At 38.7% G+C, this 144,179-nt stretch overlaps 1 protein-coding gene across 6 annotated transcripts; it reads left to right on the forward strand.

The window, feature by feature from the left end:
• The first annotated feature begins 4,095 nt into the window (after positions 1–4,095).
• On the forward strand, positions 4,096–99,795 carry SCAF8 (SR-related CTD associated factor 8). Of its 6 annotated transcripts, none has more exons than XM_064292571.1 (21): positions 4,096–4,240; positions 4,478–4,611; positions 34,353–34,436; positions 37,740–37,784; positions 46,000–46,161; positions 51,456–51,609; positions 52,486–52,616; positions 63,473–63,649; positions 64,722–64,801; positions 66,866–66,983; positions 72,294–72,425; positions 72,719–72,831; positions 73,809–74,002; positions 82,234–82,334; positions 86,092–86,205; positions 87,122–87,278; positions 87,979–88,115; positions 89,899–90,043; positions 92,424–92,492; positions 96,459–96,677; positions 97,683–99,795. In XM_064292571.1, exons 1-21 carry the CDS (start codon positions 4,111–4,113, stop codon positions 99,140–99,142), a joined length of 4,056 nt encoding a protein of 1,351 aa, XP_064148641.1. In that variant the 5' UTR covers positions 4,096–4,110; the 3' UTR covers positions 99,143–99,795. The 6 variants fall into 6 exon arrangements, with proteins under 6 accessions (XP_064148641.1, XP_064148625.1, XP_003404002.4 ...); XM_003403954.4 differs by lacking the exon at positions 4,096–4,240 and adding an exon at positions 10,739–10,802 and having other exon boundaries at positions 4,547–4,611; XM_064292555.1 differs by lacking the exon at positions 4,096–4,240 and having other exon boundaries at positions 4,466–4,611.
• The last annotated feature ends 44,384 nt before the right edge of the window (positions 99,796–144,179 follow it).

Below are 144,179 nucleotides of genomic sequence, written 5' to 3' on the forward strand. Positions count from 1 at the left end.
CAAGGTACTCTTAGAATCACAGGAATTTTTTCATGGGTTGGTACCCTAGGCCAAAATAAATACCTAATAAAAACCAAACCAGTTGCCATCGAGTTGATTCTGACTCATAGCAACCCTATAGTACAGAGTAGGACAGAGTAGAACTGCCCCATAGAGTTTCCAAGGAGCTCCTGGTGGATTCAAACTGCTGACCCTTTGGTTGGCAGCCGTAGCACTTAACCACTAGGCCACCAGGGTTTCCAAATACCTCCTAGTTCCATTATTAAGTGGTTAGGTCCAAACTATGAGTATTTATGTCCTAATAAATTATTAAACATTTGAAAAAATAATACACATATATCAAAGAAAATAAATTTTTTTCCATTCCTAAATAACCACAATTACTTACCAGTAGGATGCGTGCATCTGTTGGGCACTGCACAACTTCTCAGACCTTGGAATCTAATCAGACAGCTCCGTCTTTATTTTCTGTTCCTCGTTGATTTTCACACAGTAATTCCGTTTTATTCCGACAACTGGCAGAAACACAGCTTCACAAAGATAGGACCTCGCTGAAGAGAATGCAGTGTGATCTGATGTTGAAACTGTGATTTCTCGAGCTAGTCGTTCTTGCAGTGGTCAGCATATCGGTATAGCTCTGTGGCACCCTCTGAGTTTACTGCTATGCCCCAGGATAGTTTGGTGCATAGTTTAGGAAACACAGCCATAACCTCTCATACCCTTTAACTACTATTTTATTCCTCTCTTTACAATAAACCTTTTGAAAAAGGTTGTTTTAACTCACTCCTCATACCACTGCAATGTGATTTGTGTCCCCACCACTCCGCTAAGGCTGTTCTCACCAGTCCCCAATGAAACCTATTTACTAAATCTAATGGAAACCCCTAGACCTTAAATCAGCCTATACATTTCAGTGACTGGCACCATCTTCCCCATCTCAGTCTTTCTTCAGAATCTGAGTTAGTGCTGGTAAGTTTCTTGGTGATGGCCACCAAATCCAAACGGGCTCAATCAATTTCCTTCCCATTGAACTGGGAAGGAGAGATTTCTAGTCAGGTCCTCTGGTGTCTAGAACTATAAAAGCAGGAGCGGTAGTCACATTCCACCACATAAAACAGAAAGGTGGATAAAGCAACATACAGAAAACTCAAGCAGGTGCAATGAGGTTGCCTTTTAGGATTTCTACATTCTGGTTCAGGTCCCTTTCTTAGGCCCAGCAGCATTCCCAACCTTGGGTTACATGAGAAAGATCATATCTTGCTAGTGAATTCTTTTATGCTTAAATTAGCCCCAGTAGGTTTACTACACTGGGAATCAGAATCCTAACATACATAATAAACGTAAGGATCTGATGTTTTAATGTTGTGGAGGTATGTGTAGTCATACATTAACTTCGTACTTACACTGGCTTCCAGATTCCCCTTTTAGCATCCTTTTTTTTTTTTTTTTTTTTTTTACCCCTTCTTTGGAATTCCTGGGTGGCACAGATATGAATGTGGCTACTAACTGAAAGGTTGGCAGTTTGAATCCACTTAGAGGCACCTTGGAAGAAAAGCCTTGTGATCTATTTCCAAAAGATGACAGCTATTGACAACCCTGTGGAATACAGTCCTATTCTGCCACACATGGCATCACTATGTGTTGGAATTGATGATAACTGGCTTTCCCCCTCCTTCTCCCCAAATACCCTTTCTTTGCTTTTCCTGCTTCTCAGCTTGAGTATGCTTAGGCTGTCTTCTTTTTCTTCCATGATCAAAATATGTCCTTTGCTATCTTTCTGGCTGTGGAATCTTTATTAAATCAAGTTATGTAACATGTTAACTGGTTTTACTCTTCAACTTGTATTGCATTTTAATCTCTCAGGCCTAAGTAATTCGGTCAACTTTCATCTAATGAGTGACTGAATAAATAATCTCTCACAGGCCTAAGCAGTGAATCTTGAATGTTGGAATCTGGCTTGAGTTGAACTGAATGGGGGATTTACTCAAGTCACAGCATGCCACTTTAGGGGTGAGCAATTTGGAGAGGACTGAAGGATGATAACTCAGCTATGCAAAGGATGGGAGCAAGAGCACCCCAACTGAGGGAAGAGGCACATACAAAGATCCTCATGCTGGGAAACAGTGTTGTCAAAGAACAGAAAGGAGGCCAATGTGGTCAGACTAAAGTGAGGAAGGAGAAAAGTAGTGTTACCTAAGGTAGGCACAACCTTATAGACCTTGGTTGTTGTTGTTAAGTTACCCTTGAGTTGATTCTGACTCACGGTGCCCCATATGTAAGAGGTAATAACATCTGATAATTATAACATCTGAAGTGGAATAGCAAAGTATCAAAAAGGATTTACGCGAGAGGAAACCCTAGTGACTAGTGGTTAAGTGCTACAGCTGCTAACCAAAAGGCAGACAGTTTGAATCCACCAGGCGCTCTTTAGAAACTCTATGGGGCAGTTCTACCCTGTTCTATAGGGTCCCTTTTTGAATCCACCAGGCGCTCTTTAGAAACTCTACGGGGCAGTTCTACCCTGTTCTATAGGGTCCCTGTGAGTCGGAATTGACTCTACCACAACTCATTTGTTTGTCCATATTCAAGAGAGTGATGTTATCTGATTCATGTCTAAAAAATAATCCCTCTGGCTACCTTTAGAAAGACAAGCTATGGCACCAGTTAGGTGGCTACTATTGCAATAGTGTTGGCAAGAGATCATAACGGCATCATAATGACGGGTGGCAATGGAGATGGAAAACTCCGTGATAGCAGCTGAGAGACTTTCAAGGTAGAAATTTAAGCTCTTACTAATGAAACAGTTATCCTTTTTACCTTCTAAGTCACCAGCTCTCACATTAAAAACTGTCCATGAAGTAAATTCCAAGACTCTAAACTGTTTACTTGGGTGGTACAAACAGTGAAGTGCTCGGCTACTACCCAAAAGGTCGGTAGTTTGAACCCACCTCAAGGTGCCTTGGAAGACAGGCTTGGTGATGCTTCTGAAAGGTCAGTCTTGAAAACCCCATGGAGCAGTTCTACCCTGCACACACGAGGTAGTGAGGATTCGGAATCCACTTGAAACCAACTAAGAAGTATGGTTCTGGCCTGGCTCTTACGGAAGCACCTTGACTCCATCAATCCCCCAGAGGAAAATTCTGACATAATTTTCCTCCCTCCCATCTGAGTGAACTTGGGATGCGTTATTGCTGAAAAACGAGTTTCAGCAAGTGGACAGCAGTGTCTGGGAGTCGATCTACCCCTACATTTTAATTTCAATAAACGTAGGCTCTTAAAATTGGTATTGTGAGTTTGCATTACAGAAGTGAGAGAAGGCGTTTTGCCAGTAGCCTCTCTTCTCACGTCTAGAAATGCTGTATTTGCCCTCTTACTCCATACAATCGAAATTCCTTTGTAATAAATCGTTTTCCCTAAAAGAAGGCGTCCCTTTCCCTCACACAGCTCTCCTGCATCAGGGGACCCGTTCCCGCCCGCAGACACACGCCCTCATTGTCTGTGATCTCCCGGGGCGCTGCGCAGCGTTTCCTGCGCTCGAGCCGCTGCAGGCGCGCGGCCCTCGGCCCTGCCCCCACCGGATCCCGCGCTGTTGTTCCAACGTTTCCACCTTACGCCACCTATTAAAACGTTTGGGCACACTGGTACGAAATTAAGTGGGTGACTAGAAACTTCTTTGGGCTAAGGTTTAGGCCACTGCCCTGTCACGTTCTGAAAAACACCGAAACCAAGCTCAAGCGAAGGAGCCAATCCACACGGAAACAACGGAGAGCAGGACCGGGTCGTTTCCTAAACTTCCCACGCTGTGGGACACTCAGTGTTTCCTCTGAGGCATTCCGGGGACGCCTCCTAGGACCAGACGAGGCGTTTCCGGCGCGTTCGCAGTTCGTCGGCCCGCAGCGCCGCGCACGGGCTCGCTTCCGCTGGCGCCGGAGGGCGCGCGACACCCACAGCCGGGGGAAGCGGGTTGTCGGGGCGCGACGCTCTGGCCCGCGTTCGCGTCGATGGTTTCCGCGCGGCCGCCGGGCCCGCGCGGTCCGGTCGCCAGGGGGCGCGCTGGCGGGCGCTGCCGAGCTCCGAGCTGCGCGGCCCGACTCGTGGCCGCCATATTGGATGCCGCAGCCGCTGCTGCCAGCTCTTCCTCCTGTGTCTTCGCCCTGCGCTGCTGGTTCCTGCGGCCCGAGTGGCGGGGAGGTGAAACAGGAGCCTGTTGGAGGAAGAGGAAGCAGGGGGTGGAGAGCGTAGGGACCGGGGTTAGAGGGTGGAGAACCGAGCCCGAGCAGGGAGGAGAAGAGAGGCGCCGCGGCCGAGCCCCTCCCCCGCCCGCCTGTCGCCGACCCGCCCCGGCAGCGCCTGTCCCCAGACCGGAGCTCTCCCCGCCCCAGCGGCCATGCCGGGCCCTCGCTGCCCCTGAGGGAGCCCTTCCCCGCCCGTCCCTCACTGCGTCCCCGGCCCGGGGTCGCAGCGCCCGCCCGTCGGCGCCCCTTCCCACGGCCACGCCGCCGCCCCCGCTGCGCTCTCCCCACCCAGTGTAGTGGCCGCCGCCTCTTCCGCCGCCGGGCTCGGGGCCTCCGCACCGACAACATGGAGGCCGTGAAGACCTTCAACAGCGAGGTTGGTATCGCAGGCGCCCGCTGCTGCCCACGCAGCCCCAGCTGGGAGCAGGCCAGCGCGAGGAGGGTGGGCGCGGGCGGCGGGCCTTCCCCAGGGTGGGGTGCTTGGCGGCCCCGGCGGCCGTGGGGGAGGGGTGCTGCTCTCCGGGGCCCTCCCCCGGGCCCGGGAGGAGGGGTGGGGAGGGCCGCCCGGCGCCCTATGGAGAGGCTGCGGCGGAGGGAGTGGAGGGAAGGCCCGGCCGGTCCTCCCCCGGAGACTCCCGCGGAGCTCCCCGGGCACGTCGCCCAGGCCCGGCCCGCCCACCTTTCCCTGGGCCCCCGAGATTTCAAGGGGACGCCCGGCTCGCTCGGCAGACCTTCCGGGGTCCTGAATGAGGCGGGCACGTACTGGGGACGGGGGTGGAGAAGAGGAGCTGCAGGGGTGGCGATCTGTGGCCACGTTACACGCAGTGTTTATGACTGAGATGGTGTTGGCCGGGGAACTTGCCAAGCAGGGACTAAGCGAGCTACGAGGATGCTGGTGGTAGGGAGGCGAGGTGGCTTCTTCTGAGATTTGTTCTCTGCCTGCTCCCCCCTCGTTCCATGCATCCCGGCGTAAAGACACATAGTAGGGAGAAGTCTGTGCCTCTCAGAAATCTAGAGAAAGGCGATGCTGGCGGGAATCATCTCCCACGGGCGCATTCGTACACGGATCAAATCCAAGCCTAGGTGTGGGGGAAACAAATCAGATGCCCAGTTTTCCGTAGTTGGATATACTAGTCTGAAGGAAGATGAGTTTCAAGAAACTCAATTTTTTTTTTTAAAACTCCGACTTAAAGTGATCTTAATGCAAATATTAAGATGTAGTAAATAAGTACATGTTGCACAGCCAAAATGATTTACCCTTACCTGTAAGCCTGAGGTAAAAATTACTTAAATGCGGTATTAACTAAATTAGTAACAGTTTTATGAACTTTTGATGTGGACATGATACTTCATGCAAAGTAGGATGGTTAAGTCACATTGCAAATATTTACTTCCTGAAGTATCACACGGATTCCTATGATAATCATAATAGAGGAATATTTTTTAAAGCCGTGTAAACAACTTTCTCTTATTTGTTTCTAATTTTTTTTTTTTTAAACAATTAGCACTTGGGAAGTTTAGCAAAGAGGCTAAAAGATAACATGTGCATTGGGTGCTCCATAATAGAGCAATGAGGACACAAGGTATAAAAACATGGCTTTGTAAAGGGTTATCTTTTTGAGCACTAAATTTTATTTGATTTTTTACAACTTCTTGATAAAGGATTAGAGCAGTAGACCTGGGAATCTTTCCATTTTACTCAGAAATTTATAGCTGATAATGTGGGGCAGTTATCTCTATTTATAAAATGTTTCCACTACACGGTACTGCAGTGCTTAAATTCGGGATACAAATGCTTTTAAGTGCACTGTATTTTCCAATTGTTAATAGTTTCACAACTGTGCAGGAAGAAACAGCTTTGTGTTGCCTTTTTGTTTGTTATATACCAAGCACTAATATAAAATTATTGTTACAAGTTTTTAAGTTATTAAAAATATCCTTTTTCTGACTTCCATTGCGTTTATTAGATTTAAGCCACACACCTCCCCACTTTTTTTAATCAATGTGTCTGTCTTTGTCTAGGGGGTTCCCAGTATGTGTTCTCCCCCTCCCCCCACACCTTGGGCTGGTTTACAAACTGGAGCCCTCAGGCATTAGATGTAAACAGGTGGTTAGCACGCTATGGTTGGTGACCAGGCATAGTGGTAAAGAATGTCACTCAGTTTTTCATTTTAGTACTGATAGTAACGATAAGGGCCTAATCTAATATTTACATGCCTAGCTAGGTGTTTCACCTCTGTTCTCATTTCATCTTCACAGAAACTTTACATTTGTGGTAATACTCCTTTTTTTAGTCTGTGTAGCACTCTCTCATTTGTCCCTAGGGATTTCAAAGAACTTTAAAATCTTTTAACTCTCTTGTTTATTAATGTGCTTTAACATCACCCATTTTAAAGTGGAGTTAGATTAAAATAGGAGTAGTAATGGTCACAGAATTGAGGAAGGGATATACATTTGATGAACATTCAAAAGAATATAAATTGTTTTTTGGTTTAAACACAAAACATAATCTTGTTAGGCTTTTTTGATTTTTGAATGTAGTTTCTGTGACTTTGTATAATACTTGATATTGTAAAAATTTTGTTGCAAGTAAGCATATAGTGGGAACTAGTTCACTGTGAATATTTTCATGTTAAGTTGTGTACTGCAAAGTGAAAAAGGAATCTGAGTTACAGGAGTAGGAGAAGACAATGTTTTAGAATGTTTACTTACAGTGAGTGACTTTTAAAGACATTTATCCTTGGGCTGAGCCCATCAGAACTCCTTTTAAAAAATTCAGAGTTATCTTTGAAGCATTGAAATGTCAAGAAGTTCTGTTGATTTGATTTATAAGGCATAAAAATTTCACTTTAAGCATTATCACTGTATGATGTTTGTCAACAAGGTATTTTGATATTTCACATTGAAACATTTAAAATATAAATTGTTCAGCTTTTGTGGCTTGCTAATTCTTAGGTTTTTAAAAAGATTAGCCCCCCACTCCCATTTTTTAAAATTTAATAACGAACACTGGCTTGAAAAAGGAACATGCCAGAGATTTTTACGTTGAGAATATAGGTTCTTAAACTGGAAACCATGGGTGAGTTTTGGTCTGTGAAAATCTCCAACCCTGTGCAGGACATGAATGAGAGGTCATCCCCTTCCCCCAGTCCTGATTTCTCAAAGAAGTTCTGTGACCTTCCACTCCTAAGTTAAAAATTACTGTGTCAGAAGATCTTTTAGACGTTCAGGTATTGTGGTAAATTTCTCTTAAATCATCATGAATTAAATGAGATTGAGACTCAACTGATATTTAAATATGCCCACTATGCCAGTTTTCTGTGAAACTGTCAGTCTGATGAGTTAATCCCATGACCAGTATCTTCAGTCCTGAAATCATGAAGTTTTGTCCAGGTTGGAATATAAGACTCCCTAAGAATTCGCTTGAGCTGAGCAGTTAACTGTATAGAACTGTCTTTACAAAGTATTATCGTTGCTGGCGTTCAGCAGTTGAAGTGAGCTGCATCTCTATGCTCTGTACCTAAGAATGACCACTATATGGAGCTCATTCTGATAGATTTTTTTTTTTTTTTTCCCCTGTAAGAGTGAAAAAGGAGGATAGCAATGCATGACCCTTCCCTTAAGAAAAGTAAAGTTTGTAGAGAGGGCCTTGGTAATTCAGGAACTCCTAAAGTACTGTATGAAAAATATAAGAACCTGTTACGCATTATTTATGCTTAGACTATAAAGCAATTAGAGGATGTGAGCTTTACATGCATGTTAAATTCTTCTTCCTTGAATTTTTAAGGACTTTTTAGAAAACATAATCACTCTTTTCATACTTTAAAAAGTTAACAGTAAATCTTTAACATACTCAGATACCACTCAGTGATCAAAATTTTTAGATTCTTTGTGTAACTAGTTGCGTTACTGTAGGCCTCCCATTCCCAGCCTGGTCATTTCTCTGGTTGTTTTGAACAGGCCTAGTGGGAAGATGTAGGGCCAGTTATGTAGATATGAGATGTGTCAGAAAAATACTTTCAATTTAATTTTTTTGTTTACCTTGGTTTATAAATTCTGAGAGGATGGTAGTACCTTTAATCATCCTTAGGACACCTAAATCCTCACTGTTGTCTTTAGAACCCTTTGGTTAGTTAGATAGCTTACTCTTACCTGTACGAGGCTGCCGGCTTTCCTGAGTTAGGTTGATATCCAGTACATTTTCCTTGTCTTTCTTACCACAAGTGAAATCCCATTGCCCCCAATTCCAATTTTATATTCAGAGCGTGCATTTTGTCTAACTACAGGACGTATTATAATAAGCTTCCAAGCAATATCTTATGAGTAAGCAATATCTAGTAGTAAAGAGAAGAGAGGAAAGATAGAGTAGTAAAGGCATGTGACATTTGTTCTTAGTTTGATTGTTTTCTCTGTGTCTGTGGGTCAGGAAGGGAGTTTATGTAAAGCAGCTTTAAAGTGTCACATTTTTCTTTCATTTTCATCCACCAGGGAATCTGCCTCTCTCTTTCTCTTCCTGTCTTCATTCTTCATTGGAGGTTCTGCCTAATTGTGTCAAACAGACAATCTTTTTTGTTTCTACCTTGTAAAAATCATTTAAAGATACAGTATGTTTAGAGTTACAAAGGAAGAAAGCCTTTGCCAGCCCCATGGTTTCAGTCAGAGGTTCTCAACCTCAGTTGCTACTATCGATATTTCGGGCTGTGTAATCATTTGCTGCAGGAGTCTGTCCCGTGCATTGTAGAATGTTCAGCAGCATCCCTGGCCTCAACCCACTGGATGCCAGTAGCACCTTCCCCGATTGTGACAACCAAAAATGCCTCTGGATATTGCCACATGCCCCTGGGGGGGCATAGTTGACCCTGGTTGAGAACCACTGATTAGGTCCACTGTTAAACTGTCTTAAAACTCACTTTATTGTCTCTCCTAGTGATTACTACAATTTTAAGTAGTTAGCAGTAGTATCTTCCACCAGACTATAAGCTCCATAAGGTTAAAAAAACCAAACCAAACACAGTGCCGTTGAGTAGATTCTGACTCGTAGCGACCCTATAAGGTTAAAAAAAAAAAAAAGTTAGTGACCTTTAATTTTCATTGCTTCTTATCCTGGGTACATAGAAGAGTACCCTAACACATTAAAAAAAAGCAAAAACCCCAGACTAAACCCATTGTCTTTGAGTCGATTCTGACTCCTAGCAGCCCTATAGGACAGAGTAGAATTGCCCTGTAGGGTTTCCAAGGAGCGGCTGGTAGATGCAAATTGCAGACCTTTTGGTTAGCAAAATGAGCTCTTAACCACTTCACCACCAGGACTCCACCTTAACACATGGTATATGCTAAATAAAGATTTCTTGAAGGAATGAATGGATATACTAGGTAGCTGGATGACTTTGGCCTAGGTCATTAACATTTCTGTACATTTGGTTTTTCTTCTCTGTAAATGACTTAATCAGAATTATATTTTGGTTCCCTGGTAGTTGGAAGATTCTAGGACAAATTTTAATACAAAGTTAAATTTTAGAGGATTAAGTATGTATAAGTATTATCTTGAAGGCCAGTTTATGGCTCTCTAATAAAAAAAAAATTTTTTTTTAAGGGTATAGGAAATTAGATGGAAAGTTTTTAATCAAAACTGGTGTGTTTTTTATTTTTACTTCTGAGTGCGTGGGAGGCAGGTGGTGGGTTATTCCATTGAAGGCTCCAGTTAGGTTGAGTCCATTCTGAGTTTTATGTTGTATAGTTAACGCTCTCTGCTATTTTCAAATCCTTTTTTTTTTGCTTTATTGTTTTCCAGTTTATAACTTATACAAGGATAACTGAGATTGATGATAATGATTTTTGGGACTCTGCAAGATTTGACAGTGTTTTAGTCTTAATCATTCAAGGTTAAATATATATATATAATTGGCAAGATTGAAATCCATGTGATATAACTTAACCATTTTATTCTAAACTGACATTACATTTGTTATAGTAATTTTGATTTAAAATTTGGAGGACTTCTGTATTTACCCTCAGCCTCCCAAATAGTTATTTTTTTATGATCACTTGCTCCTTTTTTTAGAAAGGATAGAGTTGGCCCTGGTGGCACAATGGAAAAGCGCTCGGCTGCTAACCAAAAGAGCAGCAATTCTAACCCACCAGTGGCTTCTTGGGAGAAAAAGCCTGGCAGTCTGCTCCTGTGAAGATTACAGCCTAGGAAGCTCTATGGGACAGTTCTACTCTGTTCTATGTAGGGTCTCTGTCAGTTGGAATTGACTCGATGGCACACAACAACATAATTGGCTTAGCATTAGTAGCATTACTACTGTTTGTATGTGCAACTTCGGAAAATAATCTTTTTCTAGGGCCAGTTTTGCTGTTATTGGACAACTTCTAATTCCTAATGGTATGAGAGAATGTTATCAACCATGACCTTGAACACATGCTGAGCTCCTGAACTCATAAGTGAGCTCTCTTTATCTGGTTTTGTTTTCTCAACATCTTTCTCTACTCCTCTCTCTCAGGATTGTGCCTTCTACTCCTGCTTGTACAGACTGCTTTTCCAGCAGCATGGACACAAGAAGCATAGTAAGATGATTATAACCCACATAAGGCAGGCCTTTTGGAAAATGTTAGGTTAGAATTGGTACAGAAATGATGCATTGATGATATGTGCAGTGCGCGGGAAGCAGAATAGAGCTTGTCACTTGGAATGTATGAGTAATCTTAATGAGAACACGTAGGGAATAAGTTGAATTTCTTCACAAAAAATGGGTTAAGTGAAAAGGAAAGTTATTACACTTAACAGTAATGATAAACTATGTATATACTCTTGTTATATTTACTTGCTTTCTACGTTATATAATTGTATTTTTTATCAAAGAAATATAACTACCTATTTAATATGAGTTAATTGCAAACCTCTTAATGATGGTTGGAAATAAAATAATCTCATGTTTTGAGAAAGGTCTTCAAACTATTAAGATGACGAATTGTTGACAAATGTGTAGGAATGGAGAAACAAAAGAAGACTAAATCAAAATGTTGATTTTCTAATTATAGAGGAGCTGATTGTGGTAGAGATACTGTTAGTTATGAGAACTAAATGGCGATGAAAAATGTTTCTATAGCCTGTAATTTCTTATCTGAATAAATTCTATCTCAAGTTTGATGGTAAAGTTAACTAATTTGCTCTTTCTGATTTTGGTTTTATTTATTTATTTTGTCCAATTCTGTTTTATGTAAGAGTTTCTGACCCAACCGTGTTTTAAACTTAGAGAAGAGTATGTAAATATATTACCGTACCTACTCTGGGTCAGGAAGTATTTTAAGGACTTGGACATTACCACATCTATCAGAATGAGAATAGATTTGTTCATGTTGTTTTAAAGAAGTTATGACTTTTAAGTTAACGTATGCCAGATTCATTTATAAAATGATGATGCAGCTTAATAGAATTTGTATAGGTTGATTTGATGGCATGGGATTTTATTCTTTTCATTCATTTAACCAGTACTTAATGAATGCTTATCATGTGCCAAGCAGTTTTCTGTCTGCTGGGATGTAGTGGTAAACCAGACAAGCAAAGAACGTATCTTCTCGGCGCTTATGTTCTTGTGATGCTTTTTCTTTTGCTTCATCGGTTTTGTGTGTTGTGAACTTGCCACAGAGCCAGCAAGGCTAGGCAGGCATACCTGACTCTGGGTTGCTGCTTTGCAGGGACTGGGGTCATTGCACCACTTCTTCATAGGCTCAGCCCTGTCTGGCCAATTCTGAGCATTTTGCCTCAATGTCCAGATTGCTTGTCTGTTACTCAAAATAGAGACTGAGCAGATAGATTTATTAAACAAGAATATGATTGTATTTTTCCAACAACGGGAAAATAAGACTAGCTACATTAAGTTTTATATTGTACTAAATTGTCTATCACATTAAAAAAATCTGTTTGGTATTTGAAATCATAACAATATTATAAAATACAGTTTTAAGGAAGTTTTCTTTAGCTTATGAGGTATAATTAGTTTCTGCATGCAAATGATAAAAGACTTTTGTTGAGAGATGATGAAAGCTTTATGATTTTCGAAGAATTCATGTGTAATTTGAAATAAGTACTTCTGTTTTCAAAACATTTTCTTGATGTACATGAAAAAAATTGGTGTATCTCTTTCTTCTAACACTGATTTTCTGAGCTTATCGCTCATTTGAGTAGCTTTAGCATGAAGGATGGAACAGTTAGGTTCATATACTTTAGTGTGTGGAACTTGGGAAATGATGATATAAAGTAACTCCATATAGCAGTACTGGGTCATAGTTTCTCAGCAGTTGACCAAGTATTAGATAATGGTTTTCTTTAATATAGTAATGTTTTTGATACCATCCATAAAGTTTTATGGTTTAAAAAAACAAAACAAAACACATAGGTGTTTGAATTTATTGAGATATTTGAAGCATATGGATAAAATCCTGTGGAGTAAAGGAATTTTTTTTCTGAATATTTTCCCCTTCAGATGAACTGTTGAATAAATCAAAATTTTCACAAACCAGAATATCCAGGATAGCAAATATCTACTCTAGTTTCTATGGCAGCTGCTTCCTATGATGGAAAAATGCCTGGTTTATCTATGTTGGAAATAATTGTATTTACCAAACATCTGTTAAAAGTGAGCCACTTTGTAGTAGTGTTTTATACGCTGTCCGTTTTTTCCCCAGCCAACATACTGTTTCAGTTGATAGGTGCTTTCCCCATTTCACAAGTGAGGGCGTTGAGGCCGTTGAGTTGAGGGCGTTGAGGTGCACTGTTGTGATTTTCCCGAGGAAATGGAGCTTTTTAAGTATTCGAGCAGGGAGGGGCTATAAGGGCCCAGGCCTCTCGATCCCTGGTGCAGATGTTTTATTACCCTTCTTTGTGAAGAAAAACCATCACTCAAGTTTTCGTTATTCTTTTTTACTGTTATAATGCCCAAAGATAAATTTTTTTTAAATTCATTTCAACTTTTTAATTTTACAACTTCAGATTTACAGAAAAGTGTAAGAATAACAAAGAATTCTTGTGTATACTTCATCTGGACGCTACAGCCTCATGATAACCACATGTGCTTTCTTATTCTCACTCCACTACCCATACACACACAAACTTTTTGAGGGTGAGTTGTGATCATCCTGTCTGTTACCCCTGGCAAATTATGTGCGTTTTCTAAAACAAGGATATTTTCTAGCACATTTATAGTACAATTATCAAAATCAGAAAATTAACATTGATATCATATTGTTGCCTACAGACCTATTCAAATTTCACCCATCATACCAGTAATGTCCTTCATAGAAAGAGTAAATTCCACGTCACACCTTGTATTTCACTTTTCTGTTTAGTCTCCTTTAATCTAGAACAATTTGTTAGTCTTTCCATGTCCTTCGTGACCTTCGATGATGCTTGATTATAACAAACCAGTTTTTAGAATTCCCTCAATATAGACGTGTCTGCCATCCTTCATGGTTAGGTTCAGGTTATGCATTTTTGACAGGAATATCCCAGAAGTGATGCACCTGACGTCCATTTAGCCCATTAATGGGGATATTAATTTTATTAACCCTTTATCTGCAGGGTTTCTCCACTGTAAAGTTACTCCACTGTAAATTTTTCCCTTTAATTAGCAGGTATCTTTGGGGGACATATTTTGAAACTGTAAATACTTTGTTCTCATCAAACTTTTACTTACTCATGTGTTTTAGCATCCATTGATGTTCTTGCCTGAATCAAATGATGATTTTCTAATTCTGTCATTTTTATCAGTTGGCATTCTGCCGTAAGAAAAAAACTTTTTTTCATATATATGTATATGTGTATGTATATGGAGGAAACCCAGGTGGCGTAGTGGTTAAGTGCTGCAGCTGCTAACCAAAGGGTCGGCAGTTTGAATCTGCCAGGCGCTCCTTGGAAACTCTATGGGGCAGTTCTATTCTGTCCTGCAGGGTCGCTGTGAGCTGGAATTGACTCGACAGCACTGGGTTTGGGTTTTTTTGGTTTTATGTATATGGATTCTTTTTTAATCATTGAGTTATTTTTATGCTCAGATTGTCTCAGCCTGGCTCCTGTGTTCTTTTGTTACATGTCCATCCTTTTTTGAGTGTTCCTTACTTTTTGGCATAATAAGGCATTCCCTTCCTAGCCCCGAATCGGCCATTTCTCCAAGGAGCCCTAGTTGCGTTTAGTGGACAGTGGTATTTAGAAACCAGCGTCTGGATGCTAGTTGTGTGTCTTGCTGCTTGGGGTATCATTGCTTCTAAGCTGTCAGCAGAGCTAGAAAATACATGTATGTGTGATCATGCATGTGTATATGTCTGTCTACCCACCTAAAAAGCCAGGAACTCATTGTGATAGCTCCAATTCCAATCCAACACTGTAGGGTCATATTGGCCGTTCCATTTTCCAAATCTGTAGTTCTTTTCTCTGACAGCAAGAAAGTTGGCTTCTCTTATCAACAATATATTTCTTATTTGCTCAATCCTAAAATACACGGAAAGTAGTTTCAGAATTGCTAACCGTGTTTGAAAAACAAACGTGCTCACTAGAGTTTAGTATTTGTTTTTAGCTTTGTTTAGTCTGAATACATAAAAAATACCGTGTTCATATATATTACTTGGTTAGTTTTTTCCCCCTTTGGTTAGTTTTTCTCACCCTTAATGTGGTTATAAGGAGCCCTGGTGGTGTAGTGGTTAAGCACTTGGCTGCCACCTGAAAGGTTGGTGGTTTGATCCCGCCAGTGGCTCTGCATGAGAAGAGACCTGGTAATCTGCTCCATAGAGAATACAGCTTAGAAAACCCTATGGAGCAGTTCTGCTCTTGTATAGGGTCGCTATGAGTTGGAATTGAGTCAGTGGTACACAACAATAACAATGTGGTTGTGCTATTTATTTGAAATAAAATTTGGATTCACTTTCTTTTATTTACATTCCATTTTTGGGTTCCCCCCCATTCTTGTTTTTTTTTTTTTTTTTCTTTCTTTCTTTTTAGTATGTAAACATTAAAGGATAATTCACCGTAATCCTCCTTTACTTAGGTTCAGGGTCATAACATTACACTTATGCTCTGATTAAAAAATATATATTTACTTATGTTCTTCAGCTCAAATAACATTCCAAAATTCAGAGGCTTAGATGTGGAGAAGGTCTTACAGTGAAAGATCTATTTCCAATAAACACCACAGGTTCAGTTCATAGTTGAGAGAAAGTATGTATTCAGGAAACGAACTTTCTCTTGTGAGTGGACTCTCCAGAGCAGGATCCTCAAACTTTTTCTGTAGAGAGCCCAACGGCAAATATTTTTGGCTTTGTGGGCCATTTAAGCTCTCTCACATATTCTTTGTCTTTTAAAATATAAAAACCATCCTTAGTTTGAGGATCCGTGTAAAGACAGGTGATGGGCCATAGTTCGCTGATTCTTGCTGCAAACTCTGAAACCTGTCAGTTTGAATGGGAGCATTCTACTTGTAAATCATAGTTATAACTGAGCAGAAGAATAGACTATATAGAAACACTATAAAGCTTGTTTTAACATAAGAAAAGAAAATGTAAAACAACCTGAAATGCTTCCCAGTGAAAACACTCAAAAAATTTTGAGCACCTACCTTGTACAGGCATTATTTTAGGCTCTAGAGAGTCAACAGCGTACAAAACAGACCTCTTTTCCACTCCCCACACCCCCCCCCCCAAAAGTCTCTTCTCTAATGGAATTTACATTAGTTTTGTGTGGTGGTGTGTTTTGGTTGCATATTTCTTATTTTTCTTGACTTAGTGACATTTTATCTAGTCAAAGCCGTTTTCGTATTAATTGCAGAGTGCATTCCTGCTGGAAAACTTGATTAAAAAAATGCAGTGAAAGGGACCACATTTTTAAAAGTTTGGCCAATTCCTTCCCATTTCTCTTTTTAATGACATGATTATTTTAATTTGAAAATCATTTGCGATCATGTTTTCAATTCTGGATTAAAATACTGATGTGTAACTACACCAGCTCACTAAATGAAAACAATAAAATAAAACCTTGCTAATTAGGACAAAGAACCAAGACTTACTATAGTGATAAGTACGTATGTCTTAGAGAATCTTTTTTAAAAAATTACTAAAGTTAGTAATTCAGTTAACCTTTTTTTTTTTTTTAAGGCTTTAATGAATAAGTGAGAGTGAGATGACCTTTTGTAAGCAGTATTTAAAGTTGAGGAACACTACAAAAGTAGTTGCTTAAATGGTTTTCTTGAAGCAGTGAGAAAGGCTCCTGAAAGTGCTGATATTCCTTTACTTAGTAAAAGCCCCAGCCCGTCACCATTGAGTTTACTCCGACTCAGAGCAACCCTGTAGGACGGACGAGAGCTGCCCTGTAGCGTCTCCGAGGCTGTAATATGCATGGGAGCAGACTGCCGTGTCTTTCCTTGCTCAGAGCGGCTGATGGGTTTGAACTGTCAGCCTTTCAGTCAGCAGTGGAGCACTTAGGCAGCGCACCACCAGGGCTCAGTTAAAAGCCCAGGAGCTGTTAGTTGGCAAGTTATCCATCTTGCCCCGGGGTTGATACCAACACCTTTGAATAGCAATAGACAAAATGACTTCTGCTATGATACGCGGCTGTTGCCTAAGTGACTTCTACCTTAGTAGTTTTTGTGTGTGTTTAATAAGTCAGTAACTGGTTTCGTAAGGATTATTAACAACTTTGGTTTTTTTTTTTTTTTAAGCACAAAAATAGTTTTTATAGCAATTCCTCTTAATGGTCAGAATTTTCCAAAATCAAGTTTCCATTCCAAAAGATAACACAGAACCTCTGTTGTAGGGCTATTTCTGTCTTGGTGGCAATTATAAAAGTGAGATGTGACCAACTGAGTTGGATGGTAGGTGATGTCCTTCCTAAAGGGTTGGCCAGAGGCTGCAATAGCATGACTTGTACAAAATTTCTCAGTTAGTACTTTGATTCATTTGCTTCTTAAGCTATAGCAATTAGTGATTCCAAATAATCCTGAGTACTCCCCTTTATTTTCTAATCCTTCAAAATTGTCAGTTTTTTCATGGTTTTAATTACCATGCAGTTTGAAAATTGCAAGAATATGATAATAGATTGTGAAAGTTTTAATGTAGTAATAGCACCTAGTAGTTGGAAAGAATGCAAAAAATTATTAGTTTGAACTTTGTTATTTATGCTTATTTGCGTTTTATCAGGCATCCTCTAGAGAGTAGCAGCCTTAATTAGATACCTGCATCTCTCTTCTCAGAGGATTTCTATTCTAATGCATGGAGGGGTGGGGGGTGAATTACTATAAACACTGAAAAGGTAATGTGATGAGTATTATGATACGAAGAGTGTTGATGTACACAGTGTGTACACTATACAGTGTACACTGTAAGGTATACTAGATGAGAGGAGGATACATTGTATGCAAAGGGTAAGGAGCATTTTCAAGGCGATAGCATCTTTGGGTAGTGGTTGGGGTTGGGAGGAGTGATTGGCAAATTAGCCAAGGGTCTTCTGATGAAGGGCCTTTGTATAACATCCACTGGCTCTCGTTTTTAATCAAAGGGAAATGGAGATTCCGAAGGGTTTTAAATAAAAGCCCAAGTTAGAAATTTGTGCTTTAAAAAGATGATTAGCATCTTCCTGAGGCATGGCAGGATGAAATGAAGGGAGGACATTGGGGGAAGGAGGGTTAAAGTAGTGTAGAGAAGATGAGGGGCTCAGTTAGAGTAATAATAATAGAAGAGGAAGAGATGAACACGAGAGCAGTTTATAGTAATAAGGAGCTAGATAAGAGGAAGAAGGTGGGGCTAGGGTTTTGGCTTGAGTGACTAGGTGGATAATGGTATGGTACCAGTCACTCAGATGGGCAAATCAGGAGGAGCAAGAAGCTTGAGAGGAAATATAATTTTAGGGGTTCAGTTGAGTGAGGGAATAATTTTTTCACCCAGAATAAAAGTAACATCCTCACTATGGAAGGAGAATCAAAATCCCACATAGTTCAATGACCCAAACACAATTTTTGCTACTGTTGTGTTTAATGCAGTAGTTTTTAGTTTTGAACATCTTGAATGTCAGTTATTTTTATTTGAATATTTGGTGGAATATCAAGGTAGAGATACCCAGCTGGATATATGGGTCAGGCACTTGGAGAGGCTAGGCTAGAAATAAGGATTTAGGTAGGAGTGGTTACAATTGTCTAGAGGTTCCTGGGTGGTACAGACTGTTAACACTCTTGGCTGCCAACCAAAAGGTCGAAGGTTCAAGTCCATCTGGAGGTGCCTTGGAAGAAAGACCTGGCAGTCTGCTTCTGAGAAATACAGCCACTGAAAACCCTATGGGGCACAGTTCTACCCTGACACACATGGGGTTGCCAGGAGTGAGAATCATTTGGATGGCAGGTGGTACTGGTGCAGTTGTCTAGGGAGGTGATGGTGAGAGAGCAGAGAAGCAGGCTTAGAGCAAAATTTTGCAGGATGTTTTATCTTCCTCTTTTTTTTTTTTTCCTTTTACAAATCAAGCTTTGTCTTCTTCCTGTTGCATTGTATTTGTGAGTATAAGGACACTTCGAAGCAACTTTGCAAGGAGTATGCTTGGTTTTAAATTCTGCTTATATACCTAGATGTTGTTTATTTGATTAAAACTTAAGTAGTAAATTGAATGATCTGTGAATGAAATTAAGGATTTGAATTTTAATATATTTGTGATGTGCATATATTTGTATATACACATATATAGAAACATTTTTTACATGTACAATTCAGTGACATTATGGTCGTCATGTGAACCATCACTAGTATCCATTTAACAACATTTTATGAGAATTTCTTAACATTAAGCCCACTCATATACACAACAGTTTATTTACTCTCTTAGCCACATAGTTCTTTACCATAGCCCTGTGTATAATAACCAATTTATTGTGAACATGGAATTGTGAATCTATGGACTGTATCATTAGAAATAGAACTCATTTATTTGAAAAACTCCGGGTAATACTGTTTGTACAGATTCGTTAGGAAGCAGCTTTATAAATGCATTTTCTTCTTCTCATTTTGGGTGTTCTGTTACTGGTACTTCTAAAATTAAGAGGAGGTGAAATTCATATCTTTTTGTTTTGTGTACAAAAGACATGAGAAAGAACTGAAGTTAAAGGAAGGTAGCTTGTTTGGGAAAATTGAAACTAAAGGAGTTACTTTTATATTTGCGTGTATATGTGTTTATATCTTTCTTCCATTGAGCATCATGTCTTTTCTTTGATTTTAGGAAAGGGTAGCTGAAGACCATTAAAATCAGGCTATGCATTTTTAACTATAGGCATAACTAAAGTTTATTAATTTATTATTGGGTTCCTTGTTTACTTCCATACTTAAGCTTGATTTTCAAAAATTAGAAATTTTAGTCCTGAAAGACTTGTGCTAGCTACGTTATTCAATAGGCTTATTTTATAAATGAGGACTTAAGACCCAAAGATGATGAAACCTGACCAGAATCACAGCTTTTTAGAGGTGCATAGTGGCACAGTTAGAACAAATGTGTATTCCTGTGACTCAGCTCATTGTTCTTACTTTCTTCATTATGGATTTTCGGAGTGAGATTTTGGTAGTGTTTATGTGTGTTGGAGGTGGGGAAGGAGTAGAAATCGGTGATTCTTAATAGATTATTACCATTTTCATACTTAGCCTGAGCCAGAATAAGGACCATAGTACTGTGCTGCTAATCACCTGCTTGTAGAAAAGGGCGCCACAGAAAAAGTGTTCCTTGGTGAGGGAGTATTGTCCAAAGCACCTACTTAGCTAGCAGGTAGTGTTCTGGCAACTTAGTCCTCTTTAGAAAGTGACCCGAGTCACTTTATAGCCTTTGTAGGAGAGTTCAGTTGTCGTGTCTTGCATGCTTCTCATTTCTACATGTGACTGATTTTAATAAGGATGGTAACTTTGTTAGTTATTTTAGCTTGCAAAAGTTCAGTTGTTACTAGGTGTCCTCAAGTAAGTTCTGACTCATAGCGACCCCACATGCCACTGAAACAAAATACTCCCTGATCCTGCACCATTCTCAACAGTCATTGTTGTGCTTGAGCCCATTGTTGCAGCCACTGTGTCAGTCGATCTTGTTGAGAATCTTCCTCTGATCCTGTCCTTTACCAAGCATGATGTCCTTCTCCAGGGTCTGATCCCTCCTGATAATGTGTCCAAAGTACATAGGATAAAGTCTCGGAATCCTCGCTTCTGAAGAGCGTTCTGGTTGTACTTCTTCCAAGACGTACTTGTTCGTTCGTCTCACAGTCCATGGTATATACGATATTCTTTGCCAACACCATAATTCAAAAAATTCTGGAAGTAGCTCAGCAGCCTTTAAGCAGTGGTTGTTTCTGAGGAGAGTCATAAATGGATAGGGCACAGTGAATGAGTGCTTTCAGTAGGTTGAACTTTTCACAGTGAGTACTTATTGCCATATTACTTTTGTAATGGCATCCTGGTGTTGCGGTTGTTAAGCACTCAGCTGCTAACCAAAAGGGTCAGTGGTTCAAACCCACCAGCTGCTCCATGGGAGAAGGATGTGGCAGCCTACTTCTGTGAAGATTTGCAGCCTTGGAAACCTTATGGGGCAGTTCTCCTCTGTTCGGTAGGGTCAGTATGAGTCAGAATTTACTTGATGGCAACGGGTTTGGTTTGGTTTTTGGTTTACTTTTGCAATATTTTCCCTAAACCAAAAATATTATGTGTCTTAGCTTTTTGGGGGAAAGGTTCAGTTGGTCTGTTTTAGTATTGTTTTTGTAAGGTGCTGTTGAGTCAGTTTGCTCCTGGTGACAGAATAGAACTGCTTCGTAGGGTGTTCTAGGTTGTAATCTTTATGGGAGCAGATCACTAGGTCTTTCTCAAACCGCTGACCTTTTGGTTAGCAGCTTAGTGCTTAACCGTTGCACTACCAGGGCTGCTTGTTTAAATATTATTCGAATTAAACTTTTTAGAGAAAGGAAGCTTATTATGAATTTGATGACCCTCAAGCCTTATTGAAGATTGCTTAAAATTCGTATTTAAATGCAGTTTCTTTAGATGTTATTTGATCAGTAGACTGAAAAGCTTTGTAATCTGTTGTGTTTTGCCTGAAATCTTGGTATTAGACTGTTGCTATTAAATGGTACCTCTTCATAATCACCCTCCATCTTATTCGCCGACTTGCGTGTGTGTGTTTAATTGGTTGCTGGTTGGTGGGATTTTTTAATTTTGTTTTTGGAAACCCAGTAGTATCTATGAGTATATGGGTTTGTGACGAGGTTCTGTAATTTACTACCGTTTTGAATTTAGATAAGTCACTTACCCTACATTTATAAAACGAGAATAATAATTGCCAATCTCATTGGACCATTATGAAGACAAAAGTGACACAACAGTTGTGACAGTGAATAATTGACTAAGTCCCATAGAGATGAGAAGTAATGCTTTCTCCTTTATCATGCAGCTGCCTGTCTCTTTTTTTAGCTCCTGTATTTGTTGCTCTCCTCTGTCAAATGATTTTTACCCTGTGCCAAGTAGGTTCTTGTTCTGCATATTCTTTCTGATGTTTAGTCTTTGAATATCTCTTCTATTATTTTTTTTCTTTTATCTCTTCAACTACTGTCTCTTCAGGAATGACCTGTATCTTTGCTTTTCTTTTCTGGACTCAGTCCTGTATGTTCTAGATGTTTTGTATACATGGATGCTTGGAATCATACAGCTATCACTCAAAATCTAAACTTAACTTTCCTTCATAAACCTCTTGCTTGTAGACTTCACTCTTTAAATCCACAGTATCATCATGTTCCCAAATAACTCAGACTTGAAAACTTGGAATTATCCTACATGCCTCTTTCTTCCACATCTTGTCAGTCATGAAATCCAGTGAATAATTTTTCAAAATATGTTTTATATCCCTCTTCTCCTTTGTTTTCTCAATACTTCTTTCCACGTCTACAACACTTTCTCCTTGGCCTGTTATAATCGGTTTTTAATTGGCTTCTCACTCTTCTCTTTGCCCCTGTAGTTCATGTTGTTTGTTAAGTGCCGTCAAGTCAGTTCCGACTCATAGCGACCCTGTATAGAACGGAACAAAACACTGCCCAGTCCTGTGCAGTCCTCACATCGTTATGCTTGAGCCCGTTGTTGGAGCCATTGTGTCAATCCATTTCCTTGAGGGTCTACCTCTTTTTCACAGATCTTCTACTTTACTAAGCGTGATATCCTTCTCCAGGGACTGGCACTTCCTGATAATATGTCCAAAGTATGTGAGATGAAGTCTCGCCATCCTCACTTCTGATGAGCATTCTGGCTCTACTTCTTCCAAAACAGATTTGTTCGTTCTTTTGGCAGTCCATGGTATATTCAGTATTCTTTGCCGACCCTATAGTTCAGATGCATCAATTCATCTTTGGTATTCCTTATTCATTATCCAGCCTTCACATGTTTGTGAGACTACTGAAAATAATGACCTCTTTTCTTTTTACCACGCCAAAGAGGCTTTTTGCAGCAGATTTGCTCAGTGTGATGTGTTGTTTGATTTCTTGGCTGCTGCTTCCATGGATGTTGATTGTGGATCCAAGTAAAATGAAATCCTTGACAACTTTCACATTCTTATCATGCTGTTGCTTATTGGTCCAGTTGAGGATTTTTTTTGAGTTCATACTCCTGCTTTTTACTATGTTAATCTCTTCAAACAACTGTTTTGCTTGAATCACTTTCTACTTTCAAAAACTTGTCAAATTCGCTTGCCTTCGATGGATTTAGGCACTGATTTTTTAGCTATGGATTTAATATTTTTTTGTAAGTCTGTATATATATATATTTTTTATAAATAAGCCTTTTGTACAATGCATCTACATGGCACTACAAAATGGGAAGATTTACTTACACAAAGCTGTACATTTCATATTCCCATCTTATGTGTTTAGTTTTAAAACTCAGTGATCCTTGAGTAGGAAAGCACAGGCTTCTGTTGAAATTCTAATGCATTCCTGTTAGGAAATACCCACTTCTCACATCTTTCTGCAAAGTCGCTATGTGTAAAGAGAGAGTTATTGACGAGTGTGTTATAAATGTAAATGGTGTGGGGGCAGAATGACAACTGTAACAGGAATGTGCTCTTCTCCCAGTCAGCCTGTCACCTGCGTTTTCTTATTAAGCCTTTTCTCTGCTGTTCCCAACTGGGTGGATATTTCATTTGTCTGAATGAATACCTTTTCCACTAGCGCTTTCTATTTTGGCACCAAATTATGCCATGTGCTCTTGTTTTCATGAGGCAAAGTCCGAGGTCCTCATGAATCCACGGATTTTTAAATACTACTTTAGTATATTGGAAACCCTGATGACGTAGTGTTGCAGAGCTACGGCTGATAACCAGAAGGTCAGCACTTCGAACTACCAGGTGCTACTTGGAAACTTTATGGAGCAGTTCTCCTCTGTCTCTTAGGGTCACTATGAGTCAGAACTGACTCAACAGCAATGGGTTTGGTTTGGTTTTAGTATATTATTCCATTAAAATACATGAGAGTGTGAGGAGAGAATAGCAATTTCCTAATAGTTAAATTGTTTTCCCAGACACCAGCCTTTTAGTGTACACACTGCAAATTAGTGTTTCTGCAAAATTGCCAGTGATTACATTTTAGAGACCTTTGGGATAATTAGTTGTCAAAGCTGACAAATCTCAGAATGCTGAGAATCTGCTGTATTATAATAATTGTATTTTTATGACCGGACCCTCTCTGCCTTAGTAGATAGTAGATATTCGAAGTGAGAGTCTTTGCATTGGTTTTTGTTTCCCGAAGGGCTTAGTGTTGTGCCTCTGTGTAGTACCTAGTCAATGAATATTGACCCAATTTGGCCTAAGTAACCTTTGTTTTCAACTGTTAATCCGTTGAATTTTGTATTTCCCAATTCTTTGTTTTTGGTTCATTTTACCTCCATGATAAAACTTTTATTTATTTGATAAGAATATTGTGAATGTTTGTGACTGACTCTCAAAGTAAATTTGAAAATAATATGTAAGGATGATGATTTTATTATACTTTATCCTTTGGGATATTGGGGAATACTTCAGAGTGAAACACTCTGCTGCATTGAAATATATTCTTTATTTCCATGCGTACTGGCATAGGATTATAGATACAAGTTTATAAAACTTATTTAAAATGAAGTTCTGGGGGAAAAAAATGAAGAGAAGTTTATGTGCTTAACTATGGCTTTGGCATTTCACTTTGCACAAAATACATCTGCATTCAAGTGAATTTAGGTATGAAGAAGCTGGATAAATTTGTTTGGCTAGCTTGCATTTGGTTTCTTACGTAACTTTTATTTTTTACTTAATTGCTTTTTGCACCCAGCAATGTACTTTATCAAAGTAAAATCATCATATATTTGAATACCTAATATGTGCAAGGAACTATTTTAGGGATCGGGGGTGTGGAAAAAAGTTACTGAAATTGGTTACTATTTATTGAGGGTTTACAGTATGGTATTCAGTGTTTTCTAAAATGGAAGGAGATATATATATACACACACCCACTCCTCACTTATGGACATGGTTGCATTCCAAAGACCAGGTTGTTATGCAAAGATTGGCATTACGCGAAAATGAAGGATGGCCACATGAGATCAGAAAATGGAGGACGACTACATCATTTTACATAACTGCCAGATTACATCATTACATAACTACTAAACCACCAAGAATCATGGCACAGCCAAGTTGGCACATAACCTTAAGCATCACAGCCAGCATTATAGTAATGGCATTCATTACTGCCATATGTACATCATTAATGTGCAAAATAGATAGATTTTCACTATTGTAAATGTGTAATGTCGGGTAACGAGGTGCTGAATAAGTGAGGAGTAGGTGTATATTATTACTGTTGTTGTTAGATGCTGTCCAGTCAATTTTGATTCATAATGACTTCATGTGACAGGGTAGAACTGCCACATAGGGTTTTCTAGGCAATAATCTTTATGGAAGCAGATTGCCGTGTCTTTTTTTCTGTGGAGCTGCTGGGTAGGTTCACACCACCCACTTTTTGCTTAGCAGCTGAACGCTTTAACCATTGCGCCACCAGGGCACCTATCCACATATCCACATATATACACATTTGCCACTGGTGGCAGGATATGATTTGAGGTGTGAAAATTAGTTCCTTTTTCTATTCTGATTACAACTAGGAGAACAATCTCAGTTTCATGATACTGTGTCTTTTGCATCTCTAAGTATTTGCTAACTTCTTTAAAAAAAAAAAAAAAGGAGCAAAACATTACACTTTAGACTCAGCCTTTGGCAAGCAGTGTTACCTAGAAGGAATTTAATGTTTTCTTCTCCCTTTAAGTAATTTTAACATAGCCTTCTGTTTATGAATGTAGGCTAGAGCAATGTTTTCCAAAAAATTTTTACTATAGCCCACAGTAAGAAATATAATTTGTATCACGATCCAGTGGTCACATACATAAATATAATAGGAACAAAAGTTTCACCCAAGATTGGTCAGCGAACTTCATTATTTTCCATTTTGTTCTGTTTTAACTGGGCTGGAACTACCTTGGGAAAGTTTTCATCTAGTGGGTTGGATAGATCACGGTTTGAAAAAAATAAAAGACCATTCTAGGTGGAATAGGAAAATAGATATATAGTAGGGCATATTTTCCATTTGATTTTAAGAAAATTATCTCTGGCTGATGTGTTATATAGTTGCCATAACAGATATTTTCCTGAACATTGTTTCTGATCTTGTTTTGCACTGAATTCTTATATTTATAAAATTGTGATTATTGCAAATATTTTATATTTGTTATTTAACATATTACACATTTTGATATTTTTACATTAATATCTGTATCATGTTAACTTATCTCTTACTATAGAGTAACTTATTAAATCTCTTGCTGGACATCTAGGTTTTTATATGTATGGTAAAATGTGCGTATTTTTCAACTCCTGTAGATAATGTTGAAGGAAAAATAATGAGTATGACCTTTTGCTTTTTTTTAAAATATATAAAGTCACAAGTGTACTAAAAATATTTGGCTCTTATATTTAGCCACCATACTATTTTTTTCTTTTCCGTGTTGTATTTTTCAGTTGTAAAGTTTTCATTTGCTTTTTTTTATAGCTTTTCTTTCTCTGCTGAAAACTTCTGTCTTTGCATTTATTGCAAAAGTGTTCTTCATCTCGTAGAGAATGCTTATAACTTTTTAAGTCGGATAATTTCAACATCTATAATCTTAGACCTGGTGGCATAGTGGTTAAGTGCTGCGGCTGCTAACCAAAAGGTCGGCAGTTGAAATCCACCAGGCACTACTTGGAAACCCTGTGGGGAGTTCTACTCTGTCCTATAGGGTCGCTATGAGACGGAACCGACTCAACGGCAGTGTGTTTGGGTCATCGTAGAGTTGGCTTGTGTTTTTTTTTTCCCTTCAGCTGTGGGCGGATTTTTCTGGTGTGTGTGTGTGTGAGAGAGAGAGAGAGTGTGTATTTTGGTGTATAGAGTAGGTTTCATTTGTATTCTGGACATTCTGAATATTATGTTGTAAGACTCCATTAAAATCCTCTGAGAAATGTTGAGGAGATTTTTGTATCAGCAGGCAGCAAACCTGGTTAGGTGCAGTATGCAAGTTTCTTTGCACCTTCTGTTTGTGGTGGTTCCAGTGTGCAGTTTTCAAAGAATTCGCTGTGTGCTGCTTGGGTGTGCCCATTGCATATGCCACTTAGGAGTGGGGTAGTGGTTGACATGGATTTTAGTTTTCAGAGCCTTTGCTGTGCTCTTTTGGATCTGTTTCACCCAGCACAGTTCCAGGGTGAGCCCAGGAGTTTAGTTTATGGTACAGGGTCAGGCGACCCTCTTCTGCAGCTGTAGCTGGGATTCCCACCCACTCTCCAGATCCCAGTGTCCCTCTTCTCTCTGCCAAAAAAGTCCGGCTTCTTTCCAAGTTGAGCCTTCTGAGTGAAGAGGGAAGAGTGAGAGAAAAAATGGGAACCCTCCACCCACCCCAACCCATCCCACACCACACATTATTTGGACAATAGAGACCCTTTCGCTGTTCCTCTGGCCAGCCATAGGTCTTCCCTTGAGGTTTTAGGTGCTGGTGTGACAGTGAGGATTACCCTTGAGCCTTTATCAGGGCTAGGAGAGGAAAGGGAGTAGGGAGGGCACGGGGACTTTCCCTCACACTGTACAGCATAGAGGGGTCCTTCCCCTGGTTCTCTGACTAGGCGTAGGGCATTTCTTCTTGTGGTTTTGCTTTTAGCACAGCTGCACAGATCTGTGATTGTGCCAGCTCTTGGATTAAACCAGGGGATGATGGAAGAAAGCACTGTGAAACTTCAGCTCTTGCAGGCAGCCTCTTCCCTGCTTTTACTGGTCATTATTCAAGTTTTGGTGTTCCTGAGTGGTGCAGACTTTTAAGTGCTCTGCTACTAGTCGAAAGGTTGACGGCTCAAGTGTACCCAGAGGCGCCTCAGAAGAAAGGCCTGGCATCTACTTCAAAAAAACTACAGCTGTTGAAAACCCTATGGAGCGCAGTTCTACTCTGAAACACATGGGATTGCCATGAGTCAGAGTCAACTCAGCAGCCCTTGGTTTGGCTTTTTTGTTCAGGTTTTGGCTCCAGTCTCCAGTCAGCCTGCTGTGTTGCTTTTCAGAGTCCTCAGGTAGTTGCTTTTTTGTATTTAGTCTGGAGCTTTAGTTGTTGTCAGTTGGTGAGATAGGCTGTAGTTGGCTTACTCCACCTTGGCTGGCACTATAACTCCAGTGCTACTTTAACTGTTTTATAGTATGTAGAGTCTTTTTTTTTTTTTTTTTTGGAGTCTTTGGTGCAGCAGAGGTTAAGGGCTGGGCTGCTAACCAAAAGGTTGGCAGTTCGAATCCACCAGCCGCTCCTTGGACACCCTATGGGGCAGTTCTGCTGTGTTCCGTGGGGTCGCTATGAGTTGGAATCGACTCAACAGCAACAGGTGGAGTCTTTTCAAACCCCCTTTATTTCAGGGATTTGGAAAAGAGATATAAATTTGTGTATTGAATTAAAGGCCCTCTGCAAATAAGTTTTTGTGGCCTAAGTTGAGTTCTTTAAAGGTAATAGTGTTTAGAGAGAGTTGATTACATTTGTTTTTAGTCACAAAGGCATTTTAAAACTATAAATTCTAAAATGCTTAGCTTTTTAACAATATTCAAACTGTAATGTTAACCTTAGAGAACTGCTATGCTTGAGAAGTGGGATCTTTATCTGCTTAATAATTGTTGTTAGGTTCCGTTGAATCAGTTCCAACTCATAGCCGCCCTGTGCACAAAGAATGAAACACTGCCCAGTTCTGTGCCGTCCTCACAGTTGCTATGCTTGAGCCCTTTTTTGTAGCCACTGTGTCAGCCATCTTGTTGAGGGCCTTACTCTTTTTCACTGACCCTCTACCAAGCATGATGGCCTTCTCCAGGGACTGGTCCCTCCTCATGTCCAAAGTACATGTAGCTTTAGGTATTTGCCTGATTAAGATAGGGTACTTGTAGGGATTATCCTGAGAGATGTACCGTGGAGGGTCAGTATTGGCAAAAGTGGGTATATAGAGAGAGTATGATTGTATTGAAAAATAATTACTATATTTTTCAAAGTAACATATGCGTGTACTTTTTATAAAGATACAGAAGAGCTTTTAATGAATTCTCTTCCTTCCCATCTTAATCCTATGCCTGCTGTTCAAAGAGAACAGCGGTTTGGCTGTTAACACTTTAGCTCTTCTGGTGATCACTTTCACATTACTAAATATTTTTAAACTACTGTTTCTAAAATGTTCAACTTTAGACTTTTTGAGCCTTTGCAACAATAGATGAGGCATTGGCTTACTGGTACAACTTCTGCCTGCTGTAATACCTTGAATTTGAGTGGTGAAACTCGAATTCTGCAGGATAAATTGGTTCCCTCCTTGACTGAATCCTCTTTTCTGCGTACCGTGGCTTGTGGTTTCTTGTCAGTCACAGTCCTCTGACTGCATTCTGGAAATTTGTGACATCCCTTTGTCTATTGATTCCTCCCACCTTCCCGTTCTATTTTTTTTGTGTGTGAGTTCTTATACCTTACTTAATTAATTGACTTGATGGCAATGGGTTATTCTCCTAACATGGGGAAGGAAAGGAAAATGTCAGTGGTCAGCATGCTGTCTTGAGGTGAAAGTATTTTATCAAGATTGTGTTAGTCTGGGAACTTGTAAGGTTTCTGATTTCTTTGGAGATTTGAGGAGTTCTAATCAGGATCTCAGGAAAACCTGGTGGTGCAGTGGTTAAGAGCTATGGTTGCTAACCAAAAGGTGGGCAGTTGGAATCTACCACGTACTCCTTGGAAACTCTATGGGGCAGTTCTACCCTGTCCTATAGGGTCACTGTCAGTCGGAATCAACAGCAATAGGTTTGGTTTTGATTAGGTTTAATCAGTATCTCAAGGACCATTTTTGAGAAAGATGAACTAGGTCAACCCCTGTTTTACTTATTCTAGATTCACACTTAAGATTAATTTGATCGATCATAGAACCAACCTTGAAGGCTTAAGATCCAAAAAAACCCAGTGCCCTGTAAATCAGCAGAGATGTTCCACAGATTTCATGGTTCTCTGGAGTATATCAGATAATAAGCTTCTTGGGGGCCCTTTCTGAGATCATAGTAGAATTCTGTTAACATTGCTAAAATTGAGAAAGATACTAAAGTTTTTGAGGTGAAGAATTTGCCTGAAATAGCAAGTGTGAAATATAACATTTTGTTAAATTTTGGGTAATGGACCTCACTCACTGTGTTGAGGAAGGAGGGAGGGCATGAATATATATTCCCCTGAGACATGAGATTGCAGTGTTTATCCAAAAGATACATTATAAAAAAATATATATATAGGATTGAGAAATAAGGTCCAAATTTAGGGGTGCGGGGGTTGACCTGTTTTATGGTAATATTATTGAAACATGACTGTGCCCATTTGTGTACATATTGTCTGTGTCTGCTTTTGTACTACAGAGGCAGAGTTCAGTAGTTGTGGCAGAGAGAGTACAAAAACCCAGTGTCGTTGAGTCAATTCCGACTCAGAGCGACCCTATGGGACAACCCGCAGAACCTAAAATAGTTACTGTCTGATCCTTGACAGAAAAAGCTTGCTGACTCCTGGTCTAATCAATAATGAGCAATATTAAAATATTTTATTAGAGATAATTTGTGGTAGAGTAGCCCACAGCAACTAAGATATCTCAGTTTAGGGAAAAGATTCTTCAAACCTTAATTAAGGTACCTTATTTGATTGAAGAAATTGTTTTCAGATCTAAAAATAGGCGTTTGATGTGGTGCCTACAAGTGATAATATAACCCAAACCCACTGCCATCAAGTTGATTCCGACTCATGGCAACCCTATAGGACAGACAAGAACTGATTGAAGAAATTGTTTTCAGATCTAAAAATAGGCGTTTGATGTGGTGCCTACAAGTGATAATATAACCCAAACCCACTGCCATCAAGTTGATTCCGACTCATGGCAGCCCTATAGGACAGACAAGAACTGCCCCATAGGGTTTCCAAGGCTATAATTTTTATGGATACTGCCACACCTTTCAGCTGCGGAGTGGCTGGTGATTTCGAACTGTTGCCTTTGGGTTAGCAGCCGAGCACTTAACCCAGGGCTCCTTACAAGTGTCAGTATAAAAACTCACTGCCCTTGAGTCAATTCTGACTCATAGCAACCCTGTAAGACCGAGTAGAACTGGAGCGGCTAGTGGATTCAAACTGCTCCCTTTTGGTTAGCAGCCAAGCTTTTAACCCCTGTGCCCTCAGGGCTCCAAGTGATAGTATAGAAATGTAAAATTTTAGAGGTTTAAAAAGCAGTCTTCATTGCTTATGAGGGTAGGTGAAACATAAAGAATGAATTAATTAGGCTAAAAAGCTGGACAGTGGTTTAATATCTTCCATTGAAATGAGGTCTTGAGTGGTCAAAGGAAGGGCAGGTCAGGATTGGGACCTCCTTTCAGTTACTGAGGTCAGGTAGGTATAGAAAGTTTGTATAAGGAAAGGCTGTCACCTGAGATCCTATAATGTTAAATCACGGCCTGTGAGAGGAAGAAGTTTAGGTTTGAGACAGAGTTCATTGTCTGAATGATTAGCAAGCGCAGCAGGGATCAGTTAGGTGCCATCAAGTCGATCTCTAACTCATAGTGACCCCATGCACCAAATAATGAAATGGTGCCCAGTCCTGTGCCATCCTCACAACCCCATTGTTGCAGCCACTGTTGTCAGTCCATCTCCCTGAGAAACTTCCTTTTTTTGCTGACCTTCTGCTTTACCAAGCATGATGTCTCTTCTCCAGGGACTGGTCCCTCCTGATAATGTTTCCAAAGTACATGAGACGAAGTCTCACCATCCTTGCTTCTAAGGAGCATTCTGGCTGTACTTCTTCCAAGGCAGATTTGTTTGTTCTTCTGGCAGTTCATGATATAGTCAATATTCTTCACCAATGTCATAATTCAAAGGTGTCAATTCTTCTTCTGTTTTCCTTGTTCATTGTCCAGCTTTCACATGCATATGAGGCTATTGAAAATACCATGGCTTGAGTCAGTCATAGCCTAGCCCTCGAGGTGACTGATACCTTTGCTTTTTAACACTTTAAAGAGTCTTTTACAGCAGATTTGCAGCAGATTCGTCCAGTACAATACCTCATTTTATTTCTTGACTGCTGCTTTCCTGGGCGTTGATTGTGGATCCAAGTAAAATGAAATACTTGACAACTTCAGCGTTCTCTCCATTTATCATGATGTTGCTGATTGATGCAGTTGTGAGAATTTTTGTTTTCTTAATGGTGAGGTGTAATCCTACTGAAGGTTGTAGTCTTTGATCTTTATCAATAAGTGCTTCAAGCTGTTTTTGCTTTCAGCAAGCAAGGTGGCATGTTGAAAGATGTTAATGAGTCTTCCTCCAATCCTGATACCTTGTTCTTCATATAGTCCAGCTTTTCAGATTGTTTGCTAAACATGTTGTTTTGTTCTTAGGTCCTTTCGAGTTAGTTCCGAGTCATAGTGACCCTATAGGACAGAATAGAACTGCCCCATAGGGTTTCCAAGGAGCAGCTGGTGTATTTGAACTACCGACCTTTTGATTAGCAGCCGAGCTCTTAATCACTGCACCACCAGGGCTCCTCCTGATCTTAAACCACACAGTAACCCCTTGTTCTGTTCCAACAACTGCCTCTTGGTCTATGTACAGGTTTTGCATGAGTAGAATTAAGTGTTCTGGAATTCCCCTCCAATAAACTTATACTGCATTAAAGGAACTTGTTTCTTTGTCTCTTGGTGTCAGCCACCATCACCCTATGATAGTCCTTTTTAAAATCAATTATTGGTTAAATAAAGAAATGCAAAATTGCTATGAGGAATGCTTCCAAGGTGAATGATAGTACAATGAGAGCATAAAAGGGGGTATCGATCTGGTGGGAAGGCAGGAAAGGCTTTCCTTATTAAGTGATGCATTAATTAGTGGGAAGACCCTAGTGGAGAATACTCCAAATAGAGGGAAGGAGCCTCATGTAAAGGCCCTGTTGCAGGGAACTGAAAAAAAGACCAGAGGGATGGGAGCATGTTGTGAGGTGAAGCCTGAAAGGTAGGCAGGAGTTAGATCAGGCAGGGTTTTCTGTATGCAAATTTTTGTGTTTTTCCAAAAGTGGGAAGTCATTGACTATTTAAAATGAGGAAAGAAGGGTATTAGCTTTTGATCAGATTATTTGCAGATTAGTCTTTGAAAAGGTGTCTGTGAACCTGGTATGGAGAACACACCAAATCCATGTAGTTGTTAAGTAATTTGGACTATAGTGTCTGGTGGTGGAGGAGGAAGAAGAGACAGAAATGGGGAAGATTAGGCAGATTCCAGAGATACTAAGAGGTAAAAATCAAGAGTTCACTCATGGGTAGGTTATAAGGAGTGTTGGAGTAGAAACTGTGGAGGGACTCCCAAAATTTTTAGTTGATTAACCACAAATGCCATTTGAGTTACTTTTAAAGTCCATTCAAGTTGTTTTTGCAGTGTTCCACTAGCCAAAGCTTTGTTTTCTGACTTGTAACTAATATAGCTTTATAGCTAAAATATTAGCATCCCTGAGTATAGTAGAAGTTTTAATCAGTATTTATTTAAACTTAGTTATTTGTCTGTTTCCTAGTTATTCTACCTTGTCTTTACCTTTTTTCTCTAAATGGTACCATTATCTTTTGTTTATATGAGAATTTCAAAATAAATTTCTTTTGGGGAAGGAAAATTACTGCTTAACATTAAATGCCGTGAATTTTAAAAACTTTTATTGAGATATAATTCAGATACTATACAAATAACCAATTGAAAATATACAGTTCAATGGATTTTACATGTCCAGCCATCACTACAATCAATTTTAGAGTCTTTTCTTCACACCCAAAAGAAATGCCATACCTAATAGCAGTCACTCTCCATTTTCCGCAAATCCCTGAACCCTTTTGGGACATTTCATGTATATGGAATCATATAATCTGTGTTTTTTTTTTTTTTTTCATCTTCTTGCACTTAGCATCTTGTTATCAAGGTTCATCCACGTTGTGGCATGTATCAGTATTTCAAACTGGTATTTCATTGAATGGCTAGAACACGTTTTGTTTATCCATTCATCTCTTGATAGACGTTTGGGTTGTTTCCACTTTTTGACTGTTGTGAGTAATGCTGCGGTGAACATTTGTGGACAAGTTTTTCTATGAACATAAGTTTTCAGATCTCTTGGATGTGTACCAAGGAGTGGAATGGCTAGGTCATATAGTAACTGTGATTAACTTTTTCAGGAACTGCCAAACTATTTTTCCAAAGCAGCTGCACCGTTTTACAGTCCCACCAACAATATATGAAGGTTCCCCTTTCTCCGCATCCTTGTTAGACTTGTTATTATCTGTTTTTGGTTTTAACCATATTAGTAAAGGTGAAGATGTTTCACTGTGGTTTTGATTTATGTTTCCCTGGTAGCCGATGATGTTGAGTTTGATGTTTAAAAGAAAAGAAGCACTTTGATTTCATGGAGAATATAAAAATGGAAAGATTTGGTAATTTTATGTAATTGCTTGGACAGAATTAGTTTTGATGTGTTTAAACTTCGTTCTTTTTCATCAGTTATATTCCCTGAATGACTACAAACCACCCATTTCTAAAGCGAAAATGACCCAGATTACTAAGGCAGCCATCAAAGCTATTAAGGTGAGTAATAGATTTTAATCCTGTGTTTTCAAAAGAAAATGCTACACTTATATTTTGGAGAGGGGATGATTGTTTTGGATTATATACTCTCTTCCTTTTTATAGAGTTAATACATGTTAATTTGGAAAAAAACAAAACAAACTGTCACCTGCAAACTTTTCCACCTAGAGATAAACACTTAACATTTTGATAAATATTCTTCCAAAAACTTTGAAGCAACCTTTTTTCTTACCTTTCTTAGACTGGTAAGGTTTTGGGTATATTCATATCATGGAGAATGTGTTTATCTCTATTGTTTGTCACACTGACTTTGCAAAATCTTGAAATACAAGTTGATGAATCATTTCTAAATAAACAACTTATTGATCTCATTTTTTCTTATTGATTATAGATTTGAAAGTGGGTCATTATGTAAATTAATTGGGTCTCATTGTACATAGAACATTTGAAGTGTGGGAAAAGGCCACGGATGTTGATACAGATCTGCTCTGGTGACAGAAGCTTTGAACTTGTTGACTCATGGATGCTTTTGAAAATGTCAGGGAAGGATGGGATCCTCTTTAGAGAAATACAGATATGCACAAAATTTTGCATACAATTCTGTGGCTTTAAGAACCCTCTGAAGTTCAGTTATAGATATCTCTGCAAGAGGTTCGTGTCCCCAAGGCTAGGAATTAATAGAGCTGTTAAAATTGCGAATCAGTGAGTGCTTATTACTAATGGAGGTGGGTATTAACCTGTGGACATTTGGTGGTGTGTTTTCCTACTGTGAATTAGAACATCATCCATAACCATAGAAGCGATAATTTAAATAATAGCCTTTGAATAACAACATTATATATTAGATTTAACAAATTTTTGTTTACTGGGAATCTCTCCTAGGAGAAAATTCAGATAATTAGTTGTGTTTGTGGTGTTCAAATGGACAAAGCTTAGTTTTCAGACTTGTAGTCAATATCTTAGAGAATTATTGCTAAAGTCCCTGTGCTTATGTGCAGAAAATGAAAGAGGGAGTAAGGGCAGTTGCAAATAAGCACATTTAAGCCAGAAAAATTTTCAAAGTGATCTTTGAGGGAATCTGTTAGGTTCAATATAGGATAAGTCTTACTCTTTATACTGCCCTACAGTACGATCTGCTTGTTGTGATCATGGTCTTGAACATGTGCAAACATGTATGTTGTTACTGTTTTTTGTGAAAATTACTGAACAGTGCATTTTACATAACTTTGTTGTTGAACAAATTACTTATTTAATTAAAAGACTCCATGACGTATATAGGTGCTTAAGATTTCCATTTTTCAGACGTGGAAGGTTAAGTCATTTGCAATAGAGTAGACAGGGCTAGAATTCGAACCCAGGTTTCTCTAGATCAGGGTTCTAAACCCTTTATTATGACGTTTGATATGATTTTGTTTTATTGTAACTGTTTATAATTACATTTTTTAATATTGAAAAAAAAAAAAGTCACAAGAATATTGAGCACCACATATTCTTCCCTCAGATTCACCTGTTGTTAACATTTTGCCACATTTGTTTTTATTCCTACAAATACACACACACACACACAGTCACACGCACGCATGCACTCTTCCTTTTTGGCCTGAATCATTTGAGAGTTAGTCGTACACTTCATTTTCGATACCACTTAATCCCTGAATGCTTGAATTTGAACGTCCTAAGAACATTTTCCTAACTATAATATAATATAGTGATCATATGTAAGAATTTTCACTTTGCTCCAATATTGTTATCTAATACATAGTCCATATCCATATTCATCAGTTGTTTTAGTATTGTCTTCAGCAGCAGTCCATGGTTTTTTAGGAACTTGTCAAGGATCATGCATTACATTTATTTGTCATGTCACCCACCTGTTTTGTTTTTTATAATGTTCACATTTGTGAAAAGTCTAGACCAGTTGTTTGGCAGCACTGTATTATTTTAAGCTGTACTTAGTACACATATGAACGGAGATTTTAACTGTATTTTAAATCAGATTTAAATGCTAACTGTTGCATAATAAAGTAAGGCATTGATTTTTATCAGTGTTTAGAGAAATGATTCTCTTAACGGGTGCTTTTTAACATTGTACCCTGACAGCAAAATTTCATGGATAACCTGCTGTGGAAGAAGCCCTCCATGAATTAGTAAACTTTGAATTAAAGTGTAGTAAGCGGTTTTACTCTGAATTATAGTAACTAGAAGTAAGCACTGCCAAATTATTTCCGAGAAGAGTTATTATTTAGTAAATCATTCATTGTATAATTATTTAATATTTTGTTCATTGATGGTAACCGTTGAAGTGTCTATAAAGTACCTAATAACTTTAAGTAGTTTTAGTTTTTTCAAGTGACTTAAACTGTTGAGTAAACCATGACTATTGCAAGATAAATACTCACCAAGATCAAGCTTATTGTAGATTTTGATATGGTGAGATACATACAGATAATGAGGCTTTCCTTATTTTTGATTTCATAAATGTTGGATTTCATGCTGCAGTTCAGTGAATGCTCTTGTGTCTTTTCAGCCTAAGGGGACCTTTCTTAAGTAAGCATAATTCATGAGGTTAGAAGCACAGAAACATGCTGTGATTAACCTATTGCCATTGAAGTATTTTTGTTAAATGTGTAATTTCCCTTTTGCTCACAGTGTTTTATGAAACTTAAATCCACGTTTTGTCATAATTGATTTAGGCAGAAAGAACAGGTCAAATATTTGGCATAGTAGGCCATTGCTAATTTTTTATCCATGTGTTTACTTCATTCTGTTGATGGATTTTGCCTGAACTATTAGGACATTGTTTATCTATACATCTTATTGTATATAAAATGGCCTGCAGCTCCATTCTCCAGCAGAAGCTGAGGGAGACACATGAAATTGATAACTCTCTTACATACAGTAACTAATGCTAACTGATTTTCTGTTACTATCCTTAGTTAGCTGATGTAGGAAATCTGTGCTTTTCCTTCCATGAAAGTAAGAATATACATCTGTCAGTGAGCTTACCACGATTACTTTGCTATCAGTACAAGTATTTGTCAAATTATGCTTTCATAAAGAGTTGGATAGAATTCTTTTGTGTCTGTGTCGAGGTAACACAACTGACCTTATAACCTACATCAGAGCATCTCTGACTAATCAGATCCCACAGCCAGTTCCTGAGGATGGTGAGCGATGTGAATGTCTCAGAATTCTCGATTAGAATTTATTGTTTTGATAGACCTGTGAAGCTATTTTAAAGCATATGGCTGGGAGGAGATCAGACAGATTTTAAAACCATACTTTATTTTTTTTCCTTTTTAGTTCTATAAACATGTGGTACAGAGTGTGGAAAAATTCATTCAGAAAGTAAGTATATAATTTTTCATAACTATGCTAAATATATTATAATTGTAAATTAATACCTTGTGCATGTCTCCTTTAAATCAAATGCTCGAGTTTAAATTATTTTGATAGACTGTTAAAAAGTAATTACAGTTATTTTCTAACTGAGAAATAAAATGAAAATGCTTTTTGGATAATTGTGAAAACAGTTGATTTCAGGTAGATATTTTTGCTAAATTTGTACTGTCATGATGAGCATCTTGTCATTTTTATAGGGTCAAATGAGTGATTTTTAATGAAATTGACTTTTTAATGAAATTATTAAAGTCATTGCTTATAGCCTTTAATGAAATTTTAACTTGCCATTTCAAGCTGTATGACTAGGTAGCACCTCTCTTTTTAAATAAGGTGTGGATAAAGTATTGCCTGTAAACCACTTCTGTTTCATCCATTGCATTATTCATCTCTACATGTTACATAGACCTGCAGTTCCATTTTCCAGGTGAAGAAGAGGAGAGGAAGTTGAAAACAACTGCCTTATGTATATTTGTTTAATGCTATTTGTAAACTGGATCCAAAGTGGCTAGATTGTAGTTCTTTGTTACCTTCTTCGTGATCAGAACCCTCTTGTGCCATAGTTTTTGGCAATACTACAGAAGACTTACCTTCTCTTACTGTAATGAATTTAGGTTTTATACTCTGTCCGTGTTCATGTACTTAGATGTGAGATAGCTGTTTTGCGAATTGTGAGTATATGACGTTAAGGATTCAGCAAGTTGCAGTGTCTTTGTTGAACAAATACAGTCAGTTGACTGGGAGAAGGATGTTAGAATGAGATTCCTGTGGCACTGAACCAGCTAGGTAATCTGCAATAAACCAGCTAACTTTTGTGTCCTCAGCTTTTTTTCTTCCTCTTGAGTGTGTTGTTTTCTCAGTACTTAAAGTTCTATAAAACTATTTTGGATTTAGCTAGTTCAGGTGATTTGAGGCTAAGGCAGAAGTAAAATAACAGGTATGCTGACTTTCAGATAAATCAGTTTGTGAAATGAAAATGTTGGTGATTGGAAAACTTCATTGTTCTAAAGCATTCAGACATCTTTTTTTTAAAGGTTCTCATGTCTCACTATGAGTCGGAGTTGACTCTAGGGCAGTGGGTTAATGTCTGAAGCAGAGCCCTGGTGGTGCTGTGGTTAAGAGCTTGGCTGCTAATCAAAAGATCAGCAGTTCGAATCCGCTAGCCGCTCCTTGGAAACCCTATGAGGCAGTTCGCCTCTATGGTATTGAGTTACTGTGAGTTGGAATCAACTCAGTGGCAGAGGATTTGGTTTAATGTCTGAAGCAAAGGAACCCTGGTGGCAAAATGGTTAAGTGCTTGGCTGCTAACTGAAAAGTTGGCGATTCGTACCCATTCCTCCGAGGGAGAAAAGACCTGGCGATAAGCTCCCATAAGATTACAGCCTTGGGAAACTCTATGGGGCAGTTCTGCTCTGTCTTGTAGGGTAGCTCCGAGTCAGAATTGACTCGATGACACATAACAACAACGATACAGTGCTTCTTAGATCTTATTGTGCGTAGGAATTACCCTAGCTGTCTTGTTAAAATGCAAACTCTGATTCACTGAGTCTGGGGTGGGGGAGATGCTGAGATTCTACATTTCTAGTAATTCCTAGATGATGCCTTTGCTTTAGCTAAGAGGCCACACTTTGAGTAGTAGGGGGTCTAAAGAATAAATATGAATTTATGGATAAGTGGGGTTTTTTTAGTATCATTTTGGGCAGGGGTGTTTTTAAGGAGATACTGCATAATGGCAGGAAGACCTGGGGTGAGCCAAGTTCCACTGTGAGATAATTATAAAGTTAGCCTGATGAAGCAAGTCAGTGTTTGGGGAAAAATTTAAATACTTTGTTGTTGTTGAGTGCCACCAAGTGGATTTTCTACTCATTCCACCCCATGTGAAGAGTAGAACTGCCGCATAGGGTTCTCTTGGCAGTAATCTCTACAGGAGTAGATAACCAGGTCTTCTCTCCTGAGGATCCCTGTTTAAATTAGAGGTTTGGCAGTGGGTTAGTGTAGTGGTTAAATTGTATGCATACATTTTTAGTTAAACTTTATTTTGAGATAGTTGTGGATTCACATGTAGTTGAATTTGTAATAATAGATTGTCATGATAGAGATCCTATATATTCTTTACCCTGTTTCCCCTGGCGTTACTCAGATTTCACAGGTTTTACATGCGTTTTTGTGTGTGTATTTAGTTCTGTGTAATTTTATCACATGTATGGATTAGTATAACCACCACCATACTTAACAGTTCCATCACCATAAGAATGTATCGTGTTACCCTTTTATATAGCCACACTAAACTCTTCCCACTCCATCAGTCCTAACACCTGGCAATCACTAGTTTTTTCATTTCCAGAACGTTATGTGAAAGGAGTCATACAGTCTGAACCTTTTGTGATTAGCCTGTTTTGCTCAGCATAATTCCCTTGAGATCCATCCAAATTGTTGTATGTATCAGTAGTTCCTTTATATTGCTGAGTAGTGTTCCATGGTGTGGGTGGACCCCACAGTGTGTTAAGCCATTCAGTCAGTGAAGGGCATCTAAGTCGTTCCCAGTTTTTGACTGTCATGAAGAAAGCTGCAGGGAACATACGTACAGGTTTGCGTGCGAATATAAGTTTTCATTTCCCTGGGATAAATGCCCAGGAGTGCAATTGCTAGCTTGCATGGTAAGTACACATTTTGCTTTATAAGAGCTGCTGTCTGTCCCACGTTATATTCCTACCAACAATGAATGATTGATCAGTTTCTTTGAATCCTTGTCAGCATTTGGTGTTATCGCTATTTTTTATTTTTGCCATTATGGTAGGTATGTAGCGATATCTCCTTGTGGTTTTAATCTGTTTCCTTTATATAATTTAGATAAAAGTCATTTTTTCCCCAGACTATAACTTTGTTTTTTCGTTCTCACATGCAATGTCTTTTTGCAGAATAAGGATTTTTTATTTTGATGAGGTTCAAGTTTGTGTATTTTTGTGATACCCACAGATACCTTTAATTTTTTTCCTTCCCATTCTGTCAGAACTTTAGTATGGGGGGAAGGTGATAAAAATAACTGAAAGTAAGGTGGTAGTGGTGGTGGGAGGAAGCTGAAGCCCCCCTCTCCCTGCTTGTTTTCTCCTCCATAGCCTTTGAGATACTTCCACAGACACAGTCTCAAAGAACCCAGTCTGTAAAACTACTGGATTAGAGTATTGTTTATAGTAAGGAATATAAACAAATTTATAGGAAATTTCATTCATTATGCACATTACAGTGGAACCTGTGAGAACCAAAACTTGAGGGAACTACCTTGTTTTTCTGGGTCTTTGTAAGTTTCTGGCATTGACAGGGTGCAGTCTTACCAGTTTTGTGTCACTCATTTCGGTGGAAAATATTTGAGATTTCCTTCTCTGGCAGGATCACTTTACACAGGTCCAGCTTTTGCAGGTTCATTATATAGATTTTCAATCTTATGCATTAAATATGCAAATTTTAATAGTACTTATGACTGGAATTCTGTTATCCTACAAGAAATCTAAGAATAATTTGAAGTATTATTTAATGGTAATAAACTTGTAGTTTTTGCTATTATCTACCTCTAGAACAGTAAAACAGTTTCTGTGTACTTTCCTTCACACATCATAAACTAATGTAAGTGCAGTGTGGCTGTTATTTGATAATGTGTTACCTGTGATTTCATGTTTCAGCCATGAAACATTTATCGATAGGGTACTCAGTGATGGCGAGAAATGAAAAGCTAAATTAACAGTAAAGATAACTTTCTGTAGACCTGAAAACTTTTGGAAAGAATACTCTGGCATTTGTTGTCCTAGTTAATTTTGTCACGCATAAATCATGCTGTTCATGCCTTACCTTTATGAGACAGAGGCAAAGACCAAAGATACAAACATTAGGGTATTTTATAATAATCAAATTTCAGAACTTATCTGTTTGGATCAGCTCTGACTCACACTCCTTATATTTGCATTATACCTAACTTATTGCAGGCATCCTTCATCATAAAGATGAGAAGTTTTACTCGAAGTCAGAGACCTCATGATTTGCATACTCTTCTACCATCTGTAGCTGACCTGTTGTTACTTGGTACTCGTCAGCTCCATTCTAAAAATATGTGGTTTACTGAACTTCTTTTGTTTGTATGAAATTGTTTACCTTTACATGAGTATTGCAAACAAATATGTTCAGTAGAACTAGAATAAGATCGAATATTATCATTTAGAACCATTTGTTTTGGCACAGTATGGTTGCTCCGTTTTAGTCAAATACATTGTTTACTCTCTTAGATAGCATAAGGTCGGCAAAATGTTTTATCTCTACAGGCTTTGATAATGGCCTGTAGATGAGCTATTGCATTAATTTATGAGCTTTTGGCTATGATTACCCCCTTCAAATTTCCTACTGCATTGTTATATCAGAGAGAGCAGAGAACATGTCTTATTTATCATTTCAAGTAACACACACTTACCCAGTGCATAATACATGAAAAATGGTGTTAACATTCTAAGGGTTGCCATGATGAAAGCTTTCGGTTTTCCAGAAACTAATCTGTAGTTTTATGCACAGCGTGAGAGCTCGATATTTCACAGAGGGTATATATTTTTTAATGAAGCCAAAACAAATGGTCATCCTCTTCTTTAAGGCCAGTACATTTATGTTTCTGGCCTTTGATATTTCCCCCAGAAGAAGCCTGGAATATATACTTTAAGATGTGTGTGCGTGTACACACACACACAAATGCCTTCATGTAGCCTCAGTATTCTGTAAGAGCAGACCTTTATCGTGGATGCACATAGCCTTTGTGGTGGAGTACGCAGAGATTTTCGAAAGGCCATTTGAGCGCAGATAGTTTTAAAAGAATAAATTTCTGAATTCACATTTGCCATACGTATTTTTTACTAAAATTCCTCTGCCTGGGATAGTTTAGGTTAATTCTCTGTCCTCACACTTCTTAAATTTGCCTCTCGCCTCTTGTGATTTATTAACAAGTTGTTGTTGTTAGGTTGTTAGGTGCTGTAAAGTTGGTTCTGACTAATAGCGACCTGTGCAGAACAGAACGAAACACTGCCTGGTCCTGTGCCATCCTCACAATTTTTGCTATGCTTGAGCCCATTATTGCAGCCACTGTGTCAATTCTATTAAGAAGTTACATATGTTTATATAAAGATTCCTTCTTGTTATGAAATTTATATATACACATATACAGAAAAGTATATTCAGCTTAATTATAAAGGGAAGACCTATGTAACTACCAGGCACCACTAAATGTTGGTGGCTCTTAGGCCAAGTTTATCAATCCACAAGGAAAAGAAAAATTACTCCTGTGGCGTCAGCCATGACAGTATCCTGGGACAGCCTTCTCTCTTACAGGCCTCCTCTTTATCACTCAAGGCTTTGCAGGTACAGCCACATACTCCTGTTTTCAACCCTTTTAGCTTTGTTTTCCTTAAATTTAAATGTAAATATCAGCATTCAGTAGTGGGAGGTGACAGCACAAATTCTAATAATAGATTCTAATAATAGAATCATTATATAAAGTGTGTTTGTATATTAAAGAGTATGTGGTTCGACTCACCTAGAGAATTCGTTGTCAGAAAGCCCTAGGATGACAACTTGGGTGACAGTAGGATCAAAACCATGCAGATATATTTAAAAGTGCATCCTCCCATCTGTTCTTACCTTCCTTGCAAAAAAGACTTTCTCTGCAGCATAAGAAATTAGAAATTACTAGAATATAGTTTCAAGATGGTGTAAGTATAAAAATTTAACAATATAGGTCTCTTTTATTACTCAAGAGTAAAAAATTCCCCTTGCCATTGGAGAATGTTAGAAATTCTTAATGTTTTTTCAGTACTGGTGGAACTTGGAGAGGAAATTGATAAAGCATTTCAGATTTGTCTTGATTCTTCTCTCAAGTTTCTTAGCCAAGTTTACCAAGTATGAAGTTATTTAAAAGTTGTAAAATATACTTTTCCTGTTTTACTTTATTTTACTATTTATTTAGGCCATTTTATGTGGCAAAAATGCCTCATCTACTAGTGAAGAAAATTCCGTTCCACAGCATGTTAGTATGTAATATATGTCTACAGATACTAGGGAAGAAATGTTTTCTCCTTAGGCCTTAGAAATGACTGCTAAAACTGCTAATACATTTTTAAAGTTGTGGAATCTTCACAGTAGGCCAGAAAAGGGAAAATTATTGTAGTGTACACTCAGGTTTCCTCTGCAGTGCTGTGTTTGTAATTAGAGCTTTTATTATAAAAGAATGTATTTGTTTTCAAAGAACACTGCATAAATTGTTTGCATTACTTACCTCTTAGTATTTTTAAAGCTCTTACTAGAAGTTTTATTCAGCCTTACTGTCAAGACGATAAATTATGTAATTTATATAAATTTATATAAAACAATGCATAATGTATCAGTTTTTTTCTGTCTGTGAAAATTAAGGTGTCAATAAGTTAGTAAATGATTATTGAGCATTTATCTGATTTTGAGGCACTGGGGAATATATGTTTTTAACAAAGTAGTTTTTTGAATGCAAGTTTGGTTGAGTGCCATGTATGATTTTCAGGAAATTACCTTGGGTGACTGTTTACCTAACTGGAGTCCTGGTGTTGCCGTGGTTAAGAGCTTCGGATGCTAACCAAAGGGTCGGCAGTTCAAATACACCAGCAGCTCCTTGGAAATGCATGGGGCAGTTCTACAGTGTCCTATAGGGTCACTGCGAATTAGAATTGACTCGATGGCAGTGGGTTTTATTTACATAATTATATCCAAAAAGTAGGACGTTCTTTGCAGCTGTAGTTCCACTTTCACTAACATATGTTTGGGAAGCAGATTTTGTTATGCTTCTGGGCATACAAGCAAAGTAGGAACAATAAGCTTGATAGTAAAAGGATTCGTCATTGTTCTCGTATAACTGCATAGGCTAGCAAAACCTATGGCAAGGAGGTAGTTGGCATAGTGGTTAAGCACTCGGCTGCTAACTGCAGGGTCAGTGGTTCGAACCCACCAGCCACTCTGTGGGAGAAAGATGCAGCATTCTGTTACCGTAAAGATGACAACCTTGGAAACCATACAGGGCAATTCTGCTTTGTCTTGTAGGGTCACTATGAGTCTAAATCAACTTAATGACAGTGGATTTGGTTTGGTTTTTGGGTTTATGTTCCTCAAATTGGAAAATGGATCAGAAACACTGATCCAGTGGAGTAGCTGAAAAATAATTTCATAGGATAGATACCCAGAATGGGGATTATGTGGGAAAATGAATATCAATGCCATCCCCCCCTTTTTTAAAGGGCTCTTGATATTTTCAGATGGTATTACCAAAAGAGTCTAGTTATTCTTAAAATTCGCTTTTGCCACCTTTAAATATTGTAATTTTTAAAAATCTTAGCTAATTTGGCAGGTATTTCGTTTTAATCTTTGCTTTATTGGAATTGGTCATTTTTCATATATATGAAAGCCTTTACAACTTTGAGAGCAATGTGGTTTAATAAATGAACTTAGAAGAGAGACCTCAGTTTTTATGTTGGCTCAAACACCTTTTGACCTTGGGCTAGGTACCTAATATCCTTTTGTTTTAGTTTTTTCACGTAACTAAAACCAATTTGAAAAGATTAAATTTAACAAAGTATATAAAGCTCTAAAATTGCTTGATGCGTGGGGCACAGGATTGTAATGGTAGTGTCTTATCTCTCTTATGATAGTTGAGAAAAGTTTTGAAAGTGTGTATAGAACATCATAATTTACTGTTCGGTATTCCTTCGTAAGTACAGAAGCCCTTTTGTTACGTGTTTCAGATGATGTCTAATGCACATTGGCAGTGCTTTTTCTAGAACCTTTTTTGAATTTGCTTCTTCCATGTATCTTAAAAATCGTTATACAGATTTTTAAAATTACAACAGCATTGTGTTTCTCTTTTGTCTGTTTGTCTGTTCTGGGGGTGGTACTGCTTTGGAACTCAGGTAACTGGCAGTCGAATAGTAGCATATGCAGAGGAGCCAAAGTAGATTCTTTAAATTGCTCTCGCCCTTCCGATGGTGTGGAATCATCAGTGTCTGAATATTCGTTATCCCAACACGAGGGGTTCTTTTGTATTCGTATAGGATTTATGTTGATTTTTGTCTACCCAGAATGTTACCTTTCCACTTCCCACTCTTCTTTTTTTCCTCAGTGTAAACCAGAATACAAGGTACCTGGGCTTTATGTTATTGACTCCATTGTACGACAGTCCCGACATCAGTTTGGTCAAGAAAAGGATGTGTTTGCACCCAGATTTAGTAATAACATCATTAGCACTTTCCAGAATTTGTATCGTTGTCCTGGGGATGACAAGGTATGCTGCTGTTTTCTTTTTAAGGCCACACATTACCCTCATGGTCTTAATCAGAGTCTGTAGATTATATTAATATATGACTTTAAATTATGTAATCATTTAGTTATTCTGAATTTGAACACTTGGTTATTACACTATCCATGTTTCTTTTTATTCTTAGAATCATCTTAAAGAGTGGAAAGATGTGGTTGATACTGCTATTTTTAATTTATTGAAGCAATTGGTATACATGCAGCTGTTTCAGAATTATTATTTTACTTGAGCTGATATTTACCTTTTCAGTGTCTGCAAAAGGATTTGTCAAATCATAGAAAATCACTAACTGCATATCAGAGTTCGTTTGCCATGATAGAATTTTGTTGATTAGTGCTCGAAATCATAGTACTAGGTCTGTGAGAACAGAATGCACACTCTGTAATCAACAAGTAAAAAGAAAGCTTTGGTCTCTGTAGGAGAATATCCATACCACCTTCCTCATACTTTCCCTAAGATGTTAGAAGGTTGCTTATTTTGGAGGCTGATTTGGAAATTACTGTGTGCTCTTTTGGGAGCCCTGGTGGTGAGTGGTTAAGAGCTTGGCTGTTAACCAAAAGGTGGGCAGTTTGAATCCACCAGCTGCTCCTTGGAAACCCTGTGGGGCAGTTCTCCTCTGTCCTATATGGTCACTGTGAGTTGGAATCGACTTGAAGGCCGTGGGTTTTGGTCTTTGGTTTCTAATGGGTGATGGCAATGTTGATCAAGTAGGAAGAGGGAAGAATAGATGAAAACTAAAAGTTACTTTAAGGAACCACAAAACCTAAAAGCTCACCACAAATCTTACCTCATCCTAAATATAACAAGATTAGGAAATTTTTGTTTTTAGTAAGTATTATGTAGTTATGAATCAGAAAAATATGTTATAGTAAATACAGATAGAGATAAAGTCATTAGAACATCATTCTTTGTGAATTATTCTTGAATATGCCTCTGAGGCAAAGTTTTTTTTTTTATTTTATTACTTTGGTAAATCTGTGCAGGCAAAAGAATGCTTTTAATTTTAAGCGACTTAATTGATTCTTAAAATATAGGTTCCTTAGAATCCCACCTAAAAGAAGTTACTAATTTGAAATTTTATGTAAACCTTTTAAAAAAATAACTTTGATTCAGAAATTTCAGTAGCTTGGACTTGTGTTCTGTCAGTTACAATTAACAAATTAGCCTTATAGTTAAAGATTTCAGTGCTGAGGCTGCCTTTGATTTAAGATGGAGGTTAGGGTGTAAGGATTCCTTTTATAGACTTAGTTGGCAAGATTCCATTTCTACTGTAATCACAATCATAAATGACATTATCAGTTTGTATGTAAATAGTTACAAAATATGATAGTTTTCAGGTACTGGCAAAGTTTGAAGTACATGAGTGTCTTGGGAACTGGAAAATTTTGTATAAGCAAAAGAATATAAGGCACTTTTTAAGTGCCCAAGTTTTAGAAACAAGCCAGATCAGAAGGTGTATAAAGCGTTCTTTTTGTAACTTTCATATGCTTGATATGAAATACAAAATGTGCATGCTGTGTAATTTGAACAGCGTTTAGAGATAAATCATTATAATATTATGAAGACTTTAAAGGTGAACTAGGGCTTTATTCTGAAAAAGTGCTACTTAACTTGCAAAATATACACATTTAACAGAATGCTCTTTTTTATAATTTCAGTCTCTCTAGAGAATTTTCTTAAATGAAATTATTTTTGTCACATATTAATGATTTTATATATTTTTCTAATTTACTATTTTTGCTTTCAGTGGTCCTTAAACCTGTCATTTCAGGGAGCCCTGGTGGCACAGTGGTTAAAGCTCTCGGCTGCTAACTGAAAGGTCAGCAGTTTGAAACTACCAGCGGCTTTGCAGGAGAAAATATGTGGCAGCCTGTTTCTGTAAAGATTTACAGCCTTGGAAACCCTGTGGGGTCACTATGAGTCAGAATTGACGGCAGTGGATTTTTATTTGGGGGGGGGCTGTTATTTAATTTTTTTTCTTAATGGAAGAAGCAGCGTTACAATAGTCAATTAGTACTTAGCACTTGTTTACAGAAGTATTATATGCTAAGTGGTTGTGAATCACATTTTTCAGTGCCCAAGTCAAGAAAATACTTACATAATCATCCTGTTTTTACTAGTCATAGTGTCAATCTAGGATACTGTTACTTAAGTGTATAGTCTTGGTGAAATGCTTTTATTTCAAGAAGCAAAGCTTAATAGAATGACCTATTGATGTTTCTCATGGAAGACTGTAGAGCATCTTGAGACATTCCTCTTTATTGAGCATATTGTCTGCCTATAAGCCTGGTGCTTCCAAAACTTTCACACAACCAAGGGAGCCATTTAAATAAAACTTTCACACAACCAAGGGAGCCATTTAAATGAAATTTTACCAGTTATCAAGCACTCTTAGATGTCGCTAATTATGTTGTTATATCTTAGAATTACAAGAAAGGGAAGTCAATAGTACCCAATCTTTTCAGGTTTATAATACAAATTATAACAGAAGGGACAGGCAACAATATAAATAAATACAATTTCAAAACTAAATAGAATTTCTTACGAAGTCTCTTTTGGAACAAGATTAATGTATATGTTAGAGTATGAATGGTTAAATTGCTTGTCTGTTAACTGAAAGATTCGAGGTTCAAGTGCACACAGAGGCACCTTAGAGGAAAGATCTGGCAGTCTACTTCCAACCAATCAGTCATTGAAAACTCGGTGGACCACAGTTATACTCTGACACAAGTGGGTTGTCACAAGTTAGAACTGATTTGATGGCAACTGGTTTTGGTTTTTAATTAAATATAAGTATTTTATAGTACCACTTTAAGGAGAGCTGTAACTGATATATAAGACATTGCCCCAACATGCTCAAAATTTGGGAGTGGTGAAAACATTCAAAATACTAGACAGTCAAAACGCAGTTTGATAAAGTTTAAAATTGAGAAAAGGGACCTGAGAAGCCTTCTGGTATACTTTCTCAGCTTATAAATGGAGAAACTGAGGTTTGTTTATTTATTGGCAAAGTTTGCCTAAGACCAAGATTAGTCAAGAAAGGTTTTTTAGGCAGTAGATGTTTCATGAAGTTTTGTAGCTGCTGCATAAATGCTGTATGGCTGAGTGGGCCCTTACCAGAAATGCTGCTGAGTACTTTGGACACTCAGTAATCTAAAAAGGGGTAGACATTAAAAACAAACAAAAACTTGATGTAAGTGGTGGTGAACTGATTGGAGTGGGGTTGAGGTGGAAAATGTTGAGACTCATTATGGAAGAGAGTGAGTTGAGCTTGACGCTGCACTCAGAGAGTCTATCAGAAGAGAAAAAGACTGAGGTGGTTCAGAGATGTCAGGTCTCAGCTTGCCAGTAGCAAATAGATTTTGTTTTGTTGTTTCTTTACAGAATAGAAAAGGACACAAGTTATGGTAAAACATTAGATAATATGGTTTAGAGCAGGGTTTATCAGTGTGACAGCCAGATTAAGTAATGCTAGTATGCCATTGACAGTTTACAACAGGGGAAGAGTGAGTAGGAAAAGATAATGAAATGAGAGAACTGATTTCAGATTCTGTCAGTACAGAATTTTGTCTGTCTCTGATTTAAAATGTCAACAGGTAATTAGCATTTATGACAAGATACAGAAAGGAAGTAATTTGGTTAAATTCTTACATGAGGAAACCTCTTCCCCAGTTCTTAGATCATTTTTAAAATGAATTTTTAAAAGTCACGTAAGACTATGGTGAGTGGCGTCTTTGGTCTTAAAAGCTAGCAAGCTGCCATCTAAGGTGTGTCAGTTGGTCCTAACCCACCTGGAGCAAAGGAGAATGAAGAATACCAAAGACAAAAGGAAAATATTAGCCTAGGAGACAAAAAGGGCCATATAAACTGGAGACTCCATCAGCCTGAGACCGGAAGAACTAGATGGTGCCTGGCTACCACCAATGACCACCCCAACAGGGAACACAACAGAGAGATCCTGAAGGAGCAGGAGAAAAGTGGGGTGCAGAACTCAAATTCCAGTAAAAAGGCCAGACTTCATGGTCTGACTGAGACTAGAGGAACCCTAGAAGACATGGCCTCCGGACTCTGTTAACCCAGAACTAGAACTATTGCTGAAGCCAACTCCTCAGACAAAGATTAGACTGGACTATAAGACATAAAATGATACTCGTGTGAAGAGTGTGCTTCTTATTCTTAGTTCAAGTAGATACACAAGAGTAAATGAACGGCTCCCAGTAAATGAGCGCTTCCATCTGGAGGCAAGAGAAGAAGGCAAAACAAGACAGGAGCTGGTTGAATGGACATGGGCAATCCCAGGTGGAAAGGAGGGGCAGTGTGCTATAGCAACTAGGGTCACGTAACAGTGTGTATAAATTTTTGTATGAGAGACTAGCTTGAGCTGTAAACTTTTACCTAAAGCACAATTAAAAGAAAAAAAAGTCATATAAGGACTTTTTCCTGTAGTTACTTATTTGTTCAAAATATATGTATGAGACAAAGTTACAATCAACTGTAAATATAACTTTAGTACTGAGATAAATTCTGACTCTGTCTCAGAATCCTCAACACAGTTCTCCAGACAGGTGTGACTATCTCTCTTATTAGTGTTGACATATAAGATAGGTGAAGCCTAGGTGTCATCCTTGGCTTCAGCTAAATACTGCCTTAATTTACCTTTTGTGTCTATCAAAATTAACATGGTTTTTCAAGTTAGCAGGTGCAAAATTATGTGAACATAAATTTCATGGGTGGAAAGTAGCATAGAAATATTTTAGTTCATCCTTCCATTCAGTGCCTGAATACTACTACTACCCATTGCCATCAAGCTGAATCCCGACTCATAGTGACTCTGTAGGACAGAGTAGAACTGCCCCATAGGGTTTCCAAGGCTTTAACCTTTACAAAAGCAGACTGTGTGTCTTTCTCCCGTGGAGCGGCTGGTGGTTTCCAACACTGATCTTTCAGTTAGCAGACAAGCACCTAACCACTTGTGCCACCAGGGCTCCAGTGCCTGAATAAACAAACAAACAAACAAAAAACCTGTTGCTGTTCAGTTGATTTCGACTCATAGCGATTGTATAGGCCAGTGTATAGAACTTCCCCATAGGGTTTCCAAGGAGCAGCTCGTGGATTTGAACTGTGCCAGCCTTTTGGTTAGCAGCCATAGCACTTAACCACTACGCCACCAGGGTTTCCAGTGCCTGAATAGCCTCTATGATATGAGTAAAGTCAGGTTTTGAAAGCAGAAATTCAAAATGTTATTTTTCTTTTATTTCTAGAGTAAGATAGTGAGAGTATTAAACTTGTGGCAGAAGAATAATGTATTTAAGAGTGAGATTATTCAACCTCTTTTGGATATGGCAGCAGGGATTCCTCCTCCAGTTGTCACCCCCGTTTTGGCCAGTACTACTGCTGCTATGAGCAATACCCCAGGTATGTGGTGTTCATACAGATTTGTTTTATAAATATTCCAGTTAACACTTACCCTTGTCACGTGATAGCAGGAGAAATTGCCTGGCATTAGGTAATCAAAAGGAACTATTTTGAAGAGAAAAATAAAAGCAGAAATTATCTTTGCTAGTGATACTTTCTAAAATTTAGAAAGCTGTTCCCCTCCTCCGCCCCTCCCCGCTGCCAAAATGCCCAGAAACAGAAGCACATAAATGTAATGAACTTTGGAAAATTGATATGTCAGTAAGGTTTTCCCCTGATGTAGACTGTCTGTAATCTCTTCAACTTGCTTACAAATCAACTGATAGTGGCCAGTATGCCAGGCAAACTTCATGTTTATAAGGAACCCTGAAAAAATTATTTAACGAAGCCAAAAAATGCCTTAATAATCTCAAAATAATGTTTTGTTGAAGTATTTAATTGGCATTTAAAATTTTTTATTATAGTCCAAGAATTACAGGTGGTAGCCTTTTGGCATATGTTAGTTTTTTCTGCCTATATATAAAAACAAATTTTGGAATAAAAATGATTTTATATTATACAAACTTTTATAATAATTTTTAAATTGAACATTGTATTTTGAATAGTCCCTCACATCATTGAATTTTCTTTGGTAGTGAGGTTTTTAATGACTTAGTATTGTAGGATTCGTTAGAGTAGTAGCTTAGTTAATTGAGAAAGAATATTAACTTACCAAAATCTGTAAAGGATTTACAAAATGAAGATAAAATAAAAAACTTACATGAATTTGTATATAACTTTATCAGAGTGATACAACAAATCTCTCTCCCTTTTCAAGCCTCGTTTACTTACTTACATACTGATTTTGTAATTTTGTGGGGGTGTTTTTGTTGAAAGGAACTCCTGTGACACCTGTTACTCCAGCCAATGTGGTCCAAGGTTTACCTGATCCCTGGGTGTCTCAGATAACAAATACAGACACACTTGCAGCAGTGGCTCAGATCTTACAAAGTCCTCAAGGTCAACAGGTGAGCAGCTTTTTTGTTACATCCAGAATGATTTAGAATTTATTACATGAAGAATTGTTTCGTAATACATTGTTTCATAACATACCACCTAGAAAGTGTGTATTTTTTCATTTTAGAAAAATGGAATTATACTATATGTTATTTTATACTTACTTTTTTTATCTAGTTAATCATCATGAACACATTTGTTATTAAATACTGTTTTATAAAAAACAATTTAGTCTACACCAAAATAATTGATTTTGCACATAGTTGGTGCCAAACACTGTTAGGTGCTATTGTTACCCCAGCAGCAAGATACGGATATCCCTTGTCTTGGAGAAGACCTTCTTCTATCTTAGAGGAGACAGACAGTAAACAATTGAACAGATAAACAATACAACATTTCAGGTGGTGGTATGTGGCTTCAGATAGAGTAAATCTATAAAGTGACTAGGTTTGTGGGAGGGAGTCTGGAGAGGGTAGCCAAGAGAAGGTGTCTTTGAGGACGTGGCATTTGAATTTGAATTGAGACCTGATGAAGTGTTAGTTACTGTTTTTATAGATCAGTCTGTTATTTGGCTGAAAGATGCCCCCTGGTGTAGCTTCAGTTCCAGGTTAAAAGGGCATCTTGTGGGCGATAGTCTTGGGGGCTCCTCCAGGCCTTTATCAGTCCAGTAAGCCTGGTCTTTTTTATGAATTTGAGTTTTGTTCTGCATTTTTCTCCCATTCTAACTGGGAAACACTTCTTTAGTGTCCCTGGTCAGAGCGTGGTTAGTGGTAGCTGGGCACCATCTAGTTCTTGTGATCTCTGGCTAAGGGACTTGAATTGATTTTTGTAGCCAATCTCAGACTAATTTCTCTTAGTTTTTAATTGATTTTTTTGTTGTTCTCCTGTTAAAGCATATCTGCAACTAATGGTCATTCTGTATCTGTAGTTTAAGTACTTAGAACCTATATGTTTTCCTTATTATATTGCATTGGCCATAAGTTCAGCAGAGGCTTTAACAAAAGCAGTGGTAGCAGTCTTTTCATTTCTCAGACTGAAGTAGAAGTGCTTCTTTTGTTGTTTCTCGGGATGATGTTGGCTTTGTTTCGGTAGATGTGTTCTTTATTACAGACATATTTTGCTCTCCGTAGATAATAGTATTTTTATCAGTTTTGAATTTGAAGTCATCAGCTGAGATATTAGTATGGTTTTTCTTTGTTAACTGATGAATATAATGAATCATATTAATAGAATTGTGCATAATGGTTCAGCATTGCAACCCCACGTATGTACTTCTTGGACACGATGCGTTTAATACGCTGTGATTTTTTTTTGTTGTTGTTTCACTTTTAAATGTGATTTTTGGCAACTGTTTTCTATTTGCAACTATTTTCACCTATTTGGAAGCCCAACTTAGTGATATGGATCGCTAGTTTTTGTTTGTCATTTAGTCTCAGTTTTTTAAATACCAGGGTTGTTAACTTGCTTCGTGAGATCAATTCAGAAGCTTTTACCTTTTTCTGTGTTCCACACAGTACAGCATGTGTGCTCCCTGCCTCCGAAAGATTTAGATGAACTTAATCAAGAAACTGCCAGGACTTGGTGTGTTCTGGGAAGGGTATTCTTTAATAACTTGTTCAGTTTCTTTCTTGGTTATTGTTACTCTCTGTCTTTCATAGTTGTACTTTTTTTTTTTTCCCCCTTAAATCTTACTGACTTTGGCATCCTCATGTGCTGTTATGTGTTGTGCTTTCTCTCTTTTTTAAAATTATACTTGCTGGAGTTCTTGCTTTTGTGTGTGTGTGTGTACATATATAAAAGACTATGTATTTATTGACTGATACAGCAGTTAATCTCGTTGTGAAATTAAGGCCAACATTGTTCCTTTTCTAGTTTCCTTTATGTTTCTTGTTTTCACCCTTAAACATTGATTATTCACCCGATTCTCACTGTTAGGAGTAACGCTGTTGCCTTCGAGTACATCAGGTGTTTCTGTAAAACTTTTCCCTTCATGTTCTCTGTAGAGGGGCAGGGGTAAGCACAGATAAACTTAGTCTCATGAGCAGTGACGTTTAATTACGGTTGAAGCACACTCTAGTAGCTGTTCTTAGAGCCGTGCGTGTGGTTTCCTTTTGAGACCTCATTTAGCCTGTAGTTCTTGGTTACCTTTCTTTGGCAGTGTGCAGTCTATTTTTCGTGTATATTTGATTTCATGCTCTTAACCACCGTAATCCTCCTTCAGTTTTGGACTGTTGATGTAGTTTTCTAAATAGCTTTTGGTCTCTGCCTCCTGTCTTACCTTTTTGATGCATTATTTTATTTCCATGCAAGATTAATCTTTAAAGATGGTCCTATACATCTTAAACATACACTCAAAAACATTCAGAATTTGCTTATTATACATAGACTAAAATCCAGCTTTATTATCTTAAAAATCCATATTATCTTCTTAGTATTTAAAATTATTCTCAATATGACCTGTTACTCCTTTCCAACATTTTTTATTACTATGTTTTTAAGTTTCTCTGAATTAATAGTAAGTATTCTCTTCACTCATGTTGCTCCCTCTTTTGTATTATCATCTGTTTCTTTGCTTGTCTGATACCTTACTTTCCCTTTACTATTAAAGACAGACTAAACTTTTTCAGAGGTTACTCAGTGTCTGAAGTCCGGTAGCATTGTATCATTTTATTGGTGCTTATTTTTTTCATTCGTTCAACCTTCAGGTACTTACTGGGACCTGCAGCGTTCAGGGGAAATCCTCATGGTGTAGTGGTTAAGAGCTACGGCTGCTAACCAAAAGGTCAGCAGTTTGAATCCACCAGGCTCTCCTTGGAAACCCTATGGGGCAGTTCTGCTCTGTCCTCTGGGGTTGTTATGCGTTGGAATCGACTCAACAGTAATGTGTTTTGTTTTGTTTTGTTTGCAGTGTTCAGGGCATATCCAGCCACTTTCTTTTCCTAAAAACAGATTTTTAATTGCAATTTGGTCCATAGTCAATATTCCACATTATCTCATGGTCCCAGGGCTCCTAGTGAGGGCTGGTCCCCAGGAGAGTCTTTGCGTGGAGGACCCTTTGTGCCTGGCCTCTGGAACCCGAAAGTCCAGTAGGCCAGGTACAGTTGGAGTGCATAAAAGTAATCTAAATTAGAAATTAATAAGAATCATGAGAGAAGTAAAATGAAAGGGCTTTGGAAATTGAGAATTAGGGAAAATACATTTGGCAGAAACAGTTTGTTCAGGGGAAGTTTTACCGTGCAGATCACAATTATTTTGATTTTAACAAGCTAGGTGAGAAAGCATGCTATTAAGAAATGGGTTGTGCAATCAGACTACTGAAAGTAACAGAGGCATTCCCCATCTTTCAGGCCAAAATGTGCCCCACTTGGGTCTGTCTTCATCTTGGTGGAAATACTGTCCTTCCAGTTGCTGAGACTCAAAACCTTAGAGCTATCTTTGGGACCTCTTTCTTTCACTCTTCACATCCGATCTGTTATAAATCCTGAATCCGATCACTTCTCACCACACCGCCACTAGTTCAAGGCAAGATCCTTTCTCACTTGTTATATTGCAAAACAAAAAAAAAAAAACCAAACCCACTGCCGTCGAGTCGATTCCGACTCATAGCGACCCTGTTGGACAGAGTAGAACTGCCCTATAGAGTTTACAAGGAGTGCCTGGCGGATTCGAACTGCCGACCTTTTAGTTGGCAGCCATAGCACTTAACCAACACGCCACCAGGGTTTCCGTTATATTGCAGGAGCCTCTTAATTGGGCTTCCACCCTTGTTCCACTACAGTCTGTTCTCAATACCTCTGGCAGTGACTCTTTTAAAACAGAAGAGATCATGTGACTCCTCTGCGTGGGCTCTTCCAATAGCTCCCCATTTTACTCAGAGGAAAAGGCGCCCACGTCCTTACAGTCGCTTCACAAGGCCCTGTGTCATCTCCGTTTGAACCATTGCTCTCTTACCATGTGTTTATTTTTTATTTTTGTTGCTCTTCCTTTTGTATTATCATCTGCTTTCCGTCATCACCTCTTCTCCCCTGTGGCTCATTTACCCCAGCTACACTGACCTTTTTCTGTTCCTTAGGTACACCCATTCCTCCCTTTCCGACATGATTAGATTCCAGAGACCAGGTTGTTAGGCGAAAGTCAGCCTTCTGTGAAAACTATTTTTTTCCCCCATGTTTTCAGACCATTTATTTGTCTGATTTTTTATTTAGAAGATACGATCATAGAAATGATAACAGCTAAGATTTACTGATGTGCTCATCACTGTGATGAGTCCAGCTATGGATTATTCCTCTGCAGAGAAGAAGGCTTGGAGAAGATAAAGCTGGGCTGTGTGACTGGAGGGCCCACAGCTTAACCATTTCACAGGCCTAACCACGTCACCATCCTCCTGTCCAGGGTCAGAGCTTCCCTCCATGTGCTGCCTTCAGGGCTCCACTCCCACCCTTGCATACTTTGCATTCAGGATCCCGGGAGCCTACTTTGCCCTGTAGTCCTGCCTTGGGAAGGTCACCAAGACTTGGCTTCCTTCGAGAGCACTGGGAGCCTGGCTGAGTACCTGCCCTGCTGAGGCAGAGGGTTCATGCCTGATTCGGCTCACTTTGGGATGTCATTAAACTCTCATGCATTTCTTCCAAACACCCTCTCCAGTGCTTCTTTCCTTCCTCCCTTCCCACTCCACAGCAATTTTAAGCTGCAGGGCCTCAGGCTGCGTAGGAGCAGGGGAACCCAGAATAGGCACCTGTTGGCTTGGTGCTGCGTGCATGTCCGGTGCCACCTGCATGTCCGTTGGGAGGTCTTGGCCACGAAGTAGCCAGCTCGGTGTGACAGTTGGATGCTGCAGGGCAGGAGGGACGGAGGGCGTGGGGCTGAGTGACCCAGCTTCCAGGAGGCCACCCTCAGACTCTCCTTGAGGGAGGGTGGAGGGTACACTCTGCAGCCATTACTGCTGTGTGCCCACTACCTCGTTAAGGTGCAGAATAGTCAGATAGTAGATTTTTATTATTGTCGTAAATGTGAAACGTTGGAAAATGAGGTAGTCGATAAAGTGAGAAGTAGATGTGTACTACTTAAAACCGTTGTACTTGCTGTTTCCTGTATATGCGAAATACTCTCTTTTCCCATATATTCATACAGTTTCAGCCTCCTGTAAATCTTTGTGTGTTACCTCTGTAAGGCTTTCAGTGACTGTGTTGTTTAAAATTGTAAACTCTGCTCCTCATACCTGCACTTTCTTCCCCTCTCACCTGCCTTACTTCCTTCGTTAGCACTTACTACCTTCCATTATGTTACATCATCTACTTGTTTATTATGTTTATTATCTGTCTCTTCCCACTGGAATGTTAGCTACATGGGCCAAGGAATTTTGTCTGCTTTGTTCACTGCTGTATCTCCAGTGTTGAGGTTATAGTAGGTGTTTGGTATAGTTTTGTGGAATGAATGAATGAAGTATTAAAAAAACCCAGTGCCATCGAGTCGATTCCGACTCATAGAGACCCAACAGGACAGAGTAGAACTGCCCCATAGAGTTTGCCAGGAGCGCCTGGTGGATTCGAACTGCTGACCCTTTGGTTAGCAGCCGTAGCACTTAACCACTACGCCATCAGGGTTTCTGAATAATGTATAGAGGGTATAATAAAAGGTATTTTATACTCAAGTTGCGTGAAGGATAAGGTGGTCTGTGCAAGTAAGTCATTAGGGACAAAGTTGAAATGGTAGACCTAAGTGTGGGACTTGGGCTTGGAAGCCTGTATATGCTGGACTGAGGAATAAAAGATTCATTTGCTGAGAAGTAAGGAATTGCCAGAGATTTTTCTCTTGGAGGCACATGACCTGAACTGTGCTTTTGGGAAGAGAAATTTGGTAGCAATATAAGATGGATTGGCGAGGAGAGAAGTCTAAAAATGGAATGTCTTTCTTTTGCTAGCAGCAGTGATGGAAAGGAGGTGATGAATATGTGAAAAATGATAGAATCATGGACTATCAAAAAAGTCTGTTGTTGGCAGGTGCCAATGATTTGGTTCTGACTCATAGCGACCCTATGCAGAACAGAACGAAACACTGCCTAGTCTTGCACCATCCTTACATTCGTTGTTACGTTTGAGCCCATTGTTGCAGCCACCATGTCAGTCCACCTCCTTGAGGGGCCTCCTCTTTTCCACTGACCCTGTACATTACGAAGCACGATTTCCTTCTCCAGGGACTGATCCTTCCTGACAACACGTCCAAAGTATGTAAGACGCAGCCTCCCCATCCTTGCTTCTAAGGAGCATTCTGGTTGTACTTCTGCCAAGACAGATTTGTTTGTTCTTTTGACAGTCCGTGGTATATTCTATATCCTTCACCAACACCACAATTCAAAGGCATCAATTCTTCTTCGGTCTTCTTTATTCACTGTCCAGCTTTCACGTGCATATGATGCAATTGAAAATACCATGGCTTGGGGCAGGCGCACCTTAGTCTTCAAGGTGACATCTTTGCTTTTCAACACTTCAAAGAGGTCCTTTACAGCAGATTCGCCCAGTGCAATATGTCTTTTGATTTCTTGATTGCTGCTTCCATGGGTGTTGATTGTGGATCCAAGTAAAATGAAGTCCTTGACAACTTCGGTCTTTTCTCCATTTATCATGATGTTGCTCATTGGTCCAGTTGTGAGGATTTTTGTTTTCTTTATGTTGAAGTGCAATCCATACTGAAGGCTGTGGTCTTTGATCTTCATTAGTAAGTGCTTCAAGTCCTCTTCACTTTCAGCAAGCAAGGTTGTGTCATCTGCATAATGCAGGTTGTTAATGAGTCTTCCTCCAATCCTGATGCCCTGTTCTTCTTCATATAGTCCAGTTTCTTGAATTATTTGCCCAGCATACAGATTGAATAGGTATGGTGAAAGTATACAACCCTGACATACACCTTTCCTGACTTTAAACCACTCAGTATCCCCTCGTTCTGTCTGAACAACTGCCTCTTGATCTATGTACAGGTTCCTCATGAGCACAATTAAGTGTACTGAAATTCCATTCTTCGCAGTGTTATCCATAATGTTATGATCCACACAGTCAGATGCCTTTGCATAGTCAGTAAAACACAGGTAAACATCCTTGTAGTATTCTTTGCTTTCAGCCAGGACCTGTGAGACATCAGCAATGATATTCCTGGTTCCTTGTCCTCTGCTGAAACTGGCCTGAATTTCTGGTAGTTCCTTGTCGATATACTGCTGCAGCCGTTTTTGAATGATCTTTAGCAAAATTTTGCTTGAGTGTAATATTAATGATATTGTTCTATCGTTTCCACAGTTGGTTAGATCAGCTTTCTTGAGAATAGGTATAAATATGGATCTTTTCCAGTCAATTGGCCAGGAAGCTGTCTTCCATATTTCTTGGCATAGACAGTTGAGCACTTCCAGCACTGCATCCATTTGTTGAAACATCTCAATTGATATTCCATCACTTCCTGGAATCTTATTTTTCGCCAGTACCTTCAGTGCAGCTTGGACTTCTGCCTTCAATACCATCCGTTTCTGATCATATGCCACTTCTTGAAATGGTTGAACGTCGACTAATTCTTTTTGGTATAATGATTCTGTGTATTCCTTCCATCTTCTTTTGATGCTTCCTGTGTCGTTTAATATTTTCCTCATAGAATCCTTCACTTTCGCAACTCGAGGCTTGAATTTTTTCTTCAGTTCTTTCAGCTTGAGAAATGCCAAGCGTGTTCTTGCCTTTTGGTTTTCCATCTCCAGCTCTTTGCACATGTCATTATAATACTTTACTTTGTTTTCTCAGGCCACCCTTTGAAATCCTGTTTGGTTCTTTTACTTCATCATTTCTTCCTTTTGGTTTAGTTGCTTGACGTTCGAGAGCAAGTTTGAGTCTTCGCTGACGTCCATCTTAGTCTTTTCTTTCTTTCCTGTCTTTTCAGTGAACCTTTTGCTTTCTGCACGTATGATGTCCTTGATGTCATTCCGTAGCTCGTCTGGTCTTCAGTCATTAGTGTTCAATGCGTCAAATCTATTCTTGAGATGGTCTTTAAATTCTGGTGGGATATGCTTAAAGTTCTATTTTGGCTCTCGTGGACTTGCTCTGATTTTCCACAGTTTCAGCTTGAACTTGCATAGAGCAATTGATGGTCTGTTCCACAGTCAGCCCCTGGCCTTAACCTGACTGATGATACTGAGTTTTTCCATCGTCTTTTTCCACAGACGTAGTTGATTTGATTCCTGTGTGTTCCATCTGGTGAGGTCCGTGTGTATAGTTGCCGTTGATGTTGGTGGAAAAGGTATTTGAAATGAAGAAGTCGTTGGTTTTGCAAAATTTTGTCATTCGATATTCTGCACTGTTCCTGTCACCAAGGCCATATTTTCCAACTACAGATCCTTCTTTGTTTCCGACTTTTGCATTCCAATCACCAGTAATTATCAATGCATCCTGATTGCATGTTCGATCAATTTCAGGCTGCAGAAGCTGAAAAAAATCTTCATTTTCTTCATCTTTGGCCTTAGTGGTTGGTGCGTAAGTTTGAATAATAGTTGTATTTATTAACTGGTCTTCCTTGTAGGTGTATGGATGTTATCCTGTCACTGACAGCGTTGTACTTCAGGATAGATCTTGAAATGTTCTTTTTGATGATGAATGCAACACCATTCATCTTCAAGTTGTCATTTCCAGCATAGTAGACTATCCACAACCCACTGCCGTTGAGTCGATTCTGACTCATAGCGACCCTGTAGGACAGAGTAGAACTGCCCCATAGAGTTTCCAAGGGGCGCCTGGCGGATTTGAACTACTGACCTCTTGGTTAGCAGCTGTAGCACTTAATCACTATGCCACCAGGGTTTCCAAAACAGAACACATAAACGTCAATATCCTAGGCATTACTGAGCTGAAATGGACAGGTATTGGCCATTCTGAATTGGATACTCATATGGTACACCGTATGAGTATACCTGTCCATTGCAGCTCAGTAATGCCTGGGATATTGACGTTTATGTGTTCTGTTTCCCTTTTTATGATCTCCATTCTCCCTAGATTCATACTTCGTGCATTCCAGATTCTGATTATTAATGGATGTTTGTAGCTGTTTCTTCTCATTTTGAGTCGTGCCGCATCAGCAAATGATGATCCCAAAAGCTTGACTCCATCCACGTCATTAAGGTCAACTCTACTTTGAGGAGACAACTCTTCCCCAGTTGTCATTTGAGTGCCTTCCAACCTGGGTGCTCATCTTCCAGAGCTTTGTCATTGTTCAGCTGCTATTCATAAAGTTTTCACTGGATAATTCTTTTCAGAAGTAGGCTGCCGGGTTCTTCTTCCTAGTCTGTCTTAGTCTGCAAGGTCAGCTGAAATCTGACCACAGCGAGTGACCCTGCTGGCATCTGAATACCAGTGGCGTAGCTTCAAGCATCACTGCAACACACAAACCCCCACAGTACGACAAACTGACAGACATGTGGCGGGCCACTGCAATTTGAGCTTCTTTATTTCCGAAAATATTCGCTACAAGTCATGACTTTCTAATAGTTGCTTAGTTCACATCATCAGAAATCACAGCAAGAATGCAACGAAATGTCTAGACTTTTAAAAATGTAAAAACCAGTTCAGTGTATATAGTCTTAGGTTGGATCCAGTTTGCTAATTTTCTGAACAGTTTGGAAACGGACTGTAAACCGGGTATTAGGTGACATTATGGAATTATCTTATGGTAATGATATCTAAAGTAATTCATAAAGAAAATGTTCTCATTTTAAAAGGTACCTATTGAAATATTTCTGTCAGGAGGAGAGATTTTCCAGAGGGAAAAAAAAAAGAAAAAGAGTAGAAAAAGGGTCAGTAAGAAATAGTAATTGCTTGAATATGAAATCAGACACTATGGAGGTTTTGAACTGGGTGGAGGAGTAATGGTGCTATTGGGAAAAATGGAGATAGCAAAAAGAACACTTAAAATATGAAATAAGACGTTTTGTTTTTTAGCCATGGTGATTTAGAAGATTCATATCTTATATTTGTTGACCTTACTAGTTTTGTAGCTTCTTGAGTACAATAACTTAACTCTCATATATTTTTGTGTTTTCTTTGCTGTCACGTTAATAGTTTTGTAGCAAGTATTTATTTGATAAATGACCCTAGTTTGTTTCCTTATCTTACTATCTTATGTAGGCATGAAATTATTTTACTGCTGTTACCCTGCTTACCAGTAGCTTTGCTATTTTTATTTCTCTGTCTAAACCGATATTTTTCAGATTCAGCTCAGGTTTATGTCTGGATTAGGAAATTATCAGTTATTTTTCTGGGGCGGTTGTAGGGCTTATGTACCTACGACTTATCAAGATCTTACTGTTGTGTCTGTTTTTTTAAGAAGGATGGGTGAATAGTAGGAACTGGGTTTGTTTTCCGCTCATGTTGACATCATTCACCTTTAATAATGAATTTTCTTAACCTCAGTCTTTGTTTCAAGAACATCTTTTAAAACAAATTTCTTTATTCCTGCTTTCAGGAAATGTATTATATGGTATATTTGAAAGATGGCAAAAGCTGTTTGTTGTTATTTACAGAGGTTAAGGATTAATTGAAGGAGTGAAGAGTGTAGCAAAAATAAGGGGCCACCTGTGATGAGTTCTTTTTCTGGTTGTCATGAGAGGACCACTTTATTTTGTTTGAAGTCCCGTGACTTTCCAGAAGCAAGATACTCCCATTAAGGAGTGTGTTGTATGGCAAAAAAAAAAAATCTTTTGTAAAAAAACTTTTCAGTTGACAGATATTTTTCCTTGCTGTCCAAAGAATGTAGGATGATTGATTTTATTGACTAGTAAGGTTTAAATGGGCAAGCCTATAGACAAGACCCAAAGCCTGTTTTGTAATAATTTTCCTTTTTTCCCCTCCAGCTTCAGCAGTTAATACAGACTTTACAGCTACAACAGCAGAAGCCCCAGCCTTCCATTCTGCAAGCCCTGGACGCTGGTCTTGTAGTTCAGCTGCAGGCGCTCACAGCACAACTTACGGCTGCAGCTGCAGCGGCCAACACCCTGAATCCCCTAGAACAGGGAGTGTCTTTTAACAAGGTAGAACTTTTCAGATATCAGACCTGTTCTATGTGACGTAAAGAAGTTAAATATTTTATACACTGTCACATGTGCATTCTAATTCCATATATTACATTTTACCATAGAACTGTTTTAATATCCACTGTGCTGCCTAAGACATTCAAAATTTTTAAAAAGGCTTCTGAAAGAGATTAAGTAGTTCCACTTGAAACTTTTTAAATGTTTTGTTTTGACTGAAAGGTAACTTGTCAGCAAAATTACGTATTCACCACTGGGGCAAATGATTATATTCTAAACTTTCTGATGGTGTTTTAATAGATGCTACAAATATGTTAATTATGGTAATTATGCTCAAATGAAAATGGTTTAATATGTAACATCTTAAAGAGAAATTAAAATACCATGATAAATTGAGATTAACTTTAAAAGTTAGTGTTTTTTAAAACGAAAATCTTTTCGTGTGTAATTTACTGTGTGATATCCTAAGTAATCTTGGTTAATTATGGTAATACTACAGTGTTTCCCAGAAGTGTCATCCATATTTTCTCATTTCCACTGCTGTTATTTTCATAGGGAAATAAATATTGATTTATTGGATTATTATTTAGACTTTTTTGCTTTCAGCGTGAAAGTCTAAATTAGCATGACTCTAAATAGCTTGACCACATAAAAAGTCTTTGAGCATTCAGAAGATAACGTAGCATTCTTAGCAGAGAGCTATACTAGGATGACGTCTGTTGCTCATGTATGTAGGTGTTTCTAACAAGCTGTGTGACCTGGAAAAGCTATCTGTAATTATGTTCCTCTTTGGTCTTCTATAAAATTGGAGTGTTAGAGTTTATCCTGCTAATTCCATGATTTGTTTTATTAGATAAAGCAGTGTATGTCAAAGTGCATTAAAGAAAAGTAAAGATTCACTCAGATAAAATGTTTTATTCTATCCTAGTATAATATTAAATGATATAAAATATTTATATAAAAAGTGATAGAGATAAATTAATGGGATATCAGTGACATTCATATTAACATTTGTAACTTTCATTTGTGTAACATGCTTTTTAATTTGTCTCTTTTTTTTTTTCCCTCTTAGAAGCTGATGGATAGGTTTGATTTTGGAGAAGATTCTGAGCATAGTGAAGAACCCAAAAAGGAAATTCCAGCTTCTCAGCTGTAAGAATTGTATTTTTCTTTATAATCTTATTTTTTCTTTTTTTTAACACTGCATAGGACTTTGCCATCTGAATTGCTAATCTTACTTTGAATAAGTTCGGGGTTGTTATTTTCAGGCTGTTGAGTTCTAACGTTCCAGAAAGGTGAGAGTTGCTATTTTGTTGCCTTAATGTATTTTTTTTTTTTTTTTTTTGTGACTCTTCTCAGATCTTTGCCATCAGTTAGGATATATCAAAGTTCTCTCTAGGAAAATTGATTAATATTGATAAGTTTAGTTATCTTCTCTGTCTTTATCAGGCATTAAGATACATAACTGAATTGTAAGAACATTGGAAATACTAAGAAAGAACGTTGCTTCAGTTACCAAAGGCCACTTCCAGGATGTAGGAGAAATTCTAGGACACACCAGACTCATCAGAACTAAGGATTGAGATTGTAGTTTTTTTTCTTTTGATAAAATGGATTGTATGTTTTTCTTTAGATGAGTGATTTTTTCCTCTGACAATTCTACAGAACCTTAGATTCTTTGAGGAGGGTCTGTAAAAGGACCAGGGGGGAGTAGGGTTTTGGAGAATAGGTGGATGGAAGGTGGAAGAATGAAAGAGGGGTGATGAAGGGAGAGGAGCCTCTGGGATACTTGTTTCTAGCAGATATTATTGGTTTTATTTATTGGGATAATGTGAGATGGTTTTTGATAATGGCATTCCGTTTAATAGAATGAAAAACTAGTATTTTAGGTTATAAATTTTAAAGTTAGTAAGAACTATTTGAGATCATTTAGATAAATTTCCTGAACAGTGTAACAGTCTGTTAACAGTCCTGATGTGGTTATTTATCCTGTGTTTTAATGCCTTCTATGACAAGAAGTTAAATAATTGTCATTTTGTATGTTCTTTTTGTTGAACTGAATCCGGTTTCCTTAACTTACTGGTCTAAGTTTTGCTTTCTAAAGCAAGGCAACAGATTAGCTCCTTTTTTTTTTTTTTTTTTAAGAGGTATGGCCTTTCAGAATTTGAAGCTAGGTATTGTTCTTCCTCTTAGGTTTATTTGGTCCAGATGAAGCATACTCCCCCCTCCCCGCCCCAACTGTTTCAAGACTTCTCACCATCCTGATGGCCGCTTTTGGGATGCCCTCCTTTTTGTTCATGTCTTACCTAAAGTAGACAGCCATAGACATTATCAGGTATGCTAACAAAAATAGTGTTTAGATAGGAAGCCATAATCTAACTATACTGTGGGAAATTGACACCTGGAACTCTCGGTGTCAAGATAAGATATGAACAAAAAAGAGGGCATCTCAAAAGGGGCCGTCAGTATGGTGAGAGGTCCTGAAAAACAGTTGGATAAAAGAAGTGTTCTCTACGAACACATAAACCTAAGAGGAAGAGAGCATATTACTTCATATAATTTTTCTGGCCAGTTACAATTGTAGACTTCATCTGTACTGATTGATAGACCATTTCTCCTACTCTCTAATGGTTAGAGAGGTCCCTGGGTGCTGCAAATGGTTTGTGCTGGACTACTAACCTAAAGGTTGGTGGTTTGAACCCACCCAGCTGCATCACACAAGAAAAGCCTGACATCTGCTTCTGTGAAGAAGATAACAGCCCTGAAAACCCTGGGGAGCAGTTCTACTCTGCAATAAATGTAAAATGTAACAAATATAAAATGTAAGAAATACTCTGTAACAAATGAGGTCTTCAGGCAACGGGTTTAATGATTAGAGAAGGAGTTAAAGTGACAGTATTTAAATACTTCTGTTTTTTGTGTTTGAGATTTTCTTAAAACACTCTAATGTAATAAGCACTAACTTATCTGCTTTTAGTAGCATGAAACAATAATATCAGATCTTCAGCAGAGCACCTCTTAACATGTTTTCTGTATTGGAACACTGTTGAAGAATGTATTTCTATTTTAATTTATTAATCAATGTCCTGAAGTATTCCATTTTTGATGCTAATATATTGAAAAACATTGTAACAGAATATATGTTTTATTGAATTGAAAATTTTTTTCATTGATTAGTGGATTTTAAGATACGTTTTCACCTTTTTTTCTTTTTAGTCCTCATGTTTCAGAGTCTGTGAACAATTCCATTTTTCATCAGTTAGCAGAACAACTTCAGCAGCAAAACCTCGAACATCTTCGACAGCAGCTCCTGGAGCAGCAACAGCCTCAAAAGGTTTCTCACCCCATCTTGTGGTCTTTAGAGTTACTGCTTCTTACAGTCTGTAAATGGGTGTTTTGGTTTTTGTCTTAATAGTGTATTTTCTAATCTGCTTAGTTTTTATCAGCCACTTTATTTAGTGATAGGTCTTCACCTATGTATTATTAGGTAGATCAGTCTTTCCAGAACTTTATAATTTTTTTCTGTCACCAAAACTTGTTCTGGCAACTTTTACAAATTGATTGAGAGCATGGTAGGAATTAATTGCAGCATACTGGGAGTGTGGAACAGAAATCAGAGATGGTATTTCAGAATTTCTACTGAAAACTTCATGTGCTTTGCTCCTTACTCAGTTCCCTATCAAGCAGGGCAATGGTGATTTTGCTGTCGATGATAAACAGACGGCTGCCTTTAATTAAACCACTGCCTTGTGGCAGAAACTTTATTAGGCACATACGGTCTTTATCAGGTAAGTGTATGATTCCCATTTTACAGCAGAGAAAATTGAAGCTTTTAGTGAGATTAAATACCTAATAGCTAAAGTATATAGCTAATACCATAATATCATCAGTCTTAAGACACAACATTATTTTATGTATAGCCAAGAATTTAAAAACACTTCCAAGTGAGGTATAACATGCGACTGATGTGTAAGAATCTTACAGATTTCAGGAATGATAAAATGTGAAAAAGTATTGCCCCTTTGAATCAATAAAATATAGTAAATTACAGAGCTAGAATTAAATCTATTATAAAACCTATTTTTTCTCCATATGTGAAGTGCAGGTATAGACTGCTCAGAATAAGAGGGTTAGGAAACCACCTCCCTACATACCCTCCCACTTCTTTCTAATATTCAAAAATTTTGACATTAAAAATTTTTTTAACCCAGTACCACAGACTTTTTTTTTTACGTATGAGCACTGTGTTGTTAGCAAATGCTACGTACAAAGATGACTGGAAAAGGATCTGGCCTCCAGTAGCCTCTTCTCTAATGGAGCACATATATTTGTATGAGCTCACTTCAGAATACAGTGATTTCTGTAGTCGAGGTGTGTGTGAAAGACTGAGGGAATACGGAGGACGCGACAGTTCCTTTATATTGAAGGGACAGCAAACTTTAGACACTGATGCGATCACAACTTGTCCTTCTAATGCAGATAGTAAATGTGAAGTGGCTACTAATGATATTTGCTGGCCTGGAACTCATGCCTGGGATTTTGGAAAAGGAATTCCATCGTTTGTTCTGAAGAAATAATTCTGATTGGAGTCAGGATGGGGCCATGTTTTATGTCCAGCAAATATATCTGCCTGAGAATTCAGGAACTTGAAGATAATTTTAATAAGTGGCATTAAAAGTTGTAATTCAAAAGAAACATGTTGTCAGTGATAGAGTAATACAAATCACAGAGCCGTTACAGAGGCAAGAGGTAGTAGTGATGTGAGACTTTATCCAAACAACAGATTTGTTCAGCTGTAAGCGACATTTGAATTGTCTTAGTCACAGATTCATTGCAGAAGGTGTAGCAGAAGCAGTAAAATCAAGGTAGTACTTTTGGCGAGGTTCTAATGAACACCGAAGTTATCAAAGTGAAAGTTACTGTAAACTTGAGAGGGAGTGATACTGTCTCCAGAATCTCACCTATCAAAAAAAGAGCAGCTTGGGCTTAATTAGTCTATATATTAGTTGCAGAATTTCAGAGCATATAGTAATATCCTTTTGAAAGGTGTAGAAATTTTTAAAAGCGTTGCTTATTAAAAAATAAGTCTGAGGAAGAAAAGGGAGTAGTGAAGAAAACAACAGTAGTTCACATAGTGAATAAAACCTGTGATAAAGCGGAATGAGAAAGTATATCATCAGAGTGACAGTTCAATTTAATAATCATGTAATTAGCTCTGCCAAACCACCTATCTTAGTGTATTTAAGATAGGGTGGAGTGTGCAGAAAAATCAGGCATTTCAGCGTGGCTGCTTAGAAGTTGTTGCAGTGTCTTAGATTACAGAGTAGGATTGATAGTGCCACTCTACTCATTGCAGCTCTGACCACACCTGGAGTACCTGTTGAGGTCTAGTCTCCATAATGCTAGAGAACCATTGAAAAACTGGAGCCTTTTGAGAGAAGAATGGCCAGAATTGTGAAGGGACTAGAAATCATGTCATAAGGGGAATGATTTCTATTGTCTTGAGTAAGCTGGAGTTGATGATTTTGATAATTGTTATATCAGAATATTCAGAAGGTGTCAGGAGAGCTATATAGCTCAGAATGACATGCCAATGGTGAAAATGGTAAAACTGGTAAGAAAGGCTTTTAAAAGAACCTTAGGAATAGAGATGTAAAGAAGATTCAGCCACTTAATGGTAAGGAGCTATCAGTGGAATATAAAAAATATATACCTTATTTTACTTCTGAAAGTTTATATACAGGAAAATATAGAAAGAATAGAATTAAACATGATGAGGCTTAAGATGGAGGATTTATTAAGAGTCCTGCATTACTGTAAATGGGTTGATGTCTCAAGTAAATTGTAAGGGTCCTATGACTGTGGGCTTTTAAGACTTTTAAATCAGGGATATTCTGTAGGCATAGCATATGTGGATTTCAATAAGGCATTTGACAAAGCCTTTGCTGTCACTTATACAACCAGAAATAGAGTAGATTTATAGCTGATCAAAGTGTGACAGTTGAGTGATAACTCCAGTCTTGGAAGAAGTCTGCCAGTCGCTGTTGTCTTTGTCTTCTATTTTATTCAGTATTTTTATTCATGCTTTGTATAAAGACGTTGAAAAACTAGGGATGTATTCCAGGATGTAGTCTAGGGTGTATATTAGTGCACCAGGAAAAACAGTTATTTACCACCGGGGTCCCATGGGCCCTCTTAATTTTTTTCTATTTTTAAGTCAACTTACGAATAACTTACAGAGGTGAGACTAAAGGGATGGATAGGCTTTATTAGAAATTTAAATTGAATTTAAATGTAGCTAACCATTTTGTTATCAGTTAAACTTTGGTGCATAAATTCCAATAGGAGTGCCACTCGGATCATTATCCAGATGTCACCCATTCTTTTAGCAAAACAGAACAGCCCAGGTTCTTCTTGTGGTATACTTTTAGATGAAGTCCTCCTTGTTGAATGCCTATTTGGATGAAAATAACGTATTTCCTGTTTTGTCATACAGTTTTTCACTCATCAGTTCTTGAGCTTGAGAAGTATATCCAGGGCATGGCCATCTGAAACCTCAGCCTGCCGTTTCACTTGCATGATAAATTTTGTTCATTGGAGTCTGGAATACAGTTATCTATTTCTTTACATTCATCTTCTGATTTGTCTAATAATTCCTGTGTCAGTTTTCTTTGCTATTATGGGCAAAGATAAAAATCTGAATATTCAGTCTCATTCAAGGAGAACTAAAAACAGACTTAAGAGATGGTGTCTCCAATCTTTTTTGTACCTTCCTGAAATAGGATGCAGTATTTCTGGCAGTGTAATAAAACTGAATCACAATGATTTATTTCACTATTGAATCATCCTTCTCAACTATTTAATTGTTTTAGTCTTTTTTTTTTTTTTTTTACATAATTGAGAATAGTTGATAAATAATTGAGTAATAATGAAAGAATTTATAAATTGATGAAATACCGAATTTTCAAGATAGAGGAAAATAAACCTCTATGTCCTGTAACTTAGATTTATTAAAGGGTCCAGTGGATCTAATGCTAATTGCAAGAGAGAATAAGCTTTATCTTATTAAAGTAAATGGTTGGTCTGTTCTTCATAAGAACTCTAAGAAGGAATCCTTTCATGTAGGTAAAATTATTCAAAAAAGAAACTCAAAAATTAAAGTTGGTTGCAGTGGACCCTGATGGTTATACCAAGGGTTAACTCATTAAATGGATAGTTAAAGATGAGAAACAAACAGAATTGGGGTAGATATGAGGCTTAAAGTGAGTGATGAAGTAAGCAATAAATGTATAATGAATATGCGACTACTGAATTATGGCCAAACAATAAAGGCTGAGAGTGAGGTTGAAACTTAGCTTGTTGTATTGCTAAGAATTCTCTTGTACCATTTTAAAGGCTTAAGGCGGTTTAAAATATATTTGTTTGGTGTGCTCTGGAAGACTAAGGTTATTTACTAATTTTTTGACCAGTGTTGTATAAAACCAAACCAAACTCATTGCCACAGAGTTGATTCTGACTGATAGAATAGGCGTTTAACTAATAGCCTGCAGTCGGTCTGATGTTAACTTCAGCTTTAATTTGTTTCCTAAACTTTGCACGTTTTACTTGTCCTTGGGGGACGTTTCCTCATTAACAAGTTAAGGTACTTGGAACTGTTCTTTAATGCTCTTTTTGCTCCTAATTTTTACGCTGTTGTCATTTTTTTCCCCAGTTTTAATGTAGTTAGAGTAATAGTTTTAAATTCCCTTGTGAACATTTCACTGTCCCAATTAGTTAGATGCATTCAAACATGAAAGAAGTCCTGGTCTTGCATTGAAGTTGTTTTATTATGGAGATACATAAAATATTCAATTTTAATACATGTTTAATGATCTTGTTGCAGAAGAACACCCGGCACAAAGCAGCGACTGTATACTGCCGTGTTGGTTATTCTCATAGAATATAAAGGGAAAGAAGTGATAGATACCAGATCAAAGCAGCGACTATGTACTGCCCTGTTGGTTATTCTCATAGAACATAAAGTGAAAGAAATAATAGATATCACATTGTAGCTAGGCTAATTTTACCTTCATAAAGAGGACATCTCTTAGTTGAAACAAACTATTAAGAAAGTTGAGAACTGTTTTGCTAGAACAGTGAGCTTTGTTTTGCTTCTATATGTGTAATATGTGACTTTAATTTTTTAATATAAAATACTTAATTGAACTTTCATTTATAGCATTTATAACATTTTTATTAATGCTAATTGCCAGTGCAATTCTAGATTCCTTTAACCGAGTGCTATTTTATATCATTCATGATACAATCTTTTTATTAATTCTTGAGATGTATTTTCCACAGTTAAAATTTTTTTGAAGATCTGCTGATTCTTACACTTCTACTTCAGTATTCCAGCGCCCACTCCTTTTTATGCAGGCGTTCTGTGCTTTTAAGTAAACATGAATTTATACAAAAGTGTGATTTTAGATTGATTACCTCATCAAAGACTTAACATGGGATTTCTTTATGGATTGGGCTTTTTAAAAAATTTAATCGTGATGTTTGCTGGGTCACAATTGAACAAACAAGAGCTGTGTTTAAATTTTAATTTGTGATAAGATTAACCATTTCCTCATGTTTGTGTGTTTGCATCTTCTCTCAATAGGCAACCCCTCAGGATAGTCAGGAGGGAACATTTGGGTCAGAGCATTCAGCGTCTCCGTCACAAGGGAGCAGCCAACAGCATTTTCTTGAACCTGAGGCAAATTTGGATGATTCCATAGATATCCAGCAACAGGTAAAAGAAAATGCTTTTCTGGGTCATAAATTGCTAAAATTAAGTAGAGAAAACATTTTAAAATACTGTGTAATGATAATGATAACGTCCTAAATACTTTTTTCCACATTTAAGCGTCTTTTCTTTGACCATTATACCTATTAGTCATTAATGTTTGGTGGATATTTTTTAAGAGTTATTGTCAATAATACTGAATCTCAATTAGGAGTGGATATTTTTTAAGAGTTATTGTCAATAATACTGAATCTCAATTAGGCTTTTTGTTTGCTTTTTTTTTTTTTTTGCCTTTTAAGGATATGGATATAGATGAAGGGCAAGATGTGGTAGAAGAAGAGATCTTTGAGCAAGAAGCAAAGAAAGTGGCCGTTCGCTCGAGATCAAGAACACGTTCACGATCTCGTTCAAGGTTCTATAATAATGTTTAATAATAGCTGTGTGTGCGAATCTTTAAAATGTCAAGTTTGTTTCTTTGCATCAGGAGTAAGGGAAATACTATTTTTCTTAGGATAACTCCTTTTCTTTTTACATTCTTAGAAGGAAATAACTCACTGTTTAAAAACAAAACCACCTTAGTTTGAATACATCTATGGCTGTTTATTTCAAGAATATACAAAGAACAGCATTCATATCATGAGACTGGGATTTTATATTCTTCCTGATTTTAGTGAATGATAAAAAAAAAAAAAATTTTTTTTTTTTTTTTTTTAAATGATGATACGGAGCTTAGGATATTATTGCCGCCAGAACACTAGTTATCAATCAACCTGTAGAGGGACACTGTTAGAAATTCAGGTTGTCCTTCTCATATTTCATTTCATTTCATAGTAATAACAGAAATAGGCAAAGGAGAAACAGCATTTCTGTATCCTCTTACATTGTGAAGCCAAACACCTTAAAATTTTAGAAGTTAGAAACTACTGAGTGAATTTGTATAGCGAGTGCCCTAGTACTCTGTGGAAATATTCTGTTTTCTAATTTTAATAAGTGACATCTTTTTCACCTATAGAGTCTCTTCATTTTCTTCAGTCTTTCGTTCTTGTTCTTTTTGACTCTCTGAAAAAAGTTGGAAGACACTAAGAGAAAGTGGGGCCCTTTCAAGTATCTCATTCTCCCCTTCTTTCTTTTGGTTGTGAATAATCACCCAGATTCAGTAAGAGTTACTGCACGCAGTCGTTTATGACTCATGTCGACCTAGGCAGTACATAGATTTGAGAAAATGCATGTTTGATACTTGAGAATACTTCAGATTTTTTTTGTAGAGGTATCTGAATTTAAGACAACCATTTTTTTGTTTTTTTTTTTTTTCCTCTCAGCTAGGAGTGAGAAACTTGACAGAAGGATAACATTCTCAGTAGAAGTAAAATAATATATTTTTTTTGGTAGATCACCAAGAAAACGGAGGTCTAGGTCACGGTCTGGTTCTCGAAAACGCAAACACAGAAAGCGATCACGCTCCCGCTCAAGAGAGAGAAAGAGGAAATCATCACGTTCATATTCAAGTGAAAGGAGAGCTAGAGAAAGGGAGAAAGAACGACAGAAAAAGGGCTTACCTCCAATTAGATCTAAAACATTAAGTGGTAAGTAATATACTTTTACAGATCTCTATGATTTAAACAAATAGAAAATGTTTTTTCTGCTGCAGATGCCCTCAACCTCATTTTCAGATTAAGAAGCTGAATAGTGGTTTGATACATGAATAATTTTATCCTTGGTGTTTATACTGTGATGGAGGAAAGAAGAAAAAGGAAGAGTATTCTAATACATAGATTTTATTCAAATACTGAAGTTATTGAGAATTGATTTTTTTTTTTTTTTTTAAGGCAAGTTAGGAAGCATTAAGACTTAACTAAAGGTTTAAAGTGGACCAAGCTAAGGCCCACACAATGGCAGCAGTGACTCCTGTCCATCAGGTCCTAACCAATTATAACCACCAGGTCTATAAGTGTAATTATTATACAAAGCATATACTTTTTTTTTTATAACATCTGAAGCAAATTACAAACCTATTGGGTCAGTAGTACTGGAGGAGAAATTCCTATTGTACAAACTTTTTTCCCTTTATATGTGTTACAGATTGAGTTGTGTCACCCAAAAATGTCTGTCAGCTTGGCTAGACCATGATCCCCAGTATTATGTGATTGTCCACCATTTTGTCATCTGATGTGCTTTTTCTACATGTTGTAAATCCTGCCTGTGTGATGTTAACGGATACAGTGCTGGGTATGTTCACTTGTCTATGCCAAGAAATTTGGAAGACAGCTTCCCGGCCAACTGACTGGAAGAGGTCCATATTTATGCCTATTCCCAAGAATGGTGATCCAACTGAATGTGGAAATTATCAAAAAATATCATTAATACCACACACAAGCAAAATTTTGCTGAAGGTCATTCAAAAGTGGCTGCAGCAGTATATCAACAAGGAACTGCCAGAAATTCAGACCGGATTCAGAAGAGGATTTGGAACCAGTGATATCATTGCTGATGTCAGATGGATCTTGGCTGAAATCAGGGAATACCAGAAGGGTGTTCACATATGTTTTATTGACTGTGCAAAGGCATTCGACTGTGTGGATCATAACAAATTATGGATAACGTTGGAAGAATGGGAATTCCAGACCACTTAATTGTGCTCATGAGGGACCTGTACGTAGATCAAGAGGCAGTTGTTCAGACAGAACAAGGGAATACTGATTGGTTTAAAGTCAGGAAAGGTGTGTGTCAGGGTTGTATCCTTTCACCATACCTATTCATTCTGTATGCTGAGCAAATAATCCGAGAAGGTGGACTATATGAAGTAGAACGGCATCAGGATTGGAGGAAGACTCATTAACAGCCTCTGCTGTGCAGATGACACAGCCTTGCTTGCTGAAAGTGAAGAGGACTTGAAGCATTTACTGATGAAGATCAAAGACCACAACCTTCAGTGTGGATTACACCTCAACATAAACAAAAATTTTCACAGCTGGACCAATAAGCAACATCATGATAAACAGAGAAAAGATTGAAGTTGTCAAGGACTTCGTTTTACTTGGATCCACAATCAACAGCCATGGAAGCAGCAGTCAAGAAATCAAAAGATGCTTTGCATTGGGCAAATCTGCTGCAAAAAACCTCTTCAAAGTGTTGAAAAGCAAAGATGTCACCTTGAAGCCTAGGGTGAGCCTGACCCAAGCCATGGTATTTTCAGTCGCATCACATGCATGTGAAAGCTGGATGGTGAATAAGGAAGACTGAAGAAGAATTGACACCTTTGAATCGTGGCACTGGCGAAGAATATTGAATATATGATGGACTGCCTAAAGAATGCTCAAGTCTGTCTCAGAGGAAGTATAACGAGAATGCTGCTTGGAAGCAGGGGTGGCGAGACTGCATCTTACATCCTTTGGACATATTGTCAGGAGGGATCAGTCCCTGGAGAAGGACAGCACGCTTGGTAAAGTAGAGAGTCAGAGGAAAAGAGGAAGACCCTGAATGAAATGAATTGACACAGTGGCTGGAACAGCAGGCTCAAGCATAACAATGATTGTAAGGATGGTGCGGGACCGGGCAGTGTTCTGTTCTGTTGTGCGTAGGGTTGCTGTGAGTTGGATTCAACTCGATGGTGCCTAACAAAAAAAACATGATGTTAAAGAGGCAGGATTAGAGGCAGCCGTGTTAATGAGGCAGGCCTCAATTTACCAGATTAGGTTGTGTCTTAAATCAATCTCTTGAGATATAAAAGAGAGAAGTGAGCAGAGGAACATTGGGACCTCATACAACCAAGAAATAAGAGCCAGAAGAATAGCGTGTCCTTTGGACCTAGGGTTCCTGTGCTGAGAGAAGCTCCTGGACCAGGGAAGATCGATGACAAGGACCTTCCCCCAGAGCCAACGGAGAGAGAAAGCCTTCCCTTGCAGCTGGCACCCTGAATTTGGACTTCTAGCCTACTAGACTATGAGAGAATAGATTTTTCTTTGTTAAAGCCATCCGCTTGTCATATTTTTGTTATAGCAGCACTAGTTTACTAAGACAGAATTTAGTACCAAGAGAGCAGGGTGCTGCTCTAACAGATACTTAAAATGTGGAAGTGGTTTTGAAATTGTGAATGAATAGAGGCTGGAAGAGTTTGAAAGTGCCTAATAGTAGAAGCCTGGATTGCCTTGAAAAGACTGTTAGTGGAATTCTGGGCATCAAAGACAACTCTGATGAGGACCCAGAAGGAAGTGAGAAGAGCTGTCACACTGCAGATGGTGCAGACGGCAAGAGGCAGCAGCAGAGAAGCGGAAGCAACAGAATCAGGAAACTGGTGCGAGATAGCGCTGGAGCCAACCCACGGAGCAAGAGAGCTGAATGTTTCTGCACAGGAGCCTTCCTGGCGGAGTGGTGTGCCTCCAAGCACTCATCCGTGGAGCTAGGCTTGCCAACCCACAGAGCAAGAGAGCTTAGTGCCTTCTGGTGGAAGTTTACTGGTGGAGTGGGGTGCCTCCAGGCACTTAGAGCTTTGGAATAGTTGCCCCAGCAGGGTAGGCGCAGGTGGAGAGGCCTGAAGGGCCAATAGTCCTGAGGGGCCAAGAGGCCAAGGAAGCAGGAGGCAGAAGCTGAAGAGATAAGGAATACAGGACACAGAGTTGCCTCAATCTCAAAGGGTGAAGTCACCACTCAGATGGACTTGGAGAATAAGGCTGCCTTAAGTCCAAGGGAACAGAGTTGTGATTCCAGTGGGCCTGGAAGTTGAGCTGAAACCCAGGGTTGAGGGGCCTCCACTTGGAATCTGGAGAGTGTGACCATTACCTAGCATCTGGAGGGCAGAGTCATTATCTAAATGGTCTCAGAGAACAGATGATTATTTTCAAGCCTTGAAGGGCTAATGTAGTGTGTTCCGCTGACTTGCTTGGTGCCTGTTATCCCTTCTTTCCCTCCAATTTCTAACATTTATAATGGATATGTCTAGCTTGTGCCTGTCCCACCATTGTACTTTGATAGCAGATAATTTGTATTCTCAATTTCACAGATGAAGAGAAATTTTTGGATTTTGGACTTGATTTTAAGACTCTTGGCTATGATGTGACAAGGTGAATATATTTTATGTGTTGCAAGGACATGAATTTTGGGGGGACTAAAGGGTGGAATGTTATGGATTGAGTTGTGTCCCACCAAAATACCTGTCAAATTGCTAAGCCGTGATTCCTGGTATTGCTTGATTGTCCACCACTTTGTCACCTGATGTGATTTTCCTATGTGTTGTAAATTCTTACCTCTATGATGTTAATGAGGCAGGATTAGAGGCAGTTAATGTTAATGAGGCAGGATTAGGTTGTGTCTTTAGTCAGTCTCTTTTGAGATATAAAAAAAAGAAGCAGAGACATGAGGACCTCATACCACCAAGAAACAAGAGTCAGGAGAGTAGCATGTCCTTTGGCCCCTGGGGTCCATGCACTGAAAAGCTCCTTGACTGGGAAGGTTGATGACAAGGACCTTCCCCCACAGCCAACAGAGAGAGAAGGCCTTCCCCTGGAACTAGCACCCTGAATTCGGACTTCTAGTCTACTGGACTGTGAGAGAATAAATTTTTCATAGTTAAAGCGATCCACTTGTGGTATTTCTGCTGTAGCAGCCCTAGATTACTAAGGCAATATGTCAATTTCTAATGTATGATTAGAAACAAATTTGGTACTGGTAGGGATTTGTGTTGGTAGGAGGAATCTTTTGATAGGAATGGGAGGTACTGTGAAATGAGTTATAATTAGAGGATCCTTGGTGGGCTGTGACTTTAAAGGGAACTAACAGACTACAAATGGAAAAGAAACACATAAAATGGAGCAAGTTATGATTTTTTCTTAATAGCTCAGTATTGATCACGTTATCTGATATCTGAAGGTCTCCTAATCAATTCTTTCTGCCACGGAGGTGTATAAAAAAGGTATAACTTCTCCTCAAATTTTCTGAGAAGCCAGGCCTACAATCAACAGGGTCACCCATCTTTTTACTAGGTCCTGGCAATTTAAGGAGGCTGTGGTTATCTTGCCAGAACCTTCTCTGATTACGGGATTCAGCTTTAATAATACTGATATTCCTAGCTCTAGAAGTTTTGTTTGTCAATTAGGGTAGGGACCAGATACATACATTTTAGTGGCTAGTTGAGATAGAAATAACGTCAAAGGTCTTGAGGTGGATTAATTACTTTTGTGTGTGGCCTTTCTAGCCATGGTTTTTAACTCGCACCGGTGATTGTGTGATAGGGTAATTGTGGCCTACGAAGGGGATTGGCTAGTTTTGCCTTAAAAGAGAGCCAATTCTGGGAGGGAGGCCCCCCCACACCATCAATTAGGGAGAGACCTGGCAGCAAGAGATGGTAGGGAGGGCTTCCTGGCCCACGGAGAAAGAAAGCCGAGTGCCTTTGGACAGAGACTGAGGGCCAGGGAGAGCCATGCCTGTGAGCACAGCAGGGGAGAGGTTGTCCTGATTAAAGAACTGCATTCTGCGTGTTCTTGAGCCTGAATTGTAACTGTTCCTTTCCTAATAAACCCCACAATTGTGAGGATGATCTGTGAGTTTTCTGTGGCCATTGCGATGAGTTATTGAACCCAGCAGAGAAGTAGAGAGTGCTGTGGGAGAGATAGTTGGAGTCAGAGTTGGTAAAGATGGAGAGAGGAGAGGGATGTCTGACTCCTGCCTGGTAGGAATCAGCCTTGGGCTGTTGATCTTGGTTTTCCTTCCCCCTTGTGGGGTTGGAGGAGGTCAGACACTGACCCCCTAGCCATTTTTACAGATCTAACCATAAAATCACTAGTGTGCCCCCTCCCATGAGTACCATTAGGACTTGGAGAATCACGAATTCATTCACCAATTTTAGGATAGGGTTTTTACATGAAATTTCTCTCCTTGGATTCCTCACCTAACTTGTCATTGCTGCCACCATTTACATGGTTATTGACCATGGAGTTTACTTTCTATTACTGTTTTATTTGTATGGGTAATGCAGTAAAAAAGAAAATTTAGAGAGTACATAAGAAAGTACAGTGAAAAGTATGCCTCAGTTTCTAACTCAAAACTCTGTACGCTTACTTAGAAGCAATACCAATTTTATATGCTCAGTATTTCCTCCCAGCCCTCCACTCCTTTTAAACAAGTATAGTTGTGCTTCCTACCATTGGTCCTTAGCATGGGTTTTAGGACATGTAAGTATTCATGAATAGTCCAGTGGATATGAAACAGCAGTAGCATTCTAGGAATCAAGTATCCTCTCCCGATGGAATGGGCAAGAACCAGTCTTGCTTTTGGGGGTGGGGAGGAATTAAAGTGTTCCTGGGGAATATTTGTAAAGTGTCAGCATTGATGAGTACTTAGTTACGTTTAGAGCAGGGTGAAAGAAAGCTGCAGGGATAGGATACCTGGAGGTTAAAAAGGTTTACAAGTGTGTGGTCTCCTTAGTGCTGGCACTCCAATAGTCAGCTGGAAGTCTGCTGGTTTGAAAGCAGATTGTTAGACAAAATTAAGGAAGAATGGACAGAAAACTCAAACTCAGTTATCTTTTAAACAACCAGTTAAAAAAAGAGATACAAAAAATAATATAGAGTAGATTTCCAGCCATGATGGAGTAACTGGTATTGGATTTTCTCTCCCACTGTGAACAATTAGAAAATAATACAAAACATATGGGAAAAACTCTTTCCGGACACTGGACAGCTAGGCAGTGCAATTTGCTGTCCCCTAAGTGAAGGGATTAAAAAAAAAAAAAGCACTCTTATCCCTGGGTGGCGCACATAGTTAAGTGCTCAAATACTAGATAAAAGGCTGGCAGTCAAACCCATCCAGAGGTGCCTTGGAAGACAGGCCTCGGGACCTGTTTCCGAAAGGTCATAGCCTTGAAATCCTGTGGAGCAGTTTACTCTGCCCACATGGTGTCACCATGAGTCGGAATCAACTCCTCAGCAGCAAACAACGACAAATTATCACCCTTGGTGTTTTGTTTGGAGGTTCTTTCTGCACCACAGTTTGGAATGATAGCCCACATGGATCATGGGGACGGCACTCAGTGAGACTGAGGCAACTGCAGCATGTGGGGCAGAGTGATGAAAAAGGAGGAGCCTATTCAGTCAGAGAGCTCCAGAAATCTGCTTTGGTCCCATGAAAGTACCCATGTTCGAATTACTGGAACCTATAAATATGTTCCATTACATGGTAAAAGGGACTTTGCAGATGTGATTAAAGCTCTTGAGATGGGGAGATTGTTCAGGAGGGCCCAAGGACAAGGGTCCTTATTATAATAAGAGGAAGGCAAGAGAGTCAGAAAAGGTGATGTGACAGTGAAACCAGAGAGATTGGAGAATGTTACGCTAGGGCTTTGAAAATTGAGGATTGTGTCACAGCCAGTAAACGTAGGTGGCTTTTGGAAGCTTGAAAAGCTAGGGAAACGAATTCTTCCTGGAGCCTCCAGAAGGAAATGCAGCCGTGCTGACCTATTTTATTTTAGGCCTCTGGGACTGCAAAAGAATAAACTGGTATTGTTTTAAGCGACTAATTTTGTGGTAACTTATTACAGCAGGAATTGGAAACTAATGCAGGACTCCCTTGAGACTTTGGCTAAATATTAAGCTATGGATGCAGAGTGAGACTCCAGGAGGCAGGGAAGGAACAATTACTAGGGATCTATAAGCTAGATGAACAATTCCTAAAACTTGGCACAGCTCTGGGAGTTGGTCAAGTTGTGAGCAACTGGAGTGGAGGGAGTTGGTTGAAAACCCTGGGCATTTAGTAGAGACTTTGGAATGGTCACCATAAAAAAATAGTAGGGGATAAATTCCTCCTAGAGTAAAAGCTGCTTTAAAGAAAAAAAAAAAAAAAAAACCATTGCTGTCAGGTCAATTCGGACTCATAGCAACCCAGTAGGATGGAGTAGAACTGCCCCATAGGATTTCCAAGGCTGTGAATCTTGATGGAAGCAGACTGCCACATCTTTCTCCCGTGGAGAGACTGATAGATTCAGATTTGCTGACCTTTCGGTTAGTAGCCTAGCACTTTAACCACTGTGGCACAAGGGCTTTAGACCCGCCCTATTATAGATAAAAAGTAAAGAGCTGGAAGCTTATTTTTTTCCCTTAAATAACATTAGTGTAAATCCAAATATAACATTACATCTCTCCAAATATATTCAGCTGTAAATATTTTTAAAGTAAGTGTCCTCAGAAAAAGGAGACGTTCCTGGCGCCATGAGCAGTATAGTTAAAAGTAGGCAAGATGTCTCACGTGTAACATGTGCTTTATTATAGGGAAGTGCTTTTCTACAGTTAGGTGTCTCTAGAGGAGGTCTTTCCTGATAGCAGGTTAAGGGGTTCCCCCTTTGTATCTCCATGCACAGTCCTATTTCCTTAAGGATAATCCTGTTTTCACATGTTACTGTGGATTAGGGAGTCACCCACTTAATCATTCCAGGACAGAAAGACGCTTAAAAGGTACACAGATAGAATTGCAGTGAAACGTCGTTTTGAAACTTTGTTGTACGTTTGGAATTATCTAACGAATCTTTTAAAATCCCAATTCCTGGTCTGTCCTACCCCATACAACCTTCACCGCTTAGAAAGACCCAGGCATCTGCAGGTGATTCAGGTGTGCAGCCGAGTTTAACAGGTGACACGTATAAGGTTGACTTGACATAGATGTGACCGTGTACCTGAGATTTTAGCTGATTTTAAATGTAGCAGATATGAGTGTCTGTTGACAAGTGTTTTAAATTAGTTTCTTTTTGTTATTAGTGGTTTTTTCCTCAGCTAATTGAGAGAAGTAACTGTGTCCATATGATTTAGGTTATTTATTTTTTGTGTCTTGACAGTCTGTAGTACTACTCTCTGGGTTGGTCAGGTGGACAAGAAAGCGACACAGCAGGATTTAACCAACCTGTTTGAAGAGTTTGGACAAATAGAGTCCATCAATGTAAGTATCAGCTCTTCACAAGTTAAAAAGGAACTTTGGTTTCCGCCCTGATTAGCCCGGTGTCTGACTGAAATCATGCATGTCTTTATAAGGAGTGTTTTACTCGGAGCATTTCTCTGATTGTTTTGATGCTGCTCTTTACTTGCCTAAAGAATTTTTGTTTACAGATGGAATTCTAACAAAATATCCTTGGGTGTTTCATAGCAGTGTAGCACTTGATGCCTAAAAATGTAGACTGTCAAACTGTCGAAGTTAACGGGAACCCGAGGTGTGATCTAGTTCAATCCTCCCTCCTCTTTTTTTAAATACAAATGAGGAAACTGAGTCCCACAGAGTTGCAGTCACCTCTGTATGAGCAAGTAGGTAGTGGTAGAGACACAGCTGGACTTGAGACCTTAGTCTCTTTTGCTAGTATTTTTATTGTTGTTGTTATTGGTGGTGGTGTTCTGAATCAAACAAATCAAACTTTAGGCACAAAAGGTAAACCAGGGAATCTCTGGTAACTTGAGCATAACTCTTTCCCTCCTCAGCATAATTCTTTCAACGACTTTGTCCCACCCAGTTGCCTTCTTTGAGTATTTTCTTCTTTCTCAAGACCTTTTTCTTGGGAATCAGATCAAAATATCCTTAATTAGCCATTTTAATTGTTCTCATCCATACAAATCATCTGCTTTCCCTCTCTCTCCCTCATCCCCCCATTGTGGAAATTCTAAGTAGTAAAGTAAAAGTTCTGAGTCATTAAACATTTTAGTCCTTTGTTTGAGGAGACTTATAATTCATTACAGCTCTGATTTTATTTAGTGTTATACTTTTATGTTTTTTAGACTTTTTTTCATTATTTTACCAAAGAATTAATCTGGTTTCCTGTTTAGTGTTATGTCCCAGCATTCCTTTTAGGGCCAAATTTGACTTTTAATAATAACTCTTGATTTGAGTTGAATTTAACATTTTCGGTTTACTTTTGAGTGTGTATGATTTCAGTGGCGCCTCACAAGAAGCTGATTAATTGAAATGTCATTTCACCAATGACAGAGCTAAGTGATTTGTCTGATTTACCAAGATAATAGGTGATTGATTTACTGTTCTAACTTCAAACCAAAAACCCATTGCTGTTGAGTCGATTCCAACTCCTAGCGACCCTGTAGAATGGAGTAGAACTGCCCCATAATGTTTCCAAGGCTATAAATCTTCATGGAAGCAGACTGCAGATCTTTCTCCCTAGGAGCAGCTGTTGGGTTCGAACTGCTGACCCTATCGGTTAGCAGCCGAGCACTTAACCAGTCTGCCCCCAGGGCTCCTTAAGCCTTGATAGTGGTGTTTAGTTATCTCTTGTGCATCTAGGCAGACATGTCCCAGTGTGGGCATCACCAAACAAATATTAGCGTCTTTCTTAGTTTCCTAAAAAACAGACCGCACCCACTGCTGTCCAGTCAATTCTGATTTACAGCAACGCTATAGGATCCTGTAGGACAGAGTAGAACTACCCCGTGGGGTTCCCTAGGCTGTCATCTTTATGAGAGCAGATGGATTGCCAGTTTTTTTTTATCCCTCAGAGCAGTGGGTACAAATTGCCAACTTTTCAATTAGCAGCCAAGTGCTTAACCGTTTTTCTGCCAAGTCTATTCCGACCCATAGCGACCCTATAGAACAGAGTAGAACTCCCCTGTAGGGTTTCCAAGGAGCGGCTGGTGGATTTGAACTGTCGACTTTCTTTTTAGCAGCTGAACTCTTTACCACTGCTGGGCCACCAGGGCTCTGACAGGTATTTCAGATTCTTCTCTACATTGTGGGAGTGCTGCAGGATTCTCTTACTCTTCTCTTTTTAAATTTCTCCTTTCAAAGGCTTTGAAATTTTTTTCTGATCTTCTCCTATGCTTAAACTGGCGGTTCTCAGCCCTGCTGGAAATCAGAAATATGTTTTGACGTTTAAAACAAGTAGGGATAGCCTGGCTCAGTACCATTAAATTCTGATCAAAGTGCCTCAGCTACTCAGGTGATTTCTGAGGAACAGCCAAGAATCACCGCTCAGAGGAGACCCTGCATTCAAGCAGCATTTTGGATTTGCATGTTGCTTACAACCTTAATTTTTTTTACCTTTGTGGTCTTTCTTATATCATGGTAATTTGGGCATCTGTTTGCCTTCTCTCTCTCTCCTCTACTCCATTACCTCTTGAGAGCACAGTGCTTTCAGATAACAGGCACTAAGTTATTTTATGAATGGAATGGCTGGTGGTAAGTTCCAGCATTTGAAAAACTGGTGGGAGATTTGTAGACCTTTCACTTGGTTTGAGGACTGAGAAACGTCCATTAGATTTGGCGTTCAGTAGGTCGTTGGTGAGCTTGAGGAAAGTACTTTTCATTGTGCTGGTAAGGAGCTGGAGCTACATTGCAAGAGTAGTATATAAGGCATTAGACTTCTCCTTTGAGAAGATAGGTACTAAAGTGAAAACAGTAACTTGAAGTTTCAGCAAGGCTGAGAGGTTTTTATTTTGACAAATAGTGCTTATTAGCCATTGAGTAAATATATTTTGAGTTCTTCAGAGAGACAAACCGAAATGCTGTGCACTGAATACTGACTTAGTACATCAAAGATTATGTTGCAGTCTGATAATATACAGGATAGTTAAATGCCCTCTGTAAAGAAAATGTTCTGTCTGATCCTTACACTGAGGCTTTTTCCTGTTCACGTTAAAAGCTTTTTCCAAAAGCACAAATATGTTGGCTGTACAATATTACTTCACTTTCATTTGGTAGTATTGACTGTATGTGGTCATTTATACTTTAACTGTTTGTTTATTGTTATTGATGGGCGCCATCGAGTCAATTTTTGACTCAGAGCCACCCCAGGTGGCAGAGTAGAACTGCCCCATAGGGTTTTCTTGGCTTTAATCTTTACGGAAGCAGATCTCCAGGTCTTTCTCCTGTGGAGCAGCTGAGGGCTTAACTGTTGTGCCAACAGGGCTCCTTATTTTTATTAATTGACACACAATATTACAGGATTTCACAGGTATCATGGCTTAGCATGAGACCAACTTAGGTTTTAAGTTTTGGGATTTTTAAACTAAGTGATTGTACATGTGGTATAAACATACAGCAAATATGTAAATGAAGTTTTGGAAATACTTTAAGAAAATAAGTAGCACGGTAGTTCTTGATTTCTCAAACTAAAGCCTGAAAAGTGTAAAATGCTTCTTAGACCTACATATTTCTGCCTTGCTTTATGAACCCTAACTGCTGCTGTGTAACAGAGTCTGGGAAAAATCAATACTCTGTACTTGTCCGTGTTAGTAAAACCTGAGTCTACCAGTATTTTGCAGTTACTGCAGCCATTACAGAGTCTACGTGAAATACTAAAGAGAAAAAAAGTTAGATTTAAAAAAATCTATTCTAGTGCTTTTAAGTCACGAGTTGTACTAATAATAATAAACAGGAGGAGGAAGAAAGGGGATAACAACTGTGTAACTAATCTGTTCTATCAAAACTGAATTGGAGTATTAGGGAGAAAGACCTGGCTGGCGATCTCCGTCCATCTGTGAAGACTTAAAAAAAAAAAAAAGGAAATCCTATGGTGCAGTACACTCTGTCACCTGGGATCGCTGTGATTTGGGATCGACTCAATGGCAGACAGCAACTATGACACCATTAGTCATTAGTTAATGTTCCATTTTATTAAAACTGTAAAGTGCCAGGACTAATTATGCTTCTTATACCCTTTCTAAAAAAGCAGTTAAAAATTAAAAAAAAATTTTTTTCATAGATGATTCCTCCCAGGGGCTGTGCTTATGTCTGTATGGTTCACCGACAAGACGCATTTCGGGCTCTTCAGAAACTTAGTTCTGGATCGTATAAAATTGGGTCCAAAGTCATCAAGGTGAGACTGTGTGGAGGTGGGGTTGCAGGGCAACATTTTAATGTATGTTAAAGCTTTAAGTTCTTCATACAGAAGAATCATATTACTTGTTCATTTGGATTATTAGAATGTCCCTGTATTCAATTAATTTTTTTTAACATCACTGGCAAGACTAGTCAGAAACATTATTTTAGTATTGTGTTGAGGGTTTGGTTTTTGGTTTGAGGTATTAAATTAGATATAGCTAAAAATAACTGTCATAACTAAAATTTTAGTCAAACAGATCTTTGAAGTCACACATGCACAATTCTCTTAAGTCAGCCAGGCACCACTTTCTGAACAGAGCTTTTGCAGTTTGACAAGCTTACATGTTATATCAGGAGGGATCAGTCCCTGGAGAGGGACTTCGTGCTTGGTAAAGTAGATGGTCAGTGAAGGAGAGGAAGACCCTCAATGAGATGAAATGACACAGTGGCTGCAACACTGGGCTCAAGCACAGCAACGATTATAAGGATGGCGCAGGACTGGGCAGCGTTTCCTTCAGTTGTACACAAGGTCGCTGTGAGTTGGAACCAACTTGACTGCATAACAACAAGAACATTATAGTTGCTAACATAGATTCACATTAAATAGCAAGAAGTAGACTTGTATTGTCTCTGGAAGTATGTCATTTTAAGTTACAGTAAGAAGTGGAAATACATCCCGTATTATGAACCCCATCTCCATCTGATGTTTTATTTTAAAAACACAAATATAGAAGATACATGAAAAAAGGATTTTTTGTCCTCTAGTCTTCCAACAGTGGTGTTTTTACCATCTCAACTGGTTTTTAAAAATAATTTTATTTGCATCTTCATTGTTCAAGTATGATTTTGAACATTTTCCTTTGTTTTTAATATATGTGTATTTCTTTCTTCCTTCTTCTCAATCCCAATAGATCGCCTGGGCTTTAAACAAAGGTGTAAAAACAGAATACAAACAATTCTGGGACGTGGATCTTGGCGTTACGTATATTCCATGGGAAAAAGTTAAAGTGGATGACTTGGAAGGTTTTGCAGAAGGAGGCATGATTGACCAGGAAACTGTAAATACTGGTAAGAACCCCAAGGGCTCAGATGGAAATAGCCTTATCAAGAGGTTAATATTTGAGCAAAAGCCTGAAGGAAATGACGGGGTAAGATACGCAGCTATCTGGGAAAAAGAACATTCCATACAGGGGGGAGAGTAGGTACAAAGCCTGTATTCAAAAATAATGAGACCAGTAGAGCATGAGCAAATGAGTGGGGAAGGAGTAGCAGAATATGAAGTCAGAGAGGTACAAAGGGGTAGAATCATGTAGAGTCTCCTAAGTCATTATAATGACTTTGATCATTACTCTGAGTAAAATGGAGAGCCACTGGAAGACATCTTTGTTACATTTTTGCATGGTCATATTTTCAGAACGATTATACTGTATTGGGTTCATACTTGTTGGTAGTCCCCAGTTGTATGTTATGACAAAATGTAGAATGAGGTTAATCCTTCTTATAACAGACAACTTTTTGGATACATATCATATCACTTCTGAGTGTTTACTTGAGACCAAATCTTTTAGTGTCCTTCATTTATGTCTCACATGTCAAGCTTTAGGACTCCTCATTTATCTGGGCAATTGTGGACACATCCTAAAGATGTGACTTTACTGATTACCAAAGTAGATGAAGAGTGAGTTAGATGTGAAATAACTGTACACGTGGAAAGAAAGTGAAGAGTCGCACCTATCCAAAGGAAATCAATTTCAAATATTTTGTTTAGAGTGGGAAACAGTGAAAAGTGCTGAACCTGTTAAAGAGACGGTCCAGACAACTCAGAGTCCACCACCTCCAGTTGAAAAGGAGACAGTTGTCACAACCCAGGCAGAGGTTTTTCCTCCACCTGTTGCTATGTTGCAGGTTAGTGCTGGGTTGTTTTGTGTCTGTGTTGTGTTTACATTTGTGTTTTATGCATGTGTTTATAAACAAAGCTTGGAGAAAATTGTCCATATTAGAACAGATATTATTCAGGAATGTTAGGAAAAAGAATTTTTCTTTAAAATTTCTTTTTAAAGTTTTGCTGATGCTGTGCTTATCATTGTGGTTATCGTTGTGCTACTCACATTAAATTTAAAACAAAGTAGGTAAATATGAAAGTATTGCTCCCGAGAACTTGTGTGATTGTTTTTCTTTCTTCAGATTCGTGTTTTTCTGATGAGTCTCAGATTGATAGAACAATAAGTTATTTTGATGAATTTAGTTAAACAGTTTTAGAATAAAAATTATCTTCAGAAATGGTATCATTCATATTTAAATGCTTACTTTTTTAACAAATACTTATTGAGGGACTGCCCTGCTCTGTGACATTCACTGTTCTAGGCACCCAAGCTAGGGGGTACACAGTAAAAAAAAGAAACAGAAATCCCTCCCTTTGTGAAACTTACATTCTCAATGGGGTGGACAGAAAATATGTAATAAATAAGGTGATGAGATCCCATGGAAGGAAAAAGGTGGGGTAGTGACGATCAGAGATGCCTGGATAGGTGCTTACAATTTTCAACAGAGTGGTCAAGGTAGGTGTAATTAAGAATGTGACATTTGAACAATGACTTCAAGAAGCCAAAAGAAGGAACCACACGGGTATCTGGGGGACGAGCATCCCAGGCAGAAGACAGTTGGTGCTTTAAAGGCTCTGTGCCAGGAACATGCCTGGGGTGTTCCAGGAATAGCAAGTAGGCCAGAGTGAAGTGAGTGGCGGGGGGAGCCGTTGGAGGATTTTGAGCGAAGGAGTGACTTGGTCGGATTTAGAGTTTAAAGAGTGGCTACTATTTTGAGAATAGGTTGCAGTGGGCATTGATAAAAGCAGGGAGACCAGTTATAAGATGATTGTGATCAGGTGAGAGGTGATGTGGCTCAGGCTGAACTGGTAGTCATGGTGACGAGATGTGGTCAGATATTAGACATATTTAAAGGTAGCCCCATGGGACTTGCTGTCGTGATTGGAGGTGGACTTGGGAGAAAGAGCAGAGGCAAAGCTTTTGATCTGAGAACTTGGGAAGATAGAGTTATCACTATCTGAGAATGGGAAAGACTGTGGGAGGAGTCATTTTGGGATGGACAATTAGGAGTTCAGTTTTGCACATTAAATTTGACATGTTTTTGAGATAATCAAGTTGAGATGTTGAAAAGACCATTGGTATTGTGTAAATTCAGGAGAGGTCCAGGATGCAGATAAGTATTTGGGACTTACTATATTTTTTTTATATATAGGATGAGTAAAAGATTGTTATGTTGGGATTAGAAAATAAATGTATGGGAAACTCACGCCATTCTAAAGCTGTTACTGACATTCTTTGTAATGGTGGTTAGATTGCATAGCATAGCTAGGTGTTACTAAACTTGGTGGGAGGTGGCAATTTAAAATTGAGTGTGATATTCAGTATTCAAGTAGATGACCATTAAATCATTTGAATGTAACATAGATTTCACAGTCTCCAAGTAAACTGTCAAATAAAATTGTGTTGCCTTTGTCCTGAGGAGGTTTACTCACAACACAGGTACACAATAGGAAAAAAATGACTGTAATGGTATTTGTTACCTTCCTAAATAAGATATTGAAATAATTTACCTTTATTTGCTCCAAAATGTAATCATACAGGTAGATAAAATGATGCATGGACTTTCTGTTTTTTACCCACAAAAGATTCCAGTAGCGCCAGCCGTGCCTACGGTTAGTTTAGTCCCACCAGCCTTTCCTGTGTCGATGCCGGTTCCTCCTCCTGGGTTCAGTCCACTGCCTCCACCTCCTTTTCTACGAGCAAGTTTTAATCCTTCACAGCCACCTCCTGGTAAGGAATTCTGGTGACACCTTGCCCTTCAGAGATCCTGTTCAGAGTATTATTGGAGCTGTTCTTCTTCCAGACTTGAGTGCCGTAGAGCAGTGGGTCTCAACACTAGCATGCATCAGAATCATGTGGAGGACGTCTTCAGAAGCACAGATGGGGAGGTTGGGCGGCATCCCCAGGGTTGCTGCTTAATTAGGTCTGTGGTGGGTCCTGAGCATTTGCAGTTTTAACGGGTTCTCAGGTGATGCAGATTTCTGGGAGACCACACTTACAGAAGCAGTGACAGAGTAAGGCAGGCCTTCAGAAGTGTTCAGGTTTGAACCTCTGCTGAGAACTTCCAACAAGTTCCCGGGCAATGCTAATGCTACTGGTTAGGGACCAATTCTGAGGACCAGTAGTCGAGCAGAGCAGTGGTGCTCATAATTTATTATACATAAGAATCACCTGGGGATCTAGTTAGACTGTAGATTCTAATTCAGTATATCTGCCGTGCAAAGGCAGATTCTCAGCAGGGCTTCATACTGGAACGAACTGGTTCGAAGTCCTGGAGAAAGGAAGTTGAAATCTTTTCAAATCATTGAACTACTCTTTTAAAAGTTTAAAATTCTTACTGAAGTTTTTATGTGAAAGTTCTCTATAATTATCACCCATTCATCAGAAAGTTTCCATTAACTTCTATAGATTATCCCACCTAAAAATCATTAAATTCCATTTTTGACACTAGAAATGATACCCTAAAGTGCTTTGAAATGTTTATGGAATTTAGAGTACTTTTTAACTTAGTAAGTTTTTGATAAACAAAAGTTCCGCGAATCAGTGTTTTTAGGTAAAAACAATGAATCATGTAACATGTATTTTAGAATTAATTACGTACATAGCTTAGAGGTGAGCTGTTAGTATTATGCCATAGGAGGTTAGAAGAATAAGGGAGAGATACAGAAAGGCTCAAGCTATTTTTATTTTTCTTTGAACATGAAGAATTTTTTACGTGTGATAAGAGATATTTTGATTTCTGCAATTTAAGTTCTTTAGTCATTGGATGGACTTCCTAGAAACTGCCAGTAAAACTAAAAAGTGATTCATTGAGAACCGTTGTAATTTCTCATATAACATAAAATTAAAAAATTGTGGTATGATAGATAATTTGAAATTGGCTTTAATAAGAATTTTGGAAACCCCAGTGGCTTAGTGGTTAAGTGCTATGGCTGCTAACCAAAAGGTCAGCAGTTCAAATCCACCAGGTGCTTCTTGGAAACTCTGTGGGGCAGTCTATTCTGTCCTACAGAATTTTATCTTTTTTATATTTTAAATATTGAAAAATTAACTCTTGTCAAATACTTTTTGTGTTTGTGAGTTACAAACTCAGTTTTGTTCAGGATGTTTTATAAATGATTATTTGAAAAACCATACCACATAAATCTTACAAAGTCGTTGCCTATCATCGTTTGCTGAAAAATCACATATCTTTATTCTTCCCTTATTTTTAGCTATTTTCTCATGGAGTTTATTAGTGGTTCTGTATTTTAAAAAATGTTAGGAAGCAGATTTCTAGTTTGGTCATTTGGTATTTAAAGTCATAAAAAAGCCAATAATAAATTAAAAATTTATTCCAGTGCACAAAACATAATATCATAGTATCATTCAAAGTCAATGAAAATATTCTGAGTTAGTGGCTAAATAGTATATATATTAAAGAAACAACAGCACCGTATTTGACACATGACAGTATTGCATATAAAGTGACCAGCAACTTGAAAAACAGTGATTACCTACCCATGGGGTCACTATGTTAGCACATAAACAAATTACCTGGCTTGTATTCATCTTTGATTTTACAGCCTTAGAGAGTGCTACAGGACTTAGATGAATAAATAAATGGAATGCTCAGGATAAGAATCTCTTTTCTTTACCTAGCTTGGGCATTGGTGACTCAGTGGTAGAATCCTGACCTTCCGTGTGGGAGACCTAAGTTCGATTCTCAGCCAGTGCACTTAATGGGCAGCCACTGCCTGTGTCACTGGAGACGTGTGCATTGCCATGATGTGGAACAGGTTTCAGCAGAGCTTCCAGATTAAGACAGGCTAGAAAGAAAGGCCGGGTGATCGACTTTGCAAAGAATCAGCTAGTAGAGACCCCGTGGATCACAGTGGTCTCATGTATAACCAGCAGCTTGTCATTCTCTGTTGTGCGTGGAGTTGCCTTGAGCCAGGGGCCAACTCAGCGGCTGCTTACAACAACAATCTATAAAAGTGATTTTTAAATAGAAAATTAGTACACAAACAAAGTTGTAGTAGTGAAAGACCACTTTGTCGTAGGTATTAAAATCTTTGGTTTAAGAAAATAATTTTTCCTGTACTATTTTTTGGTCTTTTTTTCCGTGTAGGTTTCATGCCACCTCCAGTTCCACCACCTGTTGTACCACCACCTGCTATCCCACCGGTAGTACCAACATGTGAGTTTTAGAACTTTAGGATTTTCTTTATTTGTGGTAGTAGTAATGTGTTTGCATTCTTGTGAATTAGTTTTGATTTTTTTATTATGTAACATTTTTGTTACATGATTTCTAAAAAATTAAATGTCACGATAACTAGTCCATATTTAAATTTGTCCAATTATCTCAAAAATGGCTGTTTATGATTAATTTCAGTCAAAATTCAAAGGTTCCCATGTTATGACTTGTTTTGTTTTCATTTATTAAATTTCTTAATCCAGAGCAATCCTGCCTAGGCCCCTCCTTCTTTTTTAATCTTTCATGTCTACATACTATATCCCATGTAAGAGATTTGTTTTTTGTTTCTTTGTATTGTGGTGTTGAATTTGTTCCTTCATCCTATATTTCCTATAAAATGGAAGTTAGCATCAAAGGCTTGATTAGATTCTGGTTCAACTTTTTTGGCAAGAATACTTCACGGGTGGGTGCTGTATAGATTTGCCACTGTATGACATTAGAAGCCACGCAGTACCTTCTTGTCCAGCCTTAATGGTGTTAACATGGATGGCAGCGTTCAGGTAGTGGAACCTGGTCTTTAGAGGTTTCCCTTCAAGTTTTCATCTGATGGTTTTACTGATTGATCATTGTTGTTTGGATCTACGATTCATTAGTTTGCAAAGTGGTGATTTTTCTATTTCTTTAATTCCTTTCATGTTTATTAGCTAGACTATTTCTATAAAGAAAATTTTTTTCTTACCAACTAGTGGTATTTAGTTACCTTGACAAGAAAGGTGGGATAAATGCTAAGTTTTTCCTTTAATTGCCATTTCAGAGTAATGAGTTGTTTTTTTTTTGCTCTTTTTTCTCCCTAACGTCTCTTAGTTCTTCTACTCACGTTGTTGTTGTTAGTTGCTGTCAAGTTGATTCTGACTCATGGCGACCCCATGTGTGTAGAGTAGAACTGCTCCATAGGGTTTTCAAGGCTGTGATCTTTTGGAAGCAGATTGCTAAGGCCTGACTTCCAAGGTGCCACAGGGTGGATTTGAACAGCCAACCTTTCTGCCAGTACTCTAGTGCTTAGCCATTTGCTCCACCCAGGGACTCCTCAGAGTAATATGTTGTGATTGTTTCCAAAGATATCCAGTGACCAGAGGGAGGAAAGGATTTCTCTTTTGTTTCTCCTTCTCCACCTTTTCCTCTCCCTCCCCTCTCCACTTCTCTTCTTCTTCTTTTTTTTTTTATACTTGTGAATTACTGGATTTTTACTTTCATTTTTCTTCTTAGGTTCAGAATGTTCCATCTTTGGACAACAACAGGAGACCTTTGATGTTACTTTTCTGTTGTTTTGACATTACCACATTAGTTTTTGAGACCTTCTTCACTTTTTGTCCAAATTTATTCTCAGACTAATCTTGTGTATTTTCTGCTTCATTGTAAGACTCAGCCGTTTTTCTAAGTGGGGCATAGTATGTTAGATGACCACCTGAATACTAGAGTCTCATTTTGGTCTTCTTGAGTTTTCACTGAGTCTAGGAATTTTTCTTATTTGGAAAATTAAAAAAAAAAAAAAAATGAATAGACAACATATCCAAAACAAATTTAACATAGGATTTTTTAGTTAGCTACTTTTGATTTTTTATGCTTGTCTCTGTTCTCATCACTGAAGACATTAATATGATTACTTATTTGCATTATCCTACAATATATACACAGTATTTTGAGAGTAGAAGAACCAATACTACTACCAGCAGTTAAGACTACTTGCTGGAACTAAGATTTCTCTGCTACTTTCTTTGTCCTCAGAATATACATTCACTAAGGATGTATACCCAAATTGCTGTTTTCCAAGGTCACCTGAAATAATAATTTTCTCTGTGTGGTTGTGGCACCAACTTCGTATATGTGAATTATTTTTGTTTTACATTTTCGTGGAATACGCACACCAGCTTGTCTGGTTCTGACGTCTGTACTTTGTTTACTAGAATAGATACTTCAGAAGGACTGTAAATCCATCCTCAAAGTAAATATTTGCAGACATTTATTCACTTTTTTAAATTAATATTTCCTTTTACTATTGGGACATTTCAGAAATATTAAACACTCTCTTTTATTAGTTTTTCCCCTTCTATTTAATCTTTTTTTCTACAGTGAACACATCTTCAGTAATTTAGGCGGGCCTGCCTCCAAAGTTAGAGCTCTAGAGCTACAAGGACCTAATTGTAAGGAAAGTGTTTATGATAATTACAGAGCTTAACTTCTGAGCTCATCCGTCTTCTTTATAAAACTCCTTCCTCTCCATATTTAGATGACATTGGGATTTCTTCTTTGTTTTTGTTAGTTAATGGGGAAGAATTGTTTGTTTTTTCTGAAAATTAAAGTGTTCGGACCCCATTTCTGAATTCATTTTTCAAAGAAGCTCATCAATTACCTTCCAGTTATTTATTCCCAGTTTATTGATTTCAGAAAATGAAAGATTAATTAATGGAGAAAGAGAAATTCACTGTGTGCCAAGGGCTGTCATGGTTACTTACACCGTCACACTTCATTCTCATAACTCCCATGCGTGGTCACAGGTGGTTTTATCACTATTTTACAGCTCAGTTATATGTTTAACGGTTTATGCAGGTTGTAATCTAGAGTTAAATATGAGGCTATAAACATTCCTAAAATGCCTGAGTAAGTGACTTGAGTGTTCTAAGTGACATAAATTGAACTAAGAATTATAACCGTATAATTGTGATTTTTATACTTCTCATTAGTTCTGCTTATTAACATATAAATGACGTAATACCTTTAGGGAGTTTTCTACCCATCTTGAAAATGGAATGTTTATAGCATTATATTTGTAGTACACTTTACCTGCTGAGTTTCTAACCTCCTCACAAAAGGTAGTGAACATAAGGATGCTATCAGTACCAGCTGCCATTGAGTCAGCCCTGACTTGTGGTGCCCCCCTGTGTGTCAGTAGAACTGTGCTCTGTAGGGTTTCCAATGGCTGATTTTTCCAAAGCAGATCACCTCGACTTTCTTCCAAGGTGCCTCTGGGTGGACTCAAACCTCCAGCCTTTCGGTTAGTAGCCAAGCCTGTTAACTGTTTGCACCACCCAGGGGTTCATAAGGACCCTAGCTTACTGTACTTTCAGAGTAATTTAAGCAGATTTTCATACTTGTCAGTCTGCACAAATCATTTTGGTATGTTTAGACATTCGCTCATCTGGCATCCTTGGAAAACAATGATTTTTCTGATTACTGGAATTTACTTCTTAAGTGCTGATGCTTGCGTTATTAAATGTTTTTTGATGACAAAATTTTTAATTGTGGTTTTAGAGAAAATTTACTAGCAAATTAAGTTCTTATTTAAAAATTTCTGTGCATATTATTCAGTGACATTGGTTACACTTTTCATAATGTGTCAGCATTCACATTATTTCTATTCTGGTTGTTCTGTTTCCATTAATCTAGCTTCCTTGTTCTGACTTACCTTCTGATAATTGATCTAGGGTAAATGTTACCGTTAGGTCTTGTTTAGATTGTTGAGAGGAGTATAGTACTCACGGATGATATTATTTATTTTATGAGCTACTCTGTCTTTTGGCTGATAGGTGACCTTTGATGAAAATATTTTTAAAGTGTCTTCTCCCTATTTTTAAACAGTAGCGCTTTCTAATGTAATTTAGGCTCCCCATGGTTATTTTGTCATTTTGAGTATTCGTTATTTTATAACGTGCCCTTAGTACAGAGATGCCACTAAATGGAGCACTAAGCCTGCCAGAAGTTAGTTTTCATTATGAGGAACAGAGAAGGTCCGGAAGAGAATTCTAACATCTCATGTTAGCTGAGCAGTTTTATTAAACAGTTGAGGAAAGGACAGGAAGAACACTTACAAGTTTGACTATGCCAGTGTGTTGATCATAGTTACTATTTTAACTTAGCACATGGATTGATTAATTAATGAAATCTGAAATATATTTTCCCCTCTTTAAACAGCTTTAGTGCAGCCGCCATTATCCATGACGCCAGAAACTGTGAAAGATGTTGGTTTTGGTAGCCTTGTTTTGCCAGGTGGTTCTGTTGCCAGCAGCCTTGCTACTTCTACACTGCCAGCTGGAAATGTTTTTAATCCTCCAACTAAGCAAGCAGAGCCTGAAGAAAAAGGACCTCATTTTACAGACCACCAGATTTCTTCTGGTGAAAACCCCAGAGCAGGTAAAAAAGAAAATAAAAACACCCAGAACTACATAAAAAAACAACAACCAAACACATAGTTAAGTCATGAGCACTACTTCTCTAATTCTGAAGTGATACATGTTTGTAACTAATTGGGTGCATAAATGTTAGAAGTTTTTTTTTTTAAGAGATCACAATCTTCTAAAATATATATTTTTTTCTTTTTTGGCATTCTGTTCAGCATAGTTTGGATTTGACACCTTTGCATTAAGACCCCTTGTTTTGCCAGGTGGTACTATTGTTCGTTTATTTTGCCTATTAGGACTCCTTCAATGTATTGTCCGGTAACGTTGCACAAAATTTGTATACCTATTAAAAAAAAAAAGAAACCATTGCCGTTGAGTCAATTCTGACCCCTAACATCCCTATAGGACAGAGTAGAGCTGTCCCATATGGTTTCCGAGGAGTACCTGGTGGATTCGAGTTGTTGCGTTCTGGTTAGCAGCTGTAGCTCTTAACTACTATGCCACCAGAGTTTCCTGTATACTTATAGGAAGATAAAAACCAACAAGTTTTAGGTGTCAATAACTTCTACCAGGAACTTAATTCTACCAGGTTTTATCCAGCTAGGTCAGGAAGATAGATGAGGTGTTTGAAAGCATTAAGTCCCTTTTTTAAGGCGTCCTGTTTTTTTTTTTTGGTTAGTGTATCACAAATTGTATGTGCTTTAGGAAGGCTTTGTTAAAGTTGGAGAATTAGTATACAACCTGACGTTTTGGTTAAAGATTTCGTGGAAAGATCACAGCCCAACTTAAATTTTAATATTTAAATAGCACTCTAGATAGTATTAATAATTTTAGCTTAAATTTTTATTTAGTGTCTAGCATACCATGATTTTTGGGTCATAAAAGTTGCTGATTGAGCTAACTACTAGAAATTATAGCATTAATAATTACAAATACTGTTTTCCTTTTCATGCCAAAATGACCATAATTTTGTGAATATTTACAAGTTTTTTTCCGTTTTTTTTTTTTTTTTTTTCAGTGATTCCAAATGATATTTCAAGTAGCCCTGTGATTTTAGGGGGACCGCCATCAAATGTGACCAACAACTCTGGAATTCTTGGAGTCCAAAGATCAAATGTATCAAGTAATTCTGAAATTCTTGGAGTACGGCCATCTAATGTTTCCAGTGGTTCTGTGATTATTGGAGCCCAGCCACCAAATATTCTAAGTAACTCTGGAATTTTGGGAATACAGCCTCCAAGTATGTCAAATAGTTCTGGAATTTTGGGAGTGCTACCCCCAAATATGCCTAATAGTGCTGGACTCGTAGGAATACAGCCACCAAATGTTCCCAATACATCTGGACTTTTGGGAACACAGCCACCAGTTGGGCCTCAAAACTTACCCCCTTTAAGTATCACTAGTCAAAGGATGCCTGCAATGCCCATGTTAGACATTCGTCCAGGACTGATACCACAGGCTCCTGGACCAAGATTCCCTTTAATGCAGCCTGGAATTCCACCCCATCGGGGACTTCCTCCCCCATCAGTACTTGATTCAGCTCTTCACCCACCACCCCGTGGTCCTTTTCCTCCAGGAGATATTTTTAGTCATCCTGAAAGACCTTTTCTAGCTCCTGGAAGGCAAGGAATAGACAATGTTCCTAATCCTGAAAAAAGGCTTCCACTTGGAAATGATAACATTCAGCAAGAAGGCGATAGAGATTACCGGTTTCCTCCCATAGAAACCAGGGAAAGCATTAGTATGCCTCCCCCGGTGGACGTTAGGGATGTGGTTGGGCGACCTGTAGATCCAAGAGAAGGTCCTGGAAGGCCTCCTCCATTAGATGGTAGGGATCATTTTGGAAGACCTCCTGTAGATATGAGAGAGAACCTTGTGAGGCCAGGTTTAGATCATCTTGGTCGAAGAGACCATTTTGGCTTTAATCCAGATAAGCACTGGGGGCATAGAGGAGATTTTGATGAGAGAGAGCATCGGGTTCTGCCTGTCTTCAGTGGTCCAAAAGGCTTACATGAAGAAAGAGGTAGATTTCGGCCTGGAAACTATAGATTTGATCCTAGGAGTGGTCCTTGGAACAGAGGATTTGGACAAGAAGTTCACAGGGATTTTGATGACCGAAGAAGACCCTGGGAGAGGCAAAGGGATAGGGATGACAGAGATTTTGATTTCTGCAGAGAAATTAATGGAAATCGCCTTGGACGAGATAGAATTCCGAACACTTGGGTCCCACCTCCTCACGCTCGGGTTTTTGATTATTTTGAAGGGCCCACTTCCCAACGAAAAGGTGATAATGTGCCTCAGGTTAATGGTGAAAATACAGAGAGACATGCTCAACCACCACCTTTGCAAGTACAGAGCGATCCTGAACTTTATGAAAAACTGGCATCCTCAAGTGAGATAAACAAGGAGAAGAGTGACACAGTTGCTGATATAGAAAGTGAACCAGTGGTAGAAAGCACAGAAACTGAGGGGACATAATCATCACTCAGTAGGTAAAAGATACCTTTTGTAAAGTTGTCATCTCTCTGTAATAGATTAATGGCTGACTGGACCATAGTTGTTCACTTTTGTCTGCCAGAATTAAGTTAATCTGATGTTCATGTTCACCTTTCTCTTAAAATAATTGTACAACTGACTTGTATAGACATTGCTCTTAATATGAACATGGTAGGTAAACATTTTTTTATTTTTCTGGTAAAATATAAATGTTGCCCCCAGATTCTTTTAACTTCAAGGAAATGAATAACAGCTTGTCGGAGACTTCCTATGGAAGAAAGAATTTTTTAGATACTACCATTAGGTTGGATATGGTGATAGATATATTTCAAAATAGCAAGCAGTGGTATATCTTACCCATATCTTTAGGCTGCTGCAAAATTTTAAGGTAATAGACAAAGCTGTGATATTTTATGCGAAGACTGGCTCTAGATATTTGAGGAGCACAATACAGAGATTTAAAAACGTGGTTTTGTAAAATCAGCACTATGGTCTCTGTTTCTCCAAAGTAAGTGTTTGTGATTTGTTCCTCATACTGCAGTGAGTGAAAAAGAAAACAACATAAATATTAAAGTACGTTTCAATGTTGGGTGAATTTTGTTTTTAGATGCCAATAAAACTTACTTGTTTGATAACAGTGTTCTAGGAATTGTATTTTTTTAACCTACAAATTCTTAAAACTTCGCATCGTAAGCAGCATGTGCTTAGTTGTTGCAGAAGTTTTATAATATTGCTCTTAACAACAATGAAGAACTGTGGGGTGGAAAAAGCATGGACTTTGATATAAAAATCATGTAGTCTTGTTAGTATGTATGTAATACCTGTGCATATTTATTGTGTAAGTCATATGTCGATTTTTCTCTTTGTGTGTTTATCTTCATGCACATACAGAGAAAAATAGAAAGTTGAAGAAGTTTAGATAATAAAATAGTCTTTAAAACCTAATAGGAAATTACAGGAATCTAGGTGATTAATACTGCTCATAGTTATAGCTCCTACTCTTTATGAGGGTAGAGTAGGAAGTATTGTAAAGAAATACATTGGAAGTTTGGCAATTCTTTTATAATATGGTTAAGCATGAAGCCAGATTTAGCATGAAGCCAAATTTCACACCAGTGCCTGCATTGTTTTGTTTTATACTGTATTTGCTATCCTCTATAGGTAGTGCTAGCACTAATGTACTTACTGGTTAGTTGTCTGAAGTGAATTTCTGAAGTGTGGAATTAATTGCACAACATGTACAGTGGCATTGGTGGATTTAAAAATACTTGTATCCCAGGAAGAAAGTGTCCATCATGTGCTTTGTAGGCTCTGTGTGACACTGTTTGGATTAGCCTCTGAGGTAAACTGAGTAGCAGAAAAATTGGGGGTTGATTTCCTGTTTGTATCTGCTTTACAATTTTCATTTATTTGCCGTTTGTTTCTTCTTTTGGTTTTACATATACACACATATATATATGTAAAACCATTGGTTTTTAGTTTCTAATGGAAGGTTTTCATTTGGTTTTATGAATAGACATTTTGTTTTCTATGCATTTCCAACAATTCGTCATTTGCTCTGTTTATCTCAAATTCCTAAGCTATGTTTGTCAAGCCTCCAAAAAATGATAGAGCATGCCAGCCATTTAAAATGAAAGTGTTTTAATGACTAGAGAACTGTAAGAGCTGGAAGGTTCCTGGTCGAAAATAAAGTATTTTCTTTTTTACAAGTTCTGACTAGAGATAGTATATCATTTATTGTTTGGAGTAGTAGGTGAGAGTAGAAGTTTGATGTTTATCTCTAATGTAACTCAGTACAGTTAATAATTTGAATTGGTTTTGATTTTTTCCTAGTTTAACGAGAAAAACACATTGGCATAAAATTTTAATATTCAGAAAAGATTAGCTTCTCCTTAAGGAAATTACATTGACTGGAATTTCAGACTTTAGTTGCATTTATCATTAAATCACATTCACTTGGGTTAAGTAGCAATAAAAAATCTGAGACTTTTCAGTAATTCTTGATCCGAAGCTTTTATATCACTGTTGGGCCTTCATGTGCAAACTTGAAATCAGAATATGTTCAAGTGTTGAACTGATTTGAAGATTCTAGTGGGGAAAGTTACCTGCAGTTGTGATGATACTCTTTTTCAAACAAGCTGAAAAAATCACTGAGCCCTTGTGTTCATTTTGTCCTTGTTTTGTTGAATAATATTTAAACGAAAGGACATTATTCTTCCTCATACTGAATTTCAACCACGGAAGCTAGCATTCACCTTTTTTTTTTTTTAAGCACTGGAGAGAAAAGTTAATTGTCTTACTTTGTAAGTTTAACATAGGACTTGTTCCATTTTTGGTGCTTTTGATCACAGTTCTGTCACTACAACAGTATCAATTGAAAATATGCAAGGAGTGACCTAGCTACTTTAATAAAATGTTTTGAAGTGCTGCAGGCAGTAACTAGTTAGACACCAAATCACATAGCATTTTATTTTGTCATATGTTAGGAAGAGGTAGTTTTCACTTTCTGCAGCGTGTAGTAGTGGACTTAACCATTAATTTTTAAGTGCTTTTTGTATGTCTGCAAACATTTCATGAAATATTAGCTTCTGTTTTAGCATAGATGTATGCAAGCTTATGTTACCGCAAAGCATAGATTTTAGCAAGTTCTACTCTGTCCTATAGGGTCGCGATGAGTTGGAATCGACTCGACGGCAATGGGTAGTGGGTATGTTAAAAAATGTTTAGCTTCATTCAGTAGATAGAATACTTTTGTATTCCTATTTTATTTCCATGTATAGGACTCGCAGTGGTTTTTGGGGCGAACAAATACTTTCAAAGATTCATAATGAAGGATGAAAATAGTATAAAATTATTTCATCAAAACTCTGGAAATGACTTCGTATAATACATAATTGATAGAATGTGTTCATTATTTAAGCTATTACATTCTTACCAGAGCAGTTTCTTTTGTCCTCAAGATTTTTAGTTGCTTCATTAAATTTGTTTACCATATTTCACTTATACAAAAGATGATAGTTTATGGAACCACACATTTAGGGTTTTGGGAAGGTGGAAGTAACCTCTTAATTTGAAAAAGCTATTTTTTTTTTTTTTTAAATAAACACATTTCATCAGATTTAAGGGGGCAGTTTTACTCTGTCACATGAGTTGGAATAGGCTGACGACATGCAACACCAAGGTGCCACTGAGTTTAAGAAGCATCACTCAGAGAAAATGATTCGAAAATGACATGCCAGTGAGTTTAAGATGCATCCCTAATTCAGAGCTGTTACAGGGCGAGAAGTGTCTTAGAATCAAAGAAATGCAATATTGAAATTGACGTTCAGTTCAACGAGAATGTTTGCATTTTACTGTTGTAAATTTCGTATCCATCTCAACTTACTTATTGAGTGGTTAGAGAACCTCCCGATCTTTTTCTCACTGTGTATTTTTTTTAATGGGCACAAACTTTAATAGACAAGAAAATTTTAATTTAGTCAATTAAAAAAATTTTGTTATACCTCATGTGCCTTCATCACTGTTACTTATTGGGTGCTAGATTTTTATAAAAACATTTAAACGACTTTTAACGCTTTCAAAGAAACAACACGTTAACATTTTTCTCTTTAAAAATGAATATTTTACTTGCATAATATAAGAGGAAAGATCAAGTATCTATATTCATTTTTAAGATAGGCAAAATAAAAACTAAATTATTGCGTGTAAACAGATGCTCAAGAGCTACAGTACTGCATGCGGTTTGGCGGAGAATTACAAGTGCTTCCTTAACTGTGCATGTTGTGATTTTATAGTGCAGCTCAAGTGAATTGTAGACACTAAAAATTTCTTTTTCCACTTCTAAAGGAAAATTAAAAAAAAAAAAGGTTACTACTTTTTTGACAGGACGTTTAAAAATAAGATCCCCTCGATCCAGCAGAATTTTCTGCACTAGAATTTAAAAATAACGGCCCCAGGTTAATTTCTTTTGGGATAAAGGCCATACCTTAAAGTGGAACACACGTATTTGGAAATAGATTGAAATACACTAACTTCTGTGGTTCTCAACCAGAAAACGTATGACAGAATCACCAGTGGAGCTCTTTGAAGTATTTGGAGTATGATCACCACAGACGTGCTAATACAGAATCTTATAGCTTAATAAAAAAATAGCGTAATACGTACATATAAATTACACACACACATCTCCCTGGATGTGTGTTTTATAAAATCTCTGCATGGTACCACTTTAGATGTACTAAGGTATGTAAATATTTAATACACCGTACACTTGAGATTATTTTAGTGATATAAACTTATTTTTAGTGTCTCAACAAAGTACGCACTTAACCGTGGAATTAGGTGTTGGAAGATAAGTAGAAAGTAGTGAAGTCCATCATCACAAATGGTTTACATTCAAGTATTAATTTAAAAATGAAAGGAATTAAAAAAAAAGAAAGGAATGGAAGGAAGCATGTGTTGAGGGGGGTTTGTGGGAAGTATTTTTCACTCAAGTCAGACTTTCATAGAATGTCTCAAAGAAAAATACTTGATACCATATAATTATAGAAAGTCTTTTTGGGACAAAATACATCAGGGACAAGCAGTGATGTAACTATAGATATTTTTCTTCCCCTCTACTTAATTCACTGCTTTTTCAACAGACTATTCATCCAGTATGTACACTTAGAATTATTCTGCCTTGTTGTCTAAAGATTACTTAAGATACAGAATAAATAAGTAATTTGTAAAATATATAAAATACATTAAGGAATAGAATTGTGCTAATGGGTCAACTTCATATTGTATGAGAGGTTAGATGACCTACAGTGAAGGAAACTGAAAGCATGCTTATGCACAGAGATCAGTAGATGCTAGAGAGAAATTTGAACTTGGGAGCTTGAACCAGGAGCTCTTTGCTTAACTTAATGTGCGTATAACAGTTGACTGGCGGGGCGGATGTGTAGGACTTAGTTTTTCTGTGCTTTGTCTCCTCCTCTCTCCCTCCCCCATGGGCAACTATCACAGTTTTATTTTTCTGCCTTTCTCATAATGAACCTCAGAATCTTCTTCATTGCACTCCAGGCTCCTTTTTTACATATCATTCCAAGCAAGGACTGTCAATTGCATTTATTGTTTGGATCTTAAACAGTTTGCTGCCCTTGGCTAAGTGATTTCTAAGGTCATTTTCAGCATTTAAATACCTTGAGCTGATGAATTAAGATTTCTGCTCTGTGAATGACCAGTTGAGGAAGAGAAACTGAGCATAGTGGAACTCTTTCTAAAAGAGCACAGATTTTTATTGCTTTGGTGTTCAAAACTGGCTTCAACAATTGCTAGATGTATGGTTTTAGACAAGTTACTGAGCCCCTAAGTATCATTTCTTAATAGCTAACCTGCAGGGATACATAATTATTACTAAAATTGATGGTAATATTAGCTAACATCACCAACGGGCACGTACCACGTGATAGTAAATGGCATAATTGTATTACCTGCATAGTATAATTCTCATGGCAGTCTTGTGAGGTAGTTAGTGTTTTAATATCGATTTTCTTAAGTTAGAAATTCGAGTTAACTTCCCAAGGTCTTATCCATTGTAAATATTTGAGTGCAGGTTCAAACCCTGGCCTATCAGATTAAACATTCACTGTGTACTGCCTGATAACATGCCTGCACACAAATAACATGCCTGACAGTTAGCAGGGGCTCACCAACTATGAATTGTTTCTCTTTTTAGAAAATAAAAGGCAAATGTGTGCAGAAAAGCATAAATTTGAACAACAATCCACCCAGGCTTTTTATCCGTGTTGGGTATGACTACAGTTCAGTCCTAAACTTAGATTGTGTTTTCATTGTTACAAGTATACATGACGCTCTCTCCTTTAGCTATAGCTAAATAATCACTTCAACTTCATTTTTTTAGATTCTGTCTTGAGGATTTAGTTTATCTCTAAATGAGGCGCCTTGGAGAGCAGGCCTGGCAATCTGTTTCTCAAAGGCCACACGCGGCCTTGTAAACCCCATGGTGCAGTTTTATTCTACATACGTGGGGTTACCATGAGTCGGAATTGACTTGACGACAGCTGGTCAACGGGTTAGGTACTATTCTAGGTACTTTATATACTGGCACCCTGGTGGTGTAGTGACTAAGAGCTGCGGCTGCTGACCAGAAGCTACAGCAGTTTGAATCCACCAGGTGCTCCTTGGAAACCCTATGGGGCAATTCTCCTCTGTCCTGTAGGGTTGCTATGAGTAGGAATCGACTCGACAGCAATGGGTTTGGCATACATTAATTCAGTTATTCCCTACCATGACTGTATGAGGCAAATATTTTTTTATCAAACCCATTTTACAGATGAGAAAACTGAAGTGCAGAGAGCGTAACTTGTAAGATAATCTCAGAACTAGTGAGGGGTAGAGCCAGGATTCAGATCGAGACAATCTCCCTCCAGTTCCCCTGTTGTTAACCTCTGCAAATACTCACCAACTACTGAGGATTAGAACTGAGAGTTGAACGGGCCTGTGAAAGCGTCCAGCATAACAACAGCAACACAATGGAATAATAATTTTAATTTTCTCAGTAACTAGCTATTTTGAGGCAGGCTTGTGTAGCATTGATGATTGAAATAAGGTTTCTTTTTGAAAACGTTTAGCCACGAATGAAATGAAATCCCACAACCCTTTTATCCTTTTGGATGCTTTGGTGCATGCCAAGCAGACAGAGCCAGTGACTTCTTGCAAATTTATTTGTTAGAATGTGGTTTTGGCAGCTCCTTTCTAATAGTTGGCATTTATGCACTGAATGTATTACCAAAACCTTGTACTCAGCTTTCTTGTCTATAAAATCAGTGTATCTCCTTATTTTAGGCATATCCCGTGCCTTGAATTAAGTGAAATGTGTGGTTACCTTTACACATAGTAAACATGAACTGTTGAGTGGTTATTCACCCCTTGAGTTCATCTCAGAAGCTAGACATTGTTCTTGGTGGCAGTGGACAAGTTGTAGTTACCTTACTTTCTTAGACTGTGCGAGGTGATTCTAGGTTTTCTTTCTCTTCAAATCTCCTATTCGAATCACTAAAGTTAAATTCATATAAGGCTTAATCCTCAACACTTCATGGTGCTGGCTGGCCTTTGGTAGGCTTTCCAGAGTCCTTGGAAAGATGACTCTAAACGTGTGGCCGTCACGGGACATCTTTACCAAGTTTGTGAATTATTCTATTTCTACAGTCTTGGCAAAGGTAATTAGTGTCTTGCTTATGTTTCTATGATTTCACGAAATAAAATGTTCTTGGATTTGAACAAGCATTTTTTTAATAACGGGGTCTTGTGTTTATTTCTGAACTAGAGTCAGTTTATACTTAAGTTTTAAGGGCATTAATAAAATCAGACGTGTTAAATCTTTGGAAATATGAAGGATAACAGCTCTTTAAGAATTGATCTTTCCTTGTGTGGTGATAGTCATTACTTTGAGCTTTTCAGAGAGCAGAGGGTAACATTTAGCTTCTAAGAAAGTTCTGAAAAAACATGACATATCACTTGAGGTCATACCCAAAGTAAAGATGTAAGACTTCCTTGCTGACCCTAAGTGGCAAAACTGTCAAGGGCTCCATAAGGACAGTGTTTCTTATAAAATTATTTAATGGTATTTTAACTACAGCCCTCTGTTTTCAGCCTGTATTACTTTCTGAATTGCTGCCAGATAGTCTTTGACCGCAGACTGACATGCATTCTCATTACAGGGAGAGAAGAAGGGCTTATGGGTGGAGAGACTAAAATTTTTTTAACCTCTTGGCTGGCATTCTACATAATTTATTATCAAAAATACTCTGCTAGGAAGGTTTTGTTATCTCTTCTTTACAAGTGAAACACAATATCAAGTAGAAACTCAAGTTGTCTGTGGTCACACAGATTTCTCACTTGCATAATTGTGTGAACCTGGATTTTGCTGACTTCAAAGCTGTGTTTCACTTTAAAAGATGCTCTTTTAGAAAGGTGGATTTTAATATCTGGTCTCTAAATTCTCTAAGGTCATAGTAAATTGACCTTGATTGTTTTAAAGTATCTCGTGTGTACTCCTGTGTGCGTGCTCACACACACATAGCACCATGAAGAAAGTAGACACATTTTAGAGTGACAAAACATACATTTTTATAGAATTGCATTTTAAAATAATGTTCAGTGTTTTAACAGTTAAATTTAAATCTCTAATACATGTACTGGAAACCATTAAGGGGAATAGTTAGCACAGTCTGTCTTTTTAGATGAGTTTGTAACACCCATACTTGAATTAAAGGAATTTGCAAAGAAAATCCAGTAATACTAGTTATTATGTAGTGAAGAATCTAGTTACTATGAATTATTCTTGCATTAAAAAATTAACACTGACTTTTAAAGGCGGAAGTTTTTTAAAACTTCATTAAACATAGCTACCTTGAAAATGCAGTGTTGTGTCTTTCCATTGCACTTCTATAGTTAGTATTTTTTTTTTTTTACTGACAATGTTAACATTTCCTATTTTGTCTACTCGTTAAAATTTCCTCTCTAGTAAGTTATCTATCATCTTGCCATTTCAGTGGCTTATTAGAAATAGGTTTTTAAATTTCCAATTTATCCAGTGTCTTAAACCTTAATATATTTTTTTCATAGAATTAGCTAGCAAAGTCTTTATTAGATCACATGAAGAATAGCTTTGTGTGTAACGATCTGCTACATGGGTGCTTACTAGGTAGAGATCTTTAACAAGGGCCCCTGGAAGTCTTATTTGAAGAGCTCCAGAGCATTTAGAACACTGCCTGGCACTAACGTGTCTTTACTGTTACTGTAATTGTCGGTGATGACTAATAGAAACCTTTGGGACTTAACAAGTCGATGTTCTTTACTGATTGCAAATAATAAAGGTATTATTTATTCAGATGTAAATATTACAACTTCAAGTCAGGGGAAGAGGGAGCTTTATGGTTCTTGGACCTTTATAGGTCTTTTAAAGCACTTTCTACCTCCAGAGCCTCAAATCTTAGAGCTGTATGTGTGTTTTTGTTTCTCAGTACCACCCTTTAAGCACAGCTGTCTAAAGGAAACCCTGGTGGCGTAGTGGTGAAGCGCTACAGCTGCTGACCAAAAAGGCTGGCAGTTCAAATCTGCCAGGCATTCCTTAGAAACTCTACGGGGCAGTTATACTCTGTCCTATAGGGCCGCAATGAGTCGGAATCGACTCGACGGCAGTGGGTTTGGTTTTTTGGTTTGGGTCTAATGGATGAGACTAGTGGCAAGCTTCCTGCTGGCCCAAGTGGCTCGCGGGTTTTGGAGAGATGGCTGTGATCTAATTTCAGGAAGAATTAGAAAGTTTCCTTCCTTTTGTTAATTGTCTTAAATGTGTTCGGATGGTAACAATTTTGTGGTTAAAAATAGTATTGCTGGTTTTCTTATTCAGTGAAGTAGGAAATCAAGTTTTAAGAGATTTTTTTTTTCCATGAGACTTGAAAAAGGTTTATTTCATTTGAAATGAAACAAGATTTATACTTTTCCCTTGAATATATTCGTGCTGAGATTGTTGCTAACCACTGGACTGAACTAACCACTTCTTTAAATTGTGTCTGAATCAAAATTCATTGTATGGGAAACCACATTTAGAGAAATAATTTAAAAACAATTATTAGCTCTCTTTATATGATACTGATACTTTAAAAAGCATGTTTAGAGCCATTTTATCCCAAAGTATGTGAAGTAATATCAGGACCTCAAAAGAGAGATCTATTTGGTGAGACAAGTTACTTAAGTAGTGCCGATAGCAAACTGTGCAGTACAGAATGTAGGAATTGTAGGTACTCATTGGTTCTGAAACCTCTAGTCACCGTAGCCATTTTAGGAAGACATAGTAGAGATCTCGGTTCCACCGAAAGTCACAAATTGCCACAAGAACAACAGTTACCTATATTTTTAAATTTAAAGCAGTCATTTAATTTCTTATCAGAGCTTTAAAAAAGTAACAGATTCTTTAGGGGGGAGAATGCTAAATTTAATTGTTGCTGGCATATAGAAGGTTGAATTTGAAGTGGAGAGATCCCGTAAGTTGGTTAAAGCTGTAATCTTTGTGTCAGTTTTCAAAGGTCAGAAGCAAAAAATCTTCCCTTTCTCTGCAAAGCAATTCTGTTTAACTGACAGTAAAAATAGGGAATGTGGGAATGTTCATGGATAAAGGAAAAATTTTGGTGGAGAGGATTTACCTGGCAGTCAATGGAAATAAAAGCCTCTGGCTCTGTGGATATTTAAGATATTCAAGGGTTGTGCACAAGGTTATGGCCTTTTTTTTTTTTCTTAGCCACTAAATAACCAGATGGAAATAATTTTAAGAGGATATAGGAATAAGTATATCCAGATCTTGAAAATAGTCACCTAGTTTCAGAGAACTGAATGAGGTTGATGCTTTGTGATTAGTCATTATGTCCTTTCTTTGTGTTTTTCTTGAGTTTTCCAAAGGATCACTTTTCTGCTTTCCTCATTGTTCTTAGCAGTTTAAACAGCCCTCTATTCCTTTTTGTAACTAGCTCAAAGTGGGTGGTGGTCTGGTGGAGAAACTGATTGTAGAGCACCACATTTTGTTAGGTTGGTTGTCAAACACGCACTCAGGAACCTTACAAGGCACCTGTTCTGGCTGGGAGTGGTTGAACCAGGTTGATTTTTTTTATGGTAAATGTTTTTTTCAGTTGCTCAGTGAGGAGACTGACTTCACCTTTATTTTTTTCTGGGCTGTTCTTTGTGCGCGCACAGAGTCCCTAGGTGGTGTGAATGGTTAACACACTCAGCTGCTAACTGAAAGATGGCAGATTTGAGTCCACCCAGAGATGCCTCAGAAGAAAGGCATGGTGATCTGCTTCCAAAAAATCAGCCGTTTAAAATCCTGTGGAACGTGGTTCTACTCTGACACACCTGGGGTTGCCACGAGCTGGAATCGACTCGGTGGCAACTGGTGGTAATACACACAGACACACGTGTGAGATACCTCAGAGAACCTTCAGCAAAGTCTTGTGCATTTTCTTTTGACCTTTTTATGATGGTACCTTGAATATTCTGTTAGAAATCAGATGACTTAAAGCCAGCGTCTCTTCCTTTTCTGCTTGAGTTTCACACCTGTTTACCAAGCTTACATTTCTTAGGAATTCTGTCTTTGAATCCTGGTGTTTTTCCCATCAGGGCCAACTTAGTCTTCATGAGAAAAATGACTCCTTCCCAATGCTCCAATTACGAGAAATTAATACTAAGTATATATTCAGCGTAAAGAATGAGAATGAGCAAGAGAGCTGCCTGTAATTTTCAAAGCAGTTTCTGATAGCTGCCAAAAAAAATGCTCACTTCAAATCATTTTTGAGTCATTGAATCACCTTCAGATTTATTAGAGCCTTTTTTTTTTTTTTTAACAGTACTCTAAAATTGCTACCCAGTGCTCTGAATAGTGTCAGTACTATGGTTCATTTTGTGAATTTGCTTCGGCTTCTTTCTTTAACCTCCCAGCCAGGTCCAAAGCTGCCAAGAAGTAATTGAAGCTGAAAGAGGCTTTGGAAAGAAGACCGAGGCAGAGATGGTGGGGACACTGCAGCATGGGCAGGCCTGTGCATGTTACTGGCCTTTAACTATTTTTATATTTTGTGTTCAAGCAAGAAGAAACTTTATTTTCTTCATTTTTGTGGCAGTTTTTCTTAAACATATTTTATGGGCATACTTTTGGCTGTTCTAATTTGAGAACCACTACTCTAAACTCCAAGGAGACCTGGTGGCGCAGTGGTTACGTACTCGGCTGCTAACCAAAAGGTCGCCAGTTCAGACACACCACCTGCTCCACAGAAGAAAAGATGTCATAGCCTGCATCTGTAATGATTACAGCCTTGGAAACCCTGTGGGGCAGTTCTGTTCTGTCCTGTAGGGCTTCTACAAGTCAGAATCTACATAATACCGGGTTTTAGGCTGTAATCTTTACAGGAGCAGATCGCCAGGTTCTTTCTCCCACGGAGCAGCTGGGTGGGTTTGAACGGCCAACCTTTTGGTTAGTAGCCAAGCATTTAAAGAAGTGTAGCGCCACTGTTTCTACACCCCAGTGCTCTCTACAAAAAAAAAAAAAAAACCCAGTGCTCTCTAGGTACTGCGTAATCTGAAATTTCCCTCTAACAACTGCTGAGACACTGGCGCCCTTGCTTTCCCCATCCCTCTGATCTATAGTTTACTTCTCTAGGAATCTTTGAAGCCCAGGGAGGGACTCAAATACATTAGGGTGCCTTTTCCCCTGTTTTGCACAATAGAAAGAGCCCCTGAACCTGGGGAAAGTTAGCGCTGTGGTATTCATCAGTGGAATTTGTCATGTTCTTACCCTACAACACACTAGTTTTTATCGAGAAAAAAAAAAAAAAGAGCAAGGGTAAAAAACGCGGAAGGTGTGCCAGCGTTTCCCTCCCTCCCTTAAGACAGACGTACGTCATCCCCACAGCCACGACAGGTGCTGGTCATCTATCCTAGGACTCCTTCCGGCTAAGCCCAGGCAGCCACCACTAATCACGGTTGTTGCTTTAGATAGGAAATATGTTCTTCCTCATCCCCAGTCCAGGAATATACACAGACACATACATGTGTGGGATACCTCAGATACCTTTTCCTCAAAGAACCTTCAGCAAAGTCTCGTGCATTTTCTTTTGACCTTTTTGTGATGGTACCTTGAATATTCTGTTAGAAATCAGACAACTTAAAACCAGCATCTTTTCACTCTTTAAAATTGTATGCATCTCATGAACAGTTGTCAAGTTTGCACTCTACAGTTTTTCTGATCACTCAGGTGATGTTACCTGAATTGTTCTGTGCTGCTTTTCCTGAGGTAACACTACATGGAGATTATCGCTCTTTACCTTCTCTTGTCTTGAGATTCAGAATCACTTCATGCATAATTTAATCGATTAAGTTTTCATGTTCCTCAACTCTTTATTTTTAAGCAAAAATATCAATATAGATAACATTATTAGCTCTTAGTTTTATAGATGTAATAATACCCTAAGTATACTGGGATCTTATTTTCAGCTCTTTATAAGGAAAGGAATCCTCGATGGATATGTTCAATGGAATAATTACACTTTCTGCCGTTTCTTTTAGATTGACCTTAGCCTTGTCCATAAAATTGTTTTAAATGATTACTAGAGACCTTTGTTAAAGTAAAACTATATTTAAAGCCATGTTAAAAAGGCAATTCTTTTTTTTAATCGAAGCACATTAAAGGAAAAAATTTTATAAGGGAACAGAATTGAAAAAAACTCAGAAAAAGAGAATGGAATTAGGACTAGTATACTTGTATTATTTCCCAAAGGGCAATATAAAGATTGTTTTAAGAAAAGAGCAAGCGTTGTTTAGCACCTAAATGTGTCCAGATTTCCTTTTGAAATGAAAAGGGAAAAAAAGCTTTCCATCAAGTTTTCATGTTTGTGAAATAATGGGTGCAGAGATGATGTCCAGGTGTGTTAGGGTGACATACTGTTCGTGAAGGATCATGGAAACTAATGCATAGGGCCTTGCTTGCATACTTTTCAGTACTGAGCACCCTCAGAGATTGGATCCAGTTTAGTTCATGTGAAGAAAAGTAAAAACAACCTCGGAAGTTTGTCCACTTTGGAATTTGCCTGAAACTGATGCCTTGAATTGACAGTAAAATCTGATTTACTTAATGTTGGCTCTGAGGTAATCTGATTTAGTAATTTGCAACAATAAGTAGATACATACAGAGTTGTTTTTCTATTAGTAGCTTAAAACTCCAGCCAGGTATTAAAATCCTTAGGTCTGTTAGCTATAATTGAATTACTTATGTCTAGACTGCTCCTTAACTCTACTGAGATTCACTTTCTCAATTTTTATACCTTTCCTGTTTTCAAATCATGTACAGTTTTTGTTTCTTTTTGGGAATAGAAACGTAACCTAACAGCTATAGCGATAACCCTGATGACACGTTTGTTTTACTCACTTGGACGCAGGCCTGGGTTTTGTAGTCCGGTTTTAGATTTTCCTAAAATGCCCGTTATCATAGACCATCAGATCAGAGACCTCAAGCATGCAGGTCAAGCTGCAGTTAGCCGTGCATTTGGATGAAGTCTTTGTTCAGGTCACTCTGTAGAATATAGAAGTTCAGCTTAATTTTTTGTCCTTTGATCAGGACATACAGCATATCTGAAAGTGAGTCCACCTTCAGTTTTCTTTATTTGGAGGAAAATTGTTAACATATCCAAAGAGTTTACGTTTCAATACTCTGATCAACTTCCAGTGGTTGCAGAGCTTAGCCGTTTTGAGACTGTCCATGACCGGTAGTGTGGCTTTTTTTGTAGCGGAGAAAAGCATACTCTTGAATATTTGCTTATTCGGTGATTTATGTAACACAGATGAGAATCTTTGCCTGCAATAGCTAGGATTGTTGTTCTAGCGTATTTGTGTGACAGATCCTTGTGTTGAGATGCATTTGATCTCGACAGAAAGGTGTTGCAAAATGCAGATCCAGTTCTGTTAGTGACACGCGAAGTCAGTAGGTTGATGAATCCAGGAAAAAGACAAATTCGGGGGGCAGAGCTTCAGTTTTTCTTTTTTAATATATTTTTGGAAGATTTCTTTTAACTTTTGTATTGTGGATATATATATATATATATATATAAAACAAAATTTGCCATTTTAACTATTTTTTAAGCATATGCTTCTGGCATTAGTTACATTTACAATGTTGTGCAGCCATCATCAGTCTGGTCTCTCCCCTTGTATGAGCACTATGAGTGCTACTGCCTAAACTACTGTGAGCAACTACAGTTTCGGTCTTTTCAGAAAAGTATAACACTGTTAAAAAGTAACCAGATTTTCAAGTTGTAAAGAATTTATTTTATAGTTAACAGAGTCGTAAGACCAGTCACTTCTGACAGGGTATAGTGATTAGGCTTTCAGGACTCGGGTATAAATACTATTTTTTCCCCTATACTGAGCTCAGATATTCATGTGGACTAATACCCAGCCATGCATGGAAGTTAATATGACAGTGTCTCAAAGGTGATATCTAATTGAAAATACCAGATTATTTTACTTTTGTGTCTTAAATAAAAAGTCTTGATTGTAATGGATAGAATTTGGGACAAATAAAATATAGAAGCTTTCTTGAAGATTTTGTAGTTATAATAAAATTATATATGATTCAGGAAAAAATGATAGATTCAATTTTTACTCCTGAATCTCTCTTCTGGTGAACAAAAAGACGATTCTTCTAAAAGGCAGAAATCTTTGCAGGATGATGTAATTCCCTAATTGTTGGAAAGAAGGGTATTTTGATAAAGGTCTTTCAGTGCATTCTTCAAGGTCATACTCAGACTTTTCCACTCACCAGCAAACATATGCCCTACTTCCCCTCCCAGCACAGGACCTTGCCTCTCCTTCTTACGGTGTGGCTACCGTGTGGAAACCTCTGTTTCAACAGCCCTGCCAAGCTTCTTCCAAGTCATCTGGTTTCTGCCTGGAGACCAGGGCTTAACAAGGGGCGATTTCATGTAACCCCCACCGCCCCATTCCTACATCTAGCAATGCCTGCAGACATTTGTGGTTGTCACATCCTGGAGGGGATAGGTGAGTAATAGAGGCCAGGAACGCTGCTAAGCATCCTGCAATGCACAGGGCAGCCCCCAACAACAAATAATTACTTGGCTCAAAATGTCAAGAGCTGAGGCTGGAAACCCTTGTCTAGTCTGAGGAAGAAGTGTTACTCCTTAGATCCAGAGCTAGTTTCTCTGTATCCTGTCCATCCTGTTTGACTCGGGACACTGCTACATTAACTATTTTTCCTGTACTTTTAATCTTTCCCTCTTCACTGGCCCCAGATTCTCCTATTAATGCACTCAAGTCTGTCTCAGCAATAAAAAATAAAAGCTTTCTATGAAAAAGAAAACCTTTCCTTTGACTTTTTGTCTTTTCCTAGTTATCAATCTGTTTATTCCTTTATTCTGAGATCTTTGGAAAGAGTGTTTTCATTTGTCTCAATTTCTTCATCTTTTATTCTTCAGTCCACTGTAGTCTACTTTAAAAGAATTTTACAGTTTTTTTGTGGTAAAATACATATGACAAAAATTTTGCCATTGCACCCATTTTTTACATGTACTTTTTAGTGACTTTGGAAACCCTGGTGGCATAGTGGTTAAGTGCTGTGGCTGCTAACCAAAGGGTTGGCAGTTCACATCTGCCAGGTGCTCCTTGGAAACTCTACAGGGCAGTTATCTCTGTCCTATAGGGTTACAATGAGTCGGAACAGACTCGACGGCAGCGGGGTTTTTTTTTTTTAGTGACTTAAGTTACGCATCACCACTGTCTATTTCTATAAGTTTTTCATGACCCCAAAACAGAACCTCAGTACCCCTTACGCCATAACTCTCCATTGCCCCCTCCCGCAGCCCCTGAGTCTGCTTTTGACTTTACCAATCCACTGGAATTATTCTTGCTGAAGTTACCAGTGATCTGGTAGCTATTTTTGTGGCTTATCTTACTTGATAGCACAGCAGCATTTAATGATAGCAATTGATTTCTTCTTTGAAACTTTTGACTCCTTTGGCTTTGCAGACTCCACTTTCCTATGTAAGTCATTGGCTTTAGGGGGTGCCCCCCCTTTGAATTCCACAACTCTCTGTGTGGTTTCATCCATGCCAAATGACTTCGCTTAGGACCAACATACCAGTGATTACACCACTGATACCTAACCTGCCTGGCTCTCTCAAAAGGTTTCTATCTAGATATCCCATAGGCATTTTAATATCTGTATTTTCTCTTCCAAATTCCACCTAAAAATATTCTTTTCCGTGATCACTGCTTGGCACTCCCATTCTTCCCGTCTCCCAAGCTAGAAACTAGGAAATCAGATTTCTGTTCTATACCCACTGCATCCCTCAGTGACCAAGTTCTTAGGATTTTTACCCATTAAACATCACTGAAATTCTCGTTTCCATTGCCCTTAATTCTCTTTCGTCGGCTCTTCCACAGTATCACAGTCGTTCCCAGACTGAGCACCTGTGAGTGCATCCTCTGCTGCGCTGCCAGAGAGGTTTTCTGTAATTTTCCTTCGTGGGGAGTACCCTCTGGAGCCGCATTGGCTTCTGAGCAAGCCATTTTACTTCTCAGTGCCTCCGTGTCCTCACGGGGAATGAACAGGATAGCGCCAACTTTGAAAAGTGGGTGTGAGGATTAGTGTTTAAATACATGTAAAGCACTTGGGGGAGCCCTGGTGACACAGTAGTTAAGAGCTTGGTTGCTAATCAAAAAGTTGGCAGTTCAAATGCACCCGCCACTCCTTGGAAACCCTACGGGGGAGTCCTGTTCTGTCCTGTAGGGTCCCTATGAGTCAGAATCGACAGCAGTGGGTTTAAAGCACTTGGAACAATTCCTGACACATAAATACACAAATGATAGCTGCTACTGTGTACTAATATCATTAATGTTGTAACATAAATGTCAGCACACTTAGCTTCTAAAGGCCTACCAGATGAAACCCACACTACTTAGCGTGACAGCTTTATGATCTAACTCTTCACGATTAACTGCTTACCTTACTGCTAGAACCTTATCAGATCTGTCCCATAAATACCTGTGTTTCAACAATTCCATATTATTTGCAGTACCTCCAGGGTGCGTTGCTTCCTCTTGGTATTTATTCTGCCTGAAATGCTGTCCCCATCTTCCACGCTATGCAAAAAACCAGAACAAACCTGTTGCCATCGAGTCGATTCTGACTCATAACAACCCTGTAGGACAGAGTAAAACTGCCCCGTAGGGTTTCTAAGGAGCGGCTGGTGAATTCCAACTGCTGACCTTTTGGTAATCAGCCATAACTCTTAACCACTAAGCCACCAGGGTTTCCCCCCACTATGGAGACCTCTGTCTTCAAGGCAGTGCAAGATGGAGTCTTCAGCCTTTTCTTTTTTCCCATAGAAAATTAGCCTTTCTCTTCTCATGCGTAGCTTTCTTATGTTACTCTGCAGTTCTGGTCTAATTATACTTGTTACATGTGTACCTTTTTTTTTTTTTTTAAACCCATGAGCACATTGAGGAAAGATCAGATCATATTTATGCTCGTAGTAAAGTGTCTGTTTTATAGTATACGTTTAGTTAAAATATGTTGAAAACATAAATGAATGCTAAGAAATTAGAAGAGTCAGATCACACTGAGATCTGGAAAAATTCTTAGTTCCTTGATACACAAAGCCTTGGGATAGGACCGTCAGCATCCCTAGGACATTAGAAACTGAATTGCCATCTCCATCCCAGACCTACTGAATCAAAATCCACATTTTAAAAAGATCCCTAGTCAATTCATAGGCATGATAAAATTGGAGAAGTGGTACTCCAGTTTATTTTGGTTTTCCTCATGTGGATTTGCATATGTTCGAATGGAGAGCTGTATATATACACATCTGTATACACGTAAGTATAATTTTTCATGTTTGTAAAGATTAGAGAAATAGGTAGTTTTGTAAATAGGCTTAAAAGCAAGAAGAAACAAAGTAAAACAAATTTAAAGGTACGGGAAAATTCAATAGTGTGCTAAATTTTTATTCTACTCCTCCAAAGATAGGAGCCCTGGTGGCACAATGGTTCAGAGCTACAGCTGCAAACCAAAAAGTCAGCAGTTCAAGTCTACCAGCTGCTCCTTGGAAACCCAACGGGGCAGTTCTCCTCAATGACAGTGGGTTTCTGCAAAGATAATTGCAGAAGCTCTGTGTGACACTTGTTTCTGACAAGGAAGGGGAGACCGTTTTAACTAGAAAGTGCTACTTGGTATAGTTAAGAGTTTGATTTGATAGCACCTATGATAATCTTTGTAACAAGAACCTTGAGTCATTTGTCACGGAAATATTTTTCATAGAGTTTGAATTTCGCTAAATCTTGGGGCAGGGGCTGTGGATTTGGATTGAGGTGATATGTTCTTAGACTTCTTTGTCCCTTTCTGATTTGAGGGGGGATTCTCAAAGATTATCCTAGGCCTCACGTTTTCTACTAGATACTAGCAATGTCCCCTTAAAAAGTGAATATAATTTAACAAAGTGTGGAAGGTTAAAAAAAAAAAGTTTCTTGGATGAGACGAACGGAGCCCTAGTGGCCCGGTGGTTAAGAGCTTGACTGCTGACCAAAAGGCCGGCAGTTGGAATCTGCCAGGTGCTCCTTGGAAACTCTGTGGGGCAGTCCTACTCTGTCGTATAGGGTCCCTGTGAGTTGGAGTCGACTCAACACCAACAGGTTCAGTTTTTGGTTTTTGATGAGGTGGAAAGCTTGGAAACAACCAGATTGGAAAAGATCAAGGTTTTATCATTTAAGTAATATGACTCAAGCGCATTAAGAGATGCACCTTCTGTGCTTTAAGGCTGAATGCTGTTAAAAATGGCACAATTTTTGTGTAACAAACGTAGGATTTTAGTTGTAGTTAGTGTTAGGCTTAAAATTTCTATTACAGAATTTCCGAAAACATGGGGTATCTGATATTTTATTTGTTTAATGGGTCTGAAAAAAAAGACGATTCAAAGTTAAATATTTTGATCAGACATTTAGGGTTCCAAGTTTCTTGCTAGATTCTTTGAAACAGTTTACAAATCTTTATTTTAAATTCTGAATTTCAAAGTTGATTCTAAAACTCAAATATAGATGCTTGAGTGGTGAGAGAGAAAGCATGCACCACGTATGTTTATTACTGGAATGTAGAAACAAACTCATAGTAAATTCAGCAAATCCTTATTGAAGAATATACATATTCCAAGTTCCTTGATAAGTAACGGTGGTGGTAGTCGGTGATTGACAAAGATAGGCAATTAACAAAACAGTGCCTTTGCCTTCAAGGAGCTAACATTTCAGTGGGTAAGACAGCCAGTAAACTACATTTCAGTATGTGTTAATTGCTATAACAGAAGGATAGATACAGGATTCAGCTGGAAGACAGAGGGGGAGCAGGAGTTGCTGGATTTCTGTTAGAAGATGCAGTTTTATTTCGGCAAATTAACTCCTTTAGTCCCCATTCTCATTTATAAAGTGGAGAAAGTAAGTATATCTACCTGGAGGCATGTCCTCAGGATTAAATAAAAATGCATGTACAGTGCTGAGTACAGCACCTAAGACATGCTGACTGCTTGGTTAAGTTTTGGCCACTAGTATTATTAATTAAAAAATAAGTGGCAGTTACTTTGTAATTATACAGAATCAATCTTTCTGTTTTCTGTCTCCTTTCCTCTTTTTTTTTTTTTTTAATAGCCTCAGTGCAAGGATTTGAAGGAAGCGTCTCTAAAACCTTGGAAGTCGATTTTAAGTTTCTTTGGAAGCTTATTTTCCCTTTTTTGTCTTCCCCCTCCTCCAACATGAATAACCTCAGGCTCCTCTTGCTTTTTAAAGTTTCCAGAACTTTCTGTGCTCCTTTTACAGCATGGCGTCTCACTGTTCAGTCTCAGATCTGTACTGTTTAACATAGTAGCCACTAGTCACATGTGAGGGAGCCCTGGTGGTGCAACGGTTAAGAGCTCAGGTCGCTAAGGGAAAGGTTGGCGGTTCAAACCCACCCTGCACTCTGCAGGAGAAAGGCCTGCCAATCTGCTCATGTAAAGATTACAGCCTAGTACTGCCCTGCACACGTGAGGCCTCTAAGTGTCGGAATCCACTTGACAGCACCCAGCAACAGATACATGTGATTATTTAAATTAATGAAAAATTCACTTAGTTGCACCAGCCACGTTTCAGATGCTCAGTAGCCACATGTGGCCAGTGGCTACCACGTTGGACAGCACAGTTATAAAACATTTCCAGAAAGTTCTATTTTTTAGTGCTGATCTAGAACAGGAAATGCTGAGAGCATAGAGCCCGGAAAGTGAGCCATTTACCTTACCGTTTTACTACTCAAAATCCTCTCTCCCCCATTATATTATTATTATTTTTAAGTGTATCGCCTTTGGTTATTTTCCACTAAAGAGTTAACGATGTTTGAACAATTTTGATTCTATTTTTATAAGAGTGCAAACTCTGAATTGGTAATTCTCATTTTGGACTTCTATTAAAATATCATAGGGTCGCTATGAGTTGGAATCGACTCAATGGCAGTGGATTTTTAATTAAAATGTGAGGTTTTTCTTCAAATTAGGTAAAGTTTTAAAACAACATTTTTAGACAGAAGTCTTTAAAATGTTATTTCTGATTGAAGATAACAGACTGATTGGGTTAATGCATATATTCAACAGAATGCTTTAACCCCTTCTTTCATACCAGTCTTTTATATATTTGCCTTTTTTTTTTCTGAGTGAGCACGATTTTTGCAAATACAAACAGTGTTGAGTTAGGGTGTCTCCACTGCACCTGCCGCTTACGTCTGCAGTGTTACTTAGCGCAGAGGTGCAACACGCTGACGAGTTATCGCGAATAAATCAGCCCCACCCTTAAAAATCACCGCCACCGCCCAGCAGGGTTCTCTCCTCTGCTGCTGGCAAGCTTGCCGTGACTGGAACTGTTCTGGTTCGCGTACGGTCCTGTCAGCTTCCCAAGACCCGTCCATAATTGGTCCCAGAAGTGTCCTCATGAGTGTCTGTCAGGATTTTCTCAGAGAGACTTAAAAAAAAAAACCTAGACCCATGAAAAGAAGTTTTCTTAATTTCCAATTTGTTGTGATAAACATGATCCAGATTTACAAATATGTAAGATTAACAAATACTGAGTTTCTTTTCATACTAGGAAATTTGTTACTACCATTTTACCCCGTTCCATTTAGAAATTTTTGTATACTTTATGAAACCTTATTCTCTACATTATAGAGAAATATCAGTGATCGTTAATAATTGTTCTGAAAAGTTGAACATCAGATCAGAGTTCACAGTAAAGTGAATAATCTTTTATTTAATATTTTTAAGAGCAGCTGGATTTTAGAGTTTGAAAGCACCACGGAAATAACCAGCTAACACTGTTTTTACACAAGACAAAACTTAAGTTGTGACTTTTATTCATGGTTACAGACCTTTAGTTAGCAGGAGTTTTTCAAATATACTTACCATGAAATAAGTTTATGTATAATACACATTTGTAGTTTATACGTTGCCGTAGAAATGAACTGACCAAATTTGAGTTCAGAGAGACTCAAAGAAGGGAAGTTATTTCCTCTCAGCGTCTCCACTTTTTTATGTAAATGGGGCCAATTACTGAATTTATGACAGCTCAAGTGGTTGTTCTGAGGACTCTTTAAAAAGTAATGCAAGGTACTACTGCGTGCTACCGCATGACAACCTTGGGAACAGTTTGCGAAGTCAAGGAGCCAGACACACAGGACCACGTGGTGTATGGTTCCGTTTATATGAGATGTCCAGAATAGGAAGATCCATGGAGACAGAAAGTGGATTATTAGTTGCCATGGGCCGGAGGCAGGGAGCAATGGGGGGTGATTCCAGGAGGTTTTGGGGGTGGTAAAAATGTTATGGAACTAGAGGTGATGGTTGCACAGCTTTCTGAATATACTAACCGTTGAGCTGTACACTTGAAAAAGGTGTATTTGATGGTACGTGAATTCTATTCCAATTAAAAAAAAAAAAAAAGCAGTAATGCATATACAGCACTTCACAGGTGCCTGACACATAACCACTTGTCTGTAAAGATTAACAGCTGCTGTTCTTATGAATTTTAAGGAAATAATGCAGAAAAAACAGGAAGTGTAATATTTAATATTTTATTTCACTGTCTAAAATACTTGGAAGTGACGTAACCATTAATAGCATATTTTGATTCATTATTTTTGTCAGCACTGGTTTCCAAATTCAGATGTTAGCTTCATAGCATCTTTTGGGCTGGAAAGGATCCTGTGTTTTGGTCAATATGACAGTATTATGTCAACAATATTTTCTAATTATAGAAAAGTAAAAACCAATCCTAATGAGAGTCGTTCACCCTCAGGTGGCCTCTAGTTGCCATGTTGATAGTTCTGTCCTTTTTATGAGTTCGGAAAAAGAGAAGCATGGAGATAGAAATTTTGAATGGTGGCAGATTATGTGTGTCTTCAGTTTGGGACTTTTAAAGTCAAAATGATTACAGCTAATATCTAATGTTTATATCTACTAAGTACTGAATAGGGCACACAGGAAATAAACTCTATACCTTAAATTAATCCCAAGATGGTAGTGTAATAAAGTAGACAATTCAGTGCTCTGATCTGGGGGTAGAAGTGATGTCTTAGCTTCTCCTCTCAGCTGTAATATCAATGCTAGTCACTTAAACATGTAGCAGATTTTCTGATTAACTTTCAAAATCTATAATAACAAGGTACTAGTAAAGAAAAAAATTTGCCATCAAGTTGATTCTGACTCATGGCAATCCTATAGGACAGAGTAGAACTGCCTATAAGGTTTCCAAGGCTGTAATCTTTTTTTTTTTTTCTAATTTTTATTGTGTTTTAAGTGAAAGTTTACAAATCAAGTCAGTCTCTCATACAAAATCTTATATACACCTAGCTATATACTCCTGGAAACCCTGGTGGCGTAGTGGTTAAGTGCTACAGCTGCTAACCAAAGGGTCAGCGGTTCGAATCTGCGAGGCGCTCCTTGGAAACTCTATGGGGCAGTTCTGCTCTGTCCTGTAGGGTTGCTATGAGTTGGAATCGACTTGACAGCACTGGGTTTATATACCCCTAGTTGCTCTCCCCTAATGAGACAGCACACTCCCCCTCTCCACCCTGTTTTTCCGTGTCCATTCAGCCAGCTTCTGTCCCCTTTGGCCTTCACATGTCCCCTTCCCTCCAGCTGCCCAGATAGTCTCATATGTCTACTTGATCCAAGAAGCCCACTCCTCACCAGTATCATTTTCTGTCTTGTAGTCCAGTCCAACCCCTGGACTGTCTTGGGCTAACAGAAGGTCTGGGGACCATGACCTCCAGGATCCCTCTGGTCTCAGACCATTAAGTTTGGTCTTTTTACTAGAATTTGGGGTCTATATCCCACTACTCTCCTGCTCCTTCAGGGATTCTCTGTTGTGCTCCCTGTCGTGGCAGTCATCGGTTGTAGCTGGGCACCATCTAGTTCTTCTAGTTTCAAGCTGAGGTATTCTTTGATTTATGTGGCCCATTCTGACTCTTGGGCTCATACTTACCTTGTGTCTTTGGTGTTCTTCATTCTTCTTTGCTCCAGGTGGGTTGAGACCAATTGTTGCGTCTTAGATGGCCGCTTGCTAACATTTAAGACCCCAGATGCCACTCTCCAACATGGGATTGAGAATGTTTCCTTAATGGTTTTTATTATGCCAATTGACCTAGATGTCCCCTGAAACCATGGTCCCCAAACCCCCACCACTGCTACTCTGGCCTTCGAAGCATTTGGTTTATTCAGGAAACTTCTTTGCTTTTGGTATAGTCCAGTTGTGCTGACCTCTCCTGTATCGTGCATGTCCATCCCTTCACCTAAATTAGTTCTTGTCTACCATCTAATTAGTGAATCCCCCCTCCCTCCCATCTCTCGTAATCATCAAAGAGTATTATCTTCTTTGTTTAGACTATTTGAGTTCTTATAATAGTGGTCTCATGCAATATTTGTCCTTTTGCAACAGACTAATTTCACTCGGCATAATGCCTTCTAGTTTCCTCCATGTTATGAAGTGCTTCACAGATTCATCATTGTTCTTTATTAATGCGTAGTATTCCATTGTGTGAATATACCATAATTTATTTATCCATTCATCTGTTGATGGGCACCTTGTTTGCTTCCATCTTTTTGCTATTGTAAACAGTGCTGCAGTGAACACAGGTGTGCATTTATCTGTTCATATGATGGCTCTTACTTCTCTAGGATATATTCCAAGGAGTGGGATTGCTGGATCATATGGTAGTTCTATTTCTGGCTTTTTGAGGAAGCGCCAAATCAACTTCCAAAGAGGTTGTACCATTTTTACATTCCCACCAGCAGTGTATAAGTGTTCCAGTCTCTCTACAACCTCTTCCACATATATTCTGTGTTTTCGGGATTAATGCCGGCCTTGTTGGTGTGAGATGGAATGTCATTGTGGTTTTGATTTGCATTTCTGTAACGGCTAATGATTGTTAGCATTTCCTCTTGTATCTGTTAGCTGTGTGAATGTCTTCTTCAGCGAAGTGCCTGCTCATATCCTTTGCCCGTTTTTTAATTGGTTTGTCTTTTTGTAGTTGAGTTTTTGCAGTATCATGTAGAATTTAAGAGATCAGCTCTTGATTGGAGATGTCATACCTAAAAGCTTTTTCCCAATCTGTAGGTAATCTTTTTACTCTTTCGGTGAAGTCTCTGGATACACGTAGGTGTTTAACTTTTAGGAGCTCCTGGTTGTCTAATTTCTCTTTGCTGTTTTTGCAGTTCTAGTAATGTTTTATATACTATTTATTCCATGTACTAGGGCTCCAAGTGTTTTTCCTATTTTTTCTTCCATGAGGTTTATCGTTTTAGATTTTATATTTAGGTCTTTGATCCATTTTGAGTTGGTTTTTGTGCATGGTGTGAGGTATGGGTCTTGTTTCTTTTTTTTTTTTTTTGCAGATGGATATCCAGTTATGCCAGCACCATTTGTTAAAAAGACTGCCTTTTCCCCATTTAACCAATGGTATAATCTTTACAGAAGCAGATTGTCACGTCTTTCTCCAGAAGAGTGGCTGGCGGGTTCAAACTGCAGACCTTTTGGTTAGTAGACAAATGCTTAACCACGGTGCAACCAGGGCTCCTTTGAGCCTCATAATGCTGGTAACAGCAAAAAAATTGATGGTTTTGTTTTAAGGGCTTACAAGTTAGATAGTTGAAGACACAGACAATTAAATGTAGCCCAAGACCAGACAAAGCCCATTGCTGTCGAGTTGACTCATAGCGACCCTATAGGACAGACTAGAACTGCCCCATAGAATTTCCAAAGCTGTAGCCTTTATGGAACCAGACTGCCACATCTTTCTCCCACAGAGCTGCTTGTGGGTTCTAACTGCCATTCTTCCAGTTAACAGCCAAGAACTTAACCACTGCTCCACCAGGGCTCCTAATGTAGCCCCAGTGCCTAAGAATAGGGCTTGATGTATAATGATTACTTGGATATTTGTTGAATATGTTCATTAGTAGGTGTATTCATTGGGATACAATTTGATGAAAAATAAATTCGTGAATCGTGGTAGTCATTTATCAGGCCAATTCTATATGCCTAGCATTTTGCTGAAGAGGGAGAGAGCATGGGGTCAGAGATACCAAGAAATTCTGTAAATGTTACTGCCTTCAAGGAACTTGGAAATTTGTGTGTCAGGGTGGAGAGTGTGATGGGGTGAGAGACAGATACTGCAAACGTGATGAAATACTAGGTGGAATATAGTCGAGTGCTTCAGTACTTGATGAAGATGTGAAGTGCTGTGGATGATCAGAAAAGGGCTGAGGTGGTGACTGACGTTATGGTGACATGGGGTGTGGGGTAGGCCTTCAAGGACTGATAGCTGGAGAAAGGGGTGGAAAATACGCCAGGCAGGGATAATGACCGATTAGAGACCAGTTAGGGCAAAGGTGTAAGTTTGAGTCAACCCTTCAAAGGTTGGTGAGATGTGACCTGTCTGACTGGAGCTGAAAGTTCAGTTTGGGAGTAAAGGGCCATTGGTTAGATGAGCCTGGGTTACACAGAATCCCAGGCATCAGGAGCTGAAGAGCTAGCTCGTATTTCATCAGATGGGAGCCCATTTCTCAAACTGAAAAATGACTTGATGAATTGGTGCTTAGGAGAGATTGAGTAGGTACTTTTGTTTAGGACAAGAGAATGGGGGTGGGGAGACAATGAGTTTGCTCCAGAATGCCCTTGTACGGGTCCAGACGGAAACCAAACCCATTGCTGTCAAGTCGATTCCAACTCATAGCGAACCTTAAGGACAGAGTAGAAGTGCCCTGTAGGGTTTCCAGAGAGTGGCTGGTGGATCCAAACTACTGACCTTTTGGTTAGCCACTCCGCCACTAGGGCTCCATTGTATGGGTGGTTGTTAGGTGCTGTTGAGTCGGTTCCAACTTGTAGACCCTATGTATGACAGAATGGTCTTGCACCATCCACACATTGTTATGCTTGAGCCCATTGTTGCAGCCATTGTGTTAAGCCACCTCCTTGTGGGTCTTCCACTTTTTCACTGACTTTCTACTTTACCAACCATGATGTCCTTCTGCAGGGACTGTTCCCTCCTGATAACATGTCCAAAGTACATGAGACAAGTCTCACCATCCTTACTTCCAAGGAGCACTCTGGCTGTCTTCCAACACAGACTTGTTTGTTCTTCTGACAGTCCATAGTATATTCAGTATTCTTCGCCAACACCATAATTCAAATGTATCAATTCTTCTTCGATCTTCCTTATTCATTGTCACGCTTTTGCATGCATATGAGGTGATTGAAAATACCATGGCTTGGGTCAGGCCCATCTTAGTCTTCAGTGTGACGTCTTTGCTTTTGAACACTTTACAGAGGCCTTTTGCAGCAGATTGGCCCAAAGCAATACATCATTTTGATTTCTTGACTGCTGCTTCCATGAGTGTTGATTATGGATCCACATAAAATGAAATCCTTGACAATGTCAGTCTTTTCTCCATTTATCATGACATTGCTTGTTGGTCCAGTTGTATGGACGAATTGTATGGGTAGTGGATGTATTTGTGTGACCTCTAACAGGTTGTTTCCTTCCTCTTGCCTTTTTTTTCCACTGTTTTTCCTCTGATGCCTCTTTCCAGTGCCACCATTCTGATAAACCAATGCTAGACTGTTCACTGTTACTCAGTAAATTAATAAGCTTAGGGATAATCTCTTAAAAAGAAAAAAAAATCTCACTTTAATAAGTTTGTTATAAACCAAGAACTTTACTGGTCAGAGCTTCAAATAGGCTGATGATAAAATGGCAACTATTTCACACTTTGGGACAGGGCACGCTACCCCGTGGGGTCACGTGATGAAAGAGGCTACCTGTAAGGATAGCTTGCAAACTGTGCCATCCAGGGACCTACAGGCACAGATTTTCATATAACTTCTAAGGTACTCCCCCTACACACACACGCCACGCACGTGCACAGTGTAAAATCCACTGTCAGGCCCTGGTGATCCTATACAATAAGTGAAGTTTGTATTTTCCTAACTTTTCTGCTTTCTTCTATGGGTTTTTTTAATTAACCCACCTTGTCATTGCTCAAGAAATTAAAAAAAAAAAAATTCTCCTCCCCTCCCTCCCTGAGCGCCCTCATGCACTTTCACATCCATGTTTTTACACAGAGCAAAATCATGCTTTGCTGAAATAAATGAATAATACACGAATAAGACCAGGAGTTCACACATCCAAACTGGAGATTTGATCTTGCATCCTAGACTGTCTCCACTCTTGAGTCTTCCCGTTGTCCATCCTCAGGCAGCCACGGCCCCAGCCCCGGCCCCAGCCACGGCCCCAGCCTGGCTTTGTCCTCCCCCATGGCTCTATTCCAGTTACTCTCTACCATAGTAACCCCCTAGTTGAAAATTCACATTGCAGAATCTCATGCTGGTTAACGTGGTGGCGGTTGGTTTTGGTTTTAGTTTTTGTACAACACTTTAAAAATTAAAGGAGAAAACAATCTCTTAATTATAAAGTTTTGGAGCTCTAAAATTCGGTCTGCATATGAAAGCAATGTGATGTGTTTCTGATTGTGGTTGTTCACCAAAGCTGTTTTTAGTGCCTTCCTAGTCCCCCTAACACAAAACTTGTCAACCAAGCGTCCTGAGGATTTGTTCAGATCCTTCATCCTGTGATAGCACGTTCTTTATGCTGTTTTCTGCCTTGACAAGCGTTTGAAATTTCCGAAACAAAAGCTTCCACCGTAGCACTTAACCACTACGCTACCAGGGTTTCCAAGGAGAATGTAGTTTTGCTCAAAGCTAACTCTCCAAGTGTTAACATTCAAGTAAGTGCATAGAACAAAGCCAACAAACAAAAAATGTGTGAGGATAACTGGAAATAGAAAATAATTTCTAAAACATTACCTATAAAACACTCCCAAACTGAGTGACTCTTGTAAAAGGTTTATTTCCTCTTAGAAATACTGGCACTTTACCCAGTTTAGTCACTTTTTTTATTTTTTCAAATTGGCATTGGTTTCTTTTGCCAAATGAATTGATCATATTGATTCATTTGACCCTCCCTCAAAAAAAAAAGTACTTTATCCTGCTTTTTTTTTTAATGTGGTGTTTTAGATGACAGTTCATCCCGTTTGTTCTTTTGTTGTGAAAAATATCCTGTACTGACCCCATAATGCCCCTGTATTCTTTGTCTTCTCCACAGTATGGTTTTTTGGTCATTTTATTATTATATCATGGCATTTTTCTTTCTGCTTTATTTTTAAGATAATACATGTTCATTATAAAAATTCAACCAGTACCAAAAGGTATAAAGTGAAAAATTTAATATTAGCCCGCAAGCCAAATCCTGCTTCTACGGAATCAAGCACTGTTATCTGTTCCCCGTGCGTCTTTCTAGATAACTTCCAGTGCATGTAAGCGTGTCGTTCTTTTTAATGCTTGTGTAATATACCACTCCTTGGTTAACTGTAACTCAGTTGACAGTCGTCTACTGAGGAACATTTCGGTCGCTTCCTGTCTGCCTCTTTATTATACCCAGCCTCAGCAGAGCCTCAAACCATGCTCCAGTCTGGTCCTGAGGAACAGTTCAGTTGCTTCCTGTTTTTCTGTCTACTACACCCAACCTCAGCAGAGTTTTAAATGATGTTATGGGTTTTTTTTTTTTTTTTTTGGTTGTTGTTGTTCTATTTTGTTAGTTAAAAAAGAAATTTTTTTTTGGTTGTTTGAATTTCTTTTGTATGTAATTTGTGACTGCGTCTTTGGACATTTTATTTTAGAGTACGGTCAAGGTTTCAGGATTTACATAAAAGTACTTGACTTATGGTGTATAGCTTGTTTTTTCCTAACAACATTTACTTGTGTCACCAAACATGTCTTGGTTTTTATCATACTGACATTACGTAGGCTTTATGGGTTTTTTTCTCCTGTTGTTTTATTGCAGTAAAAATAATATAACAAAGCATTTGCCATTTCAACCATTTTTAGGCGTACAATTCACTGAAGAGTTTAGAGTTTCAAAAACCATGAATTCTTTCAGGAAATTAAATTAACTTTTAAGGAAATGCTTTGGCAGTGAGTGAAGCCTTGTCCTCTAGGCTGAGAGCTGAGACAATGGGACACGAGGCAAAACTGGTGAACTCACAGTGCCTTTTCACCGTGCCACGTCGTCTTCCCCTGCTGAAAGCTAAGTCATGTTATAGTCCGTTCAGCGTGTGATTCCAGGGTATGTTTTAGTGATCGCGTTGGTTGAGGAGGAGAGTCATGTGATCATCACCACTTTAACAACCGTTAATGTGGATAGCTCTGGTGCCAGAAGGGCCATCGTCCCTAACAAAGAGGAGATAGAAGCTAGGTACAGATCTGCAAAGCAGCCTCCCCTCAGGGCCCGGCAGATGGTTACAGATAGGGTTGTGTAGGGTAGGGATAGGGAGTTGTACAAAAACTTAGCTTTTTAGGAAGATGCCATATTTAAGGATAAATTATTTAACATATGCCCTAATGAACTATTTGCGTCCTCATCTTCTTTTGCTACGAGCTGTTAGTTCCTCAGGGATAGGGATGGTGTCTCATCCACCCTTGTGTCCCCTAAAGTGCCTAGCAAGTAGTACAACAAATACTGACTGAGAACAGAGATGATGAAAAGGAACCTTGTTACAGAAATGTGTAAAGCCTAGTTATCCAAGTTAAATCAAAATGCCTTCATTTTTCTTGATCTATTACTCTTTACATATTGAAGCAAGAAATACGGTGCTTAAAATTAACTTAACGTTTAATCTGTGCATATATTCCATGCAAACTCACCAATTCTTAACTATTTGGCTAAAAAGAACGGAAATGAGCAAAATTAGAGAAACTGTTTCCCCACTGGTGGAATGAAAGTGGGTTTGAGTACCATAACTGAAAATTATCACTTTGAATTTTTTCCTACTTCCTTTTCTGCACTGCCAAGTTATGGAAGTGTAGTTTCAAGGAAAATATTTCAACATTTTTAGTTGGGTCTCTGAAAATTCACTTATGGGGAAATTGCATGTTTACGCCAGCAGAGGTCACTGTGCATCTATGAAAGGAAACCCAGTGCTGCCTTCTGGTGATGATGTGGTTACCCTAGAGCCAGTATTCCTCACCAGAACTTAACTGGTTAAGTTCCCAGAACCTAACCACATTCCTTTTCTGTTTTCCTCTCTTAAAAATCAAAGCCACTTGCCTCTCATCATCTAAAGATAGCCATTAGTTGTTTGTCCACATAATGAGAGCATATCCTGATGAGATTTCAAGGGGTCCTGGCACTCCTTCCCGCAGTAGACTAATGTGAATCAGCTAAAGCACCAGGAATTAGAATTTCACAAAAACTCTCAGAATCTCAGAGTCTGAAGAGAGCTTAACACTCATCAAATTCAACACTTGGGGTGACGTAGAGAGACATCCCAAATGCTGAATTTGATCTGTGTTAAACTCCCTTCAAACTCTGAGATAGGGTAGCATAGAGAGACATTTGGAAACCCTGGTGGTATAGTGGTTAAGAGCTTTGGCTGCTAACCAAAAGGTCTCTGGTTCGAATCCACCAGGCGCTCCTGGGAAACAGTTCTACTCCTTTAGGGTCGCTATGTGTCGGAATCGACTCAACAGCAACAGGTTTGGTTTTTGATTTAGACAGACATTTTCATCTATTATTTTAACATATAATTTTTATCTAATCCAAAATTGTTGTTGTTAGTTACTGTTCAGTCAATTCTGACTGATATTCTCAATGGAATTGTTTCTAGTACAGTCATCTGATGATACGGGATTTTACTTTGAAGCTCTTAAGACCTTTAATATATGTTCATGTTACATATGGCTCCATTCAAGAGCAAAGTGCTGGTTTTCTATACAACTGTAATGGCACCGTCACCAGATAGTCAAGGCAAACCTGTTAATCTCAAACTAGCGTTGTACAATGATCCAAGTTACTTTTCAGGTGGTTTGAAGAGGTGATGAGAAATGCTGCGAAAGGGGCAAGCACCTGGGAGCCAAGGAGTCCTATAGCCAGTGTGATTGGGCCTCTGTTTCTAGAACGAGAGCATTAATGCTAGATGCCTTCAGCTCTGAGTTCTAATCCTCACTGGTGGGGTTCCTAGTGCAGTGCTTAACAACAGGGGACCTGGAGGGGTGTTGCCTGGATTTGAATCTTGGCTCTACCCCTTACTGGTTCTTAGGTTACCTTGCAGGTTACCCTGTCTGCACTTCAGTGTCTCATCTGTCAAATGGGGTTGGTAATAATACTTCCTCACAGTATTATCTTTCTCCCGAGGAGCTGCTGGTTGGGTTCAAACCATCAGCATTTTGATCTGCAGCTGAGTGCTTAGTCACTCATGCCACCAGGGCTCCTTCAGACCTATTCTGCGTGTAAAATTTGAGGGTTGCAGTAGGAAATAATTGAGTTAATATATGTAAAGTACCTAGAATAGTACCTAGAACATAGAAAATACTCAGGCTGCTGTTAGTACACACCTTCCTTTTTTCTAATTAGAACCCACGCTGGGATATGATGGCTGAATTCTTAGACCTTGTTTCATCTTGACTGTGCTTAAGGCTCAGACAGAGTTTATCGTGTTCTCTTCACCTTCAATTATGACATCTATATCAATTATGACATCTATATCAAGGAAGCAGCATCTGTGTATATAATCTTTAATGGTTTAAACTTTCCCCATTTCATTTTTTTAAGCTTTTCCCGTATTAATAATATTTCCTCCTATTGATTCAATATTTTGCTCTCTGGAATTTTTCCTTTGGGGTATATAATCACATTTTGGTAATTTTCAGTGACATAATGATGCTTTTTTTTTTTTCACTTAAATATCCTTGTTCCAATGAAAATTACAAGACACGAAGAATTTTTTTTTTTTAAACAGGCTTTCTCTATGACATTCAAACTTATTACAGCATTTCATATTAGAAACCTGTTATGTCATTTATAAGGCATTTGTGTTCAGTCGATCCAATTAAAATTTTTAAAATGGTAATCTGGCCACTTATATAAAGGGTCTTTCCATTAACTTTCGATTCTGTATAATCAAAATTTATTACTCACATGCCAGTTCTGAGGGCGGCAAACCAGTATTTGGTACATAAATATATAGATGAAATTTTATAGGTATCTTGGATTTGGTCTTAATAGGGGATACCAGTGATAGTTGAAATTTTTATCTTCAGTGTATGGTTTTAAACTCCACACTGCTAAGCGATGCTTCTCGTAGTCATTGCGTCTTGGTAGCTGGAATGAACTAACTATAGTGAGGTGTCGTGCTTCCTAGTTGCCACAGTCTAGTATAGTATATGAACTGGGGGGGATTATTACCCAAATATTTTGTCTAATAAATGTCTTGCATTTGTATCATATCCCAGCGTGGGTTCTAATTAGAAAAAAGGAAGGTGTGTACTAACAGCAGCCTGAGTATTTTCTATGTTCTAGGTACTATTCTAGGTACTTTACATATATTAACTCAATTATTTCCTACTGCAACCCTCAAATTTTACATGCAGAACAGGTCTGAAGGAGCCCTGGTGGCATGAGTGACTAAGCACTCAGCTGCAGATCAAAATGCTGATGGTTTGAACCCAACCAGCAGCTCCTCGGGAGAAAGATAATACTGTGAATGCCTTCTCCATTAATTTAAAGGCCATATGTTTCTTAGGTAAAAGGTATGAAAAATAATAATGACCTACATATTCCCTGAAAGAATACATCATGCTAGCACCAAATATCTGGACTCAGATTTTTAAATTAGTCCCATAAGTGGATATTCCCCCTTGTCCCACCCTCACACACCCAAGGGTGAGACATCCTGGCATGGAACATAGCGCAGTGTGATACTGGCTGTTGCACCTACCGGTATTTTAAGTCATGTAAATCAGCTGTCCTTTTCGTATGCTTCTCCCAGTCGTCCTAGCATCTGTTATGTGTGATCAGCTCAGAATGTTGAATTAAGTCAGTTTATCCCGATGGCTTAATGGCTAGGAAATGGAGAACTTTTACTGGAATGTGTTAGGATCTAGTTCGCAAGTCTAAAGTGTAGGTGTTTGTTTTTATTTTTAAAAGAGTAAAAATCACTTCTCAGTGTTTTCCATGCATCCTCTATATTTGATAAAAAATTGGAGAGAAAACATCAGTTTCCTAACTTACTTTAGTTTTCCAGAGTGAAGTTTGGTCAAGGTATGTTTGTCAGTAGTTCTTTTATGGAGGCTCAGGAAAGAGCGCGAGATACCATTTAGATCACTTTTCAGCTGTTCCCCCCCACCCAATATAATCTCCTCTTGTGACTTATATAATATTAACATTTACTCAATTTTTTCTTTCTTCTAAGATAATTAGTCATACAATAATTTTATTCTGTATTAGTATCAATATGTACATAAGAAAATTAATTCCTTTAAAATGTATGCACTTAGATGACTGTCTTCTGGGCGTATGGAGGTTATGAGCTTGGGAAAATACTCTGTATAATTTTCAATTCCCTAAACTTTCTACCTGATTAGTACTTGAATTGAATGCATCATCCCTTTATTGAATACATTCATTCATTCGTTCAGCAAACACTCCCTCTCCCCTTGAGGAATCCACAGTTCGGCTAGGAAGGCACACGTGGCACCAGCTAAGTTAAGGTACCAAGTGCTTGGTGCTGTGATGCAGATGTGAGCCGTGTGCTGTGCAAGTGCTTTGGTGGGACAGTCAGCAGTGGGAACACGATAAACACTGGGCCAGGGGCTTGGAACTTGCTGGAGATGACGTGTGTTGTACAAGGTTCCCTGAAGGCAGGAAAGGAAAGGGTGTGAGGTGAAGGGAGAGCAGTGAGAAGCTCTGCCCCTCTGACTATGCAGGCCCCGAGCAGCCCAGCTAAGGAGTTTGCATTGTATCTTGTAGGCCGGAGACGTCTGCCAGCAGGAACATTGCATGATCTGATTCAGATCACAGATAGAGCTTCACCTTAATGTAATTGTGGTAAACAGACATGATCCCAGGAAATATTGCTGAAAAAGCCAGAAATTGTCTTTGGAGTCCCCTCTATTTGGGGTCCCAGCACTCATTCCTGCTCTCATTTGCTGCATCATCTCCCTAACTGTCCCTGACTCCCTAACCCCAGCTGCTGGGACTTGTTACTACCATTCCTTACTCCACCTCCCCAGCCTTGAGCAGAAAGGACCATCCTGGTGGATAACAAGGAAGAAATAATTGTATGACCTTACCTCTACCTTGTATACTCCGACCTTCGTCCTTCTCCCCAGACCTATTCTGTTGTTGTTTTTGGGTGCCATGAGTATATTTCCACTCACAGTGACCCCACGTGTGCAAAGTCGAGCTGCCCCATAGGGTTGCCTAGGCCGTAGTCTTTACAGAAGCAGATCGCCAGGTCTTTCTCCCGAGGAGATGCTGGTTGGGTTTAAATCACCAGCATTTGGATTAGCAGCCGAGCATTTAGCCATTTGTGCCACCAGGGCTCCTTCAGACCTATTCTGCATGTAAAATTTTAGCTAAACAATATTAATTTAGACCATCATGACAGTGTATGAATAAAGAATGTAATTTTGGAGCCCAGCTTCTCCATCTTACACTGGTTGCGTGATGGGCAAATTACTCAGTTGTTGTGTTTCAGTTTCTTTATCTGTAAAGGATGATAGTGCACATAGGACAGTTGGCATAGGGCTAGCAATGGCAAACACTTAGTCCGTGATAGTTATCGCTCTTATCTAAAATCTGTTGTTGTTGTTGTTAGGTGCCGTCGAGTCGGTTCCAACTCAGCAACCCCCTGTGTACAACAGAATGAAACACTGCGTGGTCCTGCAGTGTTATGTTTAAGCCCATTGTTGCAGCCAGTGTGCCCATCCATCTCATTGAGGGTCTTCCTCTCTTCTACTTTTCCAAGCATGATGTCCTTCTCCAGGAACTGATCCCTGCTGATAACATGTATGTGAGATGTAGTCTCATCATCCTTGCTTCTTAGGATCATTCTGGTTATACTTCTTCCAAAACAGATTTGTTCGTTCTTTTGGCAGTCCATGATATATTCAGTATTCTCGAGTACCACAATTCAAAGGCATCAGTTCTTCTTCAGTCTTCCTTTTTCATCATCCAGCATTCACATGCATATGAGACAGTTGAAAATACTATAGGTTGGGTCAGGTGCACCTTAGTCTTCGAGGTGACATCTTTGTTTTTCAACACCTTAGGTCTGTTGCAGCAGATTTGCCCAGTGCAATGCATTGTTTGATTCCTTGACTGCTGCTTTCATGGGCGTTGATTGTGGGTCCAAGTAAAATGAAATACTTGACAACTTCAGTCTTTTCCCCATTTATCGTGATGTTGCTTATGGGTCCAGTTGTATTTTTGTTTTGTTTATGTTGAGGTGTAGTCCATACTGAAGGCTGTGGTTTTTGATCTTCATCAGTAAGTGCTTCAAGTCCTCTTCACTTTCAGCAGGCAAGGTCGTTTCATCTGCATAATGCAGGTTGTTAATCACAGCAATACGCAAGCCCCTGCAGTACAACAAACTGACAGACGCATAAGGGATCTAAATTCTAGAGGAAAGCATTTGACTGCAGACAGATATTAGGAGTACCAGGCCCTACTTGTTAATATTCATTCTTAAGAGGAAGTATCCTGGCAAATATCTGGAAGCGGAATGGAGAGGAGCAATCTTTAGATGTAAATTCTCCTCTTTCTAGCAGTATTTAACTTTCAAGAAAGCATACATTTTACACTGTATGTATACGGTAATGTACTAGATATGGGATAAAGCCAGTAAAATCTACAACCTCTGCTATCTTGTATTTATTCAAAAGCGTATTACTGTGCAAACTTGGGTAGAAATGTAGAACAAAGGCAGCCATTCAAGAAATAACCAATGCACAGACTGGACGGGCCTATCAGTAAGAATACTCTCTGAGGGTGTTACTACTCATAGTTCATATGCTCATTTTACTCTGCCAGGGAAGACAGAAAAGGGACAAGTCTCTGGTGGGGGAAAAGGAAGGCACTTTCGTGCAGAGGGAAGGCAAGATGGCCCTCAGAGAACTGGCTGCGGGAAGTAGGTGAGTCGGAAAGCGAATGAGCTGAACCTGGTTTCTTCCACCCCAGATAACGTTGAGCCTGGTGCTGAACGCGTTAAATATGGCCGGTGACAGTAGCCTGGCTGCAGTGACAGGCTGAGGATGATGAGTACAAGCCAGAGGCAGTCAGGACAAGCTCTGTGGCACCTCCCCATTCTCCTAGGGCAGTAGATTGGCTTGGCACGATGAAGCGGAAGGAGTCGCAGGCTGTGAGGTGGAGGCAGGAGGCATGAATTCCACTGGAGATTCTGGAACTAATTGGCCTTTAGCAACTTCGTGGGTGAGAGATCAAAGAAAAATAGAGCCGAAAGGCTTCCGAGAGATTATCTAGTCCGTGATTAAGAACATGGGTATGTCCAACTGGGGAGAAGAGGAGGAAATTGGAAAGCATGTTTAACATACTCTGTTTCATGATACAAAATAAAATAAAGCTTCTTCAGGTTCCCTTGGCTGAGGGAAAGTATGTGGAATCTGATGATGTGGTAAAGGCTTTGTAGGAGGTTTAGGTTAACAACATCAGTTGTGAAATGATACCAGCTATTTAGAGTGAACATCACGTGACGTCAGAGTGTAAAAAGTTATTGGAAATTTGGGGGAAACTTAAAAAAATAAGAATAATCTTTTATAAGTGAATGTTGCTGTTTGTTGTGTTGCTAGAAACCACATTCTCAGTCTCTGGGAGTTGAAGATAAAACAATTCCCACAAGCGCTCTGTAAGCGAATTAGCAAGGGAAATAGGCATTGAGATTGCCAGGACATCCAGTTACATCTGAATTTCAGATAAACAACAAATACATTTTAGTGAAAGTATGTCTGAAACTCAAACATAGCAGGGCATCCTGCATTTTGTCTGGTGACCCTAGTTAGAAACCTTTAATCACCACGAAGCCAGGACTGTGAGAGACGGCCTGGTGTTGTAGGATGTGTGCGGTTTCCTCAGTGGCCTTGGCCTGCCTGGATTTTTCTAGATCCCAAGCAGTGATGGCTCACCCTCTTTCCACTTTCTCCTTCGTTCTCACCCTCAGGATTGTGGCATTTTGGTACAAGCATTTTGACAGTCTTTTTGATTGTTGCAATATTGTTGGCATTGTGGTAGAATAATAACTGCTATTAGTGTCTACTAGATCTGTTATTATGTAATTATTTTATCCTCATAACAACCAGGTGAGAATAGGCATTATTATTTTCACCTTATACATGAGGAAACAACTTAGCCAAAGTTACACAGCTAATTTGGGCAGAAGCTGGGTTCTAACCCAGGTGAATCTAATGCTAAATCATGTATTTTTATCATCCATTCTGTGTGGTTTGAATCAAGACGGTTTATAGCTGGCTCCGTGACAGGACATTATTGCAGGCCTGTCTTCTTTTTCTTCACTATGTATGCTGTGAACTTCCCCTCAAAACCAGGCACTGTGTGGTCAGATGCCATGCTCTCGTTTTAGATTTAAAGAAGGTGGTTCAGTTTATTTCCCTCAAATAGTATTTTATCTTGCTAATTAAAATAATGCACAATGCACTTTGATTCCTTCAGAAATTTTAAGGTTCCTTTCCCAAATCTGTGGAGTTCAGCATGAGATAAGTGAGTTATGTTAAGACATGTAACTACCCAGGAAAAGGCATACAGGGGCCTACAGAATTATGTGTTGAGCTGTACTCAGCATTTATCTATGGATTATACAAGATTTAAAAAAAAAAAAAAACTATATATTTTTAAAACAAGTTAAAGTATGGAAATCGATGGTTGAAGAATATTTTATCAATCAAATTATGTTTAAAGTTATTTGTATTTTGACTCTGACACACAACTATCTTCACCATCTGATTTCACTTCTGCTATGTTCTTAGCTAAAAGATTTTAGAAAGATGACAGTTGGCAGACTCTAAAATGTAGAATCTATTTTTATTCAACATAATCAATTTCAGTTTGATACACTAGAGGAATGAGATGTTCTACTCATTTATAGGACCAGCACCTATCCAGTGAGTTGGTTTAGAAAGTTTTCAGCTTTCCCAATGATTATAGCTTAGGTTTAGGCTTCATGGAAATTGTACAGAGATTTAGTTACAGGAATTTGAAACTCCTGTGTGGTCTGACCAGCTTTCACCATGTGGCTCACTTCTCCCCAGGAGATGCTGTCTCCTCAGCCCAGTTAAAAGCCCCTGAGAGCTTTGATTGCCACCTCTTGTGTGTGCTCTGGGTCCTCCTCAAGACCATCTTTCTCATTTTTCTTAAGCTAGATGACAGCTGAATGAGACATTTGGGAAACTGCTTTCAATGTCTGGCATTTGGGTTTCAGCAGCCAACTGAACTACATGAGAAAACCACATCTTTTTAAATTTTAGGTTGAAAGCATTTATACTCAGCATCCTTTAAATAAAGAATAAAGCAAAGGCGCAATGACAGAAGGGCTCCATTTTGTGATGTTAAGTATCTTTTGATGACATTTTGGTCTGAGGGGGATGGAAAATGCTCAGCTGCAATTCAGTGTAAACCCAGAATATAACCACAAATAGCTGTAAATTCGAATTAGCTAAATTTTGAATTTTTTGAAATCTACTTAAGAAACAAATTATTTTGGTTCAACAAAGCATGCAAGACCAAATGGGCAACACCTGCCCAAAAGCAAAGATAAAAAGGCAGGAAGGGACAGGAAAAATGGATGGATGGAAACAGGGACCCTGGGGTGGAAAGGGAAACGGGGAGAGTGCTGACACAATCCAGGGATTTCACAAAACAATTTGTGTATAAATTTTTGAATGAAAAACTAATTTGTGCTGTAAACTTTCACCTAAAACACAATAAAATAAAATAAAATAAAAAAGAAACTAAGTTAAGGTACATACTTGGTATCACTTTTACAGAACTCATTTGTCTGTGGGTTCTTAGATAGGATTACGTTAAGTAATAAGAATAGTAAATCACTCATGACAGGAACGATCAGGACAGTTGTAACCGATGGCAACAGAGTAAGTGTGGGTATTCATTGCCGAGAATTCCGCCCCCCCATGTAAATAATGTTTAGTCTTAGTGTTTGAAACTATTGTCACAGTCAGAGGTTTTAGCTCTTAATTGCTTTGCTAGATGATTTCTATCCAGTAATTATTGTAGACTTCCCTATCAGTTTGTGAAACAAAGGGGCCAGCCTATTCCAGCTTGGTTGTGGACATCTGTGAGCTAGTTTTCAGATTTGCTGGTATCTCAGGTGTTTAGCAAAATGCCTGACCCATCCTGTTGTTGTTAGTTGCTGTCGAGTCAGCCCCCGGCACTTGGGGAACCCATGCACAACAGGAATGGACTGTTGTGATCCATGTTGTTGTTGTTAGGTGCCGTTGAGTCAGTTCTGACTCACAGCGACCCCGTGTACCGCAGAACAAAACATTGCTCGGTCCTGCGCCATCCCCACAATCGTTACGCTTGAGCCCACTGTGTCAGTCCATCTCATTGAGAGTCTTCCTCTTTTCCACTGACCCTCTAGTTTACCAAGCATGATGTCCTTCTCCAGGGACTGATCCCCCCTGACAACATACCAACGTATGTAAGACGCAGTCTCACTATCCTTGCTTCAAAGGAGCATTCTGGTTGTATCTCTCCCAAGACAGATTTATTCGTTCTTTTGGCATAATATTCAATATTCTTCACCAACACCACAATTCAAGGGTGTCAGTTCTTCGTCGGTCTTCCTTATTCATTGTCCAGCTTTTGCATGCGTATGATACAATTGAAAATACCATGGCTTGGGTGAGGCGCACCTTAGTCTTCAAGGTGACACCTTTGCTTTTCAACCCTTTAAAGAGGTTTTTTGCAGTAGATTTGCCCAATGCACCGCATCTTTTGATTTCTTGACTGCTGCTTCCATGGCTGTTGATTGTGGATCCAAGTAAAATGAAATCCTTGACAACTTCAATCTTTGCTCCATTTATCATGATGTTGCTCATTGGTCCAGTTGTGAGGATTTTGTTTTCTTTATATTGAGGTCTAATCCATACTGAAGGCTGTGGTCTTTGATCTTCATCAGTAAGTGCTTCAAGTCCTCTTCACTTTCAGCAAGCAAGGTTGTATCATCTGCATAACGCAGGTTGTTAATGAGTCTTCCTCCAAGCCTGATGCCTCGTTCTTCTTCATATAGCCTAGGTTCTCAAATTATTTGCTCAGCGTACATATTGAATAAGTATGGTGAAAGGATACAACTCTGAAGCACACCTTTCCTGACTTTAAACCATGCAGTATCGCCTTGTTCTGTCCAAACAACTGCCTCTTGATCTATGTAAAGGTGTCTCATGAGCACAATTAAGCGTTCTGTAATTCTTATTCTACGCAATGTTATCCATAATTTATTACGATCCACACAGTCAGATGCCTTTGCCTAGTCAATAAAACATAGGTAAACATCCTTCTGGTACTCTCTGCTTTCAGCCAAGATCCCTCTGACATTAGCAGTGATATCCCTGGTTCCACGTCCTCTTCTGAATCCATCCTGAATTCCTGGCAGTTCCCTGTCGATATACTGTTGTAGCTGCTTTTGAATGATCGTCGGCAAAATTTTGCTTGCGTGTGATACTAATGATACTGTTCAATAATTTCTGCGTTCAGCTGGATCACCTTTCTTGCGAATAGGAGTAAATACGAATCTTCCAGTTGGTTGGCCAGGTAGCTGGCTTCCAAATTTCTTGGCCAAGAGGAGTGAGCACTTCCAGCGCTGCATCCATTTGTTAAAACATCTCAGTTGATACTTCTGTCAGTTCCTGGAGCCTTGTTTTCCACCAGTGCCTTCAGTGCAGCTTGCACTTCTTCTTCAGTACCATTGGTTCCTGATGCTGTGCTGCCTCTTGAAATGGTTGAATGTTGACCAGTTCTTTTTGGTGTGGTGACGCTGTGTATTCCTTCCACCTTTTGATGCTTTCTGCATCGTTTAATATTTTCCCCATAGAATCCTTCACTATTGCAACCTGAGGTTGACTTTTTTCTTCAGCTCTTTCAGCTTGAGAAATGTCGAGCGTGTTCTTCCCTTTTGGTTTTCTATCTCCATCTCTTTGCTTGTGTCACACTGTGATTCATAGGGCTGATTTTTCGGTAGTGGATTGCCAGGCCTTTCTTCCTAGTCTGTCGTAGTCTGGAAGCTCCACTGAAACCTGGTCAGCATCACAGCAACACACAAGCCTCCACTGACAGACAAGCGGTGGCAGCGTTTGAAGTGCCTCGGCCAGGAATCGAACTCCGTGGAAGGCGAGAATCCTACTACTGAACCAGCACTGACCCATGCCCAACTCTCAGTAAATATTTGTTGAATGGAAGTTAAGTGGTCCGTTTGGAGTGTCCATAGTCATTATATTTAAAAGGCCATCTCTGCATTTCACTTTACACGTTCCCTTATTGTTAAGAAAAGTGTGTATAGAAAATGTGAGGTTCTAAAATATTTCAGATAACGTATTTACAGATATTAATAAAACCTATTGTAAATAGTAAATGTATTTATCTCTTCATACATACACATCTATAAAAATGAGAAAATGATGCAAAGTAAAATAAATGTATATGTAGATATATTTTTATTCTCAAAATATATATGTGTATATATTTTCTTATCAGTGCCTTTTATATCATTTACTCATTTTTTCCCAAATGTTCTATTTTTCTAAAACAAGTAAGGTAGAATTCTTTAGGTAGCCTTGTACAGTATAATATTTTCCCCATAAGCCAGAATGTCCTGTCAGTACAAATTTGCCCCTAAAAGCAAGAATCACAGAATAACATTAACCTTGTATTTAAACTTTCTTTCAGGCAACGTTAGTGGATGCCACACGGTTAACACCTCTGTTCTGGGGCACAGGGGCTGAATCCTGTGTCCAGTGATGTAACCATAAAACGTGACAGTAACAGTACAATTCTGTTCATGCAATTAAATAGCGGGTACAAATCAGCCTGGCAAAGTCATCTTGCTCCACTATGTTTTTCCAATTGAGGAAATTCCTCTTCTATAATTGAAATGAGTAGTAAAAAATAAAAAGTTTATAATGGACTTCGGAAGAATTTATTTCATTAAGTGAGAGTTACCCCTACAGAGCAAAGTGCCTGAAAGAATAAACAGAGTATGAATAGGAAAGGATTTTGGAAAATGTGTTTCTACTCAAAAATTTTATATAATAACCAATAATGTTGAGCCCAGCTCTCTTGGCTTTTTATTTTCCTGTTAGTTTGACTTCGTCGAGGATACTGTATTGTACAGGGAAGTGAAGTTTTTCACTAAAAGAGTCTGGCCCAGGAATCTTGCCTGGTTACTGAGAAAAGTATAAAGTTATACGGCAAAAAAAAAATCTTATTATTTAATTCTCTAACAAATATATTTCAATCAGTATAAGTTGTTTTATCTGTAAGTAATGGTAGTGGTACCCTTTGAACCTGCCAGTCTTCCTACCTTTAGCATTTGTGCCTCTGATGGTATAACCTGAACTAGAACAGGGCCACCACTGGGCCTTTGTCACATTTAACGTTTCCTCAAAATTCTTACATTCCTCCAGTCTTATTTATTTTAGAGTTCAAATACGTAGTTGAAATTTATTCTGGTTAAGCAGTGATTCCCTATCATGTTACTTCAAATTAGCATGACCGTACGTCCCAGCTTGCCCTAGAAAACTCCAGTTTATGCCTGTTGTCCCAGCATAATTATTAATAGTGCCTCCTTTCCCTCTCAAAAGCGTTCTGCCGTGGACGCTCATGTATATGGTCGTCATACTTTTAGCAAACGAGAGGAGAGGAACACAATACAGTAGTCATTAGTTGTACATCACGTGAAATTTGAATGCTTTAGAAAGGAGAATGGGAGTAATCAAAATCTGACAGAAATGTTTACCTGTGAAAACAGGTGTGATGTGGTTAATCTACCAGCTCCGAAAGAAGGGCAGATATAGCAGTGTTCTGGTTTATTTCAGGAGGATTGATGGCAGCTGATGCCCAGAGTGGCTTTTTACCTTGAATTAGATGTTTATTTCCATAAATGTTTGTTGAGTGCCTACCGTATACCAGGTGTCATGGGGAGCAATGGGGACACAACAGGGAACAGGAGGGCCATGGCCCTGCCCACAGGGAGCTGACAGGAATTACGCATTTTGGCTCTTGTTCCAATTTACAGAAACAGGTCATCCTAACACCTTCCCTTTACTTCATAAACTGGAGACCAGGCCATGGGCTGTATGTCTGTAATCTGCAGACTTAAGTTATAGTCTCTCCAGCTCCAGAGCCTTTCTCAGGTCATAAATTCCGTGTGGCTTTGATATCTGAGGAAACAGCTGGGAGGAGTTGGCACTCGCTACATCAGTTACATACGTACAGTGCCTGACACCGTCCTTGCTGTGCTCAAATCATAGCGGTTCCCTCAGAGAGACTCTGAGAATGTCAGAAAAACGTAAATGAAGGATTTGGTTCCAGAACCATGCAAATAATCAGGTACTTATGAAGAATCCTGATTTATTTGAGGTTATTTATCGAGGACCTTCCATAACCCCCGAACATAGCTGGTAAAAATAGGAAGTCAGCACCAGAGGCTCCGTAGGAGCCAAAATTGTTGTGACCAGATCTGTTTTGGAGGTGCGAACAGGACCGGAAGGGCTAGGCCAACTACCTCAGGCTTAGGCAGGCCAAGAGCTCATGGCAGGGGAGTCGGCCAAGATCACTGAGATACTGACAGTATGTTCCGATAGGAGGCAGAGGCTGCTTGTGCCAGGCCCTGTGGGGGTGTGTGTGAGTGGGCAAGAGCTCCCAAGACCACTGAGATACTGACAGTATGTTCTAATAGGAGGCAAAGGCTGCTTGTGCCAGGCCCTGTTGGTGTGTGTGAGTGGGCAAGAGCCCCCGTGT

The sequence above is a fragment of the Loxodonta africana genome, chromosome 1 (genome assembly GCF_030014295.1).
Source record: "Loxodonta africana isolate mLoxAfr1 chromosome 1, mLoxAfr1.hap2, whole genome shotgun sequence".
Lineage (NCBI taxonomy): Eukaryota > Metazoa > Chordata > Mammalia > Proboscidea > Elephantidae > Loxodonta > Loxodonta africana.

Excerpts from the sequence above, each read along its gene's own strand:
- SCAF8 (XM_064292571.1), top strand. The coding sequence starts at position 4,111 with ATGCCGCAGCCGCTGCTGCCAGCTCTTCCTCCTGTGTCTTCGCCCTGC. Across the intron at positions 63,650-64,721 it reads AGGGAGTGTCTTTTAACAAG|AAGCTGATGGATAGGTTTGA; the intron begins GTAGAACTTTTC and ends TTTCCCTCTTAG. Across the intron at positions 86,206-87,121 it reads TTGGGTCCAAAGTCATCAAG|ATCGCCTGGGCTTTAAACAA; the intron begins GTGAGACTGTGT and ends CAATCCCAATAG.